The sequence below is a fragment of the Pleuronectes platessa genome, chromosome 4 (assembly GCF_947347685.1).
Source record: "Pleuronectes platessa chromosome 4, fPlePla1.1, whole genome shotgun sequence".
Classification (NCBI taxonomy): domain Eukaryota; kingdom Metazoa; phylum Chordata; class Actinopteri; order Pleuronectiformes; family Pleuronectidae; genus Pleuronectes; species Pleuronectes platessa.
The window spans coordinates 17,514,854-17,619,082 of NC_070629.1; the positions used below are offsets into that span (position 1 = coordinate 17,514,854).

The following is a 104,229-nucleotide window of genomic DNA, read 5'->3' on the forward strand; positions in this document are numbered from 1 at the left end:
TCGGAGCCAGCTCCTGCCAGCTTACCGGACACGGCCATGGAGCTTTGACCTCGAATCATCCTGCTTAACTCACTCAACACTCCTCTCTTTCCCCTTTCTTGCTCTTTTTCTACTCCAGGTTGGCCGCAGAACTCCCCCGGCTGTAGTACTGTGCCCACCTCGCCATGCTGGCTTGTCTGCAGAGGAGGCAAAACCCTCCACCCCAGCACCCGGTGTGTGCCAGCAAGACCCTGGAGCCACCGCAAGCCCTCGGACGGAAATGTAAGTTAACAAAGTGACAGGTAGCGATGGGGGGCAAAGAGTCCAGCTCGCTTTAAGTGACGAAATGAGAGGGGTTTGTGTTTGTGTGTAATCTATTGGTCATGGTGAATGATGGAAACGGGTAGTTAACTCTGACTGTGAATAAGTGAAGGAAAATAGACTTTCCGGTTTCTGTTTGTCGCTGTGTTCCCTCGCTGCTCTGAGGAATTCTAAACAGTCTCATTCGCTCTCGACTTTGGATTGCCGTGTTGTTTAGCTACTCATTGAGAGGAGGCTGTTTAGCTGTGCTGATTGTGCAGTCGTGGCAACAGGGCCGAGCAGACAGTGTTTAACGTGCCTCGCTGGCCCTGGGTGACCCTGAGGGTCTGTAAACATTTACAGTGTCTGGCCCTGGCTCTGCCGGCCGCCTGTAAAGCATGACAGCTGCTCTGTTTGCTCCCTGAGCACCTCCCTCTGTCCACTCACAAAATGGTGTAAAGGGACAGAGATGAGCCAGGGTTGAGAAACTGTTAGAGAGCTGACAAAACTAGTTCTGACCAGTTTGGGATCAGAGAGAGCCGCAGGAGTTAGGAGAATTTCTTTCTTATTTCGTTGAAGCTTTCGAATCAACTTTTTACTTAACATTGATGCTCTCTCCTCATTGAATCCTCATCAGTCTTTAGTGACCTTTGTTTGCATGCGGCCTACGAGCTACAAGCCGATTAAAAGGACTGGCTGATGGAGAGCAGGGGAGCACTAACCTATCAGTTTTACCTCAGCTTATAGAAGCTTACTGGGAATAGCACGGTGCTTCTTCCTCAGTGGGACATTGATGCAGGCCTATAACCAGCCCACCACAAGGCTTTGAAGAGAAGGATTGGCTCTGGGCGAAGAAATGAAGCAATGCCTGCGTTCTCTCTCAGCTCCTCTCTGGCCAATTAGTTGCTTCTCAGCTCAACATCACACTCCAATTACCTCCCACAAAGCAGAGGAGAGTCAGGAACAGCAAGGTGACTGGGTGCTAGCTCAGTCCTCAGATCTGGAGTAGTTTTTTCTGGTCTGTACGGATGTTTCATACGGAGCTTATAGGTGTTTGTGAAAGAAAGAGAGAGATAAACAGAGCTCCAGGTGCATGTGGAAGATGGGCAGCACTTCAGCTGAGTGGGTTCAACTGAGCTCACTAATGAGGATTCTGAGAGGAGCCGGAGTGAATGGGAGGACAAAGAGAAACTGTGCAAAATAGAATTACAGAAGGTAAAGATGGAGAGGAGAGGGAAGGGAGCGAAATGGAGGGAGTCCTCAACAGTCTTAATCGATTCCCTGCTTCCAATTTCGTAGGATTAGCCCACTTCCTCTCAGGGTCCTTTTATTGAGGAGCAGCCAGTGGGAGTCAGGACTCAAATCAATAGATAAAAAGGACAGTCTCCAGTCTTCCCCTTGCCCTCCTTCTCACTGACCCTCTCTGACTGACTCCCCCTCTCCACCTGTTAAACCTTTGATTGAAAGACTACCACAGCCACTGGCTTAAGGTTCATAATGAGGATGTTTGAACATAATAGCCTCCTTTCTGTCCTTGGAAGCAGGGGGGGGGGGGGGGCTGTTGGATTTCTACCACTGCGCATCTCTTGGCCTCAATAAGGCAATTGTTCGCCCGGGCTCAGAAGGGGCACAGAAAGACAGACAGGGGCTCTGGCGGCAGAAGTGCTTACCGTGCTGAGCAGGTCCCAGTGATTTGGTGTCCATGGGCCAGTTTGAGCCCCCCCCTCAAAGAGACAGAGTGAGTGACAGCACAGGGGGCGGGGGGGTTTACCTGGGGGAGAGGTAGAGGCAAGCTGTGTTATTTGCATGTGCTGTCCTTTACACAAAAGTGAGTGAGTGAGTGTGTGTGTGTGAGGGAGAGAGGGGAATTGGGTGGCAGAGTTGATGAGAGGGCAAGGAGGGTTTTAGAAAAAGCCCCTGCATGCAGATGCAGAGTGGCTGCACAGTTCATTGATGCGACTCCCATTAAAAATCCCTCATACCCTCAATAAAAAAGGACTTAACTGGCTCTACCATCAGCTGGAAGCGTTGAGATCGGCTCGCCAGACAATCAATTTCCCCCAAGCGCACAGAGCTTAGCGGGAGGAACGGGAGGCGGAGAGCGGGATGTTTCCATTATCACAGCCCTCTCTGTGTCTGGGCTCGAGGGGGTGGGGTGAGGGTACTGTAGAGCGGGGAGTGCAGGGCGAGAGAAAGGAGGGAGCGGCAGAGAGGGAGATGGGGAGACACAGACAACTGGAGAAGAGAGAGAGAGAGAGAGAGAGAGAGAGAGAGAGAGAGAGACAGAGAAGCTGGCTTTTCAAAAAGCCATTGACCGCCTGCCCTTAAAAATATCATATTGGATTAGCCTCACAGGGGCGGCCTTTTGATATTTTTTTCTTTGGCCGTAGAATTAAAAGGAGTGCAGAGCATTACTTTAATTATAAATCATAGGCACTTGCTTTCACTGAGCCCAAATTCTGCGCATATGTGGCTGCACTCTCCAGCGCCAGCCCCTGTCATTTTTAATTAAATCCCCCCTTATGGGTGACATTTGTAGCTTGCCTCCTCCCCTTGCCTCCGTCCTCCCCTTCACGTCTCTCTACCACTGCCCTAGATGGAGACATGAAAGGCAGAAATGGCAGCGGAGCCAGGGCCTCTCATCGTGTTGTTCCCCATAGAGAGGGCACCCATCCAGACAGATGAGAGAGAAAGGCCCTGCAGGGGTAGAGGGGTGAATGGATGCCACTGACCCTGGCCACCCTCGGCCAGCGGCGACCTCCCTCGCTACACATCACTCTCCTTGATCGCAGTCCTCCACTGTGTGCCTGAAGGTTCAGGGAGCAGGGGTGAGTGTAGCAGTCCTGCTCCTGGAGGGGAGAGGGAGGTGCGCCGGCCCTGTTATGAGTAACACTGAGATGGCTGGACAGGAGGCCCAGCAGCCCTCACCACCATCCTGCCTCCTCCCTGGTTCAGAATAACTGGACCATATTAACCCCATTGACTGTTTGATGCAGATATTTCCATCTGGCTATTTTCCCACATAAGATCAGATTTCAGCAGGTTTCCATTTCTTATGAAATACATTTGTGCCAGCATGACATTCTGTGAGGATGTCATTGTCACACTGAGTGTGCATGTTTGTGTTATATAGACCCGCTGCAGGTACCTTATTAAACCACTGACACCTGCGATTGGAGCAGACTTTGGGCCTAACCCGGACATTCCCACATGTCTGTAACCCCAGCAATGCGTGACTGTCAGTACTATACACACACCCACAGTAATATAACATACTTTTGGTTGCATTTCAGTGATTTATGAAACCCTAATTGAGACAGGAACAATTTCACATCATGATTAATGCAACTGCGGTGAAATCAAACTTGGAAAACCAGTTAGTTAAATGCCTCAAGTCAGCTGGTGTGTAGTCTAGAATTTGTCCCCAGATCTGCCTTGTGGCAGAGACATGTACACACACAAATGTAAGAACACCTCCAGCCGTAACCCTCTGTGACACCACCCGGGAGGCCCGAGGTGCCAATCAGCCAGGTGTAGATGAGAAGTTCCCAGAAGGCCTGATATCCCAGGTTGATACTGTGTCGGCCCCAGTTCAGCCCTCTTCCTGCTTGATCGACAGAGACAACCTGGCCTTGTCACACGCAGCCTCGGGACATGACATGGAGGTTCACCTGAGGATTGTGGTTTTCCTAATAGCCCTGTGCCTCTGCAGACTGAGCTGGCAGTGCCATTAGTTGGCTTTGCTTTTAGGCAGCCAGGCATTTTTTTGTTTTTTTTCTAAGCTGCGGCCCCAGCGAGAGAGAATATGCTCAGATAATGACCTCTAGCCCCCTCTCCTACATTGTTGTCTGAGGAGGTGTGGAAGTTACAGTGGAGTTAGCTCGCCATATCAGGACGATATTCCAATGGCTGTTATGTGGGAATAAGAAGAAGGCGGGTGGGGGGGCGTTTTCAGTTGAATATTTAAAGTTGGCCGTGAGCAGCAGCCGCAGGAATAACAACCTTTACCCTGATTGCCTCAGTACCCTGGAGGTTGAGGGCGTAAAGTGGAACTGGGGGAAAGGACTGGAGCCAGAGCGAGGGAGAGGGAATCTGCATGCACTTGACCTTTTCCCACTGATTGAACTACCTCTTTTTCCGACTCCCATTTGGAATTCCACAGAGTGCCCACAGAGATTGTCATTATTCCACTGTCTACAGCAGGGAAGCAGGGGTCACTGGGTTTTTGTCATGGTGAAAGGTGATTGACAGCTATCCATGCCTCTCATACCTCCTCCTGTGTGCCTGCTAATGCAATCTCATTTTGGAGATCGCTGGGTTTGCATAGCCCCATGAGATATATGTGATTCCTGCTTTCATCACATTGCTTTATTGCAAAATCCAGAGTATAAAAAGAGTTGCAGTGTATTCCAGAGAGGCAGCCATGTGTTATTGGTTGTACAATTCTTACCTCACGCAGCCTCTTCTGTCACGTTGGCGTCTCAGCACTGGCACACAGAGGATCATTTCCGGCTGGTGGCGTCCCACAGAGCCATGCCTTCCCTCTGCCCTCTGCCTTCTGCTGTGAACACGGGGGGGCGAAGCAATCTTATTGCCTTGGGTGATGAGCTTGAGGAAGAGGGACTCTGCTTTAGTTTTGGTCACAGCGGGACTTGGGTTGAAAAACAGGTTCCTGCTTCCAAAGCCTCCGAGCTGGCATTTGGGCATCCCAGGTGCAAGCCACGGACACCCTCTGTCTTCGCCTGCCAGAGACTGGGGGTGGGATGGGGGAGGTGAGCCGGGATACAGAGTGTCCGCAGTCCCTTGCTGTCCCTCAGGAAATGACACAGCCTGTGCCATCTCCGAGCTGAGCCCACCACACACTGATCAACAGAGGCATTCAGGAAGTGGTGCAAACTCCCAGCGGGATACAAGGGGAGCTTTTGAGTGGGCACTTCAATATAAAACTCAAAATGGAAATGTATTCATGGTCCAACATTTGGACTCAAAAATATAAAAGGAAGACAGGTTGTTCTATTTCTGGCCACTCCTTTCAAATCATCAAGAAATTCTAGCACATATCTATTTAATTATACCTAAATATTGCATAATGCTGTTATTATGTTTTATAAGTTTACAAAAAGTCTGACATAAGACATATTTCCTTCTTGGTCAAAGATACTTACGACCTTGTTTACAGTTTTTTTGTTGCAAATATCCCATCTGCCAAAGAAGAGAAAAATCAATAAACCCAAAGAGCCGAAAGCAGAAAAGTTTGGTGTTTTCTTCCAAACCAGTCGTGAACTTGAACCAAATTTGAATGTGGTTTGTGAGTCTGCTCTAATAGTACAGAGGGTTTGGCAGAGGATGCTGACCACAGCACAATGGTCAAATCATCGCTCCTGTGGGACATTTAAGTACAGTTTCTATGGTCTTTCCTCTTCAGGCTCGTTCTCATGAAGACCATGTTCACACGCTTCGAGGGCCTCGTCATTTTAGATTACAGAAATGGTTTAATCTGAGTTTAATTTGCCGTTTTTTTGCTGACCTCTGGCTACAATTTCCAACTCTGACATGCTCATTTAACTGGACCTCAAGACCTTTGAAAAGATTTCCAGCAACCAGTTCTTACTAACCCTAACCCCAGAGGAAACGCTGCAAACCCAAGCCTGTGACTGTAAACTCCATCACGGAGCTTCAAGCGTCTTATTTGGGAGGTTGTTGAAAACTTTCTGTCACTGCCAAGCTTTGAACTTGAAAATAAAAGTTCTGCTTGATTAAGTGAGTGGGGTGTGACCCAATAAACCCAAATCAACTCTCAGAGACAGAAAAACAGAGCCACATACTAAATGCTAACTTACTGTTTCCACACAGTCCTATAGATACAATGATAGAATGTTGATTAAACGTACAATATGTAACTTACTCTGGGAACAAAAGACCTAGTTTGACGATGTTCTGAAGCAGTGTGGGATCATGGGAGTTGTAGTACTTACCACCGTTACCAATAGCAAAGACAGCCAAAGCCACTTAGGTAAAGTGGATATGACGTAATTAAGAGTCAAAAAATGTAAACATCCTGTTACCTTCATTTGGGATTTCTGTGGGTTTGAGCATTGTTGGAAACATCTTGGATAATGTAACACATCAGTCAACGAAGTATACAACATAGGTTGAGTCCTTTTTACACATTTGAATAAAGAATTGTTACATTATACATAAAATGTATCTTTAGTCAAATGACAGGTTCCAACAATTTTAACATGTTGCCTCTATTAAATCCCTACCTCCAGGACACAACTAACATTTAAATCTTTCAAATTTACCCATGTATGTCTCTCCTCCTCTCCTCTCCTCTCCTCTCCTCTCCTCTCCTCTCCCCTCCTCTCCCCTCCTCTCCCCTCCCCTCCTTTCCTCCTCCTCTCGTTGGCATGTGTACTGCAGAGTGCCTTGTTGTCTGTGCGGTGTTAAATATTAATTGGGAATCAGTGGAGGACTTGTCTCCTAAATGATAGAACAGAAGGGCCCAGGCTTGCCTCAGGCAGCCTGCAGGCGCCTTTCTTCTTCCATTTACCTGCAGGCCTGTGCACCAGCGCTTCCTCCGGTCTGACAGGCCTGCCCAGGCGCCTCCAGCCTCTTCCTCATCTCTCCCTCCCTCTCCCTTTTTTTTCCTCGGCTCTCCGCTCTGGTTCCTTCTCTTATCTCTGTGTGCGCTCACAATCTCTACCTCTGGGGTCCTTTACTTTAAACCTGTGTGTGTGTGTGAGTGTATGTGTTTGTGTTGTTACCGCGTCCATTTGAGTTTATGCATGACTGTGAATGCTGCTGGCTCTCAGCTGCCCATGTAGCCCTTTATGAAATAGTGTCACAGCACAGCATCTTCTCTTAAAGACACAAAAGCGAAGGCCTGACATAAATCTTTCAGGTCAGGATTTCAGCTTGTTGTGTTTCTTTGTCTTGGCTCTGTGTCCTGTGCTGCTCTTAGAATCGCTGAATGGTCTAATCTCGGTTTTCCTCTTTGTGATCTTTCCCCATAACTAGCGTCACAGTTTGTCTTTCTCTCTTGCACGGCTCCATCTTTGTTCCTCTCTATCAGCCTTGTCAACTGAAGAGGTGCACCGAGACAAAACAAGTCTGGCACCGGCTGCTCCTTGGTGAACTCGCTGGTCTCTAACTCGTGGATGACCCATCTGAATGGCGTAAATTAAGCTGCAGAGATTTGTTTTGGAAATAAAAACCAGTCTAGCTTGTTGTTATATTTTCCCTTGGTACGTCTTTGCAGCGGAGCAAAGCTTTTCACAGGGTTCGGTGAGGGCATGCTGGGAACTGACAGGGCTGAGTGTAAAATGGAAAAAAAAGGCTGGAGAGGGCAGCGGAGAGGCAGGGATATAAATGGAGGGTGGTAGGGGGTGGGGTTGACTTTGATGCCATAGGAATGAGTTCACAGGCTCATGAGCACAGGCCTAATCGCACATGACAATATCAGCTGGTGTGCCAGTCGCAACGCATAACCACCCCGCTGCTTGTGCTGACTCGGGGTATTTGCTGATAAAGCTCTGCTTTCTAGACCATGCTGTATGCACAATGAGGGTGGCCCAGGCAGGCCCGAGGGCTGGCTCATCACAGGCAGCCCACAAACCAGCGCCTCGCTCCCCTCATCTATACACCAACTCTCATCTAAAGCCCTTTAGCCAAACTTGATTATTAAACGGAGAGCAGTTTTGTGATGAATATAGTAATTTCTTTCCCCCATTTATTATCTAGTATGTCGCCTATCCAGGCCGATAAATTATTAGAAACGGAAAGTGCTTTAGTGAAACTCTGAGATGAGGTTGTGGCTCTGATCGCAGTATAACATTTTTCAGATTTGTATATTTTTTTAGTGAAATTCCCTTTTTTCTAGGAGGAGGTGGGGTTGGCTGTCATGGGAGCAAACATTGAGCTGCTTCTTGTTTCGGGCCCTTTTTGTTTATGGCGTGCAGTGTGTAGTGTGAGGTAAACATGGTGCCCCAGATCCGGTGTTTGTTTGGTGATGGTGTGTCCCACAAAAGACATGGGTGCTGCTGGCCTGCATTCCTTTGTTGCTCAGATGGGACATAATCTACCCGCTGGTGTTGTTTCTGCTGGACGCTGAGATGCATCATCAGTAATTAACACGTGCACTGATTTGAATTAAAAGGAGATCCTGCGCATGTTTGGTTCAATTGTGATATTTTGCACTAAACGTAACACAAAAGACTAAGATATCTAACTAAATATCTCTCCTTTTTTTGCCGTTTCATAAGTGATCTTCACCAAGGTTATTGCGGATGATAATGTTATTAATTCCCCCAGTGGGTCTGCTCCGGTGGTGCCAGTGGTGTTAATGGGCGAGGAATGCAGGACGAGTGCTTTCCCACGCTGTTAGTTTTCCTCTGCCGGGCGTGTTTGAGACGAGGCTCTGGGCCGGCGAGGCTCTGCTAATGCAGCCAGAGTGCAGACAAATGGAAAGTGACACTTGTGTGTGTAGAATGGTATTTGTGGTGACGCTTTGACTACAGATAATAAAGTGTTCGCCCTGAGGTGATTTCGCCCGGCAAGCACCCCAGATGAAACTCACTTACTCAGAGAGGGAGACGGAAGAGACAGAGAGGGGGGAATGAAGAGACAGAAAGGGTTATGTGGCAAAGGAAGAGCACAAAGGGAAAAAAGGGAGAGGAGGTGAAGAGGATGAAAGAGAGAGAAAGCGGCAAAAAAAGATGAAGGAGGCATGCAGAGGGAATTCATCCATTTGTAATTTCCATGTTTTTATGGGTCAGAGGGTGCAACTGTCGTCTGAGAGGATAGTGGATGTTCAGAGATTTGTCCTTCTGACTGGACCTGATTTTAAGTGTGCACCCTTAAAATCCACCTGCTTTTTAAAATGATAAGAAAAATAAGAAACAAAGAATGTGTCTGCAGTTTGTTTTAGTTTTATCGATTTTTTACATTTCATGGTTATTGATGTTGTAGTTACTGAAAGAAAAGGATGTCAGGCTCATGTGGATGGTAAAATGTTTATATCAGCTGTTGTTGGCAGGATCTGTGGGTGTGTGTTTCTGTGTGCGTGTATGTGTGTTGCGTGTTTCCGTGTGTGTGTATCTGCTAGTCCCTGTGTACAGAGGAGTCCTTCAGGATCAATCAATTCACAGTAATTTCCCCTACAGCCCATAAAAGCCAGGTCTGTCTGGAAGGGGCACGAGGTTGCCACATTGGACCAGCTAATTAATTTTCATGGCTGATTCAGTAACATCTGGCTTTAGAGATAAATTCTAACGAGAAAATGTAAACATGACAGTGTTCTGCTGGAGCAATATTTCACATTTCTTGCGAGGAAACCTTCATACTTGAAACCTAATTAGCAGCTTCTGATTGGAGCCATTGTCCAGCATGGAGTTATACACACATGTGAGGCTGTAAACACTGTGCAGAAAGTGGATCTTGTTTTTCTTCGGCTCCTTCCCAGTGTCATCTGGAGCTGTGGACCTTATCTCATACTGTATTAACACAGACGCATCTATCGCCTGATTGCAGCCTGGATCAGTGACCTCCCGCTGCAGCCTGTGCACAGAGGACACCAGAATTAGGCTCTCAATTTACTATTTCTTCCAGCTGCTTGTGCAGGAAATAGGGAGATTAAATCTGAGATAAGATTAGCTTTAATGAAATGAAGGATTAGATTTGGGAGTTTTGTCTAAGTTTTTCTATTTAAATCTCTTTTAACGATTAAATCCATTTTTTGACAAGCCCCGTGTCTGCGTGCCTGGTGAGGATCAGCGTGCAGATTTCTTTAACCTTCTCATTATCCTCTTTTCTGTTTGTGCAAAATGTTGGCAGGTTTAAAGGCCCAATAAGGGATTGCAGTATGGCACCCCCTGTTGAAAAGCCACAGCTTTTATTTACACAGTGATTCATTTTATTAAATGTGTAGTTTTCTTCTTATTAAGTGTCTGATCTTGATAAAAAAAAAAAGTAACCATATGCAACTGAAGAATAAAACTTGTTTAAGGTTTATTGCGGATCTAGTTTGGTTTAAAATACATAGCAATAAGCCAAGTGATTAATAATAAACATGAAGAATTATGAGCGACAGAGAGAAGTTGGGCGAGCAGCCCATTTTCTTTTCCTCTGCCTTAGAATATGCATTTGTTTGATGATTATGATGACACAAGCAGCCGCGGATCCAGACAGCTCTATCCTCGGAGAAATCATTGCAGTTTGATTTTTATCTTTGCAATTATAGATAGCGAAGGCCTGACAAATAATTGCCTTGATTTTTTTTTCTCCCTCCCGGTGTTGTTGCACAGAAAATCAGCCCGGAGATGAACAGAGGGAGATGAGTGTTCCTAAAAATGGCTTTTCTGATATCAAGCAAGCAGCAGGGTTCCCTTTCCCCTCACGTGCACTTGAATTGATTAGTACTCTGGCTGAGGGCATATTCAACATGTCTGCCCCCTGCAAGGCTGCTCTACCCTGTTGATCGCTGGCTCATACATGCGCTCTCTCCTCAGGAAGCTCCTGTGGGGTAGCGAGGCTTTGATTGAGTGGCAGCCGAGTCCACGGGACGCCTCTATTATTATCATCTCTACCTTGGCAGAGGGGCGGGGGGCTACGTCCAGGGGGCCTGGCCCACAGCCCCTGCTCTGTGAGCCCGATACTCAATTAGAGGCAGCGCACTGCCGGAGACGAGTGGGATGCAGGGTTAATTGCAGAGGACCAAACAGCTGGCTCTATCAGGGCCCATTGTGTTTGCAGCAGTTGTCACGGCAATTGAGGCCTGGCTGTAATCGCTGACTAATCAGCCCTGTGCCAGATGACACCTCCATTAGCACAAGGCAGGTATTGTTCAGGACGCGAAGCCGCCTCGGCCCCCCCACCCCCCTCCACCCCATCTCCCTGCATGCCCATCCTTTTGACGGCAGACTCACCGAGGTGGGGAGAGGACGTCATAGACAATGATCCTATCTGCTAAGAGCTGAACAATAGCCTCAGGTCAAGGGTCCCTCCCGGGAACAATGCCGTTGAATCTTAAGCTGCAAACGCATTTGACAGGTCAAACTGTTTCCAAGCCCAGGGATTCTGATGTGAAGGATTTGAAGACTGCCAGAGCCATGAATTATTAATCTGATTAACTTCGTTACAATAAGGGGAGGGTCGGAGTGTCCTTTAGTGGGGGAATGGGGCACAAGACGAGCTATGTCTGAAACACACTGTCTCCAACTTTTAAATAGTAAAGATTAAAAGTAGACCCAGCCAACCCACATGCTCACAGACATTTAACACGGACTGTCAAGCTGCTCTCAGACCTGCACTGATCTCTATCTAGAGGGTTTTTACATGAGAACTCAAATGTTTGAGACTTGTTTCTGTCAGCCCACTGGTAGAAACTCTAATGAAGGAGCGCATTTGAGAAAACCGCTGAATATTGTCCAGAAAGAATTCACAGCGAGCAGGTGGGGATGTCGCTGGCGTTTCTAAAAGGTGACAGATGCAAAACTGAAAAAACTAAAGAATTGCAGAGGATGAGAATGTTGTGCTGCAGAATTAATACGACATGTCCTGTCTCCTGCCTGCTGCACCATGAACCCCTCACCTGAACCCTTTCCGGAGAGATTCCCTGGTTGTTGTCTGACCTGGTGAATTCCATATGTAAAAGGCAAACTATGGATAATGTCCCAACCCAAATGTCCAGATATTCATGTCTGAAAACGGGGACACGTCTGTCAGGGATTGTGGTTGATGTTGGACTGAAGCTCATTATTTTCCTTCATCTTTCTTGTAATCTCAAATCCGTTTTTTTTTTTTGTGGGGTTTTTTGCCCTAACCTCATCACAGTCTGCTTTCTTTGTTTGGCCAAAGTTTGTGTTTATTATGCGCATGTTGTTCTGAAAACGTAATTGCAGTTCAACCAAACACTCCTCTCCCTTCATCTGAACAAGCACTCGTTTCCCCTGCTTGCTGGCGAACATGGTCTGAGGGGATCAAAGCGTGCGGTAAATAGGGATCCAGCCTTGCAGGAGTGAGTGAGGAGAGGCTGAAGGTCTTTTTGATGTGTCGGAGCGTTTTCTTCACTAATAAGAAGAAAACTTCTCCAACCTGCTCATAATATTAACACTCGGGAACACTAATAAATGGGCATTCCAGGCAGTTCTCCTCTCCTTATTCATTTAAACCTCTAATTAAAATCCAAAGTATTCTCAGGGTCTTCTGGACTCGGTGGCCTACTCTCGCACAGCCTCTGACTCCCCATCTCCCCCACCCCTCCTCCAGCTCACCTCACTGCCTGCTCTCACACTCTCTCTCTCTCTCTCGTCTGCATAGCTTATAGTGATCAACACAATTTGACCTCTCACTTGGAAGAAGTGCACAAAATTTAATGGATTTTTTTTTTTTTTTTACAGTCTAATCTAACCAGTTCCCTCTTTATTGCTGTTTTGTACCCAGTGGACCTCATCTTTACCAGAAACCCCCCCCTTTCACACACACACACCAAGGAAATTAGTTCATCAGAATTCAAAGTGTACTGCTGGCTAATTAAAGTAGTGTTAATTGAGTGTTCAGAATTGGGCAGCCCCCTCACCACTAAATGCACACAGATACACACATGCGATCACACACACACACAATCACAGTGACAGCACCGGGTACACCAAGGACGTCGCGCTTGGGGAGTTTCATGCCAATCAAAAATGGAGAGAAAGGAGAGGGCCCATCCTGTGAGTGAAATGGGATTTCTAGATCATATCATGGCCTGCTGCAGCTCAGTCTGGGTCTGTGCTGCCATGTTATCCTATCCCAGCCCCGCTATCTCTGTCTGACCGCTGGAGAGTGTAACACTCCACAGATAGCCTCTCTCACTGCGTGCATCGTGCTAATGAGGGGTGGCATTTAGAGATGTGCTGCTCTGACACATGGGCATTGTGTGCCAGGCACTGGGTGATTAAGGACGAAGGTCAACCCATTAATTGCCTCCCTGCCATCTCCGCTCCCTGGCGCGTGATCTCCCAGACCGAATGCATGTGTTTGCCTGAGCTTTTATCTCATCTCTAATGCGCTTCAATCATATGCTTGGTTTGTTTACATTCCTTTCATGTTGAAAGTTTTCTTTTCTCACTTATTGCAAAAGCAGTGCTCGCCCAGGTTCCCCTGTTCATTTGCTATAAGCTGTTTCATGTGCTTGTGAGTGCACATAGACTCCTGCTCTCAGGAAGGGAAAAAGCATATTCTTCCATCCCCAGGGGAAATAATTAATCCTTACAAGGCTGTCGTATGTCGAAATGAAGCGAGTGTGAAGCATTTAGCCCAGGAGGCATTGCAGGCTGTCGCCCGCACAGGCACCTGTTGTTGTCCCTGCCCTACATTTCATGAGAGAGCGCTGAGCAGAGGATAACAACATGCTTCACTGATGGCAAATGAGACACACATCTGCAGATGTTGTGTGTGTGTGCGTGCATGTGTGTGTGCGTGCATGTGTGTGCATGCCTGCCTTATTTTCTGTTTTTAGACATTGTGTTTGCATGCACGATGCACGCTGGAGAGTGTGCACAGGTGCAGGAAACCCCCTACCTTATGAGAAGGTGAGGGCTCACACAAAGGGGGCAGTGCCGGCTGCCTCTGAGGGTGTTTATCAGCCAGCACCATCTGTATGCTGCTGCTCATAGCTATGATCTACTGCAGCCTAAACCAATAAGTCACAGAGCGTCAGCCCAAAAGAGACTCTTACCTTTAACCTCCATGTCTTCACTTATAGACTTACTGCTCTGGAGGAGAGAGATGTGGAGACCCCTGCACATCAAACACACAGTGTGTTTGAAAGGGAAATTACGCCCGGTCTGTGGCCATACTTACTGTAATCAACTTTGCTATAAAAATTTATACCATGGAACTTTTTTAAGAAGAAGCTGGAATCAGAAGCATCCAGATGCTCATTTGCCTCCTCCTCCTCCTCTTCTTCCTTTATGCCTGTGGGTTCTAATAACCGGAAGCTTTTGTGGAGCTGAGATGGGTTTTGTAGGCCTGAAAGGCCTCTAATCCCTGTGGCCTGCGAAGTGTGAAACTCTTTGATGCCAGGTTGGTGTGCCAAAGGCTCTGCCTATTGACAAACAAGGGCCAAGCTGGGAAAAGACGGAGGGCGAGGGCTTCCTCCTCTCTCTCAGAAGAAATGCAGGCTCAGGCATGGAAAATATGGACTCAGCCAGTGAGAAGGAATAGAATTAGCCACCCTTTAATGAATTTCCAGGCTGTTTTTATAGGTTTTTCCCTCATGTGGCAGTAATTAGGTGGAATGATGGGCATATTGCAGCTGGAAGCGTGTAGGGGCGGCAGGGCCGAGGCCCTTCATATGCCTGAAAGCCAACTATCTCTCCTCATTTAGACCATGTGATGATCAAAGATGTTTTTTTGCCCCCATGTAAAGAAGATCAGAAAAAAAAGTGCCATTCCATTTGCATGTGGACCAGCAATGTGCTTTGAAATGAGCTTGTTTTTCTCTTTTGAGCAAATGAAATAAGTCTCTGTCAGTTTTCCAGTGCGAGTCAGAACATCAAAGCGAATGGCACTGCTGTCACCAGGGACGCAGCTTTGCCTCAGTAAGGTTGGTTAGATCTCAGATAGGCTGGCCTGGCACTCTCTCCCTAAACCATTAGAATGGCACTAGGTTGGCTTACTGTTTATAGGACTAAGACATTAAATTCAGGCTATTCATTGATCTATTTTAGAAATATAAATCCTAATTTGAGCTGAAATGTTTCTAATTTAGAAAGTATGTAGTCTGCGGAAGAAGCCAAACTTACCGGAATAGGTCTCGCACTAAATCTGGTTTCTAGGAAATTCCGTCTCTCAGTCGTTAAATTCCCAATTTCTTTCTTTTATGATATTGATCTTGTAGATGTAATCAGTTGTACAGTGGGAGACCCATGGGGTTGTTGAAATGAAAACCCAGCGCTATCTGTAATGGGAGCTGAAAAATAAGAGATGTGACTTATTTTGCAATGGAAATGAAGTGAGTCACACGCTGCACCCTGCAGACTTCTTGTGTCGCCAGGACATTTGCTGACGGCACAGTTATGGCAGTACATTTTTGTGTATTTTGTCAGCTTTTGCATAAAAATGACATTTTTGAAGGGGTTGCAAGTCATTTGTGGCAGCTGATATATTGCTTGTAAATTGAGTTCTTTTTCCAGCCCCCCACCCTTTTTGTTGCACTGAGCTAAGTAGCCATGAAATTGCCTGAATAATGTTGTTTAAATCCAATCTCACCGCAGCCCCTCACCTCTATGCCCAGCCCCCAAACAATGAGACATTGGTGGGGTTTTTCGAAAATTGCCATTTTCCTGTTTGCCACCTCAATTCACAATGGTGGAGCCCTGGTTCATTGAGCGAAGGCTATAGCTAGTCTCGGTTGCCACGTTTGCACTGCTGAATTGAATTTTGGAACTGGGTTGGTTTCATTAGGCAAACAGTAAAACAGTGCATTTATATGTATGTTAATAGCGTGCACCTGCCTTTTGTCTGTTCCGTCATGTATAGATTTGTTCATAAGAACATTAACACACCATCAGCTTGTCTTAACTTTTATTTGAACATGTTTCTGTCCTGTTTAATGTCATCGACAAACCGTTCGTTGGTGTTAGCCTTGCAGGTTTGCAAATTAAAGCACTTTTTTGACTTGGCTCTGTTCTGATATAGTTCACCTTAACCAGGCTAGTAATTCCCTGTAGATGTTTAATAGGTTTTTTTTGTGAGCGTCTCTCTTCACGTTCTCCTAGATTGAATAAATGTGGAAATTCTGTGGCCAAGGGTAAGACCCAGTAAGTGATACCACTTATAAATCTCAACTGTGCCACTGCAATTAAACAGACTTTTATCCCCTCCCCTTCATCCCTCCTTGCCTGGTATCCAAGGCTAACCCAATTCAATGCTAAAGAGAGTCTGAATTAATTTCACAATGCACTGATTTAACAGCGCCTAAGGTACCAGGCTTTGACAGAATGAGTTTTTAAAAAGATCCATTTGTCTAGGGATGAACTTCCACGGGAGGGTGTGAAAATGAGATGGAGAGAAATCTCACATGGAGGAGGGGAGTGATGGAACAGAAATGAATGTCAGTCCTGATTTACACTTTGCAAACTCTTGCTTTGGTCGTTCTGCAGCGTGTCAGCTGTTTACATCTGGTTTTATTCACCTGCTCTTGTAGAAACACTGACAGTTTTCAGGGGGTTTTATATGAAGTCACTGGGATGTTGCCAGGTTTTAACCATTGCAGCGAAGTCAGGATTATTGCAATTGATTGATTGATCTGACTCTGTGACTGCCATTGCTGCCAGCTCCTTAGATGTTTCTGGTAATTAAACTCCTGGTTCTTTTAGACATCTTACTCATCCATTTCACTCATGCCTTTCTCTCTGTTTGTCTCGTAGGTGAGCTTTTGGTGCCCGCGCATTCCCCCCGCTACCCCACTGCGGCAGAACTTGATGCCTTCGCTCAGAGGACGGCGAACAACCCTCTGGCCATCAAGATCTTCCCCACCAACATCAGGGTTCCCCAGCACAAGCACCTTAACCGGACTGTTAATGGATTTGACACCACAGGGCAACGCTACACCCCCTACCCAAATATCCACACAGGGGGCTACAATGGCCTGCTCGCCACTATCAGGGCCTGCTCACCCTCATCAACTTCCACCTTTGTCCCTTCAAAAGGCGTTCTCAAGAACTCTGAAGGCAGACGAACTAAACTCTCTCCAGCCCAAATAGCTATTGCTCCATACCCACCCCCTAATAATAGCACTTTAGCCAGTGGCCACGGCCAAATGGTATACCACACCGGGCCCTCAAAGCCTCCAGAAGGACCTGGACTGTCGGTCCCCCCAAATGTCACTGTAGCTGGCTCAGTGATTCCAGTAACAGGGGGCCGAGGCCTGGCCCTGCCCCCACAGTCCAACCTCCCCTCCATCCAGAGCATAATTTACCAGATCAACCAGCATTGCCAGGCCCAGGCTCTGCAGCAGGTGTGTCAAGGGGCTGGCGCTGGATCATCAAACTCCAGCCCCTCCAAGCAGGGAGCAAATGTCATGGGGGTCTCGTCTAGCTCCTCAAGTGGAGGCTATGTGGTCGGAATGGGTCCCCAGGCTAACATGGTGTACACAGGGACAGGACTTCCGGCTCAAAATGCTGAGGCGATGAAGACTGGTGTGTACGCAGAAGGTATGGACTACATCCTTTGGCAGAAACAGCAACAACAACATCAACATCAACAGCAGCAGCATCAGCAGCAACAACAGGCTGTGCTCCGCATGTACAGCGGAGGAAGTGGAGGAGGGGGCGCCATCAGCAAGTCCCCCGAAACTTGTGTTCCAGGGGGAGGGATTATGGCCGGCCAAGTGTCCTCCTCTTCCTCCAGACCTTATCACATGACAGCCAGTGCCAGTGGAGGAGGCGTGCTGGACAAAGTCAACTCCTCCCCTTTGAACTGCATGGGTATGCATGGAAATTTCTCAGTGGGTCAATACTTTGCCCCGCCATGGAACAGTGTGCTGGTGACACCGGACAGTGACTGCTACAACCCCCAGGAGCTTTTGGGCACCTCCGCAGGAGGACCTGCCACAGGGCACAGAGAGATGGGCTACCCCCACCACCATCACCACTACCACCACCACCACCAACACCCGGCTGTGGACAGCGGGGGAGGCTTGTGCTGCAGCCTGCCCAGTAAGAGCATGTGCAACACATCTGTGCTAAGCAGCAGCTTGCAGTCTCTGGAGTACCTGATCAACGATATCCACCCACCCTGCATCAAGGAGCAGATGCTCGGCAAAGGCTACGAGACTGTGTCTGTGCCGCGTCTGTTGGACCACCAGCATGCACACATCCGCCTCCCTGTTTACAGATAGAGGAGGAAGAAGGAGACGAAAGGAGACGAATCAAGAGTTGTGAATTTGTGAAGAAATCAAAGTTTAAATAAAAAAACAAGACGTTTTTTTGGGGGGGCTACGGAGTTATTACGAGTGACTCGGCTTTAACTAGCGTGGGAGCTTAGACCTGAGCAGTTGTGCTGTGTGACCCTATGGTTTGGTGGTTTCAAGGCAGGCAGCGGGAATCCCAAATATGAGAGGTGATAGTGACTGCCAGTGGGAGAGAAAAGGGATTTCAAGATTTTCCAGATGTTCCATTGTGTGGTTTGCCAATAGGAATTTTGGATTGATTGTTTTTTTTCCCTTGTTTTTTGTGTTTTTTAATTATTATTTGGTTGTTTAACTTGCCTGAACATTTTTGACAAGAATCATAGCTTGACATGAAGTGCATACGCCACTTGTACCCCCCTTCCAAATACTAAGGATGAAGCTACTGTGTAGGTTGTCACTGAAATGGTCTTAAAAGGGCCAAGGTTTAGGGCTGCTCTCAAAATCCAAAACTGTGTACCAGTGCTCACACATACACAAACAGACAAACAAACACACATACACACTCACACACACACACACACACACCCACACACACACACACACACACACACACACACACACGCATACATTTACCTATACGCAAGAACAATAAGATTATAGGCAGTACTCGGGTGTTGTGTACAAGGATCATAAGGTTGAATTAGTACAATATTAGTTATTATTGCTGTTATAATTGATACATAAATTGCACTGCTTGAATCTTGTTAACTTTGAAGTTTGGAATTGGGTAGTTTGGATATGATATATTTAAGAAACTTGAAAAACTTGAACCTATTTTTGTTGTTTTATATATTTGTAGGTTTATTATATGCATTGGCTGCTATGGGGAAAAGTGTCTCAAATGCTTTTATTTTTTCTTTTGTTTTCCACTTTTGTTTTATGATTTAATAATTCCTCTTTGAGCTGATGTGCAGGTTCTTATGTCCTGATGTGAGACATAGTCGCTGCAATGGTTCTGTAAGAACCTGGTTGGAGAGCTCTTCTGTTTTATCCTAAGCAACACTGGAATCTACAATAAATCTTGAAATACTTATTTAAATGGAAAATGTCACAAAAACCTACAAAAAAAGAAATGTTACAATGAAGAATGTGATCGGGGGGTTATCGACATAACCTCATGTGTATGTTAATGCGTGGATGTGGCTGAGTGCATGCGCGTGTGTTCATTTTAGTTTTTGTTCTTCAAAATCCTCAGACTTTCTTTATTTGTATCAGGTCATTACAAATTTTTTTACCACCATGACTGAGACAAAAGGATTCAGCAGTCCCATGAACATCATATCTGAGTAATGTACAGGAGATCTTTTGTAAATCTCACTCCCTTTTTATTGGAGTCTTTTGAAGAGGAGGTAGAAAATCAAGTTCTCACCTGACTCCTTTATAACTGTAGTTCTGTAGGCCCTTCCTCCGTCAGGGGTTATCAGAATGACAGAGAGAGGCAGACACTCGTGTAAAATCCTACTCTTCTTCTACCCTCAGTCTTGCAAAGGAGAACAAAATGAAAACAATCATGCCCTACCCTCTGGTGTCAGACGGAATGAGACGATGCCCACTTGCTCCTCCTTGTCCATTTCAGCCCCATGGTAGGGATGCATTTAGCCCGGGCCAGTCTTAACTTGATGATTCAGAGCAGTGAAATATTTATAATGACTGTGAGATTCCCTTGAATGTACTGCACTTAAATTACTGCGATGTTTCACTGCCTTGTGGGACTCAAGTGAAAGAGAAAAATTGGATCAGTGCAGCAGTCCTCTGGTCTTAAATTAGCATTTCTTTTGTCAGTCAAATTTCTATGGTAAATTGAATTTATTAACTGGAGAGAGAGAGAGAGAGAGAAAGAGAGAGAGAGAGAGAGAGAGAGAGAGAGCGAGAGAGACGTCGCTTTGTTGTTGGGAAACACTGGCATCAGTCTAGATTTATGAAGTGCAATTATTATGACTGTATTAACATTTTTTCTCTGAGCTTACACCAAAAAAATGTAAACTACAGTTGTCAATACATTCCCAATGTACCACATCCCTAATCCCTATTCTTTTTATTTTTGTTTTGAGGTGTAAAATAAATTTCTTTAAGAATATATTCAGGAGGCCACATCTTGGCTTTGAAGTCTGTCATTATTCTTTTTACCGATGTCCTCTAGAAGAAAGTGGGAAACTGGGCCCCTTGTTCCAGGAGCTCCAGAGTTGAGCGTGACGTGTGCCGTAGGTTCTGTTTTATATAGCCCCGATTAAACCTTTTTTAATTGATCATATTTTAATGTTTACACTTTGGCCACCCAAAGATAAAGGGCAAACAGCAAACAGAAGATTTCAATGATTCATCAACATTAAAGATTATTTTTAAGGAGACGGATTATTTAATATTTCTCTTCCCCCTGAAGACAACCCTCACCTAGTCTAAACTATGAGCCTTACATTTTCTGGGCTACTGGTATTTCTAGACAAGCCACTGTCTTTGAAGGCTGACAAAGATTGCAGTCTAAAGAAAACCAAGCCCCTTGGCTTAAATTTGCACAGTAAGCCTCCTTAACATTCCACTGAAATTTCTCATGTTGTTTCAACAGCTTAATACCCCAGCCACAGTCTGATTCCAGCATATTTTCTGTCTTGTAGAAATATTTTGACAGATTTACAGATACATCCCATCTCTAAATCCCCACCGCTTGGCTCCTGCATCCGAGCATTAAACCCTGTCACATGATGTTGGAGTGAAGAAGAGACACTTGAGGCGGTGGAGTTTCTGGTGTCTGGCCTTTCCCACCGGTGGACGTCTGAGGCACCAGGCCTCGCTGCTAATGGGACTATTGGGTGACGCCTGCTGCTGGACACAGCCAGCAGTGAGTAATCATTCACTCTAAGGGTTGAAATCAAACCCTTTATAAATAGCAAGGGATTTCCTATTCGACACAGAGAGGAATCTGGCCCCTTTGAGCAAAGTTCTACTGAATAAAGCATTCAAAAAGGTGACACTAAATAAAGAAAAAAAAAATACTTTTGAAAGAAAAATGTTAGTTTCAAAGCAGTTTAAAAAATCCAAGGTGGTGTTTGGATATTTTTTATGTCTTTGCATTGTGGCCACAGTTTCAACTGTACTGGCTCCAAACTGTCTGTCCCCCCTGGTCCTTAACACACATTAATTGAGCTCCTATTGATGCGATGCATCTTAGCCCCTGTATCTCTGCTCCATTCCACTATTCCCGTTTTGGACAATGGACGCCTAGCCCATATTAGGATAATAGAATTAAATTTCAAATAGATTTGTGCCTGAGCTGATCCGTGCGTGGCTCACTCAGCTGCAGAGGCAGAGTGGCATATGGCATGTCATTATCTAAGCCCACCCTCCCCCTGTCCGGGGCCAACAGGGTTCAGCAGTGCTTAAACAAACTGAAGGTTAGGACGGGCTGGCGTTGAAGGGGAGGACAGCAGGGTTTGCAGGCGGCGGTGGTGGAGGGGTGGCGAAGTGGGGGTTGCAAAATCACAGCCTCCGCAGCATCTCGGAGGGCCTCAGCACCACACCATGGCGCCCGGGCTCAGAGGCCTGCTTTAAAAGCTGGGCTGTGTTTGATCGAGGGGATTTGTTTTCTGTTGGATTATACATGGTTGCTCCCTGCCTGGCTGAGGGGCCCTGTCAATGTGACAGATCTCAGTGAAGAAGAGAAAAAAAAAGAGCGAGAAAGATACAGGGAGGGATTTTGGGGTCAGAGAAGCCTCGAAGCATCAGTAATCAGGATAATTGCCATGTTCCTGGTCCTGGTCTTAGCCTCCCCTCTTTTGGCTCTGCAGCCTCACATTCAGATTCAAGCTCTGAGGAAATCACCATCTCACTCAAAGACTTATTGTGCCTCCATTTATGAAAATCTCAGCCAGTTAGATCCTCATTTGTAATTCAGTTTTAAATGCTTGCGAAAATATTTGAATCCGTGTTGCCCATGAAAATGATAAGTTACGCCATTCAAAGCCGGTGTGAATGAGGACGCTCAGATCTATCACTCTGTGGTCTCTGTGTGGCTACACACTATTGACTGTTAACGTGCTTTCAAGGGCAATGAGACACTCACGAGGACGGCCCGGGGGAAAAGTGGAGGAGGAGCTGACTTGGGCCGTTCGTAAAAATCCCTTAGTAAATCCCAATAAGTCCATGAAGACCTTAACCCAGTGCAAAGGTCTGGTTGTATATTATGCACCTTTAAATACTTCTGAGGGGGAAGGAGAGACGGACGGACCCGTTCAAAGGAGGGTCGGCTCTTTCACTCTCAAAACAGAGGGGACGTGAGGGGAGGGAGGTTGAGAGAAAATAAAGGCAGCTGCTCGCTCTGTGGAGTCCTGGCGCTGCTCTAACCTACAGATGACAGAGGGGGGTTGGGGGGGGCAGTGGCGTGGGGGTGGACATCCCCTCCACGCTGCTTTGGTCATCCTCCACCATGTCCCCTGGCTGCCCTTGGACCCTTGGGGCCCTCGTCTCAGACTTCTTCCCAGCATCCCTCCTTAGCGTCAAAGAGAAGAAAGAAAAAAAACTCAAGGGGCCAGTCCTCTCCATTGGGCTCCTACCTAGCAAGAAAATACTTTAATCAATAATTCACATGGTCATGAGGACACTTGTATAGTTAACCCGTGAGCCCTGTAGCTGTGTTCCACAATATCATTGCAAGATTCGCTGTGTTTTGCCACAGTTGGAGCACATCGGCAGCTCCTGAGCACTACTGAATAAAACCGAATGGGTTCATTGTCGACATCACACAATTTAACTGTGTCGTAATTAAAATAACATTAATTTAACGCAACACAAGGTAAACAATCAGCACAGACACAATAAATCAGGATCTTTTTTTTCCAAAGGCACAGCCCCGGAGCTCTTTTCTTAACAGGCAATGCAGCAGGTCGGAATTCCTCGTGCTTACAGCGTTTTATTTCCTTGGCATCGTAACCATGTATGTTCAGCTGAAAAAGCTTATGGCCTCCAAATATTCATCTAGTTTACGTGGTGGGTATATATCACTGTATCCAATCTAAACACAAAAGTCTGGGGATTTTGCTTTTTTCTTCTTCCTGTTTCCTTTCACTGTTTGTGTGGCTCTCAGCATGTTGCTGTGGACAAACAGGCCTGGGTTTTTCTTTCACCGAATGATCTCAAATGCACCGACGCCGCCAAAGTCTGAGGGTGCTGCAACCTTGAGAAAATAATATATATGGAAATGGGAAATCTATAAAGCATCTCTCTTATTGTTCTCCCTGCAGTGTTGTATTTATGTTCAAAAAAGATTTTGTCTCCTCAGGATGAAAAAATGTAAAAGATTCCTTGCTTTTTTTTTGTTGAGAAAAAAAAACGAGATTATATGAGTCTTAGATTTCGAAATAAGAAGTCTGAATATTAAAAAAAAATAAAAGCTGTAAAATCCTTTAGTCGTGGGGTTTTCAACTTTGAATGTGCCTACAGCCAAGCATCCCAGTGATTGCTTATACCTTCTACTCCCTCTCCACTTCTGCAATCTCCCCACAACCATCATCTTCAATTTGCTGAAACTGCCACTGTCCCTCCTCCATCCCGACGACCACAGTAGATCTTTTGTCTGTTCCTCCTTTTTGTCAATCTCAGGACTGAAATTTCTTTATTTTAATGTAGATGGTTGGTTTTCATTTGACCTCTCCTCTCTTATGTATTATTGTTTGAAATAAGTAAATAAAGCAGATGACTTCTACACTTGTCCTGGTGCTATATATTCGTCCATGGTATACTTCTTCTTTCGTTCTTTCGTTCTTTCTTTCTTTCTTTCGTTCTTTCATTCTTTCTTTCGTTCTTTCGTTCTTTCGTTCTTTCGTTCTTTCGTTCTTTCTTTCTTTCTTTCATTCTTTCTTTCTTTCTTACTTTGTATTGCTCATGTTGGAGGCTGTATAAAAGCAGGCATTAAACAAATGAATTCTTTCTTTCTTTCTTTCTTTCTTTTTTCTTTCTTTCTTTCTTTCTACTAACTCATCCAAGCCTGTCCTGGTGCTATACTTCTCCATGGTATACTTGTTTTTTGTTTGTTGTTTTTTTCTTTCTGTCTTTCAGTCTTCCTCGCTGCACTCCCCTTCTTAGACATTTTGTAAGACCTCCCTGTAATGATGGTAAGCATATTAGTCTCAGGATTCACGTTGCACATCACCACCATATGCTGGCCCCCTTCAATCCTGTTGTTCACTTGACCTTTTTCACCTTGTGCAGGGGTACGTAGTGGCATCACTGTAAGACCTCACAGGACACACAGTGTTTTCGTGTCATCACAGGGAAAAACGACCTCACCTTGGATAAGCAAACGCCCGAGAGAGAAAGAAAATATAACATGGGAATGATTGACATTTTTCCGGGATGAGGATTTGCTCTTAAGCGCAGAGGCGAAGGCGAGCTAAGACTCTTTACACACAATTTACCAAAGTGGCCCAGACAAGGTGTCCTCCTGTGAAGCATTGATAATTCAGCCTCACAATAACAGGGAACATCAGTCGTTTTTCTGAACCTTGTTTGTTACAAATCATCACGCTGACACTGATCTTTATCACTTACAGCAGATCACACTCCTTCTGCTCCAAACACCTCCAAAAACAACAGAAATGACCACAATGTGAATGCTTTAGTTGTTGAAGTTATTGTTTTCGTCTGCATTTGTTGATCGTTTGTTTGTTTGTTTGTTTGTATTATATTAGGGTTACGTAAAAACTACTCAACCTATTTCTATGAAATATGCTGTGGAGGGATGGCGCATGACCCAAGGAAGAACTTCAATTTTGGTGTTGGTTCTGGAATTTATTTTACTTTCTTTAGCAAGGTATGTTTTTCAAATTTTACTGGACTTCAATGAATCAATCAATCAAATTTGTACAGCCCATATTCACATATCACAATTTGTCTCATAGGGCTTAACAAGGTGCGACCTTCTCTGTCCTTAACCCTCAACAAGAGTAAGGAACATTTTCAAAAACCTATTAACAGGGAAAAAAACGTAGAAACCTCAGAGAGAGCCACACGTGAGGGATCCATCTCCCAGGAGGGACGGAAGTGCAATAGATTCAGCGTGTAATTTAGAGCATAAGCAAAAACATTGATTAGAAGAAACAGTTTGTAACATTATGGAGAATTGTGTCAATGTTTACAGTATTTATACATAAGGAAATGTCTGATTGAGATGAACGGAGCAGCAATGACAAATGAATTGAGGAGTTATGGTCAGTATGTGAGGAGGCATATTGTATGTCAAGCAGTCTTAGTCAACGATCAGCTGCCACCACCATCAGAAGCCACCATGATCCACGATCCACCACCACGATCAGACCTGTCAGAGAATAATTCATTGATCCTGAGAGAAACAAATTCAGGCATATTTAGGAGGCTGATATTTATGAGCTTGTGACATTTGGAAACTAGTGAATTTAAAGGTGGCTTCATCAGGGGACTGTGGAGCCTGAGATGAGGTATGCAGTCTGCTGAGTGTCATTCTAGTTCTGTTTTGTGTTTGAAGTTCCTTATTGTTATAGTCTATATTCTTTACATCTCTATTTATTTGTAGGTTTTTTGCCAGCATAGTACAGCCCTACTACAAACTTCCTGAAGGAAAGGAACACAACATACACCAAATGTAAATGTTTAACAACACAGTAAAGAATTTGAGACTGACACTTTCCCTTCTTTTTTCTCTCCTCACTCCCAACCTCTCCACCCACCTAAAACATCAGATAAGCCGTAGACTGATGAGCCAGCCGCCTCCATCAGAGCGTGTGGTACTGGGAGACTGCACACTGATTTCATACGCGCTCGCTCAGACAGAAAAAGAGCTCTGTGGAGCAGAAATGCTTCTCTTATTAGCAAAACTCATTCACCTGCACGCCACATTGAGTCCCTGGCAATTTCACAATAAATCATGAGCGATGCCTACGGAGGCCGGGGCAGCAGGCTGACGCTCGGCCGCGGCCGTGCCCTCGGCTGTCAGTTTAGACACTCTGAATCATTTTGGGTTCAGCAGCCTCGTTTCATCTTAGATGAACTGAAAGGTCATCTCGTACGCCACCTAACCAATATGTCTCTGGCGCCTCATCTCCCAGTGCTTCCAGTGATTGCTCATTCCATTTAGAGATAACGCACCTCAGTGAAATATGTCACTCAGGGGCTCATGGACGGGATATCAAGGAATTATTTCAAGGAGGAGAATTAGGACTGACTTTAAACTATGTGGATTTAGCATTTAGGTCTGAGCCTGATTTGAACCTTTAGTTCAAAGAATGATTCAGTGATTTTTCTACCCATCAACGTCTTTTACAATATCTTGCTTGTGGAATGATAAGTGAGATTGTGACCAATATGGTTTCCTCCCCTGCATCGTGCTGCTAGACCTCAGGAAGACAATGAATGTTCCGTTTGAAGCCATCAGACAGTTGGAAGTGTTGTTTAGTGAATAAAGAATGAGTTGGCCCAAGTCCAGCCCAGTATCCCCTTCAGTCTCATCTACCCCTTACAGCTTGAAGCTTAACTGGCTGGTCAATAGCTGAGGAATTTGTGCGGCCAATATCTAAGCTAGTCTGATTCCGTTAAGACCTCCACTTTCCCTCATGTGCGGTTGCCAAATGAGGGTCGTTACGACACGATCCTGCTTGGCCTTCGCTTCGGTTTGTTGAGACACATTTGTGGCGGTGAGCAGTCACACGCGTGCTGCAAGCGAGCAAGCAAGCAGGCCTTTTTGTTAACTGCTCACACTCCCTGTGCGAGTGTGGGGTTCCAGAGTTGCTGACAGTGACACTTGCAGGACCGAGCCCTGCCCTACTTAACAGGCTGCAGGGAGGAGGGCAGACCAAGTTGTCAGCAGCGCTAGGTGCTCGCTGCTTAGATAAACCTGGAGGATTAGTGGCCCAGTTAAAGTTGGGGGCAAAGAGGATTAGCCTCTTCTCTGAGGTGGCGAGAGATTCCCTGTGTCCTTCAGTGCTGCTGGCCTCAGAGAGAGAGATGAGTGGGAGGGGGAGGAGGAGGGTGGTGGGAAGCGAAGGGGTGAGGCCCTATTTAACGTGAGGGAGAATCACCACGTTTTTAAATGGAAAACCAAAGGTGAGGCGTAATGAAGGAAGGTGAAAAGCAGTGAAGCTCTTCCTGAATTGCTGCTAGCTTGTGGTTTCATTACGAAGGCAAAAGTCCATAATTATGTAGCAGGTGTTGGAGTGGGGTCAACGAGACCTGAGATCCACAGGAGAGAAAATATAAGTGGACGGCTTTCTACAAACTATAACCTATTATGGTAATAACAGTTAACTCTGACAATGCATTACATGCAGCTGTAATAAAAAACAGAAAATGTGCCAAACAGCATCTGCAGGAGAAGACCCTCATCTGGGATGTGGAAGACACGGAGGAATTTAGATCTCTGCAGCCATCAGCAGGCCAGACCAGGAACTACAGTTGATCATTTGAAGAGGAAGACTGATCAGGAATCGAAATCTTTGCAATGAGTAATTGAGAATTGGGTTTAAATGAGCGACTTGGTACAAAGCAATACTCTGCAACATTACAAAAAGTGATTTTTTTTTGCTATTTTAAATAATCAGGGGGTTGGGGTCATCCAAAGAATCACAGAACAGTGTGATTACAGTTCTACGAACATTACTAATGTTTAATTGTTTGTAGTATACTCATATGGCTCTTAAAAATATAAAAGGAAGCCAAGTAAAAAAGCAGATTAAAATAAAAATATCATATGAAACCATTCTTTCTTTCCCTCACTTTTCATTGTGCATGAATCATTGTGATATGATCGTGCACTGACACCAAACTTGCATCCTTGTTTCTTTACATGCAAACTGTTTTGCATGTAAAATTATTCAAGTACCGATTAGAAAATCTAAAATCTTTGCATGCAGAAATAGCAAGACAGACTGTTGTGTGCTTTATAAATAAATTCAGTGTTTATTGTTCTGTGCAGCAAGGTACAAACCAAATATAATGCATAGACGTGTCTCCATGTAAACAAAGTGAACAATGACCTGCGACCTTCAACAGTAAGGGTTAGGGTCTAAATGAAATGTATTGTCTCTCTGCTCCTCATCAATGTGCATTAACACGTATAGATGCATACATTCAGTAGAGACAAATAGAAAAAGAGAGCTGCTGTATAGGGCATTGAGCCAAGAGCAACGAAAACACTGCAGCAAATAGAGGAAAGTACATAATGGTGAGGCCTGAGAGTTGATTATGCAAATACCCCAGCTGCATAGGAACAATAACTCTGGAAATTCAAAGACAAACCGTAACACGGAAGGCTATTGTCTCATATTTGCACATTAGCTTGACAAGTACAACCTGCTCATCATGCCCATCTTGTTCGGAACAATGTCTTTGTATTCATATAATAATGGACACATCAGAAATTGGCACAGTGCATTGTTTCAGTTCAAATGAGGGCTGCCTGCTCCGCCAGTCCAAGACTGAGACTTTCATAGATTTAAAACTATTTGACTGATACAATATAGAAAAGACAAAATATTGTATAAAACATCCTCTATACAAACCAGCATATACATATAATTACTTATGCACACATCATATATTTATATATATATATATAATAAAAACACGCAACCTTAAGCTGAATTATAATGTATAAATTTATAAATATTTACTGCAATGTTCTCTTGAAAAAATATTTTTCATGTGTAAATGGTTCAAAGCTTTCATTTACACTGCTAATATATGTCTAACATGTGGAATACAGTACATTTACATTTTCATGTTTCTTTTTGAATAAAAAAAATCATAGTTAACAGATCACTGTGTCATTAATGCCAAATTTTCCTTATTCTCAAGAGAAAGAGAAATAATAATGTGACATTCATTGTGATACTTATCGATATTGACAGAAATGAATTACTCTATTTAGTTTTCTTTAAATCATACTTGAGTTATTTTTTAGGACATTGTAAATCCAGTATCTCTGTGCTCTCAGTCCTCTGTCCAATACTGACTGTCTCACTGTAATATCTACTATTCTCTGTGTGAAGAAAAGGCACGTGAGATTTGTGCAAATTAGAAGCACTTATTGGCCAGATTGTCCCCAGCAGAGTCGTGTCACTGACGCTGATGGCTCTCCTCTGTCTCTTTAGAAGAGGGACAGTACTAGTCCTCTGCCGGTGTCAGCGCCTGCGTGTCAGAGGCTCCATCTCCACCACTGCCTCACGACCCTTATTTAACTCCACCACTCGTGGGACTACCGTGGACCAGCGATCTGGACGGGGATAACAAAGAAGAAGGATTTTATTTAATCTGTGTGAATGAATGTATGTGCTGCTCCCGCTGTGTTTGTCTGTGCATTTATTCATGAGAGAGCAGTGTGAAATCTCACCTCTCCTCAAGACTCCAACGCCCTGCTGCTGCACATTGACTTGGCCTGGGTCCTCGCTGATTATCGCCAGGTTCTGATTCCAGTGACACCAGCGAACCTCGTCCACCCTGATACATGAGGACAGTGCTGGCTTTGACAGTTTTCTCTGGAGTGGCATTGGCGCTGCACAGTGACAGCGAATATGAATCATGCTAAATACCTGAAGCACCAGCGTCGGTCAGGTGTGCCGTCCCAGTTCTTCCCCACGGTCACCATCTCCCCGGATCGAAAAGACCTGCGCAGGCAGACTGGGAATGAGCGCTCGATGTCCAAGATGGTTGTCGCCCACTGTGAATATACATTATTTAAACATGTATTTATTCCATCAAACTACAGAAACATGTCATGAATAAAGCATCAAAATGAATCGTTTTGAACTAAATTTATGGCATGTGTGATTTGGCTGATCCTCTGCTCGTGCCTTAGTTTGACATTCGTGGTTTTGAGGGAAATATCTCAACATCTATTTCTCAGATTAGCATGAAATTTGGTACAAACATTCACAGCAGCAACAGCTTGAATTAGAATAGTGGATACTTCCCCTTCCAGGCCCAACAGTCACATTTTATTAAAATAAGCTGCACCAAATTGCACGCACTCATAAGTATAATTTCCCTAAATGTGTTATTCCCCGACACATACCATATCCTTTCACCAAACTTTGTGTTGATTCATTCAGTTGTTTTTGTGTAATCTTCATTACAAACATACAAACCAACAAACAAACCGAGAAAACCTCAGATCAAAATCTCATACACAAAATCAAAACTTGTGTTAATGAAGCCAAATCTATCTGATCAAGACTAAATTGTAACGACATTGAATTCAGACTCCTTTGTCACCGCCCTCCAGCAACAAGCAGCTCACCTGAAGCTTCCAGATCTTCTTGCTTTCCTTGGACACCTGCCCCACCGTCTCCCCCATCAGAGCGATCAACATGTTGAGCAGCAGCACAAACGTGAGGATGATGTAAGTAACCAGCAGGATGAGGAAGACGGCGGGATACTGTGCACTGCTGATCATGTCCAGCTCTCCCATCCCAATGGTCAGCTTGAAAAGGTCCAGTAGGAAGTTGCTGAACGTGTCGGGGTCCCTGCACTTTGGGTAGGTGGGGCAGTCCCCGTCACACTCAGATCCTGGTGGAGGACACACGGTCAGCAGGGTCACCAGGGCTGTGGGGTGGGAACAGAGGAGGTTGGGTTATAGATCTGTGCGAGCACTATAAGGAAGAAGTGAGACATAGTTCAACATTCTGAGAAATACAGTTAATCCACACAGGAGTGAAGAATACAAGCTGGCTGGAATAGTCAGCCTAAAGACGTTGACGGTTTTGTGGATCAAACATAAAGAACATGTTGAGTAGGCCTATCAGCTTCAGGTACTACAGTAGTAAGTGGTTTTGAATTCAGGCTGGGATTGTTAGCTCAAATCTCAACACTGGAAACAGGACAGGTCAACATTGTGTTAGCTTTAAGAGTTACACGTTAAGCTTAGCTTAGCATAAAAAGTGGAAATTATTATGTTTCCATTTACAAATGATAATAACAGTACAGCAGTTAGTTGTTTTATATTTTAACCTTGGACTTTGATGCTTTCCTTGTAAGTCTTATGAAATTGTCTCTGAACATCATTTAAAATGCATTTAGACGTCCCTTAGGGGCTCTGTATGTATCAGCAAATTGCAGTCTATCTGTAGTAGTGAATGCTGACATACTGGTAAAATCGGACGAACATAAGCCTACCTGATGCATATCCAATCATGAAGAGCACATACACCAACAGAAACCTGAAAAGGTCTTTGAAAAGAATCTGAGAACGAAAAAAGGGAAGTTAAAAGTCACGGACTGTGATATTTACAGTGATTTAATCATCTGTCCCATATCTCACCTTCTGTATCATTATACTGTAGGTGCCAGTGAGCTTCAGGCCTCTGGTGAAGTAAAGGGTGTTCATCCAGCCCAGGACAAGTGCAAACACCATCACAGACACATAGGCCTTAATGCCCGACAGGTAGAGAGCAGCTGTGACTACAATCAGCACAGAGTAGATGAAACTAGAGAGGAAAGAGGACAACTTTGTCAAATAATTGAACTTTTCAGTTATAATTAAAGGCACAAAGGCCTGACTGCTGGTGTTTCGCACTGCAAGAGAATGTAGACATCACAGCCATGTTGATAATGATCTAAAGCAACACAGTTCAGAGGCACTCGACATTATCTGCTCTTTGTTTGGATCATGGGTTTAATTAAAGATGCAAACTATAAAACATGCCAGGGAGAAGGCGGAGATATTAATTGGATGACTCCATTAAGGAGGGTGCATAATTTGCCTTGGGTAAAAGTCAGCAAGAGCTGCAGCCCAGATGAGGAAGAGGAGGGAGGAGGGAGGAGGGACAGAGGACGGGGACTTACTACAGCAGCTGAAAGGATCCATCAATTAATAAAGACTTCACCCCAGGACACTTCTTCAGGAAGACGTCTTTAATCTGCAAAAAGCAGGAGAAACATTTCCATCACGACAACAACGCTATTGTGACAGTGCTGAGCTGGATCTGGAGAACAATGGTGAAACAAGTAATGACCAATCTGTGAATGTGTGTCAGAGCCTCGTTGACTCACATTGGTGAGGAAGAAGAAGATTCCTGATGCCAAGGTGACGACCTCCCCCGCCATCCGCACGTAGTCAGAGGAGGTGTTGTACGGGTACGGAGGCTGGAAGGAAGGAAGGAAGGAAAGCAGGAAGGAAGGAAGGAAAGAAGCAAGGACTTTAGATTAAATTCAATCTGAATGTCCTAACACTAAAACATATTCAATACAGTATGCAGAGAAACAGCCTAATGAGAAATATCAGTCTTTAAGAATAAATGTGTCATCAGTCAGTTTGTTATTTGCGGAGTTAGATATGATTGTAATCAATATTTATCGATTAGATATAAAGATGCTAGCCAGATAGCCGCTGATTAGCTTAGTTTAGTTTTAGCACATAAACCTCCATCTGCTTTTAAATGGCGAACAGATTAAACAACTAAATCATATAAAACATTTAGTGGTGCTACTAGGAGGATTTTGGACAGAGCCAGGCTTCACCAGGTTTCAATATGGTATCAATCTTCTCGACAAAATCTTGGCAAGAAAGCAGGTAAGTGTATTTCCCCAAATGCTTAATATTCCTTCAATACAGAAATGGTAATTTGACAGTACATGATGAATTACCATTATAACGGTAATAAATGAGCTACAGGCTAGTATGGCAGAAACCTAGAACATATATCAAGCCATGCCGTGAGAACAATCCACACATTTCCAGTTGGTTCACACCCACCTCTTCCTGTGTTGGGTGGTAATACGCCACGAGTGTGAAGATGATCATGGTGATGAGGTAGGAAACCACACTGATGTAAAAGGTGACTGCACCAAACTTCTGCCATTTGGCCCGGAGCAGCTCGTTGATGGGCTCCACTGCCAACATCTCATGACGGTTCTGACAAAGAGACCGGAAACATGAAGCTGCTACAGCGTAATACAATCAAATCCTGATCCGTTATCACACTCACATTGTTTTATTGCACTCAGGTATTTGCGCTCAGACGTTTTAGAAATGTTTATGTTTTATCTTGATGTTTTTTTAATATTCACCCTGTATCAACCATGTGGCTCTTAATACTGCTGCACTTCTTTTATCAACATGGCGCCTCTTGCAGTCTAAAACACCAGCAGATCATTATAGAAAAGTAAATAAAATGTAGCCTCACATAACTATGCCACTAGGCGAGCAATAGAAGGTAGGTTTTCACTCCCCAGAACTAATACCAATTTTCTTAAACGCAATGTGGGATACAGAGCCATGAAATCATGGAACCTACTACCAACAGAAATGATAAACGTGACACGTAAATGTATGTTCAAAAAGCAAATAATGAAACACTTAGGTACAGCATACTTGTGACACTAGATGGTGATGTACTGTACATAAATGTGTAGTATTCTCTTACATGGTTTGCAGTTTTCGCTTCTATGGAATTGGATATATCAGTGTTTTATATCATGACAAAGGTATTTTAACTTTTGATATTTGTAATGTAACGTATGTTTGATATTGGTATGGTAATGTATGTTTTAAATATTTGATATCTGTATGTATGTTTTAAATGTGGACCCCACTAAAAGTAGCTCTGTCTTAGGGTAGAGCTAATGGGGATCCTTCTAAATAAACAAACAAATACATTGATCTTGAGAGAAACAGCATTTAATTCCGGCTTTTGGAATAACAAGGCAATCTTGAATAAAACTGTCAGCACTCACCTCGTTGCGACTGTTGTAGACGAGGATCTCCAGCACAGATGGCTCCTCTCCACATGTATCCAGTGATGAGAGATCATAGAGGGACGAGTACACCGGACCGTACGCCCAGTCCTTAAACTTTCGAGACAGGTGACGAACTTCTTCATCTTTGATCTCTCGTCGGATAATGTGCTGAAAAACCTGAAGGATTATGGAGATAATGATGTGGAAATGTGACGATAAGACCTTTTTATTATCGTGATGCCGCTTGACCTTTGATGCATTATGGTCCCTAGCTCACCCCTATCTTGCCCAGTTTGGCCGCCATCATGAGAGGTGACATGCCATCGCTGTTGAGCACCGTCTCCAGGCTGCATTCTGGGTAGAGCTTGGCGCTCTTGATCAGCAGCAGGTCGTACATCTTGGTGAGGAAACGGGTGTTGTCCTTGGTGTTGTCTCCGATGTGCACCAGGGCGTGCAGCACCGTGTTGCCGCGGGAGTCCTGGCGCCGCAGGTCAGCTTTCTTGTGTGGGTTCTCAGTCAGGTAGTGCACTATGTCAGGCTGGTTAGTGCACGCAGCCAGCGAGAGAGGCAGCTCACCTGGGCAAACACACACACAGAGAAAGAAGAGGGAGCAGTCACTTCATGGTAAAGTCACAGGAGATCAAGAGCATGGCACCTCACATTCAAAATAAGCATTTCAACAGGAGGGTTCATTAAGAACTGTAGCTGGCATCTGTATGTTTCTGCTAAGCATGCTAAACATGGATCAAAGATGGGACTTAAATCCCCGCCATGAAAACAGCCCAATTAGCAGTTGTTGGAGGGAGGGGCCTGAGGGCCGAGAGCAGCTGCTGAAAATGAGCCGTTGCCATGGGTGACAGATTACTTTGTCACCTCCCATAGAAACGCTCCTCTTCGTGGATTTGCACGGGTGCATGCAGAGTGTTAGCGTGAGTCTAAATCCCATTAGCCATCAGCCCTGCCAGGTTCCTGTTCACCTCGCTGCAAAGCTCCGCGGCAAATTACTCACACTGTGCCCGGACACGCTGGGATTTGGGGAATGACAACAGTGCTGAGTGCAAATAGAAATCACCTCCTCTGAGACGAGCGGGGAATCAGCGTAGAGTGTCATCAAATATACAATTCTGGAAATTGGGTTGTGGAAAAAAAAGAAAAAAAAGCAACACCAGTCCAAAACAGCTACCTTTCTTTTAGTGTTTGTGAAGAGAGAGGTGAAAATCAATTATAGATGCTGTAATTATCATCAAAAGGTCACAAATAACAACATATTTCTCTCTGGGCTCGGAGGAGGAGGTAGGGCCAGAGCAGGAGCCAGCAGAGGGCAGTGTTGAGTTTAATTCACTGGCTCTGATTTATTCATTCTCCTCCTGGTCTTAAAGGTCAGTGAAGCCCGTCCCACCAGCAGAGGATATTTACTTTTCCTCACTGCAGAACACAGACACCTTTCACTGGATGCACCTCTTGAACATATGACATAATGCTTTTCTTTTCATGTGTTTTTGGCGCTTTGCTGCCGGTGGTTTAACGTGCCACGCTTTAGAAAAACATTTGGCTGTAAGGTTAAAAAAGAGGAAGGGTGGAGTCTCATGTCACCTCATGTCTGCACGGCAAAGGAGATTTGCTATTGCCAGGAAAATGTACCACTGGTTTAACTGTTTTATCTTGGCAGAATAGGTACTTGTGGGTGCACAACATCAGACGCACCACATCGTTAGAACAGTATGAGGCAGAAAAGGCAGTTTTGCTCAACTCTATCTATGACTGTTTCGTTGTATAAGTAGAAATACAGATTTATGAATTTGAAATGAGCTGGCAAAGGTAATTACCAAAGTAGAAGTAGCCCCCTTCATCTTTCGGCTGAAAGAAGCGACCTCTGGCCTGGGCATGAACGTCGGCCCCATTCTCCACCAGCAGCTCCACATACTGTTTGCAGCGTCGCTCTATGGCAATGTGGAGCGCTGTTTGTCCTGACAACACAACAAAACAACACAAACATTAGCTCAAGCCGTGTTTGCTCTTTTTATATGTGAAGTAATTACTCAACTGAAGTGTGTGGAGTTTAATACTGTTGACAGGCAAATAGGAAAGTTACACAAGACAAACAGTGTTGAAACTTTCTTTCTGCCTAAAGAATTTTTCCTTTTGTGAATCCGATGCCCAATTATGAACATGAGGGAGAAGGTCAAACAAAAAGCTGTGAAGTGGTCTAATTTATGTACAGGTTTATTTTCTTTTCGGATCAACACCAATAGAAACTGAGCTGTTAAACTTCTTTATGGTGTCACATAAAAAGCATTTCCTGCATGAAAAAGAAAAAGAAATGTTTTTGATCCAACTACCACACTTAAAAAGTACAGAAGATTAGGTAAACATGCAAATGAATAGTAACATCTGATTTTGTATTACAAGCTGTTGAAAAGGCTCCTGTCACTGTGTTCTCATAACTAATAATGTGAAAGGTGAAATCCAAACAAAGCCTGAGCTGCACAGTCGCTACAAAATGTTGCTCTTCCCACTAATTGGGCCTCACCTACAGGAGCAGCCTGTCAAACCCAGAGTAAACCAACAACAACCTCTGTCAGCTTCAGCTCCGAGGAAGACGAGGAGACTGTAGTCTTACAAACTACACAAAATAAAACCTGCTTTCAGACATAGACTGTCTGGAAAAGGCAGATGTGTGAGTGTCTCAGTCGCTCTGGACATTTTCTGGATCTTTTATTGCCAGCCCCCCTGGTGAAAATGTCCAGAGCATTCAAGGCGAGGGAATGGGCGCGTTAATGACGTTTCTGAAACGCAACAGGCGCAAAACTGAAAAGACAAAAAGAATATAAATATCTCAGGATAAAAAATAAGAGGAGTCATACACGTAGAAGACGCTGACAAAGAATCTCATCTTTCCAAGTTGACGTTCCGAATTTGACGCTAATGTCCCGTGATTCCTGCCATGAATTCTCACGGCATTTTTCTGTTGTTGTGAACATTACTGGTTTGTTTCCGTACCTCTGTAGTAAAGATCCCTGAAGGGTGAGTTGATGAACTCCCTGAGGTTTCCAGTCTTCTCTGCGATGTCGACCAGCAGTGGGATGGTGTCGTTCTCACCCGCGTAAAGGTTCAACAGAGCTTTAGGCAGACAGGTCTTACCTGTTGATGGCTCTGGTAGAAACATATGATAAAAGACAAAGAATATTTTTGGATTTAGACAGAGTTTTTCATAGAGGTTGGTCCCATGTCAGTGTCAGACAGGGTCTCCCAGGTATTTCCCCTGAGTCTAATCAGATGAGGTCAGATAAACCTTCATCAACATTACCTTTCTATCCATCCATGTGTTACTCTAAGCTATTTATATCAACATTTAACATATATTTTGTCATTTCTATCTTCCATCCATTCATTTCAGCTGTATTTAAATTGTCTATCCACTACTTTTGGCTAAATATCAAACATAAATCTATTTAATTTAACTAGCTATTAGAACTATTTGATAATTTGTTTGCGGTATCTCAATTATCCAGAAGTATTTAACTGTGTATTCTTTCAATTTTTAGCAGAAATATTTCTCTTAATCCATTATTTTGTTGATTATTAACTGCTGGCCTGCTAATGTTGATTCGTTTTCATACACGCTTAATTACAACCTGTGGTGTTCACATGTCACAATTGACTCATAATAATTTGTTTATTTTTTTCAAATAGTCATTTCCTTTTTTTAATTAACTGAGCTCCTCCACTTACCCATGGTAACTTAAACATTCCTGGTTATGATGTCAAGCCATGTAAAATGTGACTGAACTGGGAATGAAGATACACAATTAAAGGAGAGTCTGGGGAGCTGTCACATGGAGTTTTCAGGGTTCATGAGAACAAACTGTTAAAGACAGGGGTCAAAGCAGCCATTCACTACTTTTAGCCATTTTTGTAAAGACTCCAGGCCCCGGTTAACTCTGTGAGAGACGACAGTTTGCTGTTAGTTTTCTCTGCTCCTTGTTATGAGCCTGAAAACCTCCTGAGACAGAAGCTTTGTTTGGACCAGCCTTCAGTGGGACAAAGACTCACTCCACCTTTTCCTTCTCACATCCTCTGGGCAAAAAAGAATCAAGAGGGAGAAGTCTTTTTATACAGAAGTAGATTAAGTGAGATTCTGGTTTGGAACAAAGGCAGAGTCGAGATTTTGAACAGAAACGGAGTAAAAGAGGAATAGATCTAAACTTCTGAACATTAAACCTGTTTTATTCCCGATCACTTATTGGTTTGACTTAGTAGACAGATATCTACATATTTTAGTCTTACCTCTGAAATCCTCATCAGTTAACCGCTTGCCGTTACTTTGCAGGTACTCTAACAGGCCGTCGAGGGCCCCGGGCTCTCCACGTGACACACCGTCAAACAGGAGAGAGCGGTTGAATGTTTTCAGGATCTTTGGTGGATCTGTTTGACCATCATCACAGGACGTCTCAGTTTTACTGAGGACACACAAAAACATGACATGATGGTACTGTGGGCTACAAAAAGATTCAATCTGGGATTGTCCTAAAATCGACTACTTCTTTTTCAGTGGATAAGACATCTTTTACTCGGTCAGTCGCACCCTCCAGAGCTTCAATAAATAGACCTCTGTGTGTATGGGACAGGTAGGCAAAAAGAGGCAGCAGCCTAAATATTACCTCAACGGCTGCAGAGCAACTAACAAAATCCTCTCTGTTAGATCAGTGAATAGGCTGAATGAAGGACTGCAGTGTGTGTGTGTTAGTGAGTGTGTGTGTGTATGTGTTAGCGTGTGTTTGTGTTAGTGTGTGTGTGTGTGTGTGTGTGTGTGTGTGTGTGTGTGTGTGTGTACATACTTCCACATGTGGCACACCTCTGTCTACAGAGCAGCAGTTGTGGGAGGTTTTTTGTTTTTATGACAACATTTTTTCAAACCAGCCCTTTTTTGGTAAAACAAGAAGTAAAGGCTAAAACCTAAAGGTTTAAAGAAATGCCCAACTTTTAAATCCTGGAAATACATGAATTACAGTTTCGAGACAGGGAGGCTCCTTCTCACCCTCGTGGAAGCTTCTTCCTGCGTTTCTTTTGGTTGCTCATCTGGCTGTAGGTGCCGTAGTCAAAGAGCGAGTCCATGGGGGCTTTCTTGGGTCCCTGAACCACATTAGACTCGTATATGGTGGACTCCAGCAGGTCCATTGGGTTGGAAATGCCCTTTTTGAAAGCACCCTGGAACTTCATCCGCAGGTTCGGTCTGCTGTCCACAGGCTGGCCGGGCTGAACCAGCTCCAGAGCTCCAGCAGCTGAATCCTGGCTCGTGTCCTGAGTCGATGGGGGGGCATCTTCGCTCTCGAACAAGTGCGAGAGGTCAGAGAGGGGAGACGCAGCGTCGGCCTCAGACTGGGCGGCCTCGCCATCGCCTGCGTCCACAGAGACAACAGCTCTGGCAGGAGCAGATGTGAGGCTGTCAGCCTTGGACAAGGCAAGGTGGCACCTTCTGAAGAGAGCAGAGCGACCCTGAAATAAAGAGCACCAGACAGCGTTCTGAGTGAGCTGCACAGCCTCAGCTGGTCAGGCGAGATGGTTCAAATGCAACAAAGAGGTTTAAATCAGTTTAAATTCAATCAGAGATCTATGATAGTGATTCCATTGGAACATATTTCATAACTTAGAAACTGTCCAGTTAAAACAGTTGACTTATCATTTTGTGTCATCTCCAACATTAAGGCAATTGCTTCTGTTTACAATAGCTGCATCCCAGTAACTATAATTTGTATTTCTTGTTTCAAATATTTGTATTCAAAGGATTTATGAAAGAAGAAAGAAATCCTGATAGTTAATACAGGATATAGGGTTTGTGTATCTCAAACATGACGAATAAGACAGAGAATACAGAGGAGAGAGCAATAAAATGAGAAATTAAATGAAAAATATAAATCATCCAACCGGTTATATTTCAGGATTAACTAGATGCACTCTAGATGTGGTGCATCGGTTCAAGAATTTCATACAATTTGTGGTTCATTTGTATTGAATTTCCTACATGCATTTATAGTAGTATTGAGAGAGTTGAGATGTACGTAAAGATGGTTTCCCATTCATTTTGATATTTAATGTTATGAAACCATTTTTACTCAGAGTTAGGGAGATCTTTTAAAAAGAGGTACGAACCAAAAACCATTCAGATCCATGTAAAAATCCTCTCCTAGTTTATTTTTTACTAGTAACCTTTAAACATTCAAATCACTTATACGGCATTTGTCATGAAAAGTTATTCTCCGCTCTTTAACCTAAGCATTTTTGTTTTATTTAATAAAGGGTAATTAAATGTGGGATCTGAGAAGGTGTCATGTTTGCTGTAATCAAGGTGGCCCAACTCTGTTCATGAAGAAAATCCTACAGAGTAATAGTGACAGGAGCTAATTGGACAAAACAATTTTACAATTTTAACTTTTAATACTAGAAGTACCAAAGGGATCCTGGGAGTTTTAAACAGATTTTAAGTATACAGTTGACAGTTAACCCCCTTTGTACCTCATTCATGCCTTTCACAGTGATGTGCCAAATTCCTCTTCAGGGGAAACTGGAAATGATGCTGAAGCATGTAGGCACCCTGAAGAAACACAGTAAGCGTCATAAGAATTACTGACACAGAAGCACAGACCAAAAGCAATCAGTGTTGTAAGGGGCACAATAGGAACTCTGAAGTTTGAGGAAAACACAGCAAAGGACTGATGCTAAAACCAGAATAAGTCTGTTTCCTCTCCCTTGTCAGAAGAACCTCTTATACATTTCCCATCCTCTCAGCACCCATCAACACAAACCGCAGCAGGCTATCACAGAAGTTCAACACGACTTCCTCACGTCCCTCCACAGCTTCCTTTAGAATGGAGCTCTTTCCTGAGTTTGTCCTTTACATTGCCAACTTATCTAGGCCAGAGCGAGCTGTAAAGGAGCAACACAAACAGAGGAGCTGGGGTCCTGCTGAGGGAGGGGGTGACTCACAGCCTGTCTGACACAAGGGGATTTTCATACCTTTACACTTCAGCAGGCATCCGATAGTAAAAAAGACAGAAGCACAAAGACGAGTCTGCCCTCGCTAAACTATTATAACAGACCTAGAACAAAGGATTAAGTTGCTTAGTAGTGAGAGAGGACCTGCTGTGTATTAAACCTGTCAGAGTGACGGACTGGAATCATGAAATATCAAGTATTTTTATATATATACACCTAAATTTAAACAAGTAGGGTCAAGACAGTTGCTAAAATAAAGTCGAGAAAGAAACAAAAGTTAAAAGCCATGTAATGAAAACTTTTTTAAGTTTTAAAAGAGGATGCTATGGTTGTACTAACTGATCAACATTTGAATATTCATTCATTCGTTTTTACTCTAAAGAGAAAAAAAATGAATTATAAATATAAATACTTTTTTGACAAAGAGCGTGCTATTTAAGTTCTGACAAACCTAAAAAACTCTGTTATATAAAATTCCTGAAGTTGGGACTTGGTAAAAATAGTTTAAAAAGTTTAGGCTACTTTCTAACTAATACAGATGAGATAGAATGACAACTTTGTGAGCAGAAGAATAAAGAACCATAAGAATCAGAGGAGTTTCTTACCTTGATGTGATCAGTTGACGCTATTCTCTCTTTTCTCTCAGATTATCAGGGTCGCAGTTTGCTCCATAGTTTGAAAACGCCTCGGACTGAGTTCCTCTCTCTTCTCTACAGGATCAATGTGTCTCCAGCCTGGAAAGTCTTCACTGAGCTACAGCAGGTTCCCTCTGCTCCATGTGTCCGGGGAGCTCCACCAGAACAACGGATGCTTTCACACAGTTTGGGTGGACGGGTGGGACCGGACAAGCTTGGCAGAAAACTCCTGCCTCCAAGCGGAAAGAAAAACACAGTTCCTCGGGTGGCCGCTGGGGGCTCTGCTGATTCAACAGAGATTCATTCATTCTTTCTTTCATTGGTCCCTATGAGTGCTCTCCTGTGTGTAATTTAATGGTACATCTGTTTTACACGTTAATTCTACTGAGCTTTGATGTCATCTTGAATGAATTTTGATCAACCTGTTTCTTTGTTTATACTTTTATTTTGTATATTTTGGATAATACAGTTTATTGAGAAAGAAATGCAACATCCATGTATATTTTGCTTATTCCAGGAAGCACAGACAGGTTTGTGGCTACAGATCGTATATATTCATGTGGTCTCAACAGGATTCATTTCCATTTAATTAAAAACTCTATCGATCTCACTGGAGCAGGGTGTGGTGAGTCCAGCAGCACAGGATGATGCACACAAAAAAACAAATTTCCAATTTATTTGGTGTAAACACTTAATAACAAGTAAGAGCTTGGTATTCATTTTTTTTTTTTAATCAGGCACAGATAAAGAAGTGATATCTGCAAGATGCACTTAAGGTTCAAACTGTAGAACTCATTAAACAGCCGGATGGCCTTTGTCAAGACATTGGGTTAGTATTACATTGGGTTAATATTACTGATGCATTCACATATATTACATAATAATTTACCCCCTTTGGTCAAGGTGAGTAAAATCTAAACTAAATCAGATGCTATAAGGTAATTTACTTCATAACAATTCATCATATTTAATCCATATGATTACAAATATTAAGGCTCAATTCATGGTAGCATTTCCAGTGAAGTAATAAAAAAAATCTTTCAGTGGAGTACAAATATAAAGTGGCGACAATAAATATAAATTAGTACAAATACCTTAACATTGTACAGAGCTGGTGTAGATTTGTATTTATTTACTCCCCATCACAACAACACTTAAAGAAAGGAATTCTACAAGAAAACCAAATGACAACCACATGACTTGTTGCACATATCTTTATTGCATATTGCACTTGAGTTGAAAATACACAATTTATTGCTTTGCACTGTACAAACACTGCAACTAAACTTCAGCCACAAGACAATCACCAGACAGACATTTCAGAACTGCTTAAACCAACCACAGGCCATCAACATATCCAAGTGTATTCAAGCTGTCTGTCCGTGAACATCACATTTGACACCCAGCTTCGGCTGAAAATTCACATCTATTTAAAAATAATGGAAAGGCAAAATGCTTTTTTTTTTAAATATATATATATATTTCCTTAATAATTAGGTTAAAAGAAAAGACACATTCAGTACCTGACAGAGTAAAATAAATTTGATGAAGCAGTGCTTTGGTAAAAAGGCCAAAGATAAACAATAGTTGCTTAGTAAAGAAACAAAGAGAGGCAGACCCTCAGAAATAATTTACATTTTGTTCTGCAGTGGTCTGCGTGGTTTACACAAGGGGATGTGTCGAGGAAAACACACGATTATAGGCACAGAAGTTTACATGGTCATGTTAAATGATCCATACCTTCTGCTTATTTAAAAGCCATTTATAACATTGAGAGTATACCTGCATATTTGAAGTGTTTAGTGTTGAGTGTGTATCCAACAGGTGATGACAGCTTGTATTGCATAAGATGACACATATGACTTCTTTAATCAAATTATGAGTTGTGTATTGCATATTGATTAATTGACTTCAAAATATAAGCCATAGCTCTATATGTCAGTGAGATATTTAAATATTTTATAAATAAAGACAATTAAAGATTTTCTGATTGTTTGCAATACATCTGGCCTCTTCTTTAGGATGTCATATACTGTTTCTCATACATAAGATAGGTGGACGGATTTGAACGCAAACATTTTTCACACAATTATTTTCAGCATACACAGCAGTTGAACTGCTATAAGCAAAACTCAATCACTAAAATTACTGTAACAGATGATTTGAATTGGGATTAGTTGTTTGGTATCAGACACTTCACATGTCCTCTTAATTCTTCTGTAACAATCCTGTTGCTGGATTTAAAACACTTGTTTAGTGAGAAGTACTTTTCTTGTAAAACCTTCTCCTATCTGAGAAAGAGAGGACTCATGACCATGAACATAAATGTCCGGCAGTTATTGTCTGAAGGGACATGACTCTACAAATGAAAAATAATGAAATACTGCATTTAAATGTGAAGATGGAAACTTTGCCCCAGAATCGAAAGACAACTATGAGGAAAAGGCACAAAGAGAAAGCCAGAGGCGGCAAAGACGACTCAAAAGTATAACAAATACACTCTCGCGTTGAACCATCAGATGGCCTGCAGGGAGCCGAGTCAATATGTAGTCTGCACAATCCTGACTGCATCATGTAAATGACTTTGTAAACTACACAGATCACTGGAGGCAAGAGGAACGTCACACTGAGTATTCAAGGTCGGCATTCATCTTACTGTACATCTCATAAATAGCATCAACGGTGGCAGTGAAGTTGATGAGGAATTTCCGGATTTTCTCCAAGCATTCCTCTTCCTTGACTTCTCGACCCTTGGAGAGCGCCTTCAGGAAATCGGACTTGTATGGAGCAGCGTAAAGAGCCGCCTGAAAGCCACACAAACATTTCAGATTCATACACCACATGTATTTTTCATCAAGCTCTCCGCTCTCTAACATAAGCGGCTTTCAGACATGCACACGACAGACGAAAAACTAAATTAATAAATATCTCTTGAGGAAAAAGTGGTGTCATACACATAGAAGAGAGGGTTTGTGGTTATAAGAAAAAAAAATCACAGGATCTCTGCGTCTGCCGGCTTTTGTTGTTCATGTGTGAAAGGAAAACTGCAGAGAAAGTCCGAACCCAATTCTCCGGAGATCGTCCACTGAACATGTCTGAAAACAGCTACACAAGTCATCGATAAAAAATAAACGTAAGGTGGTAACTGACCTTGAAAAGCTGCTGCACAAACCAGCCATGGTATTTCTTCAGGGCTATTTCATAGGCTTTGGCGATATTGACTCGGATGAGGTTTGGGTTGTTTTCATCCTTGTCACCGTCCACTAGGCTCTGCAGGAAGACTTGGATAAATCGTAAACCCCTGTTGAAAAACAAGATTATGAACGCACAGCTTCATAACACACAAAAAAAAAAAACACACCACAAATGTAAAATTACTCAAACCTTCTCAGCCACATGAGAGCCAAGGTCGCTCCGACTTTGGGCCATCCTGCTCCGTGCATTTCCTTCTCTGCTTCCAAAATCTGCTGCAGCGTCTTGAACCGTCCAGGGTTGGTATCAAAAACAGCTTTGATTTTCTAGTAGTAGAAACAATAGTTTTGAAAGTAAAAAACACATACATATTCATCCCAAGCCACATTAAATAATTACTGTACTTACTGCGATGTTGCCAGATAAGTCAGCTTTAATTGGTGCAAAGACCGTGGAGCCAAGGCAGTCTGAGGAGAAATATTTACACAGGGTGTGACCGAGAACCGAAAGAGTGACAGTAGGATGACATCATATCAGAGAACGAGGTACTATATTTTCATTTACTTCACACTGACTTTCCTGACGATTTTAACGTTACGAATTTCCTTTCGAGTTACGACTCAATTCTCAAAATCTCAAGTATTCTTTTATCGGTGTTGCCCTAAAACTCTGTCGCACACATTCTATTTAAAATTCCAGAGCTTCAACAAATCCAAATATTAGAGGCCTCATTAGAGGGTTATTTATATTGAAAGCACTACTGCAGTTATGTAGTTTGTGTCATTTAATTCTGTTCAAAATATGATCATATACTGTAGCTGCAGCAAAGATCTGGACCAAGCAGATCTGGATTCTGTGTAAATTCCAATATGACACATATGGCACATTTGGCTCGAGTAGTTCAAACTCTTGGAGCTGACAATACCACTGGCAGGTAAAGGCAATGTACCTTATTAGGCCTCATTAGGCCAATCATCCGAGTATTATTATTAGGTGTCTTTTAATTAGTCTGCTGACAGATCTGAGTATTTGGTGACGGGCCTGTGAACAAAGAGACATCTCGAGTGGCGACCACACGCGGCTCCTGGCTGACCCACTGACACAACACACAGCTTTCAGCCCCTGAGCCGTTAGTGGAATCGTCACAACACTTCATTTCAAAAACACCCTCCTTTCAGAATACAATTTGAAGTTGTGCATACAGAACTGTGCTTTTGGAAGCTAAAGAGAGTCAAATAAGCTGCTGCTAAAAGATATAATGATAAGAAAAAATTTGTAACAAACAGCATTATTTGATCTTGGCTTGGGAACAGCCGTGAACACCCACACATGAGTTCATTATCCTGAGTAAATAAATAGTTTTACACAGTCATGGTGGGACTTGGCCACACAGACTTAAAATAAAGATACAAAATATAAGTTGTAATTATTTTACAGTTGTCAATCAAGTACTGAACATACAGTACTATGAGTGGGTGTACTTTAATGGCTCGTAGGAAAGTTGGCTAAGAGATGACAATGGTGACAAGGAGGAAAAGCTTACTGTCGCCATCAGACTTGGTTTCCCTCAAGGGTTTCACATGGCAAATTCAATAGAGGACCTTTGGCATATTAATACAGAATGAAGTCGCACAAAGATGTCCTGGTGCACCATGCAACCAGTGAATGGGCAACGGGAACTCAACACCAGACTAATCAATTTTCACAACTTAAAATCCAGGCCAGTGGATTAAATTATGCATGATAACGGATTGTGGACAGCTGGGTGGAGAGAAATACGATCTCCCCAAAAAAAGATTATCATTCGGACCGATCAAGATCGTCTCGTTGGGCCTGGCAGAAGTGTTGTGACAGATTTGTCTCACAACACGTTTTGTATCCATTACTAAAAGTTGAACAAAGCTCAAGAGAAAAATTAACAATAGTGCAAAAAGGTCCATTGCAGAGGGCAACCTGCTAAAAAGAGACATTGTTCCAGGCATTTCTGGGCCTATATTGGTTATACAGCTTTATAAATCCACACGCATAGAACTATAATTATCGCTTTGTCAGTGGCATCAATCTGGCCTATACAACTACTAGCCTCTGACAACTCAGTCATTATAATAAGCTGAATAGAAATAAACTTGTGTCTGGAGGAGCATCATTTCTCTGCAGGCAGTGACAACTCAGAATAAGGTTTTCACATTTATTTCCACACAACTTCACATCCAGGGCTGTCACTACATAGCCTCAGCTGTGTCACACTGTGGAAACTTTACTTACCAAAGAACGGTGGAAGGTATGACACAGCCTCCAGAAACGGTCTTGTTTCCACCTGTCTGTCGGCTGGCAGCTGCCTGAACTGGTGCTCCATTAGCAGAGCCATCGCTTGAGTCCGGACACTCGCTTTACCTCTGAAATGAGAGCAACAGGCTGTCAACCCCGCACTGCAGAGTTACACCGACACCAGGGGAGAGGAGGGAAACTCTGAGTGTGTGCTTGTGAGTCTGATTGTGATTCTGTGTGTGTCTGTATGTGTGTGTGTGAGAGAGAGAGAGAGAGAGAGAGAGAGAGAGAGAGAGAGAGAGAGAGAGAGAGAGAGAGAGAGAGAGCGAGAGAGAGTCTGTGTGTGCATGTCGTATCTTTGAAGCAGCAGTGTCTTGTCGAAGTTGGTGTTTGAAGAGAGGAGACGCGGACCCAGAACTTGCAGCATAACAGAATTTATTACACAGAAGTTTCACAGGTCAGACGGGCTCCATGGTATGCCCGGAGAATTCACAAAGGCCAGATAGTGAAAATCTGGCTCCCCTCCGCCAGGCAAGCCCTTTTATAGAGGAGTTGTTTACCACAGAACTATAGATAAAATGACGTAGCACATAGGGTCTATGTCTAATTTTGCACATGTTTTTAGTTACTGTAAGTTTGAAGTCAACCCCCACATCTTTGCTCCTCCCTTAGCAGGCCAGATACCATATGATAGGTCAAAGATCATTCCCCAGAGGGGGACGAATAACTCAAACTCAAAACTTAGGAGGAAGCATGTCAGCATAGTATATACACATGTTAGAAAGCTCCGTCAGCTGAATTTACAACAATAACCTGCCATAATTTTATATAACCATGTTCAAGCTGAATATACAACATGCATGTTTATGCGTTGTTGTCATGAGCCACTTTTGGGAACAACTTTCAGACAACAGTCCAACTAATTGACCATGGGTTGTGAAACTTGGGACGAAAGCTGAGCCTTCAGTTGAGTAAACCAGATTTTTTGGGTCAGTGGTTACTGGTAAGTTAATGTTTAAAGTCTAGCCTTATGTTATGAGTAGGTGTATGTTAGGTCAAGTGAGGTTTAAGAATAGGTTAGGGATGTATATATTTGGGTTTAAATTAGGTTATCTTAAATTTGGTAAGGGTTAGGCCAGTAGTAATTAGGAAAATTTAATTGAAATATCCCCAAACGTTAACTATGAACACACACACACACACACACCACACACACACAAACAAAATCAGGTTTTTGAATCCGCTGATTCTATTGACTTCCTCTGCGTTTAATCACACATGATGCTTTACTGACAACTAGTGGACTTGTCTGGATGTAAAGTCACGCTGAGCTGGTGGGAGCCTGGTATTAAGCCTAAAAATATTAAGCCCACTATATTAAATCTATTTATTTTCCAAATTTGAATTATTCAATTTATACTTTGTGAAGGAGCAAACTAGGGTGATGTATGAAAGGATTGGAAACAGATTATACATCATTATGAAACATTGGTCTTATATTATCTTAATGACACAGCGCTCTTTAAATCCATAAACTGTGATTAAAGTTTAATAAATCATTTAGGCTTATATTACATCATAGACCAGTTATGAAAATAATAATAAGAGCCAGTGTTGTGCAAGTTCACTACTCTCATGAACAAGTTCAAAGTTCAGTTCATACAAGTAAACATGAATAGTTCACGTTCATAGTTCACCATTTAAATTCTGAACTAGTTCATATTTCAGTTCATTTCATAGTTTTAAGTTGGACAGTAAGAATGAAAGACTTAACTTGTTAAAGAAAACCTTATCCATCACTACCCCTTGCCTTTACTTTTGGAATCTTTATCAGATCGTGTGTAAAAATCCCTCATATAATAATAAGGTGCATCGGATCTCGGATGTAGTTGCTGAGTCTGCGTCTCTGCTTTCTCTTGCCATCTGTATATGAGACCGAGAGCTGTTGTGTTGCAGGTATGGCCTGCCCCTTTAAGGGACGTTTGTAGTGTGTGACGTAGTGCACCAGGGTATTCTGGGAAAATACGCTAAAAGTGTGTTTATAAGGAGAAGTGACGGAGCACCTAGAGGTGATGTGAGTGTTGCTCCTGCTGTATATCCGAGAAATAAAGTGGCCGCATTCCAAGTAAAGAAACATCTCCTCCTCCTTCTTCACGGAGCGGTCCGGACGGCTGGTTACCGGCCAGACAGCGAGCCAAGATAACCAGTGACAGGGGCGGCTCCTGGTACAGGCGACAGATAAATCATATCATGACGTGACACATGCAATGTAAAACAATACATTAACGTAACACCATCATCCCCTAACCCCGGGACGCACCGGAGGTAGAAGCGCTGTGAAAAGCGCTCCGCCTCCTTTCCTCGCCCATGGTAAATACTTTGGCTGTTCGCACCGGCAGCGTAGTGCCGGGAAGAACCAGGAAGCGCCGCAGCCACACAAACAAGCACATAATCTGCTGTGGGGGGTGGCGGCTACAGGATTGCGTAGGTCAGTCACCTGTGAAGACCAGCATCATTTACCCCTGAACCAGCGCGGAGAAATGATGATGACATGTTATATAAAAATTGTAAATATAAAATTAAATATAAAAATGTTTTATTAAATTAAATATATATTTTTTTAATTAAATTAAATGGGGGGAAAAAAGAAAAAAAACTGCGCGCGCACATTCTGCGCAGAAGCCCATTGCGCACATCCTGCGCAGAAGCCCAATGTGCAGGAATTGCGCGCAACTTTTTTTTTTTTTTATAATTTTTTTTCCTGTTTTTATATTTAATTAATTTAAAAATTAACATAGTGTAAGTTATTTTGCATTAATAGAAGAAGTCCTGCCAATTTTAAGTGTAACATATTGCCAGCTTGAAAATGGGAATGAGTGGGATTGGAACCCAGGTCATTGTTTTAAAGACCAAACACTTTGCAGACTAGGCCACTTTAGCTGATGGTCTCAAGCCGGAACTAAGCACAATAAGTAGATGGAAAAATTATCGTGTGTGTGTGTCGGTGTCTTTTTATGCTGCTTTTGATAAACACTTCAGAGAAAATATTTTCTACTTTACTACATATATCTGACAGCCTTACTTAAAAGTTACTTTTATATCTTTGGCTTTTAGATACTGGATGAAACCTATTGTTAGAGAATAACCCAGTGGGGGGGGAGAAATATTTTTTGAGAGAAGATTCCAGATTCATTCACTATACGGCTCAATAAGGCCGTATAGTGAATGAATACGGCTCAATGAATACGACTCAATAGAGCCGTATAGGTTCATCGCTGATCCATGAAGCTTCCTTCTACCAAGTTGTGTGGTACGGAGCCGAGACACTGGCCAGAGAAGAAAACACTTGGAATACGTTGCTTGTTTGGTCTGCATATGTGTGCCATGAGTGATGGGTAACGTAGTGATAAGTACGGTGGCCCTGAAAGCTCAACGAACGGCAACTTAAGAAAACACATGCAAGTTGACAAAACACCAGCAAAGTAAAAAAACATCTTCATCAATTTCACAACACAACACAACACATTACAGCAACGCGCTGCAAAAACCGGAACGAGCTGCAAATAGAGAAACGCGCAGCAAATACCGGAACGCGTTGCAAAAAGCCAAACGCGCAGCAAGAAGCCAAACGCGCAGCAAGAAGAGGCCACAACACAACGGAAGTGTTTCCAGGGGACAGCTAAAAGTGATGGACACTGCTGCCACAAAAACGTCCAATACACCATAGAAATTCGGTTCCACACAGGGTTCGGCCACCCGCGGCTCTTCGGCCCCTCTGCAGTGGCTGTACAGTACAATGTTGTGCATATGTTTAGCGAACGCTGAACTTAACGAATCAGTTTTCATATTATTAACGTGAACGTAACGATGAACGTGAGTGAACGTCACGTACATTTTTTAAATCATCACCGTATCAGGCCATCATGAAATACCAGGAGTGGGCGAGTGTGTGTGTGTGTGTGTGTGTGTGTACGTGTGTCCCCCGGCGCTCCGACCCCGCCCACTCACTCGGAGAGAGCCACAGTGAGCTCTGATCACGGAAGATGTTCGATCTAGAGACATGTCGTCTTCTCCTGTTAAACTGAATAAACAGCGCTAACAAGCAAGCCCCTGTTTGTGAGGCAATATATTGTCCATAGTGTGCAGGGGTACGAAACCTTTACTATCAAAAGAGCGAGTGGGCGGGGTCGGAGCCCTGGGACCCGGGACCTATATACAGTCTATGCCCGGGACCGGAGCACTCGCTACACACACACAAACACACACACACACACACACACACACACACACACACGCACACACACACACACTCGCCCGCTCCTGGTATTTCATGATGGCCTGATACGGTGATGATTTAAAAAATGTACGTGACGTTCACTCACGTTCATCGTTACGTCCACGTTAATAATATGAAAACTGATTCGTTAAGTTCAGCGTTCGCTAAACATATGCACAACATTGTACTGTACAGCCACTGCAGAGGGGCCGAAGAGCCGCGGGTGCCCGAACCCTGTGTGGAACCGAATTTCTATGGTGTATTGGACGTTTTTGTGGCAGCAGTGTCCATCACTTTTAGCTGTCCCCTGGAAACACTTCCGTTGTGTTGTGGCCTCTTCTTGCTGCGCGTTTGGCTTCTTGCTGCGCGTTTCTCTATTTGCAGCTCGTTCCGGTTTTTGCAGCGCGTTGCTGTAATGTGTTGTGTTGTGTTGTGAAATTGATGAAGATGTTTTTTTACTTTGCTGGTGTTTTGTCAACTTGCATGTGTTTTCTTAAGTTGCCGTTCGTTGAGCTTTCAGGGCCACCGTAGATAAGTCTAGTTAGTTGGTTTCGGTTAGGCTAAATCGCGGACATTTTACGGGCACTGAGCAACGACATGATGAAAGCATTCGATTCAGACAGCGTCTCTCCTGAGGATAAAGTATTGAAATGTCCCGAGAGTCAGTGAACAGGTAGGGGTGGGGCACGTGACAGTCTGGGCCAATGGCTGTAGGGTTTTGTGGGATGCCAGGCTCTCATTGGCTGATGAGTTGGCGTATCAAGGGTGAATGAGGAAGGGGAGTGAAGAATACAGTGGTGGATGAGAGGAGTGTCAGAGTTACGAACAAGAAGCGGGTCATGTTCGCTGGACTTTTAGCCTGGATGCCAGACGAATTTAGCCCCGCCCACAACATTTTTGGTCGGGCAGTTCGGTCTGGAGTCGCTCCGTTGGGAAAAAATTATGCCCGATTGGGCCAATCAGATTGTCAGGGCGGGCTTTATACGATGATTGACAGATGATCAACGGTAACGTAATCAACCACGTCATCAAAGTGCCCTTGGGTTGAATTCGTTTTCAACAAACATGCCTGCCGCTGGCGAGCTGAGATGTGTAGATGCTGCCATTGAGTCTGTTTTAGAAGACATCGACAGCGCATTCATTTTGAAAGAGGAACACAGAACGTGGAGGCGACGCCAAAGCACCGCGCTAATCCCTATCGCCCCGGCGCTTGGCTGTTCACAACGGACACTGAAGCGACGCTGAACCGCCGGGCAGCGCTAATAATATCACCCGTTGATCCAGTAGATCGCTGCACGGATGGTGCCATGAAGATGTCTTCATGGCACTGGAAAACGTAGTGTGGTAAACAAGAGGAAAAATGTCTGCATGGATTAATTGGGTTTGCAATACTCTGCAATATTAGTTGCAATTTATTGCAACAGGGTGTTTAAAGGCAGAAACATCCAGGGATTTAATATTTAGTTTTTCCCACATTATTTTAGTCTCTAGATCATAAAATGCAATACATGTGTCTGTGAACATTAGAAGTGGATGTTGCTTCACAGAGATTTGATCTAGCTGTTAATTTACATTTAATTTAGAAACAGAATTTTTGAAACAAAGTGAATGTGTAGCTCAGTGATGTGGAGTCTCAAGTAATTTGGTGGTTTCCTCAGATTTATTATCTCGCCCACGGAATTATTCCTCTTGCAGTACACGGGAACAGGGTTATGGGACTTTGAAATTGGCCGACAATCAAAATTGTGATTTTGATGAAAAATGTAAATGGAAAGTAGAAATTCGCCTGGGTTCGGGGTCCATTTCTCTGCTCTGCAGACGAGCTGTCAATAGACATGCAAGAGCAGCTTATTGAGCTGAAAGAGTGACAGTAGACTAAAGCATCTGCTTACCAACTCCCCTCTTTCTTCATTCTGAGTAGCAGTGATGCAGGAATACCCTCAGCTTTGCAACATAGCCTTAAAAATGATCCTCCTTTTCGCGTCGACTTATTTGTGCGAGGCAGGCTTTTCAAGACTGACTGTGCTCAAAACTAAATATCGCAACCACTCACAGATCGAGGATGACCTGGAGGATATGTTTGTCAAACATTGCCTCAAGATTTGATGACCTTTCCAAGGCAAAGCAGGCTCATGTCTCACATTGACAGACCTGCAAGATTTTTTCTAAAGATCACAAGAGGCCCATAATAATAACAGTATCCTAATGATAGCAATAATAACACTTATTATTATTATGATAATAATAATAATATAATGATGGTGATAATAATTATGATTATTATAATAAGAAAACATGTAGGCTCACATAGCTGCTAATATTAATAGCCTATTAACAGGCCTACTACTACTGATCATAATCATAATAATAATAACAATAATAATAACCAGAACAGTAATAATAAGTACATGTAATACTTACTACGAATGCAAGGAAATATAAATAAATATTCAAAATACAATTACATAATAGAACAGGATAGAATAGATTGTCTTGTTGTCTTTGTGACGGCCCTGATATCCTCTGGTCAGGGTCAAAAGACAGAGGGTGAATAGATTCATACAAGTGTGTTTGAGCCAAACCACAACGATTAAAAGAAAACCACAAAGAGACAAACAAAGAGACATAATACAACTCAAAAAGAGACAAAACAAAACAGAACACCGTCTCTGAATCTGTGGCTCTGGTTCATGTGTAGGTGTGGGGTGCATCCTTTCATAATCCCAAGTATCTCATAATCCTTCCAAAGTCATGAGCCTGGCATCTTGCTTAAGGTGTATCCTGTCTCTTCCTGTAAGAGTAGTGTTTAACCAGCCACAGGAATCTCTCCTCCTCACTACTTTAAAAACAAATCTTGTTTCTTACTTTACCTAAGGCCTATTGTGCAGTTTATTACTTGGAGTAGCCACACTGCCATTGCTGGTTTGTGGTGTGTGTTTGTGGATGTTTTAATGATGATGCTTGAATAAACTGCTGGATGGGCCAGAGAGAACAGATCAGTTTTAAGTAGCACCATATTCAATTTGCAGTAGTTTTAAGTAGGGTTGGGTATGGCGAGGAGGTTGGTCATCTATTAATCCAAAGGTCGGTGGTTCGATCCCTGTGTGACCTTATGCATGACGCCGAGCCCCAAGTTGCGGTGTGAGTGTTACGCAATGCACAATATGAATGTACATGTATGGTTGAATGATGACCTGTAATGTAAAACACTTTGCAGATCCGAAGAGTGCAGTTCATTTACATGTGTTAAAACTTTAATAAGAAGAATCACATCATTGTGAAGTTTGACGTACTGACGGTTAAGTGACGACTGACTTCAACGTTCTGTTTTCCTTTAATCTGAGCATCTCATATCAAAGGAAAAACAGCACGTTGAAGTCAGTCGTCAGGTTAAGTGACTGACTTCAATGTTCTGTTTTTCCTTTAATCTGAGCAATCTTGTTTTTCCTTTAATCTGAGCAATCTCATATCAAAGGATACAACAGAACTTTGAAGACTGTCGTTACTTAAGCGTCAGTTTTCAGTCAGTTTTCACTCAGTTCTCTTCGGACTACTTGGCTGGTTGCACCTGAACTCGTTTCTTGCACCTGAACTCGTTTCTTTGGATTTGCCCTGAAGACAACTACGATTTATTTGAATCAACATGATCCCAAAACAAAAGAAAAGCGTGGAATTAACTTCGAAGCCAGCTCCTCTTGTGCTGGGAGAGAAGAGGAAGATGTTCCGGTGGCCCCGTGACACTGAACCGGTTGTGTTCTTGGAGGCTTCCTGCTCCTCAAAGAAGCCATGGAACCCAGCTGATCAGAAGGACCAGAAGAGGCGACGTATTCCATCCAAGCCCGTGGTCTTTCTCGGCGCTGCCTCCTACGAGGATCAGCCGCAGGTGGACATCACCTTTGGCGCTGCCTCCTACGAGGATCAGCCGCAGGTGGACATCACCTTTGGCGCTGCCTCCTACGAGGATCTGCCGCAGGTGGAATTAACTTCCAAGCCAGCTCCTCTTGTGCTAGGAGAGAAGAGGAAGATGTTCCGGTGGCCCTGTGACACTGAACCGGTTGTGTTCTTGGAGGCTTCCTGCTCCTCAAAGAAGCCATGGAACCCAGCTGATCAGAAGGACCAGAAGAGGCGACGCATTCCATCCAAGCCCGTGGTCTTTCTCGGCGCTGCCTCCTACGAGGATCAGCCGCAGGTGGACATCACCTTTGGCGCTGCCTCCTACGAGGATCTGCCGCAGGTGGACATCACCTTTGGCGCTGCCTCCTACGAGGATCTGCCGCAGGTGGAATTAACTTCCAAGCCAGCTCCTCTTGTGCTAGGAGAGAAGAGGAAGATGTTCCGGTGGCCCCGTGACACTGAACCGGTTGTGTTCTTGGAGGCTTCCTGCTCCTCAAAGAAGCCATGGAACCCAGCTGATCAGAAGGACCAGAAGAGGCGACGTATTCCATCCAAGCCCGTGGTCTTTCTCGGCGCTGCCTCCTACGAGGATCAGCCGCAGGTGGACATCACCTTTGGCGCTGCCTCCTACGAGGATCAGCCGCAGGTGGACATCACCTTTGGCGCTGCCTCCTACGAGGATCTGCCGCAGGTGGAATTAACTTCCAAGCCAGCTCCTCTTGTGCTAGGAGAGAAGAGGAAGATGTTCCGGTGGCCCCGTGACACTGAACCGGTTGTGTTCTTGGAGGCTTCCTGCTCTTCAAAGAAGCCATGGAACCCAGCTGATCAGAAGGACCAGAAGAGGCGACGCATTCCATCCAAGCCCGTGGTCTTTCTCGGCGCTGCCTCCTACGAGGATCAGCCGCAGGTGGACATCACCTTTGGCGCTGCCTCCTACGAGGATCTGCCGCAGGTGGACATCACCTTTGGCGCTGCCTCCTACGAGGATCTGCCGCAGGTGGAATTAACTTCCAAGCCAGCTCCTCTTGTGCTAGGAGAGAAGAGGAAGATGTTCCGGTGGCCCCGTGACACTGAACCGGTTGTGTTCTTGGAGGCTTCCTGCTCCTCAAAGAAGCCATGGAACCCAGCTGATCAGAAGGAGCAGAAGAGGCGACATATTCCATCCAAGCCCGTGGTCTTTCTCGGCGCTGCCTCCTACGAGGATCAGCCGCAGGTGGACATCACCTTTGGCGCTGCCTCCTACGAGGATCTGCCGCAGGTGGACATCACCTTTGGCGCTGCCTCCTACGAGGATCTGCCGCAGGTGGAATTAACTTCCAAGCCAGCTCCTCTTGTGCTAGGAGAGAAGAGGAAGATGTTCCGGTGGCCCCGTGACACTGAACCGGTTGTGTTCTTGGAGGCTTCCTGCTCCTCAAAGAAGCCATGGAACCTGGGTTGAGAAAGAACCATTATTGAATAATAAATAAATATAAATATAATTTATTAAATTTTTAGGACTGCAAAGCAGCACTGCGGGCCCGAGCACATGCATTTTGAAGCGTTGCATCGTTTTGCCAAAAAATAAATAAATAATGACTGAGAAAATATTGACACATAGAGCTGTTCAGGCTTGGACTCTGATCATGAGACAGAAGTTTGGTAATGATAGGACAATGCACAGTGGAGTTATGACAACATCGTCTCCTTTAGCGAAGGATGAACCTTCGCCGTACATCAATGTTTATGGTTTGGGGAAATGTCCAATTCTGAGATAGAGAAAGAGAGAGAGAGAGATACGTCACCTTTGCAAGAAATAAATACTCCTGTGATCTTTGAACACTGACACTGCAGGAGTTTAGTTGATTGTTTACGGCTCAGCATCAAAGGATTCATGGTCCAGAACATCATTTTTTTTAATCAAACTTTGACGCCATGCCACGGACACAACGTGTGACGAAAAATCAATCTTTTAATAACTTTTTATCTCCATCTTGTTGTGATGACACTCATCTCAATTTGAAAACTGTCAGTGCTCGGGCCCTAATAAATAGTTAAAAAAGTAATAATAATTGTCTGTATGGGCCTAACAATAGCCTAACCTTGACATGTCAGGCCTATCAATAACAATATGCTATGTATCTATCTATATATGGTGGTGTAGTTGAGGGTGGCGGTGGAGGGCGGCGGGTGGGTGGGGGGGCCCCAACTACCCCTAACCAGCTTTGGGGGGGCCCAGCTTGCAGAGTCGGAGTGGGAGCAGGAAGTGTAGCATGCATCAGTGGCCCAGGTCCAGTGTGGTTGTGGCAGTGCTGGTGTGGTTGGTGAGGCATTGTCGGGGGCTCAGAGCCAGAGAGGCCCAGCGAGGCGGGCTCATTAACAACAGGACGTACCCCTGAACCTCTAAACCCAGCTCAACCCCAACCCAACACCGGGGCTTTAACAGCCCCGGTGTTGTGGTTGGAGCCTCGCCACAACCAGAGCTGAGCTGTGCATGACGACTCCCCCCCCCCCCCCCGTTTCAATCAGTCCAGAGAGAGTGTCACCAAAAACACCTGCCGCCACAAAGCACAGACACATATATCAAGGTTGTACAGACCGACAATAAAGTTTTTACATTTCTGCACCAGACATGATTCGACAGAACCAGTGAGCTGAATTTGCTGAGTCGCGGTTAGTAGTAGACTTGATGAACGACGAAGACGCCTGCTCACTGTCTCTCTGTTCTCATTCATGCCGTATATCAGTTACATGTGTGCCTTTATGACAGACAGACTGACAGGGCAGTAACTCACTACTGTGCCAGAGTCAGAGCTCTTTCTGCTGCCGTCATTGACTGCAGGTCGAAGGACAGAGGATGATGTCATGGAGCGTTTATTTCTGTTGGCTGCCCTCCACGTTGTCTTCCTAAAGCTCTGTCTCACCTTATGGGGCCGGCATGTGGCCCCATGAGGCCATGTCTGCTCAGCTCTGTGGAGACACTGGGGCTATAAGCCATGATTCCACAATCCAAACTCCAAACTTTTAAAGTTCTGTTGCTATCCTGTACTTCAATGGCACCTGTTTTAGCGCCCCGGCGCTTGGCTGTTCACAACGGACACTGAAGCGACGCTGAAGCGCCGGGCAGCGCTAATAATATCACCCGTTGATCCAGTAGATCGCTGCACGGCTTTGTGCCAGTCACACCGGAGGCTGAAGCACCGCGCTGCGCCAAGGCTGCCTCGCGGTGCTTCAGCCTCCGGTGTGACCGGCACAAAGTTTTAACATGGGAGTGGATGGGAGCCAGCTGTTATTTAAGGCTTGGTGCTGCGCTGAAGCGTCCGGTGTGAACCCGGTGTAAAGGCCAATGTATGCTTCTCCGTTTTGACGGACACGGACAGATAGGACCACCTCTCCAACGTGGAACGCCCTCTCCGTGCCTCTCCGAGGCTCCTCGGAGAGCTTTTCGTGCAGCTCTCATTTTTCTAACTACACGTCGAAATGACGGACAGCCCACGGATAGCACTTGGCTGTGATTGGTCCGCTAACGCCAGCATTTCGGAATGGAAACTTCCTGTTCCATTCCCTACATCACAATAAACCAAAATCACAACTACGACTCTATGATTAATGTGACAAGTGTGTTAAGCCAGCGGCGTTGTCCGGCTGACGGTGGCTGGTTAGAGCACTTACAGCATGTGTGTACGGTCACATACGGTTATAACGAACTTTCATAACGGGGGTAGCGGGCTAGCCACCATGCTAACTGCGGTGGGAACAGCGCAAAAACCCGCTGACTTTAATCCCACGGCTCTCATGACACTGTTTCTCAAACACCGTCCGGTTAGAAGCAAACACTTGGTAGTAGCTAGTATCGGGTGTCCGTGCTGACTGTGTGTGGAAGCTGGGGGGAGCTAGCTGCCTCCGTGTAGCTTCAAGCTGTTGCAGCTGTTGAATTAGCAACGCAGTTTGGAAACAAGACCGGGGAACCGCTGCGCTAAGACACGATAACAAAAGCATTTTGACCCGCTGGGTGTCACTTTATTCAGCAAAAACTGTCGCGTCATCAACATCCTTTTTCTGTTAGTTGCCATCGTTCACTGTGTGTGAGGAGCCGGGAGGACGTAAATAAACCAGCGTGGACTTCTTCTATATACCTCATGAGGTAGGCTTGTCTAAACTCGACTTCCGTTTCGCCATCTACTGTTCTGGCGGTGAATTGTTTTCACAACAAAAAGGTTTGTAGAACTATAAATCAAAAAGGGTCCGTCCGATCCGTCCGTCCGTCATTCCGAAACGGACTCGGAGAAGCATACTGAGGCCTTAAGGCCAATGTATGCTTCTGCGTTTTGACGGACACGGACAGATAGGACCGCCCTCTCCAACGTGGAACGCCCTCTGCGTGCCTCTCCGAGGCTCCTCGGAGAGCTTTTCGTGCCGCGCTCATTTTTCTAACTATACGTCGAAATGACGGACAGCCCACGGATAGCACTTGGCTGTGATTGGTCCGCTAACGCCAGCATTTCGGAATGGAAACTTCCTGTTCCATTCCCTACATCACAATAAACCAAAATCACAACTACGACTCTATGATTAATGTGACAAGTGTGTTAAGCCAGCGGCGTTGTCCGGCTGACGGTGGCTGGTTAGAGCACTTACAGCATGTGTGTACTGTATACACACGGTTATAACGAACTTTGATAACGGGGGTAGCGGGCTAGCCACCATGCTAACTGCGGTGGGAACAGCGCAAAAACCCGCTGACTTTAATCCCACGGTTCTCATGACACTGTTTCTCAAACACCGTCAGGTTAGAAGCAAACACTTGGTAGTAGTTAGTATCGGGTGTCCCTGCTGACTGTGTGTGGAAGCTGGGGGGAGCTAGCTGCCTCCGTGTAGCTTCAAGCTGTTGCAGCTGTTGAATTAGCAACGCAGTTTGGAAACAAGACCGGGGAACCGCTGCGTTAAGACACGATAACATAAGCATTTTGACCCGCTGGGTGTTACTTTATTTCAGCAAAAACTGTCGCGTCGTCAACATCCTTTTTCTGTTAGTTGCCATCGTTCCCTGTGTGTGAGGAGCCGGGAGGACGTAAATAAACCAGCGTGGACTTCTTCTATATACCTCATGAGGTAGGCAGGTCTAAGCTCGACTTCCGTTTCGCCATCTACCGTTCTGGCGGTGAATTGTTTTCACAAGAAAAAGGCTCGTAGAACTATAAATCAAAAAGGGTCCGTCCGATCCGTCCGTCCGTCATTCCGAAACGGACTCGGAGAAGCATACTGAGGCCTTTAGTAAATAACTCACAATGCGTTGCTTAGCATACGTCACATACTACGTTGCTCTGATTGGTTGTGGGTCTATCCAATTGAGCGAAAAAGAATTTTACTTCCTGGTCAGTTGAAACACGCCCCATAATCACAGCCCAATGGAGCGGTCTCAGACTCACATTCTGACTAGAATTGTGAGTCTGACAACGTCAGGCTACTGGACTTTAATAAAGTTACACATAAAGAGAGAAGTTTCCTGTCGTCTATACGCGAGGACGCTACAATATGAACGTGTTCACCGTTCATATTCATTATTTGTCATTGAGTTGCGTTCAGTTCATGTTCTCATAAAAGTGAACGTGTTCAATGTGCGCGTTCTTTTGCGTTCGTTCATGCACAACACTGATAAGAGCTTTGGGGTATTTTTATTATTATTATGGGGAAGAACATTTGTGTTTAACAAATAAATACATCACATTATCGATACTCAGCACTGCTTTATTTTCCTATTAGATTAATTTATGTCTTAGGCTCTCACTATTAATGTGTCATTATAAATTCTACTTGGTGATTCTACAGAAAAAAATATATAGATTTTTAAAATTTTGCACCGACATTTGAAGGCAGATATTTTCGCGTTTTCGTCCCGGTTTTCTCTTAATTTTGACCTTAACCTCGCCCCTTAGCGTGGGTGTAACTAGGAAGTGAGGTCGGTTACTAGGGGAAACTGGGGGAAAGAGCAGAGGCGAGTTCTCTGCGTTGAGACTCGAACCATCGAGTGAATCGAACAAACATCGAGTGACGGCAGCAGACTTCACGTCCAGCAAGGTGAGTCCGTGATATTTACCGAGTCATGAAAGCCTCGACTCGGCTCCGTCAGTGATGACTAGCGAGTGAGCGGCGGGACGCTTTGTTCGTGTGTTTTTCATTAGAGTAAACAAGTCAAATGCACAACAACACGTGTAAAACAAGCAGCGACATAACATATACTGGATAATATCTAGTGTGTGTGTGTGTGTGTGTGTGTGTGTGAGTGAGTGGTTTCTATCCTCGACCTCACACACACACAGCTAGCGCCTGGTTCAGACGCTGCAGGTGGCCATTATACATCATGCAGCTCTGGTCAGGAGAAAGCAGAGGTTATTTCTACTGCTCTTGATTCGTCATGATTCAGGTCTATGGCTCTGCCGACCCTCTCGGCCCATGTACCCGGCCGCTCCCGTGCGCTGGCCAGTCAGATGGCCCGGCAGCGGGAGCAGGAGGCCCGGTGTCGGCAGCAGTGGGAGCAGCATGCCCGGTACTTCAGAGAGCAGAGTGTCTGCAGCCAGAGGCAGGCGGCGTGGAGCTCCGGCCAGTCCCACCAGCGGAGGTAACTCATCCACCAGTGCTGCACAGCACCAACAGGCTCACACCAGTCTGGAGCATCAGCGATAAAAACCATCCAGAGGTGCAAAGCAACAGAGAGTCACAGTACAGAAATGGTTATTCTAGATTATTCACACAAAACTAATTACACCTTACAAAAGGGGTCTTTCAACCAATTATCTTAAATCAATGAATCAATCAAATTGTATTTGTATAGCCCAAATTCACAATTCACAATTTGTCTCACAGGGCTTTAACAATGTGCAACATCCTCTTTCCTTGACCCTCAACAAGAGTAAGGAAAAACTACAACAAAAACTATTAAACAGGGGGGGGGGATCTAGAAACCTCAGAGAGAGCCACATGTGAGGGATCTCTGTACCAGGACGGACAGTGCAGTAGATGTTGCATGTAACTGGGCACATTAGCAAAATAACAGTGTTTACAACATTGATTAGAAAAAGAAATAGAATCATATAAGTACGGTATTAGTGCACTACTCATTACCTCCTTTACAGCATTTGGGTGCTTGTTGATTGTTCTTTAGGTGTGTAGAGCAATAGTCTTCCTTTAAATCCGTTGATAGTCTGTTTATGTGCTGTGATTTAATATGTGCATGTGTGTCTGCCAGTTTCATCATCAGCAACGGATGAAAGGGAAAAATGTCAGCGAAAGAAAACACACGTTTTTTCACTCTCCTTTTCCCCAGTATGTCGTCATACCACAAACAGAGAGTGAAGGAGGAGAAACAGGCCAGCCTGGAGCGGCGCAGGAACCTGCTGAGGGCCATGCTTCAAAAGGAACAAGAGCAGCTGGAGGCCGAGCTCAGAGAAGTGGTACCTGACAGGGCAACACTGGCAAGTCAGCTGGTGCAAAAAGCCGAGGAGCTTCGCACAGCCAGAGATGAAAGAAGGAAAAAGGTAGCTGCATTGTTTTAGCTGCATATTTCTTTTACAACACAGTGTATAATCCCTGTTATTTCTGTTTCTTTATCCCTAGCTTGCACAAGAGCTGTTGAGGGAGCACTGGAAGAAAAACAACCCAGAGTTGCGAGAGGTAGTCAATTTTTAACTATTAACGCAAAAGTGACACGTGCCAAACCGGTTACCTCAATGTCTGACTATTGATGAGAAAGAGAAATGGCCTAAAGGAATCTAGTGACCATCCTATACGTCTGAAGAACACAGCAAGTGGAGAAAACAGACACTTTTTTTCAAGATGTCCATTTGATCTGGAAACGAATAGGTCTAGTGATGCAGCTATTCCATGACTTTCTGTTAACCTGAGCGCAGTGTCGACTCGGGAGAATAAAATGTCCGGGTGTCCCTTCCGCCAGGGGTCAGGTTCATAAGTATCTCTGTCGCGCCTGTGTCAGAACTTGTTCTTTTAATCCGTCCACAGGTCGAGTCAGCATTACATAAAGATCATGTTGTCAGCCAATGGCAGGAGCAGATATCTGAGAAGACACAGGTAGGAAATTCATCACAGCTCTTTTAGAACAGTGTCAGGATAAGATGTGTTTTTTCACCTCCAGGAGTTTGTGTGCAATATTCCATTTTAATCAAACCAAAAAGTGAATAAATTGTTCCCCAGTTCTCTGAAGTATTACCTTCACCAGGCCAGCGGTGACACAGAGGACCCACAAGTCATTAAACTATCATTATCCTTTTATGTGACTGATTTAGGTAACAAATTCATTTTTAATTAAACAGCGCCCATGTCATCTGTGACCACAGTATCAGGTCTGAGATCTACTCAGGTTAATCCCCTCAACCTGCTACATAATTTAGAAAGTTTGGACACCCACTGTAAATGACCCATCTCTTTTTATACATGCAGCAAGAAGTGGCAGAGCAGGAGGAGACGAGGCGCTTCGAAACGGAGTATGAACGCACCCGGAAAGAGGCTTTGGAGCGGATTAGACAGGTGGAGGAGAAAAGGAAAGCAGAGGAGCACAAGAGAGGAGAAGACCTTTTCAAACAGATGGAAGAACTGAAGCTGAGGGAAGAAGAGGTATAAAGATCTTGGACTACATTTTCCTCTGTGAGAAGGGATTTTGGAGGTTAAGCATCATCCTCCCTCTCTCTCTCTCTCTCAGGCCTCTCGTCTAAAGAAGGAGCAAGAGGCTCTGCTGGTGCAGCAGTGGGAGCTGGAGAACTTGGAGGAGGAGAGAAGGAAGGTGGAGGAAAGACGAAAGAAGTCTGAGATGGGGTAAGGGAAGATCTTTCAGTAGATGACTCATCGCAAGTGTGCTCATACAGGTGAGGTCTTAGATTCATTGAATTCATGTTCCACCAGGTATTTCTTGATCCGTCAATATCGAGCTCAGTTAAAGAGAAGAGCGCAGCAAGTGCAGGAGGAACTGGTAAGTTTAGTGAGTGTACTCCAGATATGTATATATATTTCGGGGTTTAGACATCTTCTTTGAATACCTCTGTGCCTTCCAGGAGGCCGACCGTAAGATCCTGTCAGCCTTGCTGGAAGGAGAGCACGAGGACAGGAGAATGGAGAGCACACGAAGGGAGAGGGCTGTCGCCGATGCTGCCTGGATGAAACAAGTGATTGAAGAGCAACTTCAGTTGGAGCAAGAACGGGAGGCGGAGTTTGACATCTTGCACAGGTGAGCAGCAAGACTCAAGCAATCTCTGACTCCGCAGGCAGGGACCCCTGTTTCCCTTCAAATATAAACCACTGGACTTTATCCATTTTAGAGAAGAAGCTCAGCGTGTATGGGAGAAACGAGAGGCCGAGTGGGAGAAGGAGAGGAAAGCCAGAGAAAGGCTCATGCATGAGGTAAAGTGGTAAAAGACTGAAAAGACTCTGACGCGTGACGATTTGATGACAGACTAACTTTCCTGTATTTTTTCTTGGAAAGGTGCTTGTGGGCCGACAGCAGCAGCTGGAGCAGAAGGTGCAGAAGAACCGCGAGGCTCAGGAAGAGTTACTGATGAGACGAGAAGAGTTGATCCAGGAGCTGGAGCTGGAGAAGGACATCAGACGTCAGGAGAAGGACAGTGAAGAGGGTCGCAGGACAGCAAGGACACAAGAGTTAAATGCTCAGGTTGGTTCATACTGCAGTGGTACCTTTTATCATCGAGAACTTAAAACAATTTGGAGTTCCGACAGTAGCTCAGCTCACAACTCACAGCACAACTCAGGACAAGATGTAATTTGTAATATAACAGGCCTAAAGCTGTTTGTGTGTTTGCACTGTAGGTGGAGCAGCAGCGTCAAGAGCATTGGGAGGAGCAGTGCCAGAAAGAGCAGGACGAGGAGAGAGACAGGGAGGCCCTGCGAATCCAAGAGGAGGATCTGAGGCTGGAGATGCTGAGGATCGCCAAGAAAGGCTACCAGGAGAAGGTAACAATAAAATAACAATGATTTTGAATGTTGATATTCCAAATGTCTAAATGCTCTTTTACGTTATCGGTACTAAAATAGCTTGGAAACTGTCTCTTTTAGGTTCACAGCAGACCTCGATCCGCCTGGACATGAGCAACGTGAGAGTATGAAGTTAAAACAGATTTGTATATTGTGTATTTTTCAAGATGTTAATATCCTTAAAGGATTTGTTCAAATTGTTTTCTATGTGTGTCTTAAAACAAAACTCAAATGCCAAAATGAAAACACTAACAGTAAATGCTGACATTGGGCGAGAGGCGTGGTACCTCGATGCCAGCGTATCACAGAGACAACCATTCACGTGTGTTCACACCTATTGGCTCCATATAAACTAAGCACCAGAGAGGAGAAGGTGAACAACTTTATCAATCTGTAACTGTTTTGATAAACGCATCATGCTCGTATAAAAAAGGAAATCTCTCCTTGAATGTCTTATAGAGAAGTGAACCAATCACGTAGATTGTGGGGCCATTGTTCCATCTTGATGTTAACAATCCAGGGCCGGTTGTTTGCATTTGTAGCGAAGAACAAATTTTCATTTGCACTTTTGGAGCTCTTCAAGGAATATATATATTTTATATCCTTAATTTTTTTGACTTTTGATAAATAAAACGACAATGTTCCAAACAAATCAGTCCAGTGTTTTCTGTCAAGGAATCAAACCTGATAAAACAGGATGTAGTTATAAATTAAGTTTATTTAGAAAATAGTTATTTTTCCAAAGTCCGACTTTGAACTGCATTCAATGAAATGACCTTGATCAGATTACAGAATGACAATGAAACACTATGGTGAGGATGAATCCTGGGAAGCACATTAACAGGGCAGGTGTCTACAGCTCCATCCCACATGTTGCACATTAATACTAAAACTAGCAGCAACAGAACAGAGCACAAAACACATGGACGTACGCACAGTGGCTCTTAGCTCTATATATGCTGTAACATCACCAACACTGCAATGGCACATGGGAGCCCAGAATACAGTGCAGTCTATAGCCTGTTAGAGACACACCAACTCATTACAACATCCTGGTTCTGGTTAAGATCACGACCTGCCTCCTAAACAAGTTCACTGACAAGTCAAATTCCTCTCTGATCAGTGCACTGCACACTGGGTTACACTGGGACAGGGGACAAACAGTATAAATGGCTTTTTTTAATGCAACAAACATTAGCATTGCAAAGTGTGATGTAATGAAGTTCCCAATATTTAATGTAAGTTACCTAATTATTCTGTTTCTGAAGATTAAACTTTACAGTACGATGATGATGCTTCCAGTGTAATTAATCAGAGGAAGCTCCTTTAGTACAAGAGTGTTAACAGCATTCAATGACATTTATGGTTTTTAAGAATCTGTGCCTTGCTTTGGACTGATAACATATACCTGTATCACCATATAAGTTCACTGTAATGTGCTTCAAGACTATTTGTAAGTTAGAGCGACTTTTACTGTAAGTTTGAGAGAGAAATCTAGAAGCCTCTGTGTTTCCCTGACTTGCTGCATGTCATCTTCACGTCAAGAGAAATTGTGCTATTACAACCGCTGAATATCCCAAAAAACAGCTGCTGACTTTTTCCCTTGAAACTCGGAGCTGGCTTTAAATAATTTTAATACCTATTCATAAGTTAAAAAACAAACCAATGCATGCATATACCACAAAAACAAAAATCAACAAAAGGATTTGAAAATATATATATAAAAAAGAACTGAGATGCTGAGCGGCTGTGCGGCCTTGTAAGTGTTGTTAGTTGGTGTTCTCCTTTGTGGTGATGGTGACGAGCTGCTTGGCGGCCTTGGCGATGTCATAAGCACATTGGATGACCTGCTGAGTGACCAGCTGCATGTCCGGGCGGGGGCAGCCCTCTGACGGCACCGCCTTCCTGCACTCGCCCTGGAGCCGGTACGCGCTGGAGGTCAACAGGCGCAGGGAGCTCCTCACGGTCTCCGAGCGCGGCCTCTGCAGAGGACGGGGAAAATATCATGGGACTGTCTTTATATTGTGTCCTTTCAAAATTGGTTTAGGATGAATTGAGTGCAGATTGACCTCTGGGCCTAAAACCTTAGTTGGTTTGTCTACTTTACTTTTCACCACACTAAACACACACATTTAATAATATTTAGTACATTGGTTATTGGTACAGGTGATAATATTGCTGTATTTGAACTTGAAACATCTAATTCTATTTTTGCTGGCTTTAAAAGTAAATGACTGATCCACTTCCTCTGACTGAATGTATGTGCAGTATGAGGTTGTTTCCATACCTTGGGAAAGAGGGCAGCCATTTCTGTTACAGCCACATATATTCTTTCTGAGCAGGGTATGAAGCTGTGAGGAGAAGACGTGTGTCAGTGAGTTCAATGTATTGATATCACATCCATACCAATTTCAACATTATAGAATAAATATTAATGTAGATGAACCAAAAGTTATTACATGCAAAGAACTCCGTCATATCCACAACACATCATGCATGTTCAGTTCACTTCAGGCTGACAAGAACTAATAACATGTAACTGAACACACTTTTAGTCCTGTGAGATTTTATAATAAAAAAAAAAAAAACAATACCTGAAACAAACAAACAAACCTGACAAGTATGAACATTTTAAAACAATCACACTCTGGGCTACATCTATTAAATGCAAGTAACTACACAGATGTATTGTAATTTGTAACTTTCCATCAACTAACTTGAGTTAGAGTCAGTGAGAAAACATATCATTGTCAATCAAGTAATAAACTAGAGCCCGGACGATGTGGATTTTTTGGAGCAATGCCATAATTCAGGGTGTAAAGTTTTTTTTGATGCAGATATATCAGCCGAAATATAATATAAAAAAATGTCAATTATTCCGAAGATGTCGTTATCGAACCCTTATGTGAAAGAAATGTAAATGAGGCTTGACATTTTACAGTTAGCCATAAACTATAAAAAGAAAACAAATAAAACCAAATATGTGGAGCTGGAATAAAGAAAATTAACACACTTTTAAAAATATAATCAGAAATGCACATCTTCTCTGCATTGTTGTGATGAAAAAAAAGGTTCTTATATCAGCACAAATCGGCAAACATAAATGTCAACACCCACATGTCTGTGAGAGGCTCATATCAGCTGACAGATATAATGGTCGGGCTCCATTTTACACTGAACAAATTCAAGCATTTGCACATTGAAAAAGAGACATCAGCTTGTTAGCAGGTGAGAGAAGAAAAGGAGGGAGTGAGAGGAGAATGAAACTGTGCCTGGAAGGCAGGGACAGAGGCCAGAGTACCAGGAGGTGGGGTCAGGGGACCGGAGGCTGAGCGGCTGCAGGGGAGGGGGGGCCTTGTCAGCCCAGGGTACCAGAGTGCTGAAACATCCCAGACTGTGCCTGAGCCGACGCACACCTTCCCGCTCACATGGTCTGCTCACAGGAGCGAGGGAGGGGGCGGGGCACCGCAACGCAACAACATAGCAGCAGCAGCAGCAGAGGGGAAGTAGAATGGGGGGGTGGGGGTGAAGATTACAGAAACAAAAGAGTAAATTATAGAAAACAAACACAACTAAACAGAACAGAATTATAATGAAAGGAAGAGGAACTTGGGATGTAAAAATGAAAGCAGGGAAGTGAAAGCTCGACAGCATCACTGATCTAAAATAAGAATTCCTTTTGAGATTCTGACCTGTCATGTTTGTTCTCCTGAGCAGCTCGCAGCAGCTCCTGGATGTTCTTGGTGATCTGCTCGGTTTTGCGGATGACGTCCTCCGTGCTGGGAAGCGTGGGGTCCGACTCCGTCTCCAGTCCGTCCAGCTCGGGGATGGAGCTGCCCTCCCCCAGCCAGCCACTGCTCCTCAGCCTCCCTCTCCTGCATAAGCTGCAGGAGTAAAAGTCACAAGAAGACAGTATTTATTGTTGTTACTTGGCAGACAAAACGGCACATGTTTCTGAAAACCCCATTTGAACCATATTCAGGAACCATAAAACACGGTTATTATCTTTCACTTGACAGCTTATTTACTCTCACCCTGAATCCTCCAGCTCAGAGTCGTAGAACGTGTTGTCATAGTCACTTTCAGGCATGCTGCTCTGCTTCTCGAACCTCGAGGCCTAGAAGGAAGAGCGAGGACAGAGAGAATCCCATTCTTCAATGCCTCAGGTCAAATTCATCCCCAATGAGCAAGAATTTACATTTTTCTTGTTTGTTGTGCCAACTTCAAACCAGAGTATAAACATGTTAAAGTGATGCAAAGACTGCAGTAAGCCAGTACAGCTGTGAAGCAAGAGCACGTCACAATACATTTACAGCATTTGTAAAAATATTAGTAAGACAGATTGAGTTTCGATCATTTCCTCCTGTCAGTGTGTGAGCTACTAAAAGAGGGCTTATGTTTACTTCTGCATTTGTTGGCTTCTTTGTAAAAAGGATTACACAAAAACTACAGTGTGGGTTTCAAAGGAACCTGGATGGGGCGTCGGCCAAGACAGAAATTATTACATTTTGAGGTGAATCTGCACAAAAGGAGCCAATCCAGGATAGTCTTTCTCCTTAACATTGCAAGACAGGATGTTTGTTTTGTTATTTGACACCTTCACAAATTTACCAGTAATAATTCAAAGATCCTGATGACAAACAGAAAAATCTGGCCATATTTAGGAAACTGACATCTACGAGCGTGTGAAGTTTGATGCAGCTTAATCGATTTGAAGCAGATTGTTGGTCCTTAGCCGAAGTATGTGCTCAACTGAGTGACATCGAGTTTGTCTATGAACACATTTGAGCTCCTGAAGTAAAGGTTGAACAAACAAAAAGACACGAGTTTCAGCGACACATGGCTCTAGAGATCTGAACCATGACACACAAGCTTTCTCCGAATTATAGAGAAGTGAACACAAGAGGTTTTTACATGAGGACGGGAAGTCAGTGTCCGGCCTAGTTCATAAATAAAACTAAATGTCACGCAGCACAAATATAAAGTGTGTGACACAAAGAGTTTACTGTGATCTGATATGTTCATTGTAGCTTAACATCACGCAAACTCAATATCAGACTGAAAACTATATTTATAAACAGGAAGCAGAGACAGACAAGTACACTCACGCCACACAGCCGGAACGTACAACATGTTTATAACCTTTCAGTATATCCTTCAAATACACGCAGTACAAAATGAAACGCTGCACGTGTTAGCTTGCCCGAGGAAAAGCGATTAGTTCATACATGTTTAGATTAGTCTGTGTTCTGCCTGAAGAGAGGATCAATCTGTTTAGACTGTAAACACTCAGGGATGACCTTAGTGTTGAGAGCATGCTGCTGAAAGGTCACTGTGCAAAGTGGACAAGCATTTGTTAGACAGAGTCAAAATAAGTTTTTTTCTTGATAAGCAGAGGATTTGAAATGAAAACAAATCCAGGAATTGCAGAACTTAAGATGTATATAACATTTAACAATCTAAATCACTAAATACTCAATTAATTTCCCTTAGTCTTACAGGTGGTTGTGAAATTCAACAAACACTAAAAACAAACTTTGTCCAATCAATCAAAATTCTACATCATCTGCTGCACAGGATTCTGCATCAAACGGAAAGCGTTAAAATGATCAGACGCTGCGTCACAAGCACAGCGTTCTGCTCAGGGTCCAGGTTGAGGTTTCGCCTTCACAAAACCACACAATTCCACTTGTGTAGCCGCACAGTGAGGATGATGCTGATGGAGGAAGGTGACTGGTGGTGAAGGGCAGCCAGTGGAGGGTTGGCTCATGCAGCAGAGCAGAGAGGGAGCGGCATTTGGGGAGAGACAGGAATGTAAAGGGACCAGAAAGAGGTAGTAATAGTAAAAGGCTCCCGGTGGGTTTGCTGTGTCCCACGAGGTGTGGACGAGTGCGGATGTACTTAACCTTTTGAGCACTTTCGTCCTTCGACCATGACATGGTTGATGGAAATGAGGGGAGGGATGAAGAGGCGGTCACAAGAGCGCCCCTTTCCGTCTAAAGACAGGGTTCAAATCACATTTTAAGGACACATCTCTTCAGTTTCAGAATGAAAGGTGTAGCGAGATGACGTTAGGACGTCCCACAAACCTCTTCAAGGCGGTTGCGGCTTTATCACATAATGTATATTGAGAAAGGAGCTGATGGAAACAGTGCAATGAATATGAGCATGATCAAGATTAGAAAATCCTGTTATTTTAGAAGGGATAGCAATTAATGTTATGTGGTAACTTTAAAATAGCTTGGTGGATTACACAGATTTTTTTCCTACATTTAAGCCCTGAGAGTGAAGAGTTAATTCATCAGAAGGAAGGAACCAGAAAACTACAATTCATCAGCTCAAATTTAACTGCAGTCAAATCAAAGAGAAGTCAAACAGGTGAGAAGGTTTTAGTGAGTGTGTGGATTCATCATGCATTACAAGAACACAGAGTATTTGTATGGTAGTTTTAATGCTTCATCAACATAAAACACAATACAAAAAACCTTCAGAGTTTATCAGAATAACAGCATCTCTTTGTTTGTACAGCTACTTTCTGACTGAGGAACAAGCAGCGCTCCAGTAAACAACAGCTGTATACACACACACACACAACAGTCCCGTGTAAACTTCAAATCTGGACATAATGAAATGTGACTGACTCTAATTGAAATTCATGAACTTGTGCTTTTTGAGGACTCTGTCTCTGATGCTGCAGAAAACTACCCAGTGGTAAATGAGTGAGGAAACATTTTGGAGAAAGGTTTGCAGACAAGGTGAATACATGAGGGAAAGTCATGGAAACATAGCAGAGGAGAGGAAATGGCAAAGGAGAGCAGGGAACAGGTCTTACTTACATTCTTACTTACATGAGGTGGGAAGGGTTGCATGGTGGGGATACCCTCCTCGGGGTAGGAGGTTTCCCCTTTAGGGAGATAGGGCTTCAGGCCTGAGCCGGTCTCATACATAGACATGGGCCGACTGGCCTGTGCAGACTGCCGGCGTTTCAGGGCTGAGGGACTGGAAGGGTCAGGGTAGTCTGAACCGCTGGGGATCTGATAGATATTGGGTGTGACCTGCCGCTTGAGAGACGAGTTGTCGCTTTGCAGAGATTGAAGCTGGAAGAGACGGTCAGCAACACACTAAGAGGGGCTTTCAGCAAAGCAAGCTTTGTTCCCTGTCCTGATCCATTCAGCATTTCAGTTTCTCTCCCGTTATTCCTCTAAATATTTATTCCCAGGAGAGTTTCAGTCAAGATTTGGATAAAGCTCTCACAAAAAAACAGAAAAGAACAAAAAACTACAAAGGTTTCTGACTCGTCACCACCAATATGTGTGTGTATGTGTGTGTGTGTATAAATATATATATATATATATATGTATGTAACCTGAAGCTGTTTAAATTATAATGATTTCTTGCTTAAGCTTCCGAGAAATATTCTATCAATCATTTGCTTTATCAGCTGAGGAGTCTGTTGTGATAATATCACCCTACACTAGTACATTATCCTTTAAGAATAAACCTGTGCCATTGTGCTACAATATCCACACAGCTTATCATCCTTGTGGCTGTTACTGAAACAGCTTCCTGTTTTTAAATGCTCAGATCTGAACCACCTAACATCACAGTAATAACCGGACTTTGGCTTTGGGAGAGGTTTTCCCTTTGTCTAGAGATGCAAAGCAAGTGACAAGCAAGCAAAAGGTTGTTGCACAGGTCAGCAACACAGGTGAAGTTTAAGTCGAGGTGCAGCTACAGTACAGAGAGACTGAGAAGAACAAAATCAAGAAGATTTTGTCAAAGATGAACTGGCCTTAATCAATGCAACAACTTGCATTCAATGCTGAGAAAGAACTTGTCTGCTGGTGCTTAAAAGTGAAACTTGAGATGTAGAGGGACTTAGTTACTAACATCTGCTGGTGTTTGGTAAAGGCTGATTTGTTACAGAAACAGGATTCTAATATAAGAGAAGCCTGCATTAGAGATATGGTTACTGGTATCTGTCCTGTACAGCATCTTTATCTGAATAAAGATAAAGATGCTCTTCGTTGTTCTTCGTTGAGAAATGGTCCAACCACAAATTAAGACGTGTGCTTACAGTTCTTAGTATCTATGCATAGACTGTGCATAAAGATGGACGACATGACAGTTCTCCCAAAAGTGAAGCCAAAGCATCTTGATCACCCCTGGTGGCTGGCTGCAGTAAGGGTCATAAATCTCACCTCCTCCGAGATAGTGAATGGTTTCATTCTTATCACACTGAGGTTTGTGTTCATTTCCCCGATGAGTTTTGATTAAATTAGTTGATGCTATAAAAACAGGTATAAATGTGATGGTTAACAGCTGAGACCAACTTGCCATCGGTCGATTGCATCAACAGGACCTTGATACTGCAGCTCAGCTCCATCCTGCGCAGAATCTGGCTTAAGCACAAGATGGTGGCAACAATACCCCGGATATTTTAGCGTCAGTTTTGTAAAACTTCAAGATGTGGAGACTCGTCGTCTATCTTTATATACAGTCTACGGCCTACCCCCAGAAAATAAGACACAAAATATGCCCCCTCCTTCCAAACAACCAAATCAAAACCCTTTAACACATGTAAAACAAAAGAGTAACCTCACTGTCAATGATAAATTTGGACCTAACACGTAGCTGTTACATGTTTTAGAACTTCTGTGGTAAAAAATATATATTGTATAAATATATCTTACAAATCAGCAGTTTGGTACAAAATCACTATTCCAGACTTGAATCAGCTGAGGAGCGTGCTTTCTATGAAATGTATCTGCTTAAAAAACATGTCCAACAATAAATCCATATGTTAACAGCTAGAAATCATCTAAAAACATTCTATTCAGTCAACACACTATATGTGAGCAAGGCACACACATACAATTTAAGTTAGTGACAATAACTATGAAGGGATAAAAATCTGTCATGCTCTTGAAACATGCTTGTTAGTAACATGAAATAGCATAGCTATAACTTTAATTTATAGGTAACAAAAAAATGTGACTAAACTGTGTTTGTTATTAACTGGAGTAATGGTGCACTTGTTCTTCTCACATCTATAAAACAAACCAACACAAAACAAATGCTGTTTACATTCAAGCTATGAAATTGAACATGCTGGCCAAAACAGAGGGTGGACCAGCAGGGTGTCACAGCAGCTCGGCCCTGACTCCAACCCCCAGGCTGGGCCTCCACACCAGAGAGCGATCACACTGGGCAGGAGAAGAGCTCTGCTGACCGCTGTGGCCCCCCCCTCAGGCTGGCCCCCGGTGTTAGTGATCTTAAGGGTGGAGCTCGGTGGATACCTTTTTCTGCATCAGCCTCAGCTCATCGCTCAGGTTGTTATTGGCTTTCATGAGCTTCTGAATCTTGGCTTCAGAGGCTGAGAGCGCGTGTTTCACCTCCAAGTATTCTTGCATAGTAATGGGGCTGTCTGAGAGGTCAGAGTCCAGACTCTGTGGGATTAGAAACAACAACTGTAAAGACTTCTGGAGAGAGACACAGTGTCTGTCACGGTTGTAATTTGCGAATGTGATACTATGATACCTTGGTCCTGTCTCCTTTGCTGGAGTTGAGCTCTGGATCTGTATCCTCGTCCGACGCCACACTATCATAGTCAGGCTGGTCGTTGTCCTGGCTGTCGCTACAGTGTCTGATAGCCACACTCTTCAGGATGAGTTCAATATTGTCTGGAATGAAGGGACAGAGTCAAACACTTAACATCTCTGGCGGACATGCCCGGTGCCATTATGACCTGGAAATAAATACACATAAGACACTGACCTTTGGGACTGGCCACTGAGTTCCCCTGTTGTCTGCGCTTGGCATCACTTAGTATGTCGATCACCAGAGTTGCAAATTCATGTGCATTAAATCTTGCAAGTTTCTGTCGTCCCTAATATGAAAACAAAAGGCCAATTTATTGTCAAAATGAATCCATACATACAAAGAGAAACAATAGAGCATTGGTAAAAGGGTTCTGTGAGGGTTACTTGCCTGGTTTCGTGTTGATGAATACTCTGGATTCACAGGCAGGAAAGGCACCACGGTTGTTTCTGTCACCAGGGTGCTGTGATTCTGTGTGGCCAACCACACTGCAAGAAACAGAAGAAATGTATAGTAATGTCAAGATCAAGTCAGAATGTCTGCTGTGAAAAAGAGCTGTATTTTCACAAGAAGCATAGTGTAAACTGCTGGTCTCTTTAACATTTATAGTTGGTGGAACTCTTTTTATAGGAACCAGAGATTCTCTTTTGCCATTTTAAAGGTTCAGTGTGCAAAATGTATTGACATCTGGTGGTGAAGTTGCATATTGCAGCTGAATACCCCTTCCTTCACCCTCCCCTGTCAAACATTAAAGAACCTGTGGCAGCCTTCAGTTGTCATAAAAATTCAAAAAGGTGTTTAGTTTGTCAAGTGTGGGCTTCTGTTAAAAAAAAAAACATGGCCGCCTCCGTAGAGAGGACCCGCTCCTAATGTAAATATAACGTATCTAAATACAAATGGCCCATTCTAGGATAAAGAAAACTAAAATTTGTACAATTTAGATGAAACACACTAGGACTATTTCATAATCAATTTATGGACCTTTAATGAGCATTTTATTATTCTTAATTAATCTCATCTATTATATCATTGGTCACAGGTATACAAGACAAGACAGAAAGACTTTTACCTGCATCCGTCTCTCGTCGGTCCACCTCATCATACACGTCCATGGCCAGCTCCTCGAATAAATGATTACTGAGCTGCATCAAAGTCAGGAAACTACACTTAGTCCCACATGAGTCATCGGATTGAACAAAGCTCAGAACGGTGACATTCTACAAGTGAACACTACAACAGTACTTACAGACTGTAGTTTCTTCTTTGCTGCTTTGGCCAGTTCTGATAGGTCTAAACTGCTGTGAACAGGAAATAACTCATCATTATAAACTCTTGAGAAATTAACATGATTTAAACTTTAATCTGATGAATACTTACATGTTCCTTATTCACCATAAGAAAGCAATGAAAAAACATCAAATGTAACAGTTCAGTTTAAGAAGTTAAACAGTGTTTTGTCCGCCATAATATACTTGTTTGGTAATAGAGATAAAGGGTTGTTTTTAATGAATTATTTGCAGCAACTACAGAGCTTTTAGTTTAACTCTACTACCTCACTGGGCCTGTTATCTTCAGCTCATATAACAGATGCTGCAGGGAGCTCAAGAGCATGTCAGAACGGGCCTCAGAGCAAAAATACAATCCTAAACAGCTGCCTCGCTGCTCTCACTCTGCATGCTCCATCCAAGTCAAACCTTATCAGTTATGCACATGTTCAATCAAAGACAAATCCCTGAATAATGACTCACATCAGGCTGATATACAGCTCGGGCTCTCTTACCTGTCGGCCATTTGTGGGACAATGAAGTGCTGGCTGTTTTTATGATCTGAAAGGAAGAAGAAGGTGCTGGATGACTTACAGAATCATTGCTTATACTTGAAACACATTACATAGTTGGTATTCACGAGACAAAATAAACCGACAAGGACATATGCGTTCTCGCGTACAGCTCCTCCAGATCATTTCGGTAGAATTTAGCACGATTTAGCAGAACAACCACACCAAAATAAATGCACGTATTATTTGGCCCATTTGCTTTTACAACACATTCATTTCATTTCCGGATCTTTCTTACCTGGTTTCCTCCCACACAAGTAGAACGCCAGTCGATCAGTTAGTTCATATTGAATCTCCACCAGTCTGTCTGCCAGGTCATGTTGGCCAGCTTCCCTAAAAAAAATATTTTAAAAAAACATTTCCAATTGGGTAAATTACTCAAACTTTGTTAATATTTTTGTGTTGAAATGAGTTTATTGAAAGTAGCTAACCTTGCATAGTCGATGGGCGTTTTGCCATTGCTGTCAGGGGCACCAGGATCTGCCCCATAAACAGTTAACAGTTCAGCCTGAGATACTTGCCCTGCCTTTGCTGCTACATGCAAGGGAGAGTTTCCCCTTTCCTGGAGTAGAAGCAGAATCAAGACCTCATATTAACAGACAAGCAAAAGCACAGATGAAAATGTATATAAATGTATATAAAGTGAATCTTACGGGGTTAAAGAAATTAGCTTGTGCTCCGAGGGATAGCAACCTCAAACAAGTCTCCAGATTCCCTGTGCGTACACTGGAGTGAAGTTGCTGAAGAACGAAAACACTTTTAGTATGAACTGGAAACTGTTAATAATATAAAAACATTTAATACAAAACACTTTTCTCATAATCAGTGTGAGCAGCTTTTTCTCCTCACCTTACTTAGATCCTTGGCTGTCGAGCTGTCGTCCTCTCGGCAAGGCATGCGATGGACAAATGCCAGCATTTGATATTTGGCTCTTATAAATTCTGATTTGTTTGGGCTTTTGGGACAATGACAAAAATAAATAAACAGAGACTATGAATAAGCAAGCAGCACAGACTAACACTATTTATTATTGTAATGATCATTTTAAGTTTACCAAACAATTAGCATCCAGAGAACAAAATGCTCTGTAATTATTTCAAACGTATATGACTCACTGCAGTTTGTCCTGAGGGTTGGCCTTGCGTTTCCCGCTCATTACAGATGCAGGGTCCAGGAGGGAGTGCTCCCATATTGAATTTGAACCGTTGCTGTATAATGTCTGAACCATCTAAGTGAAATCAAAAAGAAATTGATTTTACCTTTAGAATGCTGACTGACATTTCTGTTCCCGAACAAAAACTTTCTATATTTGGACAGAAATCAATACAACTCAGTGGGGTCGGTTGTCAAACAGACTTATCTTGAGCAAAGAGACGGGGCAGCTAAAATCAGAACTACAGTAATAAAGACTGAGCAAAGATAACGTGACCTCAAGGCGTTTTAAGGAACAATGCAGCCTCTGACAGGAACAGTAAACGTCACAGCTGAGAGTGTAAAGATCCCACAGAATCTAAACATTCCCACTGAGCTGTTATTACCTGAAGCTGTGTAGGAGGCCACGGCGTGTGCGTCAGGTGGCGGACTTGGGAGCTGTGTCTTCCCAGACTTCGGTGAACACTGCAGCACTCATCGCAGACCAACACGCCCCTGTTCACGGAGGCCCAACGAGGTTCTGACAGGGATGAGAAACCTTTTATTTATCACGTTCTTAACCGACTACTACACCGTGGTACTTACATGGAAAAGGCCACAACCAGCAATTAACAGATCCAACGAACAAGTGTTTTCTGTGTAGCCAAATCCTCATGGTACATATTGGTCTGTGCCTTAGACCTTAATTGTCATTGAAAATTGATCAAAAGGCCTCAGTGAGCCACTGTTTATGAATTCATGTCTAAAAACAGTTCAAACAAATACACTGTTCCCACCTGCCTGAGTAACTCGCTGTTTTAGGAACTAATTGAGCCTTTTGAAATTAATATTAATATTTTGTACATTAAGTAGTGTACAATTATTACAGACTCTGTCACAACAGTGATTCAAGGCCTTTTTGGACATAGGTTTAGGTGAAGCCACACACATTGAAAAAAGGAAGTGTAGACTAACAGTTGTTGGTTGAAGCATCTCAACGTTATTGTTGCGTGATCGAGCAGCTTCCCCTTTCGATACGTTGTTAAAAAAGGATATATAGTATAGTGCTGCATAATCAGGCAACGCCTGGCGTTAGAATCTGAGAGTGCAGAAGATACAGAATACTCTGTGCCCAAAATAAATATGTGTATTCAACCTTGACCTGTTTTGCACACTTCATCTACTGCAAATGTCTCAGGGTTTTGTTGTCTCCGATCTGTACCGAGACGCTGGTGGCAGCAAACATCTCAAGACCAAAAATATGGTAAATTCATACGCCACTGACCCGATAGCCAATTAACTGTTGAGCAAATTGAGTGTCTGGCACGGTGACAGCACAGACAGTGAGACTGTAAGTGCGTTAGCAGCAGCTGAGGTGTAGGATGAACAGCCGCGGGGGTTGCTGGTCAGATTCTGGCAGTCTCTTTTACCCATTCCTCAACAAGTGCTGCTAAATTTAATACCACATCTTTGAAACTATAAATATTCTTCCCCAACAACTGGTGACAGTTGTATGGAAGGGCAATCCGGGCCAGCTGCTGTGGAGACCTGGGGGGGGGGGGGGGGGGGGGGGGTAACTAGCTTTAAAGACCTGATGAGGCACAAGTTACTAAAACTTGACAAATCCTGAAGATGGAAATGGAATTACATTGGGTTAACCCTCACTAAAAACAATCTCTCACATTGTGCAACATTCACAAAACATTGTGCTGCCACTATATAGAGAGAAAAATCTTCTGCATTGAAAGCTTGCGGTCAATTCACTCAGCATCCTGTTTTGCTTCCTGTGCCTGCTGAAAAACATCACGTCACTTCTATATAAATGGGACTTCTGAAAGCACCTCAGACACAATGCAGCTACTACTTGTTCGTCTGTCACAGAAACAGTAAATTGTAAGAACTTAAATCCACTTTTCTTTCTTTCCTAATAGCTTGCTATTGAGAACAAAAAAGATCTGCTAGAAGGTGCTGATGCTGCCCTCAGGCCACATAATGGACACAGTATTATATTTGAGGCTAACATGGCTGTTACTAGATTTTTGTTTGTTTGTTGCTATTACTTGATTTGTTGTCTTTGATTTCAGATTTTGTATTTGATTGTTTTCTGTATTTGATTTTTAAAAGTTATAGTGCAACTGTAGTTTGCTTGTTGTCGTTTATGTTGTATTTTTTTGTTCTCTTAGTGAATCACTTTTTAATGGCTATTTTTAAAGGTGCTTTGTGCATTATAATATTTCCACTGGACATGATCGCCATCTAATAAATCTGCTTACAATCACTGCAGATAGCATAGTAGGTAACACAGTACCATAGAGAAAGGGTCCGATCTCTTTTGTTTCATTTATTTAGATTCCAGATGTAAAATTATAATTCTTTGCAGTAGCTTTACACCAATCAAGATTTTATAAACCCTAAATTCATGTTGAAGTGGAGATGAGTCTTTTCTTTTAGGCATCCCCCATGACAAGTTGGATCAGCCTAGGACAGGCTTTCCTTTCTCCTATCAATGTCTTTGTGTGTTGTACTCTGTACCCACTGGCTATGTAAAAGAATGATGCTGTCATCCTACTTGTTCTGCAGACATGACACAGAACTTACAAAGCAGATTGCTGCTGCTGATCTGGGATGAGATTTCAGAATTGAAGATTCATTTCAGATGTGCTGGAAACCTCGGAATCTCGCATAAGAAACTATCATAAACATGTCGTTTGTTGGTAGAGACAAATCTGGATTAAACAACTGTACACATTGACAAAATATATTTGAAAACCAAGCAACATGGATGGAAACAGAAAGAAGAAGAGAGCTTCTACAGGTCTGACTGAAACCTGAGTCCAGGGAGGCTCCACGTTAGTTAGTTACTGATCTGTAAACACCACTGACATCCTGTTCAGTCAAAACAACACGGAACTTCATGATCTACACTACTGTACAGTGTGAAAACAGCTTGAACCCGGGCCCATAATCAGATTTAAATCAGAAGTGTGGAGGCTTACTGGGCTGGAAGGAGCCCAACCTCAGTGGATCAATAAAGGCTAATAGCTCACGTCTGCAGGGATGGTGTATGTGTGTGCGTGTGTGTGTGTGTGTGTGTGTGTGTGTGTGTGTGTGTGTGTGTGTGTGTGTGTGTGTGTGTGTTAGCTTACCTGGGACATTACAATCAGCGCAGAGCTCAGTGTTTCTCAGACGTTTAGACATCCTGTCCTCAGCTCAGGGGGAAATGTCTCCTCACAATGAGCAGACTGTGCTGTGGGTTGAGCTAACCATTGATTACTGTGTGTGTGGACGCCTTCCGCGTTAGCAACACCTCGGTAAGCTAATTACAAACAACCCGAACGACGACCTGCCACTTGGTTTAACCTCGGGTTCGCGTCTTACGTCAGCACCATTATAACGGTGCCCAGAGGAGGAAGGTACAATGCTACCACTTAGCTGAGTTAGCACCTGACTAGCTAACTAGCCTATATCCGCCTGCCAGTCTTCAGTCAGTGTGTGTGTGTGTGTGTGTGTGTGTGTCAGACAAGCAGCAGGGCGACATGCAGCTGCAGCATAACCTAGAGGGTACACTGTGCCCAAAGTGAAGACTCTCAGGTGACACACACCCAGCAATGATAGATTAATACACATAGTCCTCATTTTCCCGTGTGACCCCGATTTTACAATTACAGTCAAGAGTGAAACATGAACACTTCAATGTATTGTTAGTTGTGTGTTAGCTTTTGCCGTGCTGTGAGAAATACACATCCTGACAGACCAGGCTGAGGGCAGTAAAACAAGATGAGGCGCAGGAGGAGATTTGGATCTATTCACCATTTGAATCCAGTAGTAATCAATACAAGTTGTATTTACAGCTATGATGAAGACAGAGCATGCTTGGTTACAGCAGCCATCGTTTAAAACACATCTCACCAATCAACAATTCAATTGTTTTAGACAGCACATGTACACAACTGACTGCCACAGGTTATTCATTATAATCTTTTATTATGTGGATATGTTATGGAGCATATATAACTTTGAGCTCCCAGTTGTACGATCCAGTACACAATGATGTACTGGTCGAATTTCACATGTTTTTGTCTCCTTTTATTTGTATAATATTTAGTGACTGTTTTTGTATACTGTATATTGTGGATCTTGCCTTAGCCTTGCCTTTTTTGTATGTAAGGTTTTTGTTTAGTTTCTTTGTTTGACTCTTGTTTTTTTAAAGTTAACAAGCTTGGGACTTCACATGAGAATGAGTCTAATAATGAATTAATGTAAACTGCCCCAAAGTTAAAAAGTTCCATTTCTACCAACCTCTGTGTAAAAATAGCTAATTCATATCGATGTCATGGACAAAACGTTAAAAGTGTATATTAGGTTAATGTTTGCAGGACAAAGTTGTTCACAAATTAAACTTACTTCATATATTTAATCAATTAGTTAAAGGAATCAAATGAATTCAGGTAGGAACCATAGATGTTAGTCCACCCCCGTGCGGACAGGTTGAATGGTAGCGTCCAGACTGAAACTGATTATTATTATTTTATTCTTTCTACTCTTGTTTAAAGAAACAAATTGAATACAAAACACATCTCTATTATATGATGACTAAATAAATAGCAGGTATCATACATGAGCCGGTGAGATGTGTTAGTTCAATGTAATAGATTAGATTGGGCGTTCGCTTCTCGGTGAGACACCCCTGTCCTCATTGGTTGATCCCGCTGGCACTTCCTTATTCAAAAGTTTTATTTAGGGGAAGCTTTGGACGAAAGTTTGTCCCCGTTCCTGGACGATTTTCGACGCTGCTGTTGTCAAACATTGTGAATATGGGTCACACTCGTCGTACATGTCGCCAGTGACACTGCACAGCTAGCGCAGGTTCCCCATATGGCTGTGACCACCAGAAGCGGGCCAACGTTGCACTGAGAGTGTCCGCAAAGAGGAAGATGTCCACGGCTAACGTTAGCGATGACATCCGTGGGAAGTTCCCCCTGCACTCCGCGGTGTGGGAGAACGACTACAGGCGGCTGGAGGAACAAGTAACGATAGCGGAGGTTCGTAAACACAGACACCGCGGCGGTAACTAGCTGCTAACGTGCTCGTTAGCTAGTGGAAGCCGGGGTCGAGGCGGTAAAGCTGCGGAGGCATCCAGTCAAAGTAGGCCAGTCGTGTTGACAGTTGCTCAGTATCACCACGAAAACAAAGAAAGCGACATGGTCAACAGGTTTGGAAGTTAAACAAAACAGAATATTTATTATTGACAGTTTCCACTTGTCCTAGAACTCACTAACTGTCCATTACGAGGAGATACAATAACGGATACACGGTTCTACCTAGGAAATCTATACATTTCTTATTTAGCGTGCACCTGACCATAGGAGTGGGCGATATGGACTAAAGCGATATCAAGACATCAATGTTCTAATCTGCCCATATCGATAACTATCACGAAAAACATCGTTAAATGAACATTTAGTTGAAGTTTAAAGGCTGATGTTTGCTCCCGAGTGAAGGCTGTGGTTTAAATCTTTACCACAAACATTTGATAAACAGCTAAACATCTTACAAACGACCAATCATGTGTTCTATGCCCTGACTGTGCTTACTCAGGATATAAGCAATACACTGCTATGTATTAGACTTTTTTTTATATTGCTATTGATGAAAGCCACTCTAATGTTTTATTGTCCAGTCTTAGCAGACCATTACATAACTTGTCATTGTTACTTTAAAGAGTTTGCACTAGGGATCAAATCATTGGCACAGTCTAAACAAACGTGCGACTAAAGTGTTTTTACAAAATATAACTCATCTTTCAGATTCTCCTTTTGTTGTTGTTTTTCCTCACTAATCCACCACAGTTAATACTGTATATTGTTGTATTGTCATTAGTTTACTTCAATTGTTATTACCCCACAATTCTGATCAATAACACCCTCATGATATCAAGTCTTTTCACCGTCCAGAGTCCGACTACTGCCTTCAACCCTGTGTCGTTATCAGTGTGGACCTAAATTAAAACCTTTGTGTTATAATATAAAGGAGAGCTGTTTTATGTAGCCTGCACACCACACGCTTTTCCTGATAAAACAGGTTGTGCCCTTACTGGAGTATTCTGTCCAACTAGGTGACTTCACTATATTATAAAATGTGAAATATTATTATAAATGTGCGGTGAAACGTGACTTTTTCTTTGATTTTTCTCAGAATGCCATCGAGGCGGCGGATCCCAGAGGTCGAACCCCTCTGCACTTGGCTGTGTCACTCGGGCACATGGAGTCTGTGAGAGTCCTTCTGAGACACGGTGCTGAAGTGACAAAAGAAAATGCCAACAACTGGACAGGTCTGTTAAAAAGCCGGCTGCAGAAAACCCACTGAATGCCATCACACTTTCAATGTGTCACTCACTTCCCTCCCAGATATGCTTTTCCAGGATTTATGGGTTGTTAGATCACTTAGATCCCCTTGTTCATTAACCTTCACATCGTCTGCTGGTAATGGGCTTTCTGGTTAAAAAACGACGCCCATCCTCTCCTCCGAGGTTTTTAATGGATAGTTGCGGTTGCTGTAAACCATTTAGTGGTTTGTTTAGACATGTCTGTCTTTGTGCAGTGCTGCAGGAGGCGGTCAGCACCGGAGATCCAGAGATGGTTCAGTTAGTGCTTCAACGCAGAGACTACCTCAAAGCCTCCACTGCGCTGGGAGGAGTGCCTGAGCTGCTGGCAAAAATCCGAGAGGTTTTACTTAATATATTTTCTTATTCTCTTATCATCCATCTTTAAATATGAATGGAAACGTTTAATGGCAAAATAAATAATTGATCTATTTGAGATTTTTCTCTCCACAGTCGCCAGACTTCTACATGGAAATGAAATGGGAATTCAACAGTTGGAGTAAGTATGAGTTTGTGTTCATCACGTACAGGCCGGGTTAGGGTTAGCAGATGTTGAACATCTGGCAGATGTTTACCAGATGTTCACTGTTTAAAAAGAAGGTATCTACAAGTGCATTCTACTGCAGAGCCCACTGGTTAAATATTGTATTTGCACAAAGTCGAGTCATACAGGAAAAACAACATACTTGTCTCTTGGTAGGTAAAGCATTTGTTTCGGTTTGAGATGACCTTGTTTTTCATGTGTGGATACTTTTCTTCCCCTTTGTGGAACATTGATTTATTGTTGCTTCGCAGTCCCTCTTCTGTCCCGGGTTTGTCCAAGTGACGTTTGTCGCATTTGGAAAAGTGGCGCCAGCCTACGAGTGGACGCCACTCTTCTAGGCTTTGAAAACATGACCTGGATCAGAGGGCGCAGAAGCTACATCTTCAGAGGGGACGGTGTGTGATTTAACTCTCCTGCACAGAAAAGCTGCCACTGTGATTTGTACCTTTTCTGAAAACTGATTTGAGTCTGTCCCTAATTGTATTTGTACAGATTCGCACGCCGAGCTGATGGAGGTGAATCACGACGATGAAGTGGTGGACACAGAGCGCTTCAACATCTTCCAAGAAATTGAGGATGTCACACTGGAGTCAATGCAACCAGCTGAGCAGGAAGTTGCCAAAAGGTTGACGACCCCCGTTGTCAACACCTTCCTGGACACCAAGGATATCGCTTTTGAGAGGCAAGAATCTAACTTTTTTTTTCTGTTGTACTTTTTCTCACAACATGCATCACACGCTGCAGCACAGTATTTCATCAGAGTTCACAACTCATGGCATTTCTGCCGTTTTTATATAAACACCCACTGAGGGACATATCATTGGATTTTGCCTGCAATGATGTTTTGTGTTTTCACAGGAACAAGTCTGGGATATGGGGCTGGAGAACTGACAGAACAGAATTGGTCGATGGATTTGAATCAAAGGTCACTGAAGCTATACATTGTTTTTTTTAATTATATTTAAAGTTTCCTTCACTGAAAGCTTTGCAGCCCAACAGTTACATCAGTATCTGACATCAGATTCTGGTCGTCTGCTCAGGTTTTCAGTGTGAACAATGTAAATGTGGTAATCAGGACGAGGACAGAGCATCTCACAGACGAGGAGAAGGCCAGAATAAAAAGTGAGTGCAAATATTAATGTGTTACTTTCCTGTTTTTATATTCATGTTAGATCATGTCGAATGATTCATTTTGAGAGTCAGAGAGAATTAAAGTTGGATTTTTTGATAAAAAGGTGAGAGGAACGTCCTGGAGTCTCTGCTGGGGACTGTGGAGCAGCACATAAGTGCACAAGGGGTAACGCATGCATTCAGTAATTACATAAGAATTCTGTTCTCACCCGGTGGCTCATCTGATACGACTGCTCTGACTTCATAGGATCTAACTCTTGAGTATGCAACTGCCACCAATCCCACTGCCATCACTCCAGAGGAATATTTTGATCCCGACTTTGACCTCGGGAACAGGGACATCGGCCGACCCATTGAGCTCAGCATTAGAACCCAGAAGTGAGAGCCGCCGTTTTAAGTTTACAATAACCTCATACTTGATTCCTTCTAGCTGTGTGTTATCTATACCACGAGGTAAAGTTGTGCATAATCTCTCCTCATGCAGATTCAAAGGTACATTGTGGATGAGTGAGGATCATCCCCTGTCCCTGGTGGAGCAGGTGACCCCCATCATTGACCTCATGGCCCGGACGAGTTCCCATTTCGCACGGTTAAGGGACTTTGTAACTTTAAAGTTTCCTCCTGGATTCCCTGTTAAAATAGGTAAGTGAGTTGTTTATAGAGACTGACCTTTTGAAGGGGCTCTTCCATTCCTCCTCAGTTATTTGTTCACAGCTTGTCTTTTCCCTAACAGAGATTCCACTGTTTCATGTGCTGAATGCCAAGATTACATTTGGTAATGTAAATGCATGCAGTACTGCAGAGGAGGCAAGCACATCTCCGGCGAGCACAACGCCAGCAACCACACCAACATCTTCAGGGGAAGAGGAAGAAGCTGCAGGTATGAATGCAGCCAGTCTCACCACTGTATTAAAACAGAAATTTACAGTCTGCCAATTTAGTTCATTTATTCATTTTGTTGTACCCCCGCCCAGCACTCCCTCTGTTTAAGGTGTGCCCCTCAGTGTTTGTGGTGCCGGTCGGTTACCTCCGCCGAGGAGGCACACGCCACACACCCGTGTCAAGCAATGACGAGGAGCTCTTGCAGTATGCCATCCATCAGAGTCTCCTGGAGTCTCGCAGAGTCCCGGGCCAGGTCAAAACAATTATTTTTCAGATCTCTCGCAAATGTCTTCTTACCATTCTCCCATGCTGTCCTTGATTTTGCTGTTTTATTGCATTACTTACCTCCCCTTTATGTTTACGTGTTTGTAGGAGGGGATCAGTGAGGATACAGACGGGGAATTCACTGACGCAATCCCCAGAAGCCAGAGTGACAGGTAGGAACACAGGTTTAGGTTGCAAGCATAGTAGTTACATAAGTACATGTGGTAAAAGCAACAGTCCCTCATACTTGCAGGTGCCACTCTGTATCCACCACATGCATGTGTCAGTAAAAGCCACAGATCAGAGCTGGATCTTACTTTCCCCTGTCACTGTCACTCTAGGAGTATCCCAGAGGGGGTGCTAGTGGAATTTGGAGACACCTCCAGTGCTACCAGCTCCGTCTCCGTCTCTGCCTCCAGCCCTGACTCAGACCTCCGCCTGGCCATGGAGCTCTCCGCCCGAGCTCAGGAGGAAGAGGAGAGGGCGAGGAAGCAAGAAGAAGAGGAGCTGGAGCAGATACTGCAGCTGTCGCTCACTGAGAAGTGAAAGGAATAAAAGGGAATAATAATAATAATAATAATTTAACTTTTCCAGATCCAGAAACAACAACAACAACCACCACCACACCTCAGTTGACTTTCCCAACCACTGTCTATGCAACTGCAGAATTCTCTCTGTAAGAGATCGTTCTTGCACATGCAATATCAAACTCACAATATCTGATATTTTCCAAAAGGTATTTTTGGTAAGAGCATACTCCTTTTTATATGATATTTCTATCTCGGCATAGTTTGTCTCCTCACTCGAGCTTCATTTGTGGACTCGTTGAGATAGATTCCAGTGGGTTCTGCTTTTTATTTATTTATTTTCTTTTTCCTACTGAGAATCAGAGCAGCAACCCACGGTGTGTCGATGGACTCATCGTCCTGAGTGCAGTTATGGTTCTGTGAAGTAAAACATTTGACCACTCTAGATTACATGTAGTGTTAACACACAGATGTGACACTTTAGGTGGCATTTTTTTTTAATTTCCTAGTACCTGTAGCCTACTGTGGCCCTTAAGGGAATGATCACAGGGTTTTCACTGGGAAGTTTTCCTGCAGAGTTGAGGACCACAGGCTCACTGAATAATAGAAATCTCAGGGTTCAAATTGTACACATTTTCCCATCGCTTTGGAAAATTAGTTTGTTTATCAGTTGTTGGACTCATGTAAATTGTTGCCTGGTAAATGTTTCTTTGGTGCAAAATGGTATTCTGAATATCACTCTATGCCATACCAACATTAAGTCAGAGAGATTGGTTATTAAAGTCAAAGTTCATAATTAAGGTGTCAGGGTTAGTTTCTTGTACTCTGTGAATGTCTCCTCTGCAGATGTTTAAACAAAATCTTGTGGCTGTGAGGGAAACTTTATATTGGCTGCACAGTGATGTAGCCGTAGGATGGGGGTTTAACTTTCCCTACTTGTTTTTTTCTTCCATTTGTAAATTTTCTCTGATTTTTGTGGTCAGACAGGAACTATTTCTGTTAACTGTCAACAAGCATCTTCAAGCATTTTTCACCTCAGTTCAAAATGCAATAGCTGAGACCGGTCTGTCTGTGGATGTCACGCGCCTAAGGAGCGTCACATGACCAATGTTGCAGAGATTTTTCTGATTCCTAAAGGCAGCCAGCCTTTTGTAGCCATGAACAACTTTCGACCTCTGAGCAGAAGAGAACATTGCACAGGGTCAAAGGTGAAGCATGCCCGCCACAGGCAGGTTCTTTCAGCATGTGCCAATGGATCACTTGCTCTGAGTGATGCCTGCTGAACTTTCTGATGAGTTAATTTTGTAACTTAGAAACATGGGTATTGCTGATTAACATGCATTAACCACTGTACTTGATTTTACTGACGGCCAACCACTTGGAGTGGCAAGAAAAATATGCAAAACCTTGAATCACCGTATTTACTGCAGTAATTTGTCATGAAACGTGATATGATTTTCATCAAAGTCACAAGAACATACAGACATAATGTGCTTAAGGCTAAAACACACACATATTTATAGTTAGTGTCTTAAAAGAACATGCATACCAAACATTCAGAGTGCTGGAGGAATAATAAGTAAACTTTTTGCTATGATGACTGGTTTTGCCTCTTTTGGCAGCAATATCCTCCAACAAGTGTTTTCTGTAGTTTCTGTAGCTGCAGATCAGACCTGCACAACATTCAGGAGGAATTCCAGATCATTTTTTCACACAGAACTGTTACAGTTCAAACGTATTCTAAAGATGTCAAGGTGTGTAATTGTAACTTCAATGAAGATCTGACCACATTTTAAGACACAAAAACTCATCCTATTCCACAGGTTGTGTCACTTTTTCTTGCCACTTATCAAAGGTCTCTCTGTGTTGCTGCGTCTGACTTGCAGGGGCTTCCGCTGAAAATCTTTAATAACGATCAAATTGCCAAACTGCTGAACACTAGACTGGCTAGCTTTGGCTAATGAAATGCAGAACTTTGTAATGCACCGCTCGAGCTGCAAAGTTGTTTTTTAATATGTTAAAACTTTAGGAACGTGTTGCTTTCAAAATGTTTTTAAAATAAAAGCACTTTATTTCCATGAGGACTGTATGTTGTCTTATTAAAGTAGGTTTACATTGGCGTATCAATTACCTCGATCTGTCTTTATGTTTAAAAAACAGCTAAATGTGGTTATAGTCAAAGTCAGGATGCACTCCTACAATGTAGGAGGGATCTGCAGTAAAAACAAAAAAGGAAGCTTTTGTTGTCTACAGAATGTTTTGGAATCGCTTCTATAGTTTCAATGAAAATGTTTCTAAATTTACTCCATCTGTATCTTTAACGGACTTTACTCATCTTTACTTTATATTTGTTGTGTGTTTAATTAACTTACTTCCCAGTTAGCAAATCTTTCGGAGAACAATTTTATTCAAAAATCATGAAGCAGGAAACAGGCCAAGCTCACTAAATGGTGATGGTAAGCTATGATGGTGATAATTTATATTATGTTATTTTTTTGTAGGATTTATTTAGTCATATTTAAAATGTTCATTTTAAAAAGGCAAAAACAGCAAACAAAGTAAAATAATTTACATAATTCTCTTTACATTATAAATGCATCATCTCCCTCATGAGCAAATCAATAGGCAAATAGTTAATTTGAGAAAATTGATGAGCAGATTCCCACATTTACAGAATAAAATACATAAATAAACTCTGGCTAAGCTAATGAAGATTTGATTCATGACAACTCTCACTTTAAAAATCCCACTTTAGTTTATTTAAAGGCTTTTGGCCTCCAGGCTTCTTCTTCCTTCAGAACAAACAGATGAGACCAACTCTCAGCCGGAAAATCAAATGAATAAAACTAATTACAACCTTAAGGTGTGAAGTCCAAACAAATAAAATGTGACAGGTGTTATGTTGGCAATAGCTCATGTTATTGTCAAATAACATTTGTAAAACCAACAATATAATTCAGTGCTCATTTCAAATTAAATAAACAAATTACATAAAAAACAGGTGAATAATTCTTCAGGTTTCCTCCTCAGTCAGGCAGCTCCGGTCTGTTGTTGTTGTTGTTGTTGTACCGGTTGCAGCCGATGAGCTCCCCGGTGCTCGGTGCAGGTTGTACCGGGACAACAGCTCCTCTGTCCCCGGTGTCTTCCTCTCCTCTGCACAGTTTCACCGTCCAGGCAGCGGCTTGTAGACGCAGACCGCCATGAGGATGATGAGCAGCAGCAGGACAGAGAGGACACAGCTCATGGTCACTGTGGGGACAGAAACAACAGACCGATCACAGACTGAAAGGCAATGTGGATCAACTGACTGCTCACTGGTTTGAGGGAACACGTTTCACTGGGAAAAATAAAGACTACAACCAGTTTACAGGATGTGCAGCAGCAGCATCACTGTCAGGCCTCAGTTCTCAGTCTCACCTAAATCCTGCTTCAGTAGAATCACGTACGCTCTCTGGGTTATTTCAGACTCCTCATTGTGTCCTTTAACTAACACACTACTACACACTGTTAGCATCAAGACCTGAGGGAGGAGGATGGTGGTGCTGGTGATGATGTGAGAGGAAGGCGTTTCTCCTTCCGCTGTAGGATCTGGGTCCTAACGCCCAATTTATTAAGTGCTGCCTCTAATAACCGAGAATTTATTTGATTAATCGATTTGTCAACTGACAGAAAGTTGATGCACAACTTACCTGATGAGAGATGAATCATTTAAGTTCCTTTTGGAAACATTTTAACAATCACATTTTTTTCTTGTAACATTAAAATAAATTAAAATAATAACATTTGGCATTTTAATTATACTCTATGAATTTCGAGTTGTGTTGTTTCTTTTTGTTGCTGCCCTTGAGGTAGCACAAATAACTCAATCAGAAGCGACTAATTCGATTTTGTATCAATCTGAGGGAATTATTATTAAATCTGGGTCTTTAAATCAAAATGTAACCATTTTCTGGGCAGGGGCCCCAGCAGAAATCTGAGTGCCCCCCTGAAGTGCCCATGTGTTCTTTTACTGACAATAAATATTACAATTTGTTAAGAATCTAATCCTTTTTTAAGTACACATTTTGACTGACCAAGGAACAATTTTCAATATATATTCACTTTGCTCAAAGCTATAGAGCTTATAGTAAACACAGAATTACTTAAATGTGCACTTTGCTGAATCAAATATTGTGCATACATGTTGGACATAAGATTTGCCTCTTTGTGCAAATTGTGGCCACTTCTTGGCCCATGATTAAGAAAGAATCTAGATCCACCATTTAATTGTGCAAAAAATGTGCTGCCTCTGGCCCTGTGAATATTTATCATTTGTCCAATGTAATATCCGAATCTGAATTTCCGTAAAGAAATAGCATTGTATTGTATAGTAGCTCTATGATATAACAACGTGCTTGTGGTCACACCAGTTAATGTTTGCTCTTATTTGCTGCGTGTATGAAATTTATATAATAATCCAAGTGCTAATTATAATATATGTAACATTTTGTCTGACAGATGAATAATCAACTAAATAATATATATATATTGTAATTCTCCGTTGAGACAAAGTGACTTCTGCCAAGTAGTTTCTTTGAAAGAAAAGTAAAAAATCCAAAGATCAGGTTAGAATCATCATGGAGTAGGAAATAAAAATGTCTTCAACATTTTGATTATCATTTTTATAAATAAACTTTGCTGGGTAACAGTTGTAGAACTTGTTGAATCTTTCTGCTGCTGTGACACCCGCACGACACTGAAAGCTTCAGATGTTTCAAAGTAGTTTGACTGTGGAAGTACAAACGCTAGAAAATCTTTTACTGGAAACCATCAAGCAAGTGTGAGGCCTCCATCACATTTCTCATTTCTGAAATGTCAAAAAGCAATGAAGAGTAGATATAAAGGTCAAGCTCCTTGGGGTTATATCCTTATATATACCCTCTGCATGACTGATGTGTATGGCCTTTACCTTCAGCCTCTGTAGAAATTAAGTATGCACACCATTGCAAACACTTAATGCTCTTAATTATATGCCAGAGAAGCTTAATGAACGTCAGGAAATGTCACTCACGGTGACCTGAACTTAAAACTGGAGGCTTCCTTGATAAATTCATCAGAACAGCAGTTCATTTTCGCAGGAATTCTGACATCTTGTTTTAATAGGACATCTGAAAATCTGTAAAAATAATATTTATATGTTATGTGTGCATGATTCTGTGATTCTCATATTGTTTGTATCTGTTCTTATTGATCCATCAATGGATTTGAACAATGTCATGGCAACAAACATAAGGAAACATTACATAATTACTCGATTTGTTATGTCATTACTTCAGGTCACGTAAATCATTGTGCCTTTTTTCATATAGGCCTATGTTCAGAATATACTGAACTCTCAATTGTTAACAGTGGCTAGAATAATCCTAATAATCCTAATAATAGTATTAATAGTAATAATGACAAATAATAGTATTTATTCATACTTTAAAAACAGGGTTTTCAAAGTGCTGAGCAACAAGGGAGATATGGGACACACAAAAAATAATTTGCACACCTAAAAAAATTAAAAAGATAAAAGCATTAAGAACAGCGACCACGAATCAAATACAAAGACATCACTTAAAGTCAAGTCTGTAAAAATCTTCTTTTAGAAATCTTTTAAAAGAAGTCACAGGGTCACATGGGTTTAATATCTGTGTCGGGTATTTTAAGGGCAGACCTTCAAACGTGATCAACTTGGTTTTCATTTAGTTATTTGTTTTGATTTTGTTTGTTAGGAGAAGATGGATAATAATGTTATAATGTTAAATAGGAAAGTATATGAAGGATGGTGTTGTGATTGAATTCTGCTGGAGAAAGATAAAATGTTGGTTTACTCGATAGAGAGACTATATATAGTATTTAATATTCTGCCTTGTGTATCTTTGGCCTATATATATTTTCTTAATGCCTGTTTTGGGTTATTTTTATATACTGTATAATGTGAACATCTTCAGATATTTGTCGGATGTTTGGCGTTAATGTGTTTGTTTTTTTGTCTTTAGTGTGTCTTCAGATCAGGGAGACACCACACCATGTGAAGCCTGAATCATGTGTAAAAGTCAGTACGACACATGAAACACTTGTTGGAAGACAGAAAGTCACAGATTAACAACCTGTGGATACATATTGAGTGAATATTAAACCAATTATTGTTCCAAAGTCAAATTTTGCCCTCAAGTCTCAAATGTATAGCAGCATGTGAATTTTCTGTAGATTCCAAATGGACTCTTGGGTCCTAATTGACTGGCTGCTAATAAAAGTGTTTTCCTGTGTGGAGAGCTGCTCCTGTCAGGTAGAGGAGACGTCCTCCATTTATCAGCATCTCTTTTATGTGTCTCCTGTGTTTGCCTGTTCTCTACTTCAATAGCAGTCACTGAGACAAAAGAGCTTTGATGTGCGCGTCTATCAACCAGCAGCTCAGCGGGGAATCATATGCTCCAAACCGCCGTCTGCTCCACTCCCGCATACGTTCACCATACCTGTCGTCCTTGAAGTGGTCGGCCTTAACCAGGAATAACACACACACACACACACAAACACACAGTTGAATAAGTAGAGATCTGAAGGGCGCTGTGAGCATTTGAAGGTAGAGGCTGCTCTCTCCCCCTTGGATGTTGATGGATTCTGGATGTTGCAAATTAGCTTGTTAATTAGAAAATCTAATGGAGGTGAGCAGCAGCAACCAAGGACCTTTACAAAGACATGACAACCCATGTATGGAGATTTATAACAACACGTCTCATATCTGGTTTCCTGCTTTTTTACAGATAGTGGAATTCAACTGCTTTAAATATTGTTATTTTTGTGTGTTTGTTTATACTCGTGTTTAAACTTTGGAATTGGAAAGAAGCACAAATATGAAATTGGCAATTTATACTGTAATTCATTTGTACACATCTCACCACAGACACCATGTTGAAAAGGACTGACTTCACACTCACCACATTATTCTCTGAATATAAACAAAGTGTAAAACTCTTTTTACCTCCGCCAAGGACGTTCTGGTTTCACCCCTGTTCAATTGTTTGTTGGTTTGTGAGCAAAATTACACACAAACTATTGGATGGATGCAATGTGCGTCAAAGGAAAACTCATACAATTTTGGTGTGGATCTAGATTTTTTTTCAATTTGTTTAGCATTGTGAGATAAGGCGTTATTCAACATTTTCATTGATTTAACAGAGAATAATTCAAGGATCCCGAGGAAGAAAATATTTAGATACAGATCCAAATAAATATCTGTATCTAGCCAATTCAAATTTACAATGTATTTTCATAAGGGGACCTGTAGAGCCTTGGCGGAAGTGTACACTTTAGTGAGTGCCATTCTAGTTTAAATTAAGTTAACATAGGTGAATAAGATTAAAGTGAACTGTATATCTGCAAAAACCTTTGATCGGTCTTCAGTTAGAAAGTGGGAACATTGTGTGGAGAGGCACAGTATCAATAAATATCAATACAACCTTCACAAGTTTCATACGTACAGTGTGATATTTAGGCAAGTTGAGGCAAAAACAGTCTCTCTGGAGTGAAATGAAGCATCAGATGAAGAACAATTGAATTTTAAAAACGATGGTAACACACAACAGTTGCACTTAATTTAAATTACTATCACATGTGAGTGCAAATCATCTACTTTCTGTATTTATACATTTTTGGGGGCTTTTATAATTTTTTTATCTGGAGAGGACCGAGAGCAAGCTGTGAAGGGGGCAGACAGGAAGTGGGGGAAGACATGCAGCACAGGGCCGCGGGGCGGAATCGAACCCGGGCCACTACGAGTGAGGCCTAGCCTCAATGGGGCAGCAGCTCTACCAGGTGAGTTTTACACAACCCCAATTATCTACTTTCTACATGTCAAATAATATGCTACCATTAGAATAAGAAGATTGAACGTGGTCTTTGTCTGAGTGCCTCACTTACATCCATTACAAACACTTTTAGGGAAAAAACTGTACATTTTAGCAGATATATCCAGAAGCCGTCGTGAAATGCAAATGCAAGCACAGTGTTACAGATCTACTGTATAGATATAAAATACAGCATTGACATAAAATATTTAATAAAGAGGCGACTTTAATTTACTGATAACCTGGTTTAGATTTGGTCCCATTTATTATCTGTCCTCGTGGGCTGAGCAAAAGAAAAAAAAACCTTAACTGACATGTCGTAGAATATGTGATGATCCATGTGGAAAAACCACCCAGTGAGGAATACATTTAATTACATGTCATTACATGCAAAACACTTCTCCCATGATACCTTTAGGGGCTGCTTAAGCAACACTGTTACTGCACAGAGTAGATCTCTATCTTTCACAATGTACAGAAATGATCAAGCTTAAGAGAAACGGCTCCATGCAATAGAAACGATGTGCTGAGTGTCACTAACGTACAGAAATACATGCTTTTATTTTCCTTGGCATTATGTTCATGTGAGATAAATACAGCGGATCAAGGGAAGAGTTAACTCACTCAACCATTTGCCATTGACTCCTACAACCACGAGAATGCAACACTTTGAAAATGGCAGCATGTGAAAGCTGTAAACTACCGTGGTGACAGACTGTAGTTTAATCTGAGTCACACAGATATGAACATCTCACTTCCTTGTATTAGTCGTGATAAATTTAGCAGCATTTGCCATTTTACAGAGTGAACTTTGATATCGTAAGCAGGTAACAGTCATGATGTCCGACCGTGTTCAGGCTTGTAATACAAAACTGTGGTGTGAACGGGTGTGTGTGTGTTTTACGTGTGTTGAGGTCTTTCTTTCTTCCTATGGCACAGAGACCATGTTGAGGCTGTCAGCGTGGATGTCTGGTATGGTCCTCTCCGGTCTCAGACACACCGCCAACCTCTGTGGAGGACAGTGCCATCAAAGATCATAGGAGGACAAGGTTAAAGGTTAATTTAACAGAAAATGTGTCAGGAAGTTAACTGTGTCCTCCGTCTCTTCAGTCTGCTGACCTGTTTGAGGGATCCAGGGGTCCACACCAGCTTGTAGACCATGTAGATGGGGATCCACATGAAGGACGAGAAGCCAATGAGGTATCCCACTATGATGGTCCAGTCCGGGTACTTGTAATCAAACAGTGTGAGCGGCGGCGCCTTCAGCAGGGAACTCACTATGATGTACTGGGAACAGTTGGGACACGTGACATTTTGAATATGTGCTAATGTAGCTTGTACACTAGGGCATCATAAATAATATCGGGGATCGGGAATATATCTGTCACACTTGCATATATTAAAAAAGAAATAGAATATTTGCAAAATGTCAAAAGAAACACAACCTGGGAGCTGGATGCAAGGGATATGAGACTGTATGTAAAGATGTGAAATTGACATTTGGCCAAGAGTTTTGCAATATACATTCTAAAGGAAAATTTTAAATTATGTTGTGAGGAGGACATTTCTCATAGAGAAGAAGCTGTTAGCTGTCTGCACCATCACTGGTCCAGAGCTTCCTCTTGTGTCTTGGTTTACCTCTGGATGATTTTAACAAATAATAGATTTAAAGGAGGATATGTTGATATATAATATATAATATATGAATATGTTACCATTGTAGACATTAATATCCAGTGTGTATTGTCTCTTAATGTAGCTCAGACCATTTCACCTCTTACCGCCAGAAATGCAGGACTGATGGCGACCCAGCACACCTTCCAGAATAAACCTGGAGCTTTGCCCAACATGGCCTCAACATCCCTGCTGAATCTCTGGATGCCTGAAACCAGCACGAGTAAACATCAGTCACCAACTGTGTTAATGTTTTGAATCAACAATATATTTGACTCATTCAATAATAATCTCTTGTTTACCATAGAACCAGGACACTGCAATGACCTCAAGGAAAACCACAGCAATAATAGAGCATCCGACTCCAAACTCCTCCAGCAGCTTCACCACGTACGCACCACCCTGTCAATAACGTGTCGTTTTTGTCAAGGTGAGCAACACTAGACTGTATCACTGTATCCAGATCCACGTAAAGGTTCAGGTAAATGTGCTTGAAAATAAGCTTTTGTAATCCAGAGGGGTTGAATTGTGTCCTTGTTGGTTAACTTATTTAGAATGTGGGAACACTTACATATGTAAGGGTGCTCAGAGAGCCCAAAAAGCAGAAAATGACCAAGCCCAGAACAAAAAGTTCCCGTCTGTTTGAGAAATGATCCGGGTATTCATCCAACACAGCAGTGATGATCGCCTCCAGCCCACCGAACTGAAACATACAGGGACAGTTATTACCTGATGTTACGACATTAGAAAATCAAGGTTGAATCGTTCTGCATGTACGTATATCACAGTTGATTTGGTTATTTATTTGTCTGTGTTGCATAAAAAGGAATGAAATGTATCTATTTCTATTGCTGAAGATGTGAAAAGCGTTGAATACTCTGTAATGTAATGTGATGTGTGTCCTGATATGTAACAAATTGTAATAAATTCAACATATTTATTACAATGTGATCTTACATATTAATATTTACATATTTATTGATCATTTTCAGTGAGACATAAAGTGACCCTGTGTCCGCCATGTACTCGTTTGACAGTTCGTACAGTGCTATCCAGTCCCAGCGTGATCATCATCGCGAAAAAGATGATGGCGAAGAAGGTGGAGCCCATCATGTTTGCGATGGCCTCCGGATACGTGATGAAGAGTAAGCTTGGTCCTGGAGAGCATGAAAAAGATCAGAGTGAGTATTATTTAATGAGTTTTTTTCTGGTCATGATTTGATTCTCTTTCTCTCCCTGACCTTTATCCCTGGCTACATCCTCGACCTCCACCTTCCTCATCTCTGCCATGTAGCCCAGCACTGTGAAGATCACAAACCCGGACACGAAGCTGGTCAGGCAGTTCACCAAACTTGTCACGATGGCGTCTCTGTTGAGATGGGAAATACACCCTGATAAAGAACATGCACTCCCTGTACTCGTCAGGTTCTTTTCATTTCTCTCAGAGACGCTCTTCCAGTGCAGTGCTGTCTGCAGTGAAAACCAGTCAGGAGCCCGCTGACCTCTCCGACCTATGCTTAATGGATTCGTTTAGAGACTCTCTTCAGCTTTGTTATCTTTGTGCAAAGACATGAAAACAGTGCTGTTGGCAACCGCATACAACCTGCAACAACACTAATGAGCCGCCCTCCACTGAAGCATGTGAGATGTGTGTTTATTCCAGATATAAAACTACCTCACAAATGTTAACAGTGATGGAGTAATTAGTGTCTATCTCCAGAGGTAGTCATTAACTTCAAGGTGGTCGTGCTTCATTTTTCTTTGTTTGTCTGTTGGCAGGATTACGAAAAAAAAATGTCAAACCGATTTATGGAAACTTGGTGGAAAGGTGGTGTTTGGACCAAGGAATAGTCATTCACTTTTGGAGCAGATTCAATAAAATTGAATAATAAAAAAAAAAAATTTGAATATTGTCAGATACGAGTCATTTTGGGGAATTTTCTCAAGAAATAATGTAAAGATCTTTTTAAAAATGATTAGCAGCAGGTCCAGATAATGATCCTGATTTTGCGAATCAAAATGTGTATTTCTAGGTTGGCAGTAGGTTGATCTTGATGCAGCAACTGTAAGGTAACAAATATTAATTGAAAATATATGCTAACAGAACATTTTCATGTGTATTAAATTTGTATCTGATCCAAATACATTAATGAAAGTTTATTAGATGAATAAATAAACATCTGTGTGAAAGATCTTCTTCTCCAGCTGCAAACAATTGGATCTGTTACCTGTTTTTCCGAAAGCACTTCACATTAAGATTATTAACACAAGAAATGTGTAGGTATGTTGCCGATGAAATGTACTGTTCTGATATATTTATTAACCAGCCTCTGCTTATCAAGGACTATTCATGCAACAAACATTGTTTTTCAGGAGATAGTGTGTCATCGATCCCTGGACGTTGCGTGGCAGTTCTTACCGATAGCAGTTATTAGTGAAAGGGTTGTAGCTGGAGAGAGCCAGCAGGACCCCGAAACCTGGCCCCAGAGAGAAGAATATCTGAGCTGCAGCATCCACCCACACCTGGAGAAGGCAAAAAGACAGACACCTCAATATCTGGGACCCCAGCTGCAACTGAAATTGCTATGCATTTGTCACAGCATAAAAAAATATACAGCATTTCTAACACAGATTAGAATCGATGTCTGCCTCTCCCATCTTGGATTTAACATCCTCCAGTGATCCTTTACTTATTTCTCTTATTAGCGCTCGGAGCCCCTTGAGTATAATTTAGCAAACAGAGCTGTGTTGTCTGAGCCATCGCTGCTGCACAGCTGTACGCAGCGAGATCTGAAGAGCAGCACGCACTTGGCATTAAAGAGAAGGGGACAGCGTGGATGCTGGTGAGTGAGACAGAAAGCGAGGCCTTTGTTAATGGGCAGAAAATCTAAACCAATTATGCATCTTATTATGCCGCTCTGTGGCTTATTTATGCATCTCATTTCGTCTCATCCATATTCTCATCCGACCAGAGCACTCGCTGTGTTTAGCAAACAAGAGGAAGACGAGGGTGTTTCATGGATCTAAAAAAAACAAAAACTATAAAGGGACAAGTGGGTAGATATAAATAAATGTGTACACTATATTAAACCACTGACTTTTGGGAGTTCCAGATGTGTTGATTCAACAAGTTATTACTCATCAGGACCACTAAAGAAACCCAGGCCCATGCATTTGAGGGATGTTTCATTTGATCTTACAGATTTCTTCCTCTTTGGAAAATATACACAGTGAAATTAAGCATTTTAATCCATTTCAATTTTGTATTAATCATAAATCTGCACTTATGTGAAAACTCTCTAAATGAAATAGATCAGAAAGAGATAAGTTGTCTGTTAATGATATTAATTACTAAGAAGAAGATGAGAAAATAAAAGCACAAAAAAACATATCTACATCTTTCATGTGTAACCGGAATGATTTGATTAAATAAAACATATTGAAATAATAATATATAATAACTTTGTTGTGAAATCTACATTTTCTCTTTACCCGAAGCAAACCAAGCTTGTTCAATTCATACATTTTAATTAGTCTGTTATTTATCGATAATAATTTTGAAATTTTACCAATATAGTATTTTATCTATATCAGTCTATATGTATTTACACATTCATATGGGTCCTGGTCATTCTTTTCTTGTTAGAAATGATTGAATCGTGTCTTTTTGTGATGAACCGACAGTGTGCAACTCACACTGGTCTCCAGCAGCTTCCCCCACTGGGGCTTCAGGTAAAACACCACGCCTCTCCAGGCTCCTGGCAAAGTGGCTCCTCGAATCAAGAGGATGAAAAGCACGATGTAGGGTAAAGTGGCGGTCACCCACACTACCTGATGTGGAAGAAAGAGGTAAATCAGGAAGAGACGATAGTAATGAGATCTTATATATCATTATGGTTTTTGGGCAACTTCTATTTTCCACCTTTCCTGATGTCTTCACGCCCTTCCACAGGCTGAAATACACGATGGTGAAAATGAGAAAAAGGCAGAGCACCAACTGCCATCGCACACCCCCGACGTTTTCCAGCCCTGGCGACTTGTGGATCTCAAGAACGTTCCTCCTGTTGAGATGAAACATAAAACATCAAGTGTTCCGAGGCCAAAATAACATATATCCTACAAAACCCCCAGTGGACGATAACTGTGTGGAGCGTTACTGTAAATCTATTTATACATGCGGTCTCTGTTACTCACACTTACATGCACTTACGTGTAAAATTCCTCTGCGGGAGACCTGGAGGAATTTGTCCAGGTGACGTTGTCTATACCAAAGTAGTTGGTGCAGTCGGGGGTGTTCCACACGTTGTCACAGTTTGTCCAAGGCAAGATGTTGCTGAAAGAGGAGTAGAAGTAGAAGAGGGCCCAGGCGATGATGGTGTTGTAGTAGAAGGACACGTACAGAGCGATGATGCAGATGGCATATCCAATACCTGAAAGAGAGCAGAAAGTTGGGGTTAAAAGACTAAATCAAGCTTGTAAGGAGTTGGATTTAAAGCCTCAGATTTGCCAAAGTAGCTGGATATATGGACGTGCATGTTGAGCATCATTGCAGCTCCAGGCCTTACCTTTGAAAATAGGACAGATGTGTTTCCATATGGATATGGCTCCAGTTCTGTGGAACTGCCCCAGTGCCAGCTCCATGTAGAAGAGCGGCACGCCACCGAAGATGGCCATCAAGATGTAGGGAATGAGGAAAGCACCTGCACAGAAACACATCAGCTCACATGCTATGTCATAAAATGCAAAGATGAGGATTTCTCAGATTTCGAGTCTGATTTGAAGTATAACATTTTAATAAAAATGTTAAATAAATGTATTGTTCATTGGCCTCATTTTCCTGATTTAATGTTTGTATATTATATCTAAAGGATATTTAACTTAAAATTGGGGATGTACAAGTCAAAATCTTTATTTTAACAGAACATGGTACAATTAATATTTTCTTCAGAAAATCTAATCTGCAACACATACTCTATTTTCCTATAAAATGATTAAGTCTGCACAGTTTTTTTTATTCATACCAGAGACATAGTACAATAAATATTTTCTTTTAAAAACACAAATTGACCCACTTCTTTAACACATACTCTGTCTGCACATTTTTTGTTCATTTTCATTTAGTTTTGATCTTTTTTAAATCTCTGTTCATGCTTTTCCGTCCAGTATTCATATGTTTAATATTCTTTTCCGTCTTTTGAATCTTGTCCTTTAAGATAAGATAAGATAAGATGCATTTATTCGTCCCAAACACATGCACAGTCATGCAAAGGCACACTCATGCAGGTAGGGAAATTTAATCTCTGCTTTTGACCCATCTGGTGAAGGACACACAGAGCAGTGAGCAGCCATGTACGGCGCTCGGGGAGCAGATGTTGGGGGAGTAAGGTGCCTTGCTCAGGGGCACTAGACGGGGTAGGGAGACTCTTGGATTTTTGGACAGATCAATCCAGGTTCGTCTTTTGTTGTCTCTCCGTGGAGTCGAACCAGAGACGAACCAGAGACCTTCTCTGCCCATAGTCCAAGTTTCTGCCACTAGACCACCCCTTTATGTAATTTGAGTGGTCTCCTCTAACAACACGATTGTCTGCTGTGATATAACTACTCATTTGCTGATGTACAAGTAAAGTACAATGTATTCCCAATAAAATGCATAACGACTGCCAATAAGTGCAGAAATGTAAAGAAGTAAAGATATTTATGGTAAAATTTTCCCACCATAAAAAAACGCACTGTTTTCTAAAGACCATTGCTAAAAAAAGGTGATCAGATCAAATTTGGATGTGATGTCACAGGAAATGTGGGAAAGTAAACTTTTTAGTGAACTTTGATTGTGACGTGAACAGACGCACATTTCAGCACCATGGACAGTTTTTTAAATTATCCTTTTTGAAAAATTTCGATCACAGATTTGATCGATTTAAAACATTCTTTTTATAGCAAATGTCTCCACACAGAAGACTCCTAGTTAAACAAAACTTAACTTTTCAAATACGTCTCTGGACACAACTCACCACCACCGTTTTGATAACATACGTAAGGAAACCTCCAAACATTCCCCAGGTCCACCGCAAAGCCAATGACAGACAAGAGGAAATCCATCTTTTTGCTCCATTTGTCCCTGGAGTCCGTCTGCGTGATGGCCGGCACCGGGACGGCGTTGTTGTTGGGGCTGTAGCCCGGGTTAGGGGAGCCCTGGTGGGTCAGAGTGCCGGCCATGACCGCTGAGTCCTGTCGGGGCATCGGACTGTGAAAAGTCAGGGAGAGGAGCAGCTCCACAGAGGAGGAGGTGGAGGAGGAGGTTGCTCCTGCACAGATGACAGGGAGCAGTGGGAGGAGTTGGGTGATAGTAAAGATGGAGAGAGATGTACCTGTCAGTGGCGACACATCACAGCTTCTCTGCTTCTACCAACTAAAGCTTTCAACACTGAGCTCCGGCGGATCGAGAGGCTCTAAATCGATTGTGTTATTGCTGATCATTGACATGGATCTCTTCATAGTGCACGTGTAGTTTTTACAGGAGGTTGAACTGAACAGATTCCAGTGAGTTCACAGAAGCTGAAACAACTTGTTGACAGTTATTCTTTAATCTACACCACTTCGTCTATGAGCTTCTTGTAGAACATAATGATTTGTTCCACATTAAAGCAACAGGTTGTCCAGCACAGAAAGCACTCGATTTATTTCAGTTCCTGATCACACACCAGAGAAATGTGCTTCATTTGCTGAACTCCACTTTTTATCCTTCTAGTGAAACCTAGACACAGTATTATCAGAGTTATCTCATCCATTCAGACTTTCCACTTCGAGTCTTTACTTTATAGTGTAATATAGTATAATTACATTTTAGATGAATATGTTTAGATTTTATATTACAAATATGTTGTTTCTTGTGTGTTTGAAGAAGTACTCTACATTAAAATAAACATTTAACAGTTATACATTAATAAACATTAAACCTGTAGACCTGATCCTTTTTGCCATTACACAAAACAATGGAACCTTTGTCCTGTTTTCTCTGTGAGCTGGTAGCAGTTGATTTTAAGATCAGTTGAACAAAGAAAAACGGCTGAAAATATACATTGGTTTGGTGGATCTTCTTTTCATTATTTCTCTCTTTTTTCCCTTCCCCATCAATAAGCTCATCTCAGATTTATGTTGTGAGGCTTTGGAGGGGGTTCCTCTTAGAGGGTGAGGACCACTGGATTTAAATAAATATATATGAATA

General features: G+C 42.8%; 7 protein-coding genes and 1 long non-coding RNA gene across 13 annotated transcripts in view; 3 read left to right on the plus strand and 5 right to left on the minus strand.

Moving 5' to 3' along the window:
* Positions 1-20,317, plus strand: part of fam222aa (family with sequence similarity 222 member Aa) — a 47,282-nt gene extending 26,965 nt beyond the window's left edge. Inside the window, exons 2-3 of the mRNA XM_053421409.1 lie at positions 119-261; positions 16,695-20,317. Of these exons, the coding sequence (XP_053277384.1) occupies positions 165-261; positions 16,695-18,166 (1,569 nt within the window). The 5' untranslated portion in view covers positions 119-164 and the 3' untranslated portion in view covers positions 18,167-20,317. The remainder of the gene's footprint in view (positions 1-118; positions 262-16,694) is intronic.
* A 7,714-nt stretch (positions 20,318-28,031) lies between these two features.
* trpv4 (transient receptor potential cation channel, subfamily V, member 4) lies at positions 28,032-41,780 on the minus strand. Its single transcript, XM_053421808.1, has 17 exons — positions 41,530-41,780; positions 40,445-40,523; positions 38,970-39,427; positions 38,219-38,391; positions 36,932-37,084; positions 35,758-35,898; positions 34,209-34,507; positions 33,929-34,108; positions 32,949-33,107; positions 32,246-32,338; positions 32,039-32,112; positions 31,515-31,680; positions 31,370-31,436; positions 30,495-30,799; positions 29,788-29,915; positions 29,589-29,695; positions 28,032-29,471 (listed from the first exon to the last, which is right to left on the minus strand). The coding sequence occupies exons 2-17, from the start codon at positions 40,451-40,453 to the stop codon at positions 29,380-29,382; spliced, it is 2,604 nt and encodes an 867-aa protein (XP_053277783.1). The 5' UTR covers positions 40,454-40,523; positions 41,530-41,780; the 3' UTR covers positions 28,032-29,379.
* Positions 41,781-43,395: 1,615 nt separating this feature from the next.
* gltpa (glycolipid transfer protein a) lies at positions 43,396-47,278 on the minus strand. The gene is made up of 5 exons (XM_053420793.1): positions 47,017-47,278; positions 45,160-45,218; positions 44,944-45,077; positions 44,710-44,860; positions 43,396-44,363 (listed from the first exon to the last, which is right to left on the minus strand). Exons 1-5 carry the CDS (start codon positions 47,117-47,119, stop codon positions 44,181-44,183), a joined length of 630 nt encoding a protein of 209 aa, XP_053276768.1. The 5' UTR covers positions 47,120-47,278; the 3' UTR covers positions 43,396-44,180.
* Positions 47,279-61,132: 13,854 nt separating this feature from the next.
* On the plus strand, positions 61,133-65,813 carry tchp (trichoplein, keratin filament binding). Its single transcript, XM_053421610.1, has 13 exons — positions 61,133-61,243; positions 61,590-61,784; positions 62,490-62,700; positions 62,780-62,836; positions 63,182-63,250; positions 63,620-63,793; positions 63,879-63,991; positions 64,079-64,145; positions 64,228-64,400; positions 64,492-64,573; positions 64,656-64,841; positions 64,997-65,140; positions 65,243-65,813. Exons 2-13 carry the CDS (start codon positions 61,594-61,596, stop codon positions 65,273-65,275), a joined length of 1,500 nt encoding a protein of 499 aa, XP_053277585.1. The 5' UTR covers positions 61,133-61,243; positions 61,590-61,593; the 3' UTR covers positions 65,276-65,813.
* A 46-nt stretch (positions 65,814-65,859) lies between these two features.
* git2a (G protein-coupled receptor kinase interacting ArfGAP 2a) lies at positions 65,860-81,262 on the minus strand. 5 transcript variants are annotated; one of them, XM_053421605.1, is made up of 20 exons: positions 80,876-81,261; positions 78,137-78,270; positions 77,714-77,826; positions 77,448-77,553; positions 77,252-77,338; positions 77,030-77,160; positions 76,837-76,931; positions 76,542-76,587; positions 76,008-76,059; positions 75,831-75,903; positions 75,152-75,249; positions 74,939-75,050; positions 74,702-74,844; positions 74,461-74,610; positions 72,010-72,258; positions 71,068-71,157; positions 69,196-69,278; positions 68,854-69,045; positions 67,449-67,512; positions 65,860-67,143 (listed from the first exon to the last, which is right to left on the minus strand). In XM_053421605.1, the coding sequence occupies exons 1-20, from the start codon at positions 80,925-80,927 to the stop codon at positions 66,931-66,933; spliced, it is 2,283 nt and encodes a 760-aa protein (XP_053277580.1). In that variant the 5' UTR covers positions 80,928-81,261; the 3' UTR covers positions 65,860-66,930. The 5 variants fall into 5 exon arrangements, with proteins under 5 accessions (XP_053277580.1, XP_053277581.1, XP_053277578.1 ...); XM_053421606.1 differs by lacking the exon at positions 74,461-74,610 and having other exon boundaries at positions 76,008-76,056; positions 80,876-81,262; XM_053421603.1 differs by lacking the exon at positions 72,010-72,258 and having other exon boundaries at positions 76,008-76,056.
* On the plus strand, positions 79,582-89,537 carry ankrd13a (ankyrin repeat domain 13A). Of its 2 annotated transcripts, none has more exons than XM_053421609.1 (15): positions 79,582-79,622; positions 83,925-84,060; positions 84,330-84,454; positions 84,565-84,610; positions 84,907-85,050; positions 85,148-85,337; positions 85,514-85,580; positions 85,696-85,777; positions 85,891-85,952; positions 86,034-86,164; positions 86,271-86,428; positions 86,520-86,666; positions 86,761-86,921; positions 87,041-87,105; positions 87,274-89,537. In XM_053421609.1, exons 2-15 carry the CDS (start codon positions 83,991-83,993, stop codon positions 87,476-87,478), a joined length of 1,653 nt encoding a protein of 550 aa, XP_053277584.1. In that variant the 5' UTR covers positions 79,582-79,622; positions 83,925-83,990; the 3' UTR covers positions 87,479-89,537. The 2 variants fall into 2 exon arrangements, with proteins under 2 accessions (XP_053277584.1, XP_053277583.1); XM_053421608.1 differs by lacking the exon at positions 79,582-79,622 and adding an exon at positions 82,432-82,771.
* Positions 89,538-89,946: 409 nt separating this feature from the next.
* On the minus strand, positions 89,947-91,015 carry LOC128438793 (uncharacterized). The gene is made up of 2 exons (XR_008338388.1): positions 90,877-91,015; positions 89,947-90,708 (listed from the first exon to the last, which is right to left on the minus strand). It is a non-coding gene; the product is annotated as an uncharacterized LOC128438793 (long non-coding RNA).
* A 5,243-nt stretch (positions 91,016-96,258) lies between these two features.
* On the minus strand, positions 96,259-103,244 carry slc6a4b (solute carrier family 6 member 4b). Its single transcript, XM_053420453.1, has 13 exons — positions 103,016-103,244; positions 101,570-101,704; positions 101,215-101,434; positions 100,927-101,065; positions 100,701-100,835; positions 99,424-99,527; positions 98,246-98,373; positions 98,049-98,161; positions 97,576-97,707; positions 97,307-97,406; positions 97,112-97,212; positions 96,450-96,617; positions 96,259-96,339 (listed from the first exon to the last, which is right to left on the minus strand). Exons 1-13 carry the CDS (start codon positions 103,242-103,244, stop codon positions 96,259-96,261), a joined length of 1,785 nt encoding a protein of 594 aa, XP_053276428.1.
* Positions 103,245-104,229: the final 985 nt, after the last annotated feature.

What these genes read in the sequence shown, in the direction of transcription:
- trpv4 (XM_053421808.1), bottom strand. An exon ending in ACAGTATAATGATACAGAAG is followed by an intron (nt 31,437 to 31,514) that starts GTGAGATATGGG and finishes TTTCGTTCTCAG; the next exon opens with ATTCTTTTCAAAGACCTTTT. An exon ending in CATGATTGGATATGCATCAG is followed by an intron (nt 30,800 to 31,369) that starts GTAGGCTTATGT and finishes CCCACCCCACAG; the next exon opens with CCCTGGTGACCCTGCTGACC.
- gltpa (XM_053420793.1), bottom strand. Translation starts at nt 47,119, where the DNA reads ATGGCTCTGCTAATGGAGCACCAGTTCAGGCAGCTGCCAGCCGACAGA. An exon ending in ATACCTTCCACCGTTCTTTG is followed by an intron (nt 45,219 to 47,016) that starts GTAAGTAAAGTT and finishes ATTTCTCCTCAG; the next exon opens with ACTGCCTTGGCTCCACGGTC. An exon ending in GCTCTCATGTGGCTGAGAAG is followed by an intron (nt 44,861 to 44,943) that starts GTTTGAGTAATT and finishes GTTTTTCAACAG; the next exon opens with GGGTTTACGATTTATCCAAG.
- tchp (XM_053421610.1), top strand. Translation starts at nt 61,594, where the DNA reads ATGGCTCTGCCGACCCTCTCGGCCCATGTACCCGGCCGCTCCCGTGCG. An exon ending in GGCCAGTCCCACCAGCGGAG is followed by an intron (nt 61,785 to 62,489) that starts GTAACTCATCCA and finishes CCTTTTCCCCAG; the next exon opens with TATGTCGTCATACCACAAAC. An exon ending in GAGATGAAAGAAGGAAAAAG is followed by an intron (nt 62,701 to 62,779) that starts GTAGCTGCATTG and finishes CTTTATCCCTAG; the next exon opens with CTTGCACAAGAGCTGTTGAG.
- git2a (XM_053421605.1), bottom strand. Translation starts at nt 80,927, where the DNA reads ATGTCTAAACGTCTGAGAAACACTGAGCTCTGCGCTGATTGTAATGTC. An exon ending in ATTCATCAACACGAAACCAG is followed by an intron (nt 75,051 to 75,151) that starts GCAAGTAACCCT and finishes TTTTCATATTAG; the next exon opens with GGACGACAGAAACTTGCAAG. An exon ending in GCAAAGGAGACAGGACCAAG is followed by an intron (nt 74,611 to 74,701) that starts GTATCATAGTAT and finishes CTAATCCCACAG; the next exon opens with AGTCTGGACTCTGACCTCTC.
- ankrd13a (XM_053421608.1), top strand. Translation starts at nt 82,664, where the DNA reads ATGTCCACGGCTAACGTTAGCGATGACATCCGTGGGAAGTTCCCCCTG. An exon ending in AAATGCCAACAACTGGACAG is followed by an intron (nt 84,061 to 84,329) that starts GTCTGTTAAAAA and finishes GTCTTTGTGCAG; the next exon opens with TGCTGCAGGAGGCGGTCAGC. An exon ending in CTACATCTTCAGAGGGGACG is followed by an intron (nt 85,051 to 85,147) that starts GTGTGTGATTTA and finishes GTATTTGTACAG; the next exon opens with ATTCGCACGCCGAGCTGATG.
- slc6a4b (XM_053420453.1), bottom strand. Translation starts at nt 103,244, where the DNA reads ATGCCCCGACAGGACTCAGCGGTCATGGCCGGCACTCTGACCCACCAG. An exon ending in CATCTGTCCTATTTTCAAAG is followed by an intron (nt 101,435 to 101,569) that starts GTAAGGCCTGGA and finishes GCTCTCTTTCAG; the next exon opens with GTATTGGATATGCCATCTGC. An exon ending in CCCGCAGAGGAATTTTACAC is followed by an intron (nt 101,066 to 101,214) that starts GTAAGTGCATGT and finishes TCATCTCAACAG; the next exon opens with GAGGAACGTTCTTGAGATCC.